Genomic DNA, 109689 nt, shown 5'->3' with positions numbered 1-109689 from the left:
CGCTGCACAAAGCTCACCGTGTGGCCCTGCAGCAACGGCTGCAGCTCCTGCACCAAGGCGTGCTCATCGAGCCCACAGCGGCACAGCCAAGCGACGATGTTGGCCTCCAGCATGTCCTGGTCCCACCAGGCAGCGTCGAACAGCTCCCTGGCTTGCTGGCGCACCCAGGAGCGCAGCGGACCGAGGACTTCTAGGTGTTCCCTGAAGAGGGCTGCCCATTCCTCGGGCGGGAGGCCTCTCACGGCAGGCTGGGGCATGGGCTCTGCAGCCCCCTGCTCGTCCTGGGGGCTGTCGTCTTGCGCCTCTGCATCGGGGGCCACCTGCACCTCCAGGAAGTCGTCTTCCGCCCAGATGGAGTAGCGGATGGAGGTGATGTGCTGCCTGCAGAGGGGGCAGGTGCTGCTTCTCTTGGCCCAGCGCATGATGCACCCGAAGCAGAAGTGGTGCACACAGGGGAGGACGTAGCTGGGCTCCTTGGGGACCCCCTGGCACACAGGGCAAGTGATGTCCTGGGCCTCACTTGCCATGGTGTCGGCTCGCTGCAGCGGGCTGGGGAGAGCTGCAGATGGGGAGCTGCTTCCCCTGGCTGGCACCGCTGCGACAGCTGATGTGCGCTGCAAGAAGGAGAGAGGTCAGGGTCAGTGGCTGAGCCAGGGCAGGCAGCGGCAGTGCCCCGGCCCCTCAGCAGGACAAAACCCCAAGCCGAGCCCCGGGGCACGTGTCCCCGCACAGCTCACCTGCACTGCTGCGAGCACTCCCTCCACAGCCCCGGCTGCCTGAGCCAGGCAGGGCCGGGGAAACGCAGGCACTGGCTGCGGGGACGGGCACCGAGAGCAGTTGCCGACGGCCCCACAGCACAGCTCCAACAAGTCTCACAAGAGATCCTTGCTCGGCACTCCAAGCCTCGCACACACGCTCAGCGGGAGTCCAGGCACGAGCCAGGCTGGGCCAGGCTCTGCCGGCGCCCCAAGATAAGCAGCGAGGGCCGTGAGGTCACAGCCCATTGCTGGCTGACCTCACAGCCCATCGCTGGGTGACCTCAGAGCCCAGCGCTCTGGGTGACCCCCAAAAACCAAAGCACATGTCTGAAAGCACTTGCCAGACATTCGGTGAACCCCGGCAGCTTGGCTGCCATGACCACTTCACTGGGAGGCCTGTTTCAGTGGCCAAGCCCCGTGTTGGTGTACAATCTTCTCCTCGCCTGCAGCCAGACCCTCCACTGTCCCATCTCCTTGCCATTCCCTCGAGTTTTGTCAGTGGCCCCAGAGAGCAGAGCTCAGCGCCAGCCCCTCTGCTGCCCTGGTGAGGAAGCTGCTGGCCGCCATGAGGCCTCCCCTCAGTCTCGTGCAGGCTGAGCAAACACGCGGACCTCATGTGCTCCTCATCCATCTTACTCTCCCGATCCTTCACCACTTCGAAGCCCTCCTTTGGACACTCTCCAATAACCTGATGTCCTTCTGTTAGTGTGCTGCCCAAAAGTGCACCCAGGACAGGACTCGAGGCGCTGCTGAAAGAGCGCAGAGCAGAGCACAGCAATCCCTGCCCCCGCCCAGCTGGCGATGCCGTGCTGGAGGCAGCCCAGGATGCTGTTGCCCCTCCTGGCTGCCAGGGCCCCTGCTTGAATCCCGTTCAACTTGCCATCGACCAAAACGCCCAGATCCCTCTCTGCAGGGCTGCGCTCCAGCCTCTCGTCCCCCCGACTGTCCATACAGCCAGGGTTGCCCCTTGCCAGGCGTGGAATCCCTCACTCGCTCTTGCTAAACCTCATATGCTTGGGGATTGCCCAGCTCTCTGCTTTGTCAAGGTCTCTCTGCAAAGCCTTCCTCCCCTCGATGGAGTCAGCCACTCCTTTCTGTTTAGCATCATGCCTAAACGGACTCCATATGCCCTCAAGTCCTACATGCGAGTCAGTCGGGACAACGCTGAAGAGAACAGGCCCTAAAACGGAGGCCTGCACAAGCCCCTATGACTGGCCACCAGCCTGATGCAACCCCATTTACAAGAACCCTTGGAGCGCGACCCGTCAGCCCCTTGTTCACCCATCGCATTATGCATTGCTCTAGCTGTGTGCTGCCCAATTTGTCCAGAAGGAGACAGGGAGAAACAGTCTTGAAGCTGTGCTGAAAGCCAAACAGGTGCCATCAGCTGGCTTCCCTTGGGCAACCAGATGGTTGGCCACTTCATCAAAAGAAATCAATGGGGGTGGGCAAGTGATGGGGAGGGGACATCGATAGGGCAGCTGACCTAAACCAACCAAAGGGACATTCCAGAGCACCTGATGCCACACTCAGCAATAAACAGGGGAGCTGCCGTGGGGCAGGGGGCTGTTCCTCCTCAACAACCACTACGTGTTTTGATGCCCTGCTTCCCAGGCCATGGCTGAACATCGCTCGTTGATGGGAAGTAGAGAATATTTCCTTTTCCTTCTCTCTGCGCTTCCCCGCGGCCTTATTGTTTCTTTTGTTTCTTTTTCTCCCCATTCCCCTGCCCTTTAATTCAACCATTCTCATCTCCAGCCTCTTTGTGCTGTATTTTCTCTCCCAATTTAATAATAGCCACTCTTCTGGGTTCGCAATAAGTGAACTAATTTTAATTCCTACCTCGCTTTTTTAATTATTTTAAAACAGCATCAGCAAGGTCTGTGGGACACCAGAACACCCTTACATAACACCCAAAGAATTGCCATCTCCCTGTGGTGATTTGTACCACCGTGCCTGCTGTTTGTCATCATCGCACCATGCCCTGCTGAGATAGCTTGGCTTTGTCTTGCTGCCCTCCTCGTAGTTACGAGAAGGCTGCCCTGAGGCTCCTCTGCAGTCTGACCAAACATCTTTGCTTCAGCCCCTCCTCACTGAGCAAGGGCCCCAACCCCTGAGCATTGTGAAATTGCCTACAATGCATTTCTAAGGATCTCACTAATGGGTTTTTGAAGACAAGATTGAAATTCTTCCTCCGTGGAAAGGAACCCATGATGGAGCAAAACACAAGTTTTCATACAAGCATGTTGGACGTGCTTATGGTTTATCTCATTTCTATGTCTCAGAGAGTTGCTTGTTCGGCTAACAATTTGACCTCTTTGAAAGCGTTTGTCCTGACCGTCTCTCAGTTGTTTGCCAATGTCTCCTGCTGGCCACTGGCTGCCGCTGTTTGTCTAGGTAAAGAACAGCTTGTTGCACACGCACCGTCAGTTTTAAGCGGCTCTGGCAAAGACGTGCATGCCTGATGTAGCTTTGCATATTTAAGAAGAGATAAAAGTGTAGCTTCCACTCAAGTGAAAAATCTCATCTGCACACAGCCTTTCCTATGTGAGTTCAGAACCTCTCACCAAGGAGGGCCGAGATGCTGAAGTTGCTGAAGTTATGTGACTTTCTCTGTTTGCTCACGGCAACATTTATCCATGATGCTAACTAAAATACAAAACGTGAAATCTTGGATAATTAGGGACTCTGCCTACGGCATATCACAACAGTGTCATGGTCAGATGTGTCTCGGTGAGACAACCTGAAAGCCTCATGCTTGAATGTAGTGCGTGTTCTTGCAGCAGGGACACCTTGACGAGGACTGCGTGACAGAGCTTTCCGTGTTTCACAACCAGAGCAGGGAGAGTATATCGGAATTAATATCAGAGGTAAGAAATACATGTTGTTACTTTGTTGTAATTAAGCATGCTGATACAGTAAGTAACCTTAGCGTATTGGCAGCCTCATGGTCCCTTATTCTCAGGCGTGAGTTTTGCTGTGCTTTTCCAACCTACGGAATCCCCACAGAATTTCAGATCTGTCAGTACAGCTCTGAAGCTCAAATTTGCCTTTTCTTTTTCCTCCTTTCATTGTGTTTCCTAAACTTTATTGATATTTTCTACCATGCTGATATCCTTATGAATTTCTGAAAGGCAAAATAGACTCGCCCTAAAGATGTCTGGCTGAACAACAGATTTCATGCACTGGCTGAACTCCGTGCTTTGAAATGTTCTGATAGCGGAGGGAAAACTTTCAGTGCATCGCTCAGCCAGGCTATAAAATAAGCGGGGGGGAATTACTTTTCACAACTTTGAAAGGAGTGAATCAGTTCCTGTCCCATTGGAATATAAATGACAAAAGCTGAGCTGACTAGCTGTAGAGGAATTGTACCAATGTGTTAGTGGTGATATTCTAACCTGGTAGAAGAGACTTACAAGATGAGGTGGACTCCGGTCTTAATGTGAAGCTGAAAATTGTCCTTTGAAATTTATTTTTTTTTTATTCTACTGTATAGAATGAAGACTTGGGATAAAATCTTTCACGTAACTGTAGCAGAAACAGACTTTTAAATTATGTGTTCTACTTAAAATGGATAAATTTTGGAGTAAACATTGTTGTTTGTTTGTTTTTTTGTTTTTGTTTGTTTGTTTGTTTTTCAGTTACAGGAAATACAGGAAATAATCTGAATAATCTACTCACAGGAGGAAACAGCTTGTCCAATTAAGTTTTGGCATTTACACCGTCCTTTACTAGGGAATTTCTATTGCCTTATAACTTATTCAGGCTAATGGTATTATGCTGCAAACCTGGCAAGCATTTTTCTTGCAGTCCTCATAGCAGTTGTGATACTGAAAATCACACCAAATGTTGATTAAAAAATTTTTTCTTGTTGTACTCCCAGTCAACTTGCTAGCAGGCAGCCTGGGAAGAGGAAAGAACTCGACTCCGTGTACGCACTATGCAGAAACAACTAAAACATTGGTCTGTTAGCAGCACTACTTCCGTTAAAAATCTAAACATAACACTTACATGAGCTACTATGGACAAAATTAAATCTATCACAACCAATCCAGCACATACAGGAACAATGGTGGTCTGTCAAACCTTCCTGGCCCTGAGTTGACCATGAGGGTAATGATTTAAAAAACTAGGTGATGAGGTGATTCCTGCACCTGTTTGAGCCTCTGGTGTGGGTATAATAAGGGATTGTCCCCAGAATTAGCGATGACAGTGAAAGGTGAATTAACAAAATATTTGGTGGAGAGGGAAACTGTTAAAAAAATCCATTCCCTTTTTAATTCTCCAGTATGGCCAGTTACAAGTGCTAAGGACATGATGGCTTACAGTAAACTACAGAAAGTTGAATGCAGCTACTAAACCATTGACTGTCACAGCACCCAGTCTGTCTGACATACCTAATCTGCTTAATACAGGAGGATTTAAAGGATGGCTGTCGTTGGTGTTCGAGATATCTTTTGGTCACATTACCATGGCAGGGACAAGACAAATTTGCTTTTACTTTGGAAGTAATAGAGCATTTTTTTGCTCATTTACCCCAGAGGTTTAAGCACAGACCTGCACCAACACATGCTGAATTGGCTAAGACATTAGAAGAAGTAAGGTTACCCGCTGGAATCACATTAATTCGATAGGGAGATATTGAGTGGGGGCAGTGATGAGCAGCAAGTACAAGCAGGAATGGGCTTCCTCATAGACAGACATATGCCAGCAGTACTCGTATTTGCTACCCACTCTCACTACTGCATCTGTGGTTCAAGAATTAAATTGCCAGTGCAGGGCCCAGAGGCAGACAGGACTGTTCTTTATGGACACGAATTGTTAAAACATTTCTAACAAGGTTTAACAAGAGCAAGTGTAGAGTCCTGTACCTGGGAAGGAACAACCACATGTATCAGTACAGGCTGGGGGATGACCTGCTGGAGAGGAGCTCTGAGGAGAAGGACCTGGGGGTCCTGGTGGACGACAGGTTGGCCATGAGCCAGCAGTGTGCCCTCGTGGCCAACAGGGCCCATGGGATCATGACGTGCATGAAAAGGAGCGTGGCCAGCAGGGCAGGGGAGGTGATCCTCCCTCTCTACTCAGCCCTGGTCAGGCCTCACCTGGAGTACTGTGTCCAATTCTGGGCTCCCCGGTACAAAAAAAGACAGGGATCTCCTGGAAAGAGTCCGGCGGAGGGCAACTAAGATGATACGGGGCCTGGAGCATCTTCCCTATGAGGAAAGGCTGAGAGACCTGGGTCTGGTCAGCCTGGGGAAAAGAAGACTGAGGGAGGGATCCTATTTATGTTTATAACATGGCCAACCTCTCTTCAGTGGTTTGTGAGGACTGGACAAGTGGCAATGGCCACAAAATGGAGCCCAGGCAGTTCCACATGAGTATACAAAAGAACTTCTTCATGGTGCGGGTGACGGAGCACTGGGACAGGCTGCCCAGGGAGGTTGTGGAGTCTCCTTCTCTGGAGATATTCAAGGCCCATCTGGATGCCTCCCTGGGCAGCCTGCTCTGAGGAACCTGCTTTGGCAGGGGGGTTGGACCCAATGACCTCTTCAGGTCCCTTCCAACCCCTTCAATTCTGTGATTCTGTGAGAAGAAAAAGATCGGGCTACCAGGCTAGCAGGTCTGTATCTGAGATCTCAAATTGTACCTTCGTCCTGATGTTGGTGATGCTCCTGGGGAGAGGTTACCAGCACCACCACGAAGGACCTTCTTTTCCATTGTCAGTTCTTATTGCAGAGATATCTGAGCCTGTTGTCCTTTACTAGAGATCTGCTCTTGCTGCAGGGTGAGAAACTCTTTTGGTAGTTGTTCTGCTCTGGTCATCTGCCTTGGTCATCCTAGAGTTTCCAGCATTCCTTGGGTGGTTTTGTCCTTCAGCAGTGGTACACATGGACCCAGGAACTTACTTCTGTGCCACAGGAGTGGTTAGAAACGCTTGGAACGGACCAGCCCACCGTGATGACAGAGCGTATTTTCATTTGAACTCCTTTGCAAGGACTCCTTTAAGGCTGGCAGGAATCTCGTGGAGCTGTGGCAAGTCCTGTACCTGTGGAATAACAACGCCAGGCACCTGGACATGCTATGGGCACCCTGCTGGAGAGCAGCCTGGCAGAAAATGACCTGAGGTTCCTGGTGGACACCACGTTGAACATAAGCCAGCTGTGTGCCCATGCAGCAAGGAAGGCTGATGGCTGGCGAAGCCCTGTGTGAAGCTGGAGAGCTGGGTCCTTTTCTGGGCTGTGGGGTTCTTGGCTGTAGCCTTAGCAGGCCTTAATCCACCGACACGTCCAGCCGTCCTGCAGTGATGGGAGAGGAAGAGTCCGGGGACTTGCTGGGCTCTGACAAGTTGTCTCTTATTGCAGAACCCCTTATCAGGGGGATTGGTCAAGAAGCTTTATGTATCCACTTCTGTTCCCCACCACTGATTGAGAAATGGTAATTCTTAGCATGCCAAAGATTTTGAAAGTACTTAAATTATCTCATAAATGTGAAATTTATGCAGCAGTTCAGGTCACCGGATGCGAGGAGTGTCTGAACCTGTTGCTGCCATCGGCGGGAGGCAGAGAAAGTGCGTGCGTGAGGTGCGAGCAGGTGGATGACCTGGTCCGCATGGTGGCGGAGCTCAAGGAGGAGGTGGAGAGGTTGAGGGCCATCAGGGAGTGTGAGCGAGAGATAGACTTGTGGAGTAACTCCCTGCAGGGCCTCAAGGAGAGGTACCGAGGTGAGACGTCCCAAATGGGGGTGGACCCCCTGCCCTGTAGCCGTCGGGCAGAGGGAGGGAATCTGGGAGTTGAGGAGGAATGGAAACAGGTCCCTGCTCGACATCGCAGGCGATGCCCTCCCCTTGTGGCCTCACCTTCCCAGGTGCCCTTACACAACAGGTTTGAGGCCCTGGAGCTCGACAGACCAGTAGCTGAGGAAGAGGTAGCAAGTGTTCCCAGGAGGATGCCTAGGGCGAGGAGGTTGACTCCACGCCTCAGGACTGCCTCCACCAAGAAAGACAGGAGGTTATTGTTGTTGGAGACTCTATTCTTAGGGGAGCAGAGGGCCCTATTTGTCGGCTTGACCCTACCCGTAGGGAAGTGTGCTGCCTCCCTGGGGCCAGGGTCAGGGACGTTGCCAGGAAGCTTCCCAACCTGGTACGCCCCTCTGACTATTACCCTCTTTTGGTAGTCCAGGCGGGCAGTGACAACATTGAGGAGAGAAGCCTGAAGGCTATCAAACGAGACTTTAGGGGGCTGGGTCGGTTAGTGGATGGAGCGGGAGTGCAGGTGGTGTTTTCATCCATCCCTGCGGTGGCAGGGAGGGGAACAAAGAGGACACGGAAAGCCCACCTGTTAAACACGTGGCTCCGGGGCTGGTGCCAATGCAGAAATCTTGTTTTTTTTCGATCATGGGGCACTTGACTCAGCACCTGGCCTGATGGCCTCAGACGGGTCGCTATCTTTTAGGGGAAAAAGGATCCTGGGCCAGGAGCTGGCAGGGCTCATTGAGAGGGCTTTAAACTAGGTAGGAAGGGGGATGGGGCTGAAGCAAGGATTGTTGGGGATTGTTGGGGATTGCTGTGCCAGGGGGAGCAATGGCAAGGCCGGGGGATAAGGTAATGGCCCAGCTGAAGTGCATCTACACCAATGCGCGCAGCATGGGTAACAAACAGGAGGAGCTGGAAGCCATCGTGCAGCAGGCAGGCTACGACTTGGTTGCCATCACGGAGACGTGGTGGGACCAGTCTCATGACTGGAGTGCTGCAATGCCTGGCTATAAGCTCTTCAGAAGGGACAGGCAGCACAGAAGGGGTGGGGCTGTGGCTCTCTATATTAGAGAGCCTTTCGATGTTGTAGAACTCGAGGCTGGGAATGACAAGGTCGAGTCCCTTTGGGTTAGGGTCGGCAGGGACAACAAGGCTAGCGTCCTGGTCGGCGTCTGCTATAGACCGCCGAACCAGGATGAGGAGACTGATGAGGAGTTCTACAGGCAGCTGGCAGAAGTTGCGAAATCCTCAGCTCTTGTACTCGTGGGGGACTTCAACTTCCCTGACATATCCTGGAAGCACAACACAGCCCTGAGAAAGCAGTCTAGGAGGTTTCTGGAGAGCGTGGAAGATAGCTTCCTGACGCAGCTGGTTAGTGAGCCTACCAGGGGTTGCGCCCCGCTAGACCTTCTCTTCACAAACAGAGAAGGACTGGTGGAGGATGTGATTGTCGGGAGCTGACTTGGGCAGAGTGACCACGAAATGGTGGAGTTCACTATTCTTGGCGAGGCCAGGAAGGGGACCAGTAAAACCGCTGTATTGGACTTTCGGAGGGCTGACTTTGAGCTGCTCAGGACACTGGTTGGTGGAGACCCTTGGGAGGCGGTTCTGAAGGGCAGAGGGGTCCAGGAAGGCTGGGCGCTCTTCAAGAGGGAAATCTTAATGGCGCAGGAACGGTCTGTTCCCACGTGCCCAAAGACGAGCTGGCAGGGAAGAAGACCAGCCTGGCTCAACAGAGAATTGTGGCTTGATCTTAGGAGAAAAAAGAGGGTTTATAATCTTTGGAATAGTGGGCAGGCCACTAGGGAGGACTATAAGGATGTAGCGAGGCCATGCAGGGACAAAATTAGGAAGGCCAAAGCTCATCTGGAGCTCAATCTGGCTACTGCCGTTAAAGATAACAAAAAACGTTTCTATAAATACATCAACACAAAAAGGAGGACTAAGGAGAATCTCCATCCTTTACTGGATGCGAGGGGAAACTTGGTGTAGTGGGTTTACGTGGCAAGGTTTTGGTAGCAGGGGGCCATAGGGGTGGTTTCTGTGAGAAAGATCGAGAAGCTGCCCCATGTTTGGGAAGGGTCCCATTGTTTTCCAGAGCTGAGCCAGTAAGCGATGTTGTTTTGCGCCTCTGTGAGAGCATATTTAAGACAGGGAAAAAAACGCTGCGCCTCACAGCAGCTGGGAGAGCCAAGGGAGTGATAAAACAGCCTTGCAGGTGCCAAGGTCAGTGTAGAAGGAGGGGGAGAGGTGCTCCAGGCGCCGGAGCAGAAGTCCCCTGCGGCCTGTGCTGAGGAGCATGGTGAAGCAGGATGTCCCCCTGCAGCCCATGAAGTACCACGGTGGAGCAGGGTTCCACGCTGCGGCCCGTGGAGGAGACCACGGTGGAGCAGGTGGCCCTGCACCGACGGAGGCTGCCGCCTGTGGAAGACCCCTGCCGGAGCAGATTCCGGGCCGGACCTGTGGCCCGTGGAGAGGAGCCCACGCAGGAGCAGGTGACCCAGCAGGAGCTGCTGCCCGTGGGGGAGCCAGGTTGGAGCAGTTTTCTCCTGAGGGATGGACCCCGTGGTACGGACCCATATCTGGAGCAGTTCTGGAAGAGCTGCTGCCTGTGGGAAGCCCACGCCGGATCAGTTCATCAAGGACTGCATCCCGTGGGTGGGACCCCACAGCACAAGGGACGAGAGTGACCGAGAAGGAGCGGCAGAGAAGAAGCGCTGTAGACTGACCATAACCCCCATTCCCCCGTTCCCCTGCGCCGCTTGGGGGGAGGAGGTGGAAGAGGGTGGATGGGGGGAAGGTGCTTTTGGTTTCTTTCCTTTGTTTCTCACTTCTCTAGCTTGTTAGTTAATAGGCAATAAATCTTACTATCTCCTTATGCCGAGTCTGTTTTGCCCGTTACAATAATTACTGAGTGATTTTCTCATCCTTGTCTCAACCCTTGAGCCCTTTTCACATATTTTCTCCCCATTCCTCTTTGAGGAGGGGGAGTGAGAGAGCGGCTGTGGCGGAGCTCGGCTGCCCACTCCAGCGGAACCACGGCACTTAGTTACAAGAGATGAGGAAAAGGCGGAGGTGCTCAATGCCTTCTTTGCCTCAGTCTTTAGCGGCACTACCGGTTGTTCTCTGGATACCCAGTACCCTGAGCTGGTGGAAGGGGATGGGGAGCAGGATGTGGCCCTCACCATCCATGAAGAGCTGGTTGGTGACCTGCTACGGCACTTGGATGTGCACAAGTCGATGGGGCCGGATGGGATCCACCCAAGGGTACTGAGTGAACTGGCAGAGGAGCTGGCCAAGCCACTGTCCATCATTTATCAGCAGTCCTGGCGATCGGGGGAGGTCCCAGATGACTGGCGGCTAGCAAATGTGACGCCCATCTACAAGAAGGGCCGGAGGGCAGACCCGGGAAACTACAGGCCTGTCAGTTTGACCTGAGTGCCAGGGAAGCTCATGGAGCAGGTTAGCTTGAGAGTCCTCACGCAGCACTTGCAGGGCAAGCAGGCGATCAGGCCCAGTCAGCATGGGTTTATGAAAGGCAGGTCCTGCTTGACGAACCTGATCTCCTTCTATGACAAAGTGACGCGCTGGGTGGACGAGGGAAAGGCTGTGGATGTGGTCTACCTTGACTTCAGCAAGGCTTTTGACACCGTCTCCCACAGCATTCTCCTCAAGAAACTGGCTGCTCTTGGCTTGGAGTGGCACACACTTCGTTGGGTTAGAAACTGGCTGGATAGCCGGGCCCAAAGAGTCGTGGTGAATGGAGCCAAGTCCAGTTGGAGGCCAGTCACTAGTGGCGTCCCCCAGGGCGCGGTGCTGGGGCCGGTCCTCTTTAATATCTTGATGATCTGGACGAGGGCATCGAGTGCACCCTCAGTAAGTTTGCAGATGACACCAAGTTAGGTGCGTGTGTCGATCTGCTCGAGGGTAGGAAGGCTCTGCAGGAGGATCTGGATAGGCTGCATCGATGGGCTGAGGACTACTGCATGAAGTTCAACAAGGCCAAGTGCCGGGTCCTGCACCTGGGGCGCTTATTGCAGAGCTACAGGCTGGGAGACGAGTGGTTGGAGAGCTGCCAGGCAGAGAAGGACCTGGGAGTGATGGTGGATAGTCGGCTGAATATGAGCCAGCAGTGTGCTCAGGTGGCCAAGAAGGCCAACGGCATCCTGGCCTGTATCAGGAACAGTGTGGCCAGCAGGGCTAGGGAGGTGATCGTCCCCCTGTACTCGGCTCTGGTGAGGCCGCACCTCGAGTATTGTGTTCAGTTTTGGGCCCCTCGCTACAAGAAGGATATCGAGGTGCTCGAGCGGGCCTAGAGAAGGGCAACGAAGCTGGTGAGGGGCCTGGAGAACAAGTCCTACGAGGAGCGGCTGAGGGAGCTGGGCTTGTTCAGCCTGGAGAAAAGGAGCCTCAGTGACGACCTTATCGCTCTCTACAGGTACCTCAAGGGAGGCTGTAGCGAGGTGGGGGTTGGCCTGTTCTCCCACGTGCCTGGTGACAGGACGAGGGGGAATGGGCTAAAGTTGCGCCAGGGGAGTTTTAGGTTGGATCTTAGGAAGAACTTCTTTACTAAAAGGGTTTTTAGGCATTGGAACAGGCTGCCCAGGGAAGTGGTGGAGTCACCATCCCTGGAAGTCTTTAAAAGACGTTTAGATGTAGAGCTTAGGGATATGGTTTAGTGGGGACTGTTAGCATTAGGTAGAGGTTGGACTCGATGATCTTGAGGTCTCTTCCAACCTAGAAATTCTGTGATTCTGTGAAATTACTTGATTTTCACACAAGGTGGTGAACACTGTGCATATGAAGGCATGTGGACTAAAGGTTTTCTCTTTTTTCCTTAGAGTGCTCGCAGCAACGCATTTTGAGCCAACATTTGCAAGAACAGCCTTCCCGTGTTTCGATGAAGCAGCTTTCAAAGCCAGATTTTCAGTTAAGATTAGGAGGGAACCAAAGCACCTTGCGCTGTCCAATATGCCCCTTGTAGGTGGATACATTCAATGTTGTGCTGTTGCTTGATGACCTTTAAAAAAGAAAGTAAAAGGAGAAGAGAATACCTAGGAAGTTGCTGTTCATGGGAATATTGACCTAAAGATAATGTCAGTTCTTTTCTGAGAGTAAATGATTGCTGGTAGTGTTGATACACAGTTATAAAGGAATGCAACAGATGTTGCATCCTAGGGGTTCCTGTTCTCTGCAGTGGTTTGAGAACAATGTAATCTCGCTAACCTTTATTTTACTCATAAAATGCTTTCAGTCTTTGTCTTAGATTTTAAGAATTAATATTAAAATGTATCTGAATACGGACACAATATTATTCAGGACCTTATATATATATAATATATATATATTAATATTATTAATACATATTATATTATATATTATATATATTATTACATTATTATTATATTATATACATTATATTATTATATTATATATTATTATATGTATTATTAGAATATATTATTGTATATATTATATATTATTATATATTATATTATATTATATTATATTATATATTATATATATTAATTATTATATATATTTATATATAATAATTAATATATATAATATAATAATATAATATATATATTTATATATATATATATATTAAACAACAACAAAAAAAGGTTATTTTGGCCTTCAAAAAATGTCTGTGAAAGTGGAGTATGTGTAATACCTACAAATACCTACAAATATGGTTTGCAGTTACAAATATGTAGGCGTATGTAGGGTGGGTCACATGTCATACATTTGGTCTTACTCTGTGCATAAGAGATTCTTCACAAATTCTTCTTCATTATTGATTCGTGATTTACCAGGAAACTAACCCTTATAAATGAGGGAACAACGCCTCCCCATACACCAAGTACATTTCAAAAAAATGAAGTCTTTTGGAAGTTGGTCAAAAACAAACTATCAAACAAAACAGTTCTTGCATTGAAAAGTGGATAAAATAATGAATGAACGGTGGGTGCCAGTATTAGTATTCCAATGTGGCTAAATATACTCCAAGTCTGAGTTAGTTACCTAAGGCGAATCAAAAGGGAAAACTCTAACTGGCGACTCATTTTGTCTTGAAATAGATATCTGAGAGAGCTGAGTCATTGTTTGGAGTAGTTTATTTCTCTCATGTGTAACAAGTGATGTTTAGATTTAGACAACTTCTGATCAACTCAAGTGTGATCTTAATTAGATTGATGTGCTGGCAGACACTGAGGAAAATTAAAGCTTTTGAATGAGTATCTTTATCTAGTTTTAGCAATGCTGAATTAACACTTACGAGTGAAACTACCTGTATGTTTCTGTTTTCTTTGTGTGGGGACGGGCTGGCACAGGGTTGACTTCTTTCCAACTTGTCTTTAAAATTGTCTTAGTGAAACTGAAAAGAAACACATTGATTTTTGGTGCCAAAGTCCTTAGAGGTACTACCGGATGATGAGCTGTGCTTGTCTTTTTTTAGATGAAGACTGTGAATATAAATTCATGGCTTGTTGAAGACCATTTTGATACCAGTGTCAAGATGAGTACCTACCTCGTGGCCTTTATTGTTTCCGATTTCAAGTCCATCAGCAAAATATCCAGTCATGGAGTTAATGTAACTATTCTGATTTTCTAAGAGCTTATTTTATAACAAAATCTATATGGAAACATATAGTGTACTTTCAAGCTAAATTGTTGGATTTATACATTGTGAAGTTTTACATGAACGAGAGGAGAGAAAAACGTTGGCTTTGTAATTGGATTATTAGTTTGCATTAAGACTAATTTTACTAATTCCAAAAGTTTTTGGTAATATGCTTTCTTTTTATATACTTACGTGCATTGGTAATGTTGTTTCAAGTAAGACTGTTTGATTAAAAGGAAATTAAATACAGTTTTATTGGAGAACCAGGAATAAAACAGAACAGTGGTAGTTAAACAGCTCTGTCTTGGTAGGGGATGGAAGGTATAGATGTCCTTTTACAGGCATGGTGGTTCTGGAGGATAAAGTAAAATTCTCATTTCTAATTTTGAACATATCTGTATCTGGATTTTTTAAAAGTAACTTTTGTACGAAAGCTGTTAGGTATGTGCTCTTCTGTCACTTTTCATGACCACTCACGTACCTATGTTAAAGAACAAATTCTGTAAACTTTTGATGCTGGCATTTAAATACTGCCTGCTTGTTTACTGTAGATTTCTGTATACACGGTACCAGAGAAGATCCACCAAGCTGATTATGCCCTGGATGCGGCAGTAAAACTTTTAGACTTTTATGAGGATTACTTCAGCATTTCATATCCCTTACCTAAACAAGGTAAGTGTTACCTAATTTAATGTATTCAAGAATAACATTAAGAATAGAGAGTAAAATTGCATAAAATCAATGAGTTAGGTAAGACTGGGACAATTTTGGCTCCCATGTTTTTAAACTGTCTGCTTCGTGTAACTTAAGAGTATGTTGAAAAGCTTCACTGAGAACGGAAAATCCTTCTATAGAGAACTTTTTAAAGGTATGTCTTTGCTGTTACATTTAGGAGAAGCCTTAAAGAAGGTGTGATGTGGGAGCTGTTGTGAAGTGGGATGAGCAGGTGACTGGGTTCTTTACTGGGTCAAACAATCCTAGCAGTTTATTAATGCTTCCCTCCTCCCCTCCTCCTTCCTCCCCCCTCCACCAGATTTAGCAGCTATTCCTGATTTCCAGTCTGGTGCTATGGAAAACTGGGGATTGACCACATATTGGGAATCCGCATTGTTGTATGACCCTGATAAATCCTCAGCATCTTCTAGACTTTGGATTACTATGATAATAGCCCATGAACTGGCTCAACAGGTGAGATTTAGGAGCAACAATAAAGGATCAGAAGGGACCCACAGAGTTGTCACAGCTGTGTGGATGGAGAGATATTTGAGAATATAGACTGAAAAGAGCTGTTTCGGTTTGAGGGTGTTCATCCGTGAATCACGCGACTGTTCCCAATAAAGTCTCGTTGGGCTTCATAGACATGCAGGGCTGTAACCAAAATCTGTATAGTTCAGTAGCTGTAGTGCTCTGGGGACTTTGCACCATTGCTAACCCTTGAAATTAATTGCAAGCCATGAATATAGGTAAAAAAGTTAAGAATCGTTACAGGTTTATGCATGGCTCTCCTATCAAACCTGGTTTATGTATAAAGTTTCATGGAATTGTAATGGAAACCCATGCTGTAGAGTATTACCATTAAAATAAGAAACGAAATAGAAAGAGGCCAGAGTAAGCTGCATTACTACAAAAATGTGCCTTAAATGTCAGTGACATGCTATAAATTCAATTTCATATCAGTCAGTAGCAGCTTTTGTGAAAAACTGTGTAATTAAATTAAAATTGTTGTTGCTGTTGTTTCAGTGGTTTGGCAACCTAGTTACCATGGAGTGGTGGAATGACCTGTGGTTAAATGAAGGGTTTGCAAAATTCATGGAGTTTGTGTCGGTCAACATTACCCATCCAGAACTGAAAGTTGTAAGCAGCATTTACTGTATTTTTATTTTATATTTGCATTCTAAGTCCACTAATTTGTAAGGGTGAAGGCCAAGCATGTTTGTGCTGTGAAATAGTTTTTGCTTTCCCTTTGAAAGAACTGTCTGATCTTAACTCGAAGGGTAAGAATATTGATTTTATTGTATCTAATTATTTCAAAAACTGGTGATGGAAGTTAATGATTGCAATCAAAGTATATTCTCTTTTCAAGAGCTATTTAGACTTCGGAAAGTATAAAGGCATTGCTAGTTAGTCAAGGGAGGTGATTGTCGCGCTCTACTCTGCACTGGTGTGGCCTCACCTCGAGCACTGTGTGCAGTTCTGGGCACCGCAGTACAAAAAGGATGCAAAACTGTTGGAGAGTGTCCAGAGGAGGGCTACAAAGATGGTGAAGGGCCTAGAGGGGAAGACGTATGAGGAGAGGCTGAGGGCACTGGGCCTGTTCAGCCTGGAGAAGAGGAGGCTGAGGGGGGACCTCATCGCGGTCTACAGCTTCCTCACGAGGGGGAGTGCAGAGGCAGGCACCGACCTATTCTGTGTAATCACCAGTGATAGGACCTGCAGAAATGGTGTCAAGCTGTGGCAGGAGAGGTTCAGGCTGGACAACAGGAAGAGGTTCTTCACCGAGAGGGTAGTCGCACACCTGAACAGGCTTCCCAGGGAAGTAGTCACAGCACCAAGCCTGTCGGAGTTGAAGAAGCGATTGGACTGTGCTCTTAGTCATGTGGTCTGACTTTTTGGGTAGACCTGTGCTGTGCCAGGAGTTGCACTTGATGATCCTTATGGGTCCCTTCCAACTTGGGGTATTCTATGATTCTATGAAATTAATTTTTTTCCCTCATGTACAGTCAGACTTAAATCCTAACGAAGACCCCCAAATCCTCCCGCTAGCTTTAGCACAGGTTCAATATATGAAACTTTGCAAGTATGCCTAGTTCAAAGTAGTGAAACGAACAGTGCACTGGGAAGATCTATGCAGAAACTTGCCATAAAACTGCAGTGGAAAAATAATGAAGCAATATAATAATGAAGGAATTCATCATTTGCTTTTTTTTTTTTTTTTTTTCCCTTTGGTTTGTTTTGTGGTTACTAACCATTCATTTTGTCATCAAACTTTTGGAACGTGTGCATGTCTTTTTGGAGTTATTTTTAAGTCTCACTAGCTGGAGTATTAAAGTTGGTTTAGAAGGGTAGAGGCAGTTTGCCTCTCTATGTTCCTTTCCTTTCCTTTCCTTTCCTTTCCTTTCCTTTCCTTTCCTTTCCTTTCCTTTCCTTTCCTTTCCTTTCCTTTCCTTTCCTTTCCTTTCCTTTCCTTTCCTTTCCTTTCCTTTCCTTTCCTTTCCTTTCCTTTCCTTTCCTTTCCTTTCCTTTCCTTTCCTTTCCTTTCCTTTCCTTTCCTTTCCTTGCCTTGCCTTGCCTTGCCTTGCCTTGCCTTGCCTTGCCTTGCCTTGCCTTGCCTTGCCTTGCCTTGCCTTGCCTTGCCTTGCCTTGCCTTGCCTTGCCTTGCCTTGCCTTGCCTTGCCTTGCCTTGCCTTGCCTTGCCTTGCCTTGCCTTGCCTATCCTGTCCAGCTCTGTAATGAAACCAAAGATATGTTTGGCTTTCCTTATGGGATTTCAACATCATGTAGAATGGACTGAAATATGAACTAATAGGAATTCAGTAGTCACTAAGCAAAATTTGGTAGTAATAATCATTTTTGTCTCCTATTAGGAAGATTATTTCTTATCAAACTGTTTTGATGCCATGGAAGTGGATGCATTAAATTCATCACATCCTGTGTCTACTCCTGTGGAAGATCCAGCTCAAATTTTAGAAATGTTTGATGATGTTTCTTATGTGAAGGTAAAATCTGTAACTGATTTCATTCTCAGTTGTACTGATTGTACTATACATCTGCATTGTACTGATTTCAGTCAGTCCTTTAAACAAAACATCCCTGAACCGTGGTGTTAATATACTTTTTAATGTTGTTTTGATCTTTATATTCTATCTCAATCCTAGTCCAAAACTCCTGAATGTAGTTCAAATTGTGGTTTCCTGTTCCATCTATAAAAAGAGGAGGTTTTTGCCCCTTCTTACCTATTGTGTATCAATTTAAACATTAAAACATTATTTTAGGTGCTTAAACCAACCAGCATTTTTCATTGGAGCCTGCTCTATATAGTAATTGAAAAAATAATAACATATTTTACTCAATCCAAAATATATTTAAGGAAATAAGGAAAGCCAAATTACCGTTTAAATATATATAAAACCCAATTATTTCTCATCAGACAGACATACAAAATTGAACTGCTGTTTAGGTTAGCCTGCTGAAAATTTTCTGAAAGAAGCACCTTGCTATCTAGGGAGTGGTTTTGTAAACATTTTGTCACACTTTTTTTCAGGGATCCTATATATTAAATATGTTGAAAGACTACCTGACTGATGATGTTTTTAAAGCTGGACTTGTGCAGTACCTGCAGAAGTACAGCTATCAAAACGCAAAAAATGAAGATTTGTGGAACAGTATGACAAATGCAAGTATTTCTTATTCTCTTTTTTTTTTTTTTTTTTTTTTACTTTTTTTTTTTTCCCCCCCAAATTTCATAGCTTTTTGTGAATAGTGTGTTTTTGTAGTATATTAATGAGGCCTGTGACCAATACTTATGGTAATGATATCAAAACCAGATGACCAAAACTTTCTTCTACAGATTTGTCCCACAGCAGGTACTGATAAAAGTGAACAACAAGGTGATGGCTTTTGCAGAAGGAACCAACAGTCATCTTCAAATGCAGTAAGCATCTAGTTTTTTACTCATCAGTACTTGAGAGTTTGGTATTTATCTGAGTCCTCTCATGTTACTATACTGTGCTGTGGCATCGGTTTGTGTACAGACAGAAATCCTACCTCTGTGCCTAGGGCTGACCGGAAAACAGCACTATTTAAAGAGATGTCACTAACTATGTAAAAGTGTCCCGAAAAAGAACAGCCAGAGTTGTCATTGATATCCCATGTTCCAATCGAAACTTAACTATGCTGAGCTTACAAATTTACAGCAGTTTTTATGAAGTTCTTAGCTACTAAATTCATTGTCTATGCACTCCATCTTCCTCCTCTTCTTACGTATCCAAGCTTGTCCATGATTTTTATTGCAACTTTTTCACCGGTAAGAAGATGTCGTCCAAGCTTTACCTTTGCAAACCCACCTAAAAGTGCAAACACGGACATTTAAGCGCGGCGCCCAACAGGAGGGAGGGAGGGAAGGAGGGAGGGAGGGAGGCGCAGCGGGGCGGCCATGTTGGGAGGGTCGGCGCTGCTGCTCTGCACCCTGCGGGGTCTGGGGGAGGGTGGGGAAGGAGGAACATGGTGATGCGCAAGGCCAGGGGGCCTGAGGAGATGGATCTGTGGGTCCTGAGCGAGTGGGCGGGCATTGCCCATCACCAGGCTGGGCAACCAGATCCAGTGGGTGGCACCCCTGGCCATGGCAGGGGGAGTGGAACTAGGTGGTCTTTGAGGCCCCTTCCAACCTGAGCCACTCGACATTTCTATGACTGTAGGATTCCGTGATTCTATGAAGAAGACCAAGACACTGTCTGTGGCAGGGTCACAACTCTTTATTGGGATGACAACCACATTTGCCCTGCTAAAGGCGCGGGGGCCTCTTGCAGGGCTGGGGAGAGTCCGGGTCGCTGTCGGCTCTCCTCTTCGGGGGGCGCCGCGGCCCCCCAGGTGAGCTGTCCCTGCCCTGGCCAGGAGGAGAGGGCCCGTGGCTTGTGCCCGGCACCGCAGCCTGTTCTGCTTCCTCCTCTTCAGGCTCTGAGAAGAGCTCCTCCTGCTCCTCAGGCATGGGTGCAGCGCGCGGGTGGCCAGGACCCCCAGGCAGGGCGGCACTGGAGGTGCTGGGCAGCTCCTCGATGTCCGAATCCTCCGCGCTGCTGGAGGAGAGCAGGCTGGTGACAGGAGTGTCCCGGGGGGAGGCAGCAGGGCTGGGGGTGGCCTCCAGGCTGTCTTCGGGCTCCCAGGTGTCTTGGGAGCCCTTGAGGTCCACCTCAGGGCCGTTGTACACGTAGAGCTGGCTGGCAGGACGCGGTTCCAGGAAGCCCAGCTCCTCGAGGAACTCCTCGCTGCACGTCTCCTCCATGATGGAGATGAGCCGCTGCACAAAGCTCACCGTGTGGCCCTGCAGCAACGGCTGCAGCTCCTGCACCAAGGCGTGCTCATCGAGCCCACAGCGGCACAGCCAAGCGACGATGTTGGCCTCCAGCATGTCCTGGTCCCACCAGGCAGCGTCGAACAGCTCCCTGGCTTGCTGGCGCACCCAGGAGCGCAGCGGACCGAGGACTTCTAGGTGTTCCCTGAAGAGGGCTGCCCATTCCTCGGGCGGGAGGCCTCTCACGGCAGGCTGGGGCATGGGCTCTGCAGCCCCCTGCTCGTCCTGGGGGCTGTCGTCTTGCGCCTCTGCATCGGGGGCCACCTGCACCTCCAGGAAGTCGTCTTCCGCCCAGATGGAGTAGCGGATGGAGGTGATGTGCTGCCTGCAGAGGGGGCAGGTGCTGCTTCTCTTGGCCCAGCGCATGATGCACCCGAAGCAGAAGTGGTGCACACAGGGGAGGACGTAGCTGGGCTCCTTGGGGACCCCCTGGCACACAGGGCAAGTGATGTCCTGGGCCTCACTTGCCATGGTGTCGGCTCGCTGCAGCGGGCTGGGGAGAGCTGCAGATGGGGAGCTGCTTCCCCTGGCTGGCACCGCTGCGACAGCTGATGTGCGCTGCAAGAAGGAGAGAGGTCAGGGTCAGTGGCTGAGCCAGGGCAGGCAGCGGCAGTGCCCCGGCCCCTCAGCAGGACAAAACCCCAAGCCGAGCCCCGGGGCACGTGTCCCCGCACAGCTCACCTGCACTGCTGCGAGCACTCCCTCCACAGCCCCGGCTGCCTGAGCCAGGCAGGGCCGGGGAAACGCAGGCACTGGCTGCGGGGACGGGCACCGAGAGCAGTTGCCGACGGCCCCACAGCACAGCTCCAACAAGTCTCACAAGAGATCCTTGCTCGGCACTCCAAGCCTCGCACACACGCTCAGCGGGAGTCCAGGCACGAGCCAGGCTGGGCCAGGCTCTGCCGGCGCCCCAAGATAAGCAGCGAGGGCCGTGAGGTCACAGCCCATTGCTGGCTGACCTCACAGCCCATCGCTGGGTGACCTCAGAGCCCAGCGCTCTGGGTGACCCCCAAAAACCAAAGCACATGTCTGAAAGCACTTGCCAGACATTCGGTGAACCCCGGCAGCTTGGCTGCCATGACCACTTCACTGGGAGGCCTGTTTCAGTGGCCAAGCCCCGTGTTGGTGTACAATCTTCTCCTCGCCTGCAGCCAGACCCTCCACTGTCCCATCTCCTTGCCATTCCCTCGAGTTTTGTCAGTGGCCCCAGAGAGCAGAGCTCAGCGCCAGCCCCTCTGCTGCCCTGGTGAGGAAGCTGCTGGCCGCCATGAGGCCTCCCCTCAGTCTCGTGCAGGCTGAGCAAACACGCGGACCTCATGTGCTCCTCATCCATCTTACTCTCCCGATCCTTCACCACTTCGAAGCCCTCCTTTGGACACTCTCCAATAACCTGATGTCCTTCTGTTAGTGTGCTGCCCAAAAGTGCACCCAGGACAGGACTCGAGGCGCTGCTGAAAGAGCGCAGAGCAGAGCACAGCAATCCCTGCCCCCGCCCAGCTGGCGATGCCGTGCTGGAGGCAGCCCAGGATGCTGTTGCCCCTCCTGGCTGCCAGGGCCCCTGCTTGAATCCCGTTCAACTTGCCATCGACCAAAACGCCCAGATCCCTCTCTGCAGGGCTGCGCTCCAGCCTCTCGTCCCCCCGACTGTCCATACAGCCAGGGTTGCCCCTTGCCAGGTGTGGAATCCCTCACTCGCTCTTGCTAAACCTCATATGCTTGGGGATTGCCCAGCTCTCTGCTTTGTCAAGGTCTCTCTGCAAAGCCTTCCTCCCCTCGATGGAGTCAGCCACTCCTTTCTGTTTAGCATCATGCCTAAACGGACTCCATATGCCCTCAAGTCCTACATGCGAGTCAGTCGGGACAACGCTGAAGAGAACAGGCCCTAAAACGGAGGCCTGCACAAGCCCCTATGACTGGCCACCAGCCTGATGCAACCCCATTTACAAGAACCCTTGGAGCGCGACCCGTCAGCCCCTTGTTCACCCATCGCATTATGCATTGCTCTAGCTGTGTGCTGCCCAATTTGTCCAGAAGGAGACAGGGAGAAACAGTCTTGAAGCTGTGCTGAAAGCCAAACAGGTGCCATCAGCTGGCTTCCCTTGGGCAACCAGATGGTTGGCCACTTCATCAAAAGAAATCAATGGGGGTGGGCAAGTGATGGGGAGGGGACATCGATAGGGCAGCTGACCTAAACCAACCAAAGGGACATTCCAGAGCACCTGATGCCACACTCAGCAATAAACAGGGGAGCTGCCGTGGGGCAGGGGGCTGTTCCTCCTCAACAACCACTACGTGTTTTGATGCCCTGCTTCCCAGGCCATGGCTGAACATCGCTCGTTGATGGGAAGTAGAGAATATTTCCTTTTCCTTCTCTCTGCGCTTCCCCGCGGCCTTATTGTTTCTTTTGTTTCTTCTTCTCCCCATTCCCCTGCCCTTTAATTCAACCATTCTCATCTCCAGCCTCTTTGTGCTGTATTTTCTCTCCCAATTTAATAATAGCCACTCTTCTGGGTTCGCAATAAGTGAACTAATTTTAATTCCTACCTCGCTTTTTTAATTATTTTAAAACAGCATCAGCAAGGTCTGTGCGACACCAGAACACCCTTATATAACACCCAAAGAATTGCCATCTCCCTGTGGTGATTTGTACCACCGTGCCTGCTGTTTGTCATCATCGCACCATGCCCTGCTGAGATAGTTTGGCTTTGTCTTGCTGCCCTCCTTGTAGTTACGAGAAGGCTGCCCTGAGGCTCCTCTGCAGTCTGACCAAACATCTTTGCCTCAGCCCCTCCTCACTGAGCAAGGGCCCCAACCCCTGAGCATTGTGAAATTGCCTACAATGCATTTCTAAGGATCTCCCTAATGGGTTTTTGAAGACAAGATTGAAATTCTTCCTCCGTGGAAAGGAACCCATGATGGAGCAAAACACAAGTTTTCATACAAGCATGTTGGACGTGCTCATGGTTTATCTCATTTCTATGTCTCAGAGAATTGCTTGTTCGGCTAACAATTTGGCCACTTTGAAAGCGTTTGTCCTGACCGTCTCTCAGTTGTTTGCCAATGCCTCCTGCTGGCCACTGGCTGCCGCTGTTTGTCTAGGTAAAGAACAGCTTGTTGCACACGCACCGTCAGTTTTAAGCGGCTCTGGCAAAGACGTGCATGCCTGATGTAGCTTTGCATATTTAAGAAGAGATAAAAGTGTAGCTTCCACTCAAGTGAAAAATCTCATCTGCACACAGCCTTTCCTATGTGAGTTCAGAACCTCTCACCAAGGAGGGCCGAGATGCTGAAGTTGCTGAAGTTGTGTGACTTTCTCTGTTTACTCACGGCAACATTTAGCCATGATGCTAACTAATATCCAAAATGTGAAATCTTGGATAATTAGGGACTCCGCCTGCGGCATATCACAACAGTGTCATGGTCAGATGTGTCTTGGTGAGACAACCTGAAAGCCTCATGCTTGAATGTGCGTGTTCTTGCAGCAGGGACACCTTGACGAGGACTGCGTGACAGAGCTTTCCGTGTTTCACAACCAGAGCAGGGAGAGTATATCGGAATTAATATCAGAGGTAAGAAATACATGTTGTTACTTTGTTGTAATTAAGCATGCTGATACAGTAAGTAACCTTAGCGTATTGGCAGCCTCATGGTCCCTTATTCTCAGGCGTGAGTTTTGTTGTGCTTTTCCAACCTACGGAATCCCCACAGAATTTCAGATCTGTCAGTACAGCTCTGAAGCTCAAATTTGCCTTTTCTTTTTTCTCCTTTCATTGTGTTTCCTAAACTTTATTGACATTTTCTACCATGCTGATATCCTTATGAATTTCTGAAAGGCAAAATAGACTCGCCCTAAAGATGTCTGGATGAACAACAGATTTCATGCACTGGCTGAACTCCGTGCTTTGAAATGTTCTGATAGCGGAGGGAAAACTTTCAGTGCGTCGCTCAGCCAGGCTATAAAATAAGCGGGGGGGAATTACTTTTCACAAACTTTGAAAGAAGTGAATCAGTTCCTGTCCCATTGGAATAAAAATGTCAAAAGCTGAGCTGACTAGCTGTAGAGGAATTGTACCAATGTGTTAGTGGTGATATTCTAACCTGGTAGAAGAGACTTACAAGATGAGGTGGACTCCGGCCTTAATGTGAAGCTGAAAATTGTCCTTTGAAATTTATTTATTTTTTATTCTACTGTGTAGAATGAAGACTTGGGATAAAATCTTTCACATAACTGTAGCAGAAACAGACTTTTAAAGTATGTGTTCTACTTAAAATGGATAAATTTTGGAGTAAACATTTTTGTTTGTTTGTTTGTTTTTCTTTGTTTGTTTGTTTGTTTTTCAGTTACAGGAAATACAGGAAATAATCTGAATAATCTGCTCACAGGAGGAAACAGCTTGTCCAATTAAGTTTTGGCATTTACACCGTCCTTTACTAGGGGACTTCTATTGCCTTATAACTTATTCAGGCTAATGGTATTATGCTGCAAACCTGGCAAGCATTTTTCTTGCAGTCCTCATAGCAGTTGTGATACTGAAAATCACACCAAATGTTGATTAAAAAAATTTTTCTTGTTGTACTCCCAGTCAACTTGCTAGCAGGCAGCCTGGGAAGAGGAAAGAACTCGACTCCGTGTACGCACTACACAGAAACAACTAAAACATTGGTCTGTTATCAGCACTACTTCCATTAAAAATCTAAACATAGCACCACATGAGCTACTATGGACAAAATTAAATCTATCACAACCAATCCAGCACATACAGGAACAATGGTGGTCTGTCAAACCTTCCTGGCCCTGAGTTGACCATGAGGGTAATGATTTAAAAAACTAGGTGATGAGGTGATTCCTGCACCTGTTTGAGCCTCTGGTGTGGGTATAATAAGGGATTGTCCCCAGAATTAGCGATGACAGTGAAAGGTGAATTAACAAAATATTTGGTGGAGAGGGAAACTGTTAAAAAAATCCATTCCCTTTTAATTCTCCAGTATGGCCAGTTACAAGTGTTAAGGACATGATGGCTTACAGTAAACTACAGAAAGTTGAATGCAGCTACTAAACCATTGACTGTCACAGCACCCAGGCTGTCTGACATACCTAATCTGCTTAATACAGGAGGATTTAAAGGATGGCTGTCGTTGGTGTTCGAGATATCTTTTGGTCACATTACCATGGCAGGGACAAGACAAATTTGCTTTTACTTTGGAAGTAATAGAGCATTTTTTTGCTCATTTACCCCAGAGGTTTAAGCACAGACCTGCACCAACACATGCTGAATTGGCTAAGACATTAGAAGAAGTAAGGTTACCTGCTGGAATCACATTAATTCAATAGGGAGATATTGAGTGGGGGCAGTGATGAGCAGCAAGTACAAGCAGGAATGGGCTTCCTCATAGACAGACATATGCCAGCAGTATTCGTATTTGTTACCCACTCTCACAACTGTTTGCACTTGCTGGCAGTTGTACTGATAACTGTGCTAAGAAGCTACCCATGAATGGCCAGGGGTATATTCCAAACATAGAGTCCCTACCAATATCAACAAAATTCTCAAATTCACCTTTCCAACCAAATGGCACAAGCATAACACTAGTACTACAGAAAGTACAAATGAGAATTTTGAGTACTACGAGACCTGGACAGGCTGGAGAGCTGGGCAGGAAGAAACCAAATGAGATTGTTCGAAATGGCTCAGTCTTCAAAATAGGATTAAATAAAAAAATAGGATTTATTAAAAGAATAGAGGTAAGCAAACAGCGCTGGGTGCACCGGGAGTCTCCGCTTCACCAGGACGCACACCAGTTACATCAAGTAGCTGATTTTTATGCTCCTAGACTAATACATATTCATTACTGCTTCTGAAAAAAACAGGTTATTATAATTAGCTTCCGGGGTCCAGTCCCTCCTACTGGAGCATGCGCATCAGTCTCCGGTGGTCCCTCTGGAGGTCTCTAGGGGTCTTTCATGCTGAAGGCTCGTAGTCTTCCTCTCCAAGACTTTTTCTTGTCCTTCCCCTTTGTACTCCTTGGCACCGTGTCAAGTTTATACAGCATCCCCTGCAGGTCTTGTCTCCTAGCCGTCCTTCAGCTTCTTTTTTTTCTTCTTCTTAATCTCTTGGCCACCTGGCCAGATATCAGAGGCCTGCATAGTATCCAATAACAGTCACTAGTTGTTATCAGTTGTTCTGAAACCCCCAGGCATCAAAGACTTCATACAAACACAAACAGCTTTCTTACTGACACTTCACCAGTAATTAAAACATTCCTCACCAGCCATTCACGTGGACAGTCACACCTATAGCAGTGTTAAGTTAATCTCGAAGAAGACAAAAAAAAGGCTGTAACTGTTAGAAATAGAAGTCTGGAATAACAAAGGCAAACAGGTTCATAAATTTGAGGAGTATTTTCTGAAGACTTGATAAATTGACTAGAATGAGGGGGAGACTGGGACACACTGCATCTGTGGTTCAAGAATTAAATTGCCAGTGCAGGGCCCAGAGGCAGACAGGACTGTTCTTTATGGACACGAATTGTTAAAACATTTCTAACAAGGTTTAACAAGAGCAAGTGTAGAGTCCTGCACCTGGGAAGGAACAGCCACATGTATCAGTACAGGCTGGGGGATGACCTGCTGGAGAGGAGCTCTGAGGAGAAGGACCTGGGGGTCCTGGTGGACGACAGGTTGACCATGAGCCAGCAGTGTGCCCTCGTGGCCAACAGGGCCCATGGGATCATGACGTGCATTAAAAGGAGAGTGGCCAGCAGGGCAGGGGAGGTGATCCTCCCTCTCTACTCAGCCCTGGTCAGGCCTCACCTGGAGTACTGTGTCCAATTCTGGGCTCCCCGGGACAAAAAAGACAGGGATCTCCTGGAAAGAGTCCGGCGGAGGGCAAGGAAGATGATACGGGGCCTGGAGCATCTTCCCTATGAGGAAAGGCTGAGAGACCTGGGTCTGGTCAGCCTGGAGAAGACTGAGAGGAGCTCTTACCAATGTTTACAAATATCTTCAGTGTGGGAAACAGTGGGATTTGTCCAACCTCTCTTCAGTGGTTAGCAGGGACAGGACAAGGGCCACAAGACAGAGCCCAGGCAGTTCCGCACCAACACGTGAAAGAACTTCTTCATGGTGCGGCTGATGGAGCACTGGGACAGGCTGCCCAGGGAGGTTGTGGAGTCTCCTTCTCTGGAGATATTCAAGGCCCATCTGGATGCCTCCCTGGGCAGCCTGCTCTGAGGAACCTGCTTTGGCAGGGGGCTTGGACCCGATGACCTCTTCAGGTCCCTTCCAACCCCTTCAATTCTGTGATTCTGTGAGAAGAAAAAGATCGGGCTACCAGGCTAGCAGGTCTGTATCTGAGATCTCAAATTGTACCTTCGTCCTGATGTTGGTGATGCTCCTGCGGAGAGGTTACCAGCACCACCACCGAGGACCTTCTTTTCCATTGTCAGTTCTTATTGCAGAGGTATCTGAGCCTGTTGTCCTTTACTAGAGATCTGCTCTTGCTGCAGGGTGAGAAACTCTTTTGGTAGTTGTTCTGCTCTGGTCATCTGCCTTGGTCATCCTAGAGTTTCCAGCATTCCTTGGGTGGTTTTGTCCTTCAGCAGTGGTACACATGGACCCAGGAACTTATTTCTGTGCCACAGGAGTGGTTAGAAACGCTTGGAACGGACCAGCCCACCGTGATGACAGAGCGTATTTTCATTTGAACTCCTTTGCAAGGACTCCTTTAAGGCTGGCAGGAATCTCGTGGAGCTGTGGCAAGTCCTGTACCTGTGGAATAACAACGCCAGGCACCTGGACATGCTGTGGGCACCCTGCTGGAGAGCAGCCTGGCAGAAAATGACCTGAGGTTCCTGGTGGACACCACGTTGAACATAAGCCAGCAGTGTGCCCATGCAGCAAGGAAGGCTGATGGCTGGCGAAGCCCTGTGTGAAGCTGGAGAGCTGGGTCCTTTTCTGGGCTTCCATGTACTAGACAGACGTGAGTGTAGCGGAGAGAGTCCAACCAAGATGATCTCTGCTATTTATCAGATGAAAGGCTGAGAGTGCCCAGCCTGGAGAAGTGGAAGATCAGGGAGATCTCATCAATGTCTATAAACACCTGAAGGGAGGGTGAAGAGAGCCAGGCTCTTCTCAGTGGTGTCACAAGAGGCAGTGGGCACAATCTGGAGCATGGGAGGCTCCCCCTGAGCACAAGGCAGTGCTTCTGTGCTGCGTGGGAGACAGAACACAGGCACAGGCTGCCCAGAGAGGTGGCGGAGATCTCTTTGGAGATCTCCAAAAGCCTCCTGGTCGTGGTGCCCGGCACCCTGCGCTGTGTGGCAGCTGCAGCAGGCGGCCTCCTGCGGTGCTTCCAGCCGCAGCCTGGCCAGAGGCGCGGCCGTACCGTGCTCTGGGCTTCCCTGCTGAGAGAGGGACTCAGTCCTGACAACAGGTGCTCAGCGAGCAGCTGCTGTGCTGCCCCACGCCTTCCTTAGGGCAGTGCTCACACCCTAAGCCCCTGCTTTGGGGCCGGGCTTCTCCGCCCCCCCGCGGCTTCCATGAGCGGCGGCGGCGCGCTCCGCCCCGCATCCCGCTCGGCTTCGCTTCTTTCTCTTTCACTTTCGCTTCCCGACTGGGTCCTGCTCCCTCTCGGTGTCCCCGTCCTGCCTCGGGCTCTCTCGGTGCCAGCCTCCTGCCTCGGTGCCGGCAGCGCGGAGCGGGGGCTGGGGTCCCGGGGCTGCTATGAGGCGGCGGGCGCAGGGCGGCCTCGTTGCCTCCTCCCTGCGCTAGGTGCAAAATGGCAGCGCCTCGCCCAGCCGCCCCCATGGTGCCCGTGGTGCTGGGCTTGGCCGTGGTGGCCTCTTCCATCGGCGGTGGCCTTGGCGGGGACAGCAGCGCACCGTTTCCCTGGGACAAGGTGAGGCTACCTGAGCACGTCGTCCCGCTGCACTACCAGCTCCTCGTCCACCCGAACCTCACCACGCAGACCTTCACGGGGACAGCTGCCATAGAGCTGACCGTCACCCGTCAAACCAGCGCCGTTATCCTGCACAGCAAGCGTCTGCACGTGGCCAGGGCGGCCATCGGGGCGCAGGAGGCGAGGGTGCTGGAGCAGCAGGCGCTGGAGCAGGTGGCACTGCTCGTCGCCGAGCCACTGCGGGCCGGCCACAACTACACCGTCACCATCCAGTACACTGCCAACCTCTCCGACTCCTTCCATGGCTTCTACAAAAGCACCTACAGGACCCAGGCAGGAGAACTCCGGTAATCCTCTTCTTTTTCATTAGTAGAAATGTCATTGTAGATACCACATGTAACTGGTTTTAGAATTTGTTGTCGGCTGCTTTGTAATTTCTCTTTGAAATTATCCGTGGCTGAGGTTCCTTTCACACACAAAGCCACACCAGACTGTATATATAATGGGATATCGCAGAGATTGCCATTCTTTCAGGTAGCTGTGGGGTTCTTGGCTGTAGCCTTAGCAGGCCTTAATCCACCGACACGTCCAGCCGTCCTGCAGTGATGGGAGAGGAAGAGTCCGGGGACTCGCTGGGCTCTGACAAGTTGTCTCTTATTGCAGAACCCCTTATCAGGGGGGTTGGTCAAGAAGCTTTATGTATCCACTTCTGTTCCCCACCACAGATTGAGAAATGGTAATTCTTAGCATGCCAAAGATTTTGAAAGTACTTAAATTATCTCATAAATGTGAAATTACTTGATTTTCACACAAGGTGGTGAACACTGTGCATATGAAGGTATGTGGACTAAAGGTTTTCTCTTTTTTCCTTAGAGTGCTCGCAGCAACGCATTTTGAGCCAACATTTGCAAGAACAGCCTTCCCGTGTTTCGATGAACCATCTTTCAAAGCCAGATTTTCAGTTAAGATTAGGAGGGAACCAAAGCACCTTGCGCTGTCCAATATGCCCCTTGTAGGTGGATACATTCAATGTTGTGCTGTTGCTTGATGACCTTTAAAAAAGAAAGTAAAAGGAGAAGAGAATACCTAGGAAGTTGCTGTTCATGGGAATATTGAGCTAAAGATTGTGTCAGTTCTTTTCTGAGAGTAAATGATTGCTGGTAGTGTTGATACACAGTTATAAAGGAATGCAACAGATGTTGCATCCTAGGGGTTCCTGTTCTCTGCAGTGGTTTGAGAACAATGTAATCTCGCTAACCTTTATTTTACTCATAAAATGCTTTCAGTCTTTGTCTTAGATTTTAAGAATTAATATTAAAATGTATCTGAATACAGACACAATATTATTCAGGACCTTATATATATATTATATATATATATATATATTAATATTATTAATATCTATTAATATATATTATATTATATCTATATATATTATATTATTATTATATTATATACATTATATTATTATATTATTATATATGTATTATTATAATATATATTATTATAAATATTATATATATTATTATATTATATATTATATTATATATATTATATTAATTATTTATATATACATATATATATGTATATATATATATATATATATATTAAACAACAACAACAACAAAAGGTTATTTTGGCCTTCAAAAAATGTCTGTGAAAGTGGAGTATGTGTAATACCTACAAATATGGTTTGCAGTTACAAATATGTAGGCGTATGTAGGGTGGGTCACATGTCATACTTTTGGTCTTACTCTGTGCATAAGAGATTCTTCACAAATTCTTCTGCATTATTGATTCGTGATTTGCCAGGAAACTAACCCTTTTAAATGAGGGAACAACGCCTCCCCATACACCAAGTACATTTCAAAAAAATGAAGTCTTTTGGAAGTTGGTTAAAAACAAACTATCAAACAAAACAGTTCTTGCATTGAAAAGTGGATAAAATAATGAATGAATTGTGGGTGCCAGTATTAGTATTCCAATGTGGCTAAATATACTCCAAGTCTAAGTTAGTTACCTAAGGCGAATCAAAAGGGAAAACTCTAACGGGCGACTCATTTTGTCTTGAAATAGATATCTGAGAGAGCTGAGTCATTGTTTGGAGTAGTTTATTTCTCTCATGTGTAACAAGTGATTTAGACAACTTCTGATCAACTCAAGTGTGATCTTAATTAGATCGATGTGCTGGCAGACACTGAGGAAAATTAAAGCTTTTGAATGAGTATCTTTATCTAGTTTTAGCAATGTTGAAGTAACACGAGTGAAACTACCTGTATGTTTCTGTTTTCTTTGTGTGGGGATGGGCTGGCACAGGGTTGACTTCTTTCCAACTTGTCTTTAAAATTGTCTTAGTGAAACTGAAAAGAAACACATTGATTTTTGGTGCCAAAGTCCTTAGAGGTACTACCGGATGATGAGCTGTGCTTGTCTTTTTTTAGATGAAGACTGTGAATGTAAATTCATGGCTTGTTGAAGACCATTTTGATACCAGTGTCAAGATGAGTACCTACCTCGTGGCCTTTATTGTTTCCGATTTCAAGTCCATCAGCAAAATATCCAGTCATGGAGTTAATGTAACTATTCTGATTTTCTAAGAGCTTATTTTATAACAAAATCTATATGGAAACATATAGTGTACTTTCAAGCTAAATTGTTGGATTTATACATTGTGAAGTTTTACATGAACGAGAGGAGGGAAAAACGTTGGCTTTGTAATTGGATTATTAGTTTGCATTAAGACTAATTTTACTAATTCCAAAAGTTTTTGGTAATATGCTTTCTTTTTATATACTTACGTTCATTGGTAATATTGTTTCAAGTAAGACTGTTTGATTAAAAGGAAATTAAATATAGTTTTATTGGAGAATCAGGAATAAAGCAGAACAGTGGTAGTTAAACAGCTCTGTCTTGGTAGGGGATGGAAGGTATAGATGTCCTTTTACAGGCATGGTGGTTCTGGAGGATAAAGTAAAATTCTCATTTCTAATTTTGAACATATCTGTATCTGGATTTTTTAAAAGTAACTTTTGTACGAAAGCTGTTAGGTATGTGCTCTTCTGTCACTTTTCATGACCACTCACGTACCTATGTTAAAGAACAAATTCTGTAAACTTTTGATGCTGGCATTTAAATACTGCCTGCTTGTTTACTGTAGATTTCTGTATACACGGTACCAGAGAAGATCCACCAAGCTGATTATGCCCTGGATGCGGCAGTAAAACTTTTAGACTTTTATGAGGATTACTTCAGCATTTCATATCCCTTACCTAAACAAGGTAAGTGTTACCTAATTTAATGTATTCAAGAATAGCATTAAGAATAGAGAGTAAAATTGCATAAAATCAATGAGTTAGGTAAGACTGGGACAATTTTGGCTCCCATGTTTTTAAACTGTCTGCTTCGTGTAACTTAAGAGTATGTTGAAAAGCTTCACTGAGAATGGAAAATCCTTCTATAGAGAACTTTTTAAAGGTATGTTTTTGCTGTTACATTTAGGAGAAGCCTTAAAGAAGGTGTGATGTGGGAGCTGTTGTGAAGTGGGATGAGCAGGTGACTGGGTTCTTTACTGGGTCAAACGATCCTAGCAGTTTATTAATGCTTCCCTCCCCCCCTCCTTCTTCCTCCCCCCTCCACCAGATTTAGCAGCTATTCCTGATTTCCAGTCTGGTGCTATGGAAAACTGGGGATTGACCACATATCGGGAATCCGCATTGTTGTATGACCCTGATAAATCCTCAGCATCTTCTAGACTTTGGATTACTATGGTAATAGCCCACGAACTGGCTCATCAGGTGAGATTTAGGAGCAACAATAAAGGATCAGAAGGGACCAACAGAGTGGTCACAGCTGTGTGGATGGAGAGATATTTGAGAATATAGACTGAAAAGAGCTGTTTCAGTTTGAGAGTGTTCATCCGTGAATCACGCGACTGTTCCCAATAAAGTCTCGTTGGGCTTCATAGACATGCAGGGCTGTAACCAAAATCTGTATAGTTCAGTAGCTGTAGTGCTCTGGGGACTTTGCACCATTGCTAACCCTTGAAATTAATTGCAAGCCATGAATATAGGTAAAAAAGTTAAGAATTGTTACAGGTTTATGCGTGGCTCTCCTATCAAACCTGGTTTATGTATAAAGTTTCATGGAATTGTAATGGAAACCCATGCTGTAGAGTATTACCATTAAAATAAGAAACGAAATAGAAAGAGGCCAGAGTAAGCTGCATTACTACAAAAATGTGCCTTAAATGTCAGTGACATGCTATAAATTCAATTTCATATCAGTCAGTAGCAGCTTTTGTGAAAAACTGTGTAATTAAATTAAAATTGTTGTTGCTGTTGTTTCAGTGGTTTGGCAACCTAGTTACCATGGAGTGGTGGAATGACCTGTGGTTAAATGAAGGGTTTGCAAAATTCATGGAGTTTGTGTCGGTCAACATTACCCATCCAGAACTGAAAGTTGTAAGCAGCATTTACTGTATTTTTATTTTATATTTGCATTCTAAGTCCACTAATTTGTAAGGGTGAAGGCCAAGCATGTTTGTGCTGTGAAACAGTTTTTGCTTTCCCTTTGAAAGAACTGTCTGATCTTAACTCGAAGGGTAAGAATATTGATTTTATAGTATCTAATTATTTCAAAAACTGGTGATGGAAGTTAATGATTGCAATCAAAGTATATTCTCTTTTCAAAAGCTATTTAGACTTCGGAAAGTATAAAGGCATTGCTAGTTAGTCAAGGGAGGTGATTGTCGCGCTCTACTCTGCGCTGGTGTGGCCTCACCTCGAGCACTGTGTGCAGTTCTGGGCACCGCAGTACAAAAAGGATGCAAAAGTGTTGGAGAGTGTCCAGAGGAGGGCTACAAAGATGGTGAAGGGCCTAGAGGGGAAGACGTATGAGGAGAGGCTGAGGGCACTGGGCCTGTTCAGCCTGGAGAAGAGGAGGCTGAGGGGGGACCTCATCGCGGTCTACAGCTTCCTCACGAGGGGGAGTGCAGAGGCAGGCACCGACCTATTCTGTGTAATCACCAGTGATAGGACCTGCAGAAATGGTGTCAAGCTGTGGCAGGAGAGGTTCAGGCTGGACAACAGGAAGAGGTTCTTCACCGAGAGGGTAGTCGCACACCTGAACAGGCTTCCCAGGGAAGTAGTCACAGCACCAAGCCTGTCGGAGTTGAAGAAGCGATTGGACTGTGCTCTTAGTCATGTGGTCTGACTTTTTGGGAAGACCTGTGCGGTGCCAGGAGTTGGACTTGATGATCCTTATGGGTCCCTTCCAACTCGGGGTATTCTATGATTCTATGAAATTATATATTTTTTTTCCCTCATGTACAGTCAGACTTAAATCCTAACGAAGACCCCCAAATCCTCCCGCTAGCTTTAGCACACGTTCAATATATGAAACTTTGCAAGTATGTCTAGTTCAAAGTAGTGAAACGAACAGTGCACTGGGAAGATCTATGCAGAAACTTGCCATAAAACTGCAGTGGAAAAATAATGAAGGAATTCATCATTTGCTTTTTTTTTTTTTTTTTTTTTTTTTCCCCTTTGCTTTGTTTTGTGGTTACTAACCATTCATTTTGTCATCAAACTTTTGGAACGTGTGCATGTCTTTTTGGAGTTATTTTTAAGTCTCACTAGCTGGAGTATTAAAGTTGGTTTAGAAGGGTAGAGGCAGTTTGCCTCTCTATATTCTTTCCCTTCCCTTCCCTTCCCTTCCCTTCCCTTCCCTTCCCTTCCCTTCCCTTCCCTTCCCTTCCCTTCCCTTCCCTTCCCTTCCCTTCCCTTCCCTTCCCTTCCCTTCCCTTCCCTTCCCTTCCCTTCCCTTCCCTTCCCTTCCCTTCCCTTCCCTTCCCTTCCCTTCCCTTCCCTTCCCTTCCCTTCCCTTCCCTTCCCTTCCCTTCCCTTCCCTTCCCTTCCCTTCCCTTCCCTTCCCTTCCCTTCCCTTCCCTTCCCTTCCCTTCCCTTCCCTTCCCTTCCCTTCCCTTCCCTTCCCTTCCCTTCCCTTCCCTTCCCTTCCCTTCCCTTCCCTTCCTTTCCCTTCCCTTCCCTATAAAGCTCTGTAATGAAACCAAAGATATGTTTGGCTTTCCTTATGGGATTTCAACATCATGTAGAATGGACTGAAATATGAACTAATAGGAATTCAGTAGTCACTAAGCAAAATTTGGTAGTAATAATCATTTTTGTCTCCTATTAGGAAGATTATTTCTTATCAAACTGTTTTGATGCCATGGAAGTGGATGCATTAAATTCATCACATCCTGTGTCTACTCCTGTGGAAGATCCAGCTCAAATTTTAGAAATGTTTGATGATGTTTCTTATGTGAAGGTAAAATCTGTAACTGATTTCATTCTCAGTTGTACTGATTGTACTATACGTCTGCATTGTACTGATTTCAGTCAATCCTTTATACAAAACATCCCTGAACCGTGGTGTTAATATACTTTTTAATGTTGTTTTGATCTTTATATTCTATCTCAATCCTAGTCCAAAACTCCTGAATGTAGTTCAAATTGTGGTTTCCTGTTCCATCTATAAAAAGAGGAGGTTTTTGCCCCTTCTTATCTATTGTGTATCAATTTAAACATTAAAACATTATTTTAGGTGCTTAAACCAACCAGCGTTTTTCATTGGAGCCTGCTCTATATAGTAATTGAAAAAATAATAGCATATTTTACTCAATCCAAAATATATTTAAGGAAATAATGAAAGCCAAATTACTGTTTAAATATATATAAAACCCAAATATTTCTCATCAGACAGACATACAAAATTGAACTGCTGTTTAGGTTAGCCTGCTGAAAATTTTCTGAAAGAAGCATCTTGCTATCTAGGGAGTGGTTTTGTAAACATTTTGTCACACTTTTTTTCAGGGATCCTGTATATTAAATATGTTGAAGGACTACCTGACTGATGACGTTTTTAAAGCTGGACTTGTGCAGTACCTGCAGAAGTACAGCTATCAGAACACAAAAAATGAAGATTTGTGGAACAGTATGACAAATGCAAGTATTTCTTATTCTCTTTTTTTTTTTTTTTACTTTTTTTTTTTCCCCCCAAATTTTATAGCTTTTTGTGAATAATGTGTTTTTGTAGTATATTAATGAGGACTATGACCAATACTTATGGTAATGATATCAAAAAAGATGACCAAAACTTTCTTCTACAGATTTGTCCCACAGCAGGTACTGATAAAAGTGAACAACAAGGTGATGGCTTTTGCAGAAGGAACCAACAGTCATCTTCAAATGCAGTAAGCATCTAGTTTTTTACTCATCAGTATTTGAAAGTTTGGTATTTATCTGAGTCCTCTCATGTTACTATACTGTGCTGTGGCATTGGTATGTGTACAGACAGAAATCCTACCTCTGTGCCTAGGGCTGACCGGAAAACAGCACTATTTAAAGAGATGTCACTAACTATGTAAAAGTGTCCTGAAAAAGAACAGCCAGAGTTGTCATTGATATCCCATGTTCCAATCTAAACTTAACTATGCTGAGCTTACAAATTTACAGCAGTTTTTATGAAGTTCTTAGCTACTAAATTCATTGTCTATGCACTCCATCTTCCTCCTCTTCTTACGTATCTTCTTTTTCCCTGACCAACAAACAGCACTGGACTAAAGGAGAGACTCTTGATGTGAAGGCAATGATGAACACTTGGACACTGCAAAAAGGTTTTCCCCTGGTAACTGTCACAGTGAGAGGAAAGAATGTCCACCTGCAGCAGGAGCACTACATGAAGGGAACAGATTCCCATTCATCCACCGGGTAAAGAAAATGGGAAAATCTCAGCCCACAAACCATAATGCTCACCTATGGCAAACACAGATATACAATAATAGCTTTCACTGTTGTTTCTTAAGGAATGCTCCTTGAACTGATTGGATGTGAGTCTTTCCCTGTGCAGCTCAAGACAGTACTACCACTGCAGTAGTTACAGGTGGCTACACCTGGTGTGCCTGACCAAGTTACTGGTAGCTGTACAGCTATGGTGGCTGGGCACCTAGGTGAGCTGTGTGAACTTGCACTGGAACACGCCAGTGGAACTAGGCTGAAGGTCCATATTGTTGTAGCTTTGCTGTTAATGATCTCCCAGGCAAATTAAATCAGGGCTAGTTAGGTGCATGTGGTTCTGCACCAAAACAGAGACGTGAGTGCAGGTCATTGCTGTCATCCTGCAGGTAAAAGATACTCATCAGCTGTTAGACTGGGCCAGGTTGGAGAAGCTTTTGCAGAGTTCTTTCATTAAATTTCTGTTTTGCATTAGGTACTTGTGGCACATTCCACTAACCTACATTACGAGTAAAGCTGACACTGTGCAAAGATTTTTGATGACAACTAAAACAGGTAATTTATTTGATTAATTATAGGTGATGAATTTATTCAAAGTTTTTCTGTAAGCTTTTTAGCTTTCCAGGTGTTTTTTGCTGAATTGACAACTTCAGCTACTAGTACAAGATAAATGATTTTTTGTCATCTCAATTGCATTGCTATAATAATCTCTTAGTATATTCAGGATTCATGTTATAGTTTTATTTAAATCTCTGAAATGAGACTATTATTGGGTATAATATTAGAGTGATTTTGAACCACTAATAAAAAGGAATTATATTTTTGTTTATAGATGTCATTATTCTTCCGGAAGAGGTTGAATGGATCAAATTCAATGCGTACATGAATGGTTATTACATTGTGCACTATGAAGATGATGGATGGGATCATCTGATCAACCTTTTGAAAGAGAACCATACAGCGATTAGCAACAATGACAGAGCAAGTCTCATTAACAACATATTCCAGCTTGTAAGGTAAGGCATTCTGTGCAAGTCAAAAACAATACAAACTGCATTCATGACTTTATACCACTAAAGTTGATTACATATACATTTTTCATTATATCATTCAAATAGGAGCATGTTCTTCTCTTGCTTACAGCAATGTAAACCCGGGATTTCTCATTTGCAGTGGCCTTATCCAAGTATATTTAATGAAACAGACAAGAAGACATAATAATCCTCATGGTCTGTGAAGTGTTTGAAACAGGATGTAACTCACTATTTGAGTCTTGTTTTTAAAAGTGAGATTTGGAGTGAAGTTCTCAGTGAAATTCTGCATTTGCTGTGTTAACTTAGTGTCACATGGTTTTTAATTGTAACTTCTGAGTTCAACTTTCACAGGGAAGTGGCAAATACATGTGTACTATTGATGATAATGACCTGTTTACTGTGGTAATGAGGTCTTTCTCATGAGATTATTAGAATTACAAGAAATACTAAGAAACTGAGTCCACATCCTATTTGCAAGTTAAGGTTTTCTTTAAGATAAGGTAATTCTTCTTAATGTGTTGTCACTAATTCTCAGTAGCGTGTATTTAACTAGTAACACTTTTACACCATGAAGACATTGAGAGTGTAAACCTGGCACACCTTTGGTTAAGCGAAAAATATGGGTTAACAGATGGAGCTGTCAGAGCTTATAGCATTACTGTATTTTTTTTGTAAGGTATTTTTTCTGCTGCTAACATTGGGCTAATGAATGCATACAAAATGGAGCATATATCTGTTTTTGATAAAACTTTATTTTTCTTTGAAAGTTTTCTTCATATAATTTTCTGCTAAAATTTTAGCTTCTGAGGAAGCTCAGTCGATGTAGACACTTAGTGTCTGGATTACAACTGTTCTTCTAAGTACCCAAAATGGTCATCAGCACATCTTCATGCAACCTATTAAATCTCTCAGTCAAGATTTTGCAAATGAGCTAATGCTAGGAGAGCGTTTATGTGGAAATACTGATGTTCTCTAGTACTGTCAAATCTTTGTCCTGTCCTGCATCACAGGTAGCTGTGCTTTCTCTCTCAAGTTCAAGAAAGGGGAGCATGGAAGCAATATTATGACTTCCCTGGTCCAGTTGGTGAGCAAAAAGGCAATTGAGTAGGTGGTAGGGCATACAATCTCTTACTCGGTAATTCAGCAGAGGTTTTTAGACTGTTTTCCAGTAGGCATTCCAGGATGAGATGTTGCGAAAAGACCTGCTATATTCAGTGTTGAATATATATATGACATATATCTCAGTTGAACTGTATCTTGTTGAACTGAAAAAAAAAAAACAACAAAAACAACAAGATGTCCCTTGCACTTGCATCAGATAAAGGTTACAGTCAAAGGTGGCAAAATTACAGCCCCAGGTAGGGTTGCTCAGTGAGCTCAGTTCAGCGTACAACAGAGAGCTATGGCACTCAATACATGCCTAATTTCTGATGTGGACAATACAGCAAAGCCAACCTTTAAGCAGGGACCAGAGGAAGAAGACCAGTGAAGCTTTGACTAGTAGCTTTGACTGAAGAGCTTCCTTTTAATGTGAGGAGCAGGGAGTAACATACTCACTTAGAAACCTGAAAGTCAGAGATAGAAGATGGCAGAAAACACCAGAGGATGATCAGAAGCTAAATTCTTAGCACGACATTTCACAGATGAAAAACAGAACAGATTTGAAAGGGGAGTAAAAATAGGTCATGCTCAATACAGACATGCTAGTGGAAAGATGCTGGTGTAAAGTGATGGAGTAGGGTAGTGTTTTTGCTCCTGGGAAGACACTGTTTCTATTTGTCAATTAGAAACAAGGCTCTTACAGTAATAAAAATGTGATGTGATTATAGCCATGATTAGTCTTAGTTCTGTGGATGTTATTACAAAAAAATGTGTCTTAGAGGTGTTTGCAAACAAAACTGGAACAGGTGTGTATACTGAGAGAAGCAAAGAGAATCAAAGAACTGAATGCATTAATTGCTGATCTTACAGCACTCCAGAAAAAAAGGTGGTAAGGAGAGCTGGAAGACAATCACGTGAATCTGAGGTGGCAGCTCAAAAAGAGATGCCAGCAGGGCTAGTCAGCTTTTTTATCTGGACAGCAGAAGAAAGGTTTTTATAGTTCAAAGTTTGAAGGGAAAAGGGGAGCCTGAAGAAAGATTGCTTAGAGAAGAAAAGAAGAAGGGACAATTAGAGATGCAAATTGCATTAAACTTGGTTCCTTTTAAGATGGGTGACTTGTATTTTGAAGAAGAGAAAGGTGAATAAGGACAAAATAAGAATGCATATGGGGAGATAGCATGGGCAGAAAGAAGCAGAAAAAATGTTTCACAGAAGGATAAAAAAATTACCAAGATAAAGTGAAATAAGTCCTCTTGCATTTTCTCTATTTTTTCTTGTAATAAATAATTGAGGTACATCCTGGCAGACACAGAAGGCTTGAGCTGTTAGTTAAAGTGAAGAACCAGCTGGGATTATAGCTGTGAGGTTTTACTACAAGAGATTAAGTACCTGCACATCAAGCTAGAAAGGTGTTACAAGGGAAATATGTTCAGTGATTGGATTTCTTCTGTATGTGCTAAATAGAGAAAAGTGAGGAGACAGCAAGAGAGAGACAGTGCTTTGATGACCATGGGACAGGGGAGAAAGTGGGTCTTACTGATAACATTCCCTTACAGTCCATTTCTTAGTTCAAAGACTAGATATTATGTTTCATAGCTTATGTTATTTGCTCAGCTGCATTTGACTTCTAAAAACAAAGTTAAAAAACTGTGTCTTGGATTTTGCTTTTGTTTTGTAAGCTTAATTGCAACTTCTTTTATCCCCTTCCTTCTTCTCTTTAGAATAAAAAAAATTCCAATTTCTAAAGCTTTAGATTTGACTTTATACCTGAAACGGGAAACACAAATCATGCCTGTACTCCAAGGTATGAATGAGTTGGTTCCTATATACAAGCTGATGGAGAAGCGGGATATGGATGATACAGAAAAACAGTTAAAGGTAACATTTTAAGTATCTAGAGTTTCGTAACTCTGCCTGCACCTTGTAAAAAGCGCTTTATATATAATTTTTATTGTCTTATTTTAGGAATATATAGTCAATTTATTTAAAGACCTAATTGACAAGCAGCTTTGGAGTGATGATGGCTCAGTGTCTGAAAGAATGCTTCGGCAGTCCCTGCTGCTCTTCGCATGTGTGCGCAGATACCAGCCATGTGTGGACAAAGCAGAGGAGTATTTTCTGAAATGGCAGAAATCCAATGGAACCTTGAGGTCTGTTTTGGAAATAACTTTTTCTTATAGTGTCTTTTCTGATACTTTAATTATAGGAAAGTTAATTTACAGAAAGAGATGAAATGGAGTCCTCTTAGCAATCTGAAGTTTAGTCTTTTTAGTTCTGTATCTCATACTTTAACTCATCACTTCCTTCCCGTGCTGGTGAACAGTATATACCCAAGCTAGCACGTATGTCATGTAGTACTCCCCAGCTTGTCTTCTCAGATACGTGAAAAAATTCTTAGAAAAATTCTTTTTAGAAAAGTGAAAATTACATATAAATATATTCCCTTCTGTATCTGTCTGGAGACTGCTCTATAAAAATAGGTAGCTGCTGTTCATGACATCTGTGTAATTTGTGCTTCTCACCGTGACATAAGAACTCTCTCTAAAATACCCTCCAAAACATCTCTGAGAGACTGTTCTGGGCAGGCCATAGAAGACTATGTTGGTATCCATCGTCTGTCTTAAATACGAGATAGATGGGAAAGGAATATACAAAATAAGTGAGGAAAAAAAAAATAAAGGAATGAGTGAAATATTTCTGGAAATCATTTCCAGGGCAGGAACACTGTTGTGATACAGCCTGATATATTTAACTGTTTCCCAGCAAGAAGGATCACTAATACCCATGAAGGACTAGTATTTCTTAAGAAACTGTCTGTTATGTGAGTTGATGTATGATGGTGTTGAGGTTATATTTCTGCAAACATTCCTAAATATGACATGGAGAGTAACTTGGTGTTCAATTTGTTGTAGTTTGCCAGCTGATGTGAAGACAGCAGTGTATGCTGTTGGAGCACAAACATCTGAAGGTTGGGATTTCCTCCTTAGTAAATACAGACAGCACTCATTCAGCATAGATAAAAGTAGAATTGAATTAGCTCTCAGCTTCACCAGAAATAAGGATAAACTTCAGTGGTGAGTAGTGTGTTACACAAGAAGAGAATTGTGTTTTGGGGTGAATAACCACATACTGACACAGGAACTAGTATCATTCGGTCTTGTTACATACGTGTTGAATTTCAGGATTTATAAAATGCATTACAGATTTTATACACTAAGAGCAAGTGGCTGCAGCATTTCATTTAAGGGTTTTAGTGCCAGGAGTCAATGTGCTCAGCATTGCAGCAGCAAATTGGGATGAAATATAAACCTACCCAGATACCTTGTCTTTGCTTGACAGACACTTCGTTGTTTACCTTTTTAGTTATTTTGGTTATAGGTGTATATACTCTTTCTTACAAAAATGTGTTTTCTCACTTTTGAGAAAATTGAGTGCTACTGAAGTTTTCAGATATTCAAACCTTCAAAGCTTGCATTCTGTAAACCTGCTTTCTGCCTTCTGGTGGGGGTTATGAGCTACTCTCTCTATGGAACTCACTCTCATTTAGCTTGTAGCTATGTAGCTGTTTCATAATGTTATTTTTTGTATTTGCTGCTCTTTGGACATGTTAGTCAGGAGTTTGCAAGGACTGAATATTCCACTGACAGTGTAGAACAAATTTATTTCCTACAAGGGATTAGGGAGGTTCCTATTAAGTTGGAAACTTTTGAATAGAACCAAAATGTAGACTGTTCTTATAATTTATATTCAGCATGCAGGTCTATTAAATAGTTGTAATTGAAATGAAATGAAATGAAATGAAAGTAATAGGAATGGGAAGGATGGATATACATTGTAAAAAATTGGAAGTAACCCAACAGTGTTGGGACCTTTAGAAATGCAAACTTTATAAAACAGTAGAAAATACTAAGCAAGTAATCATTTGTCATTTTTATCTTTATCTACTGGTCTAAACAACTTCCATATGTATTATTAATTCTTAGGTTACTGGATCAAGGTCTCCGTGGTGACATCATAAAAACTCAGGATCTTCCACACATTATTGTGTATGTTGCCAGAAACCCATCTGGCTATCATCTTGCGTGGACGTTTTTAAAGGAAAACTGGGAGAAATTAGTAGAAAAGTAAGGAACTTGCATTGTTTCACTGCTGCCTGTACCCAATTATACTTTTACATGCTATTTTCTACTAAACTGTATGTTTTCTAAGTGTAGGTTATTCTTTTTGACAGATTTGAACTTGGTTCGAGTTCCATAGCAACCATTGTCACTGGAGTGACGAATCAGTACTCGACTAGGCTACAGCTTGCACAGGTAAGCCATTCAGATTAGCTGTTCTGGTTTTAAAAACTAGTTGTAGTTTAACTGAAACAAAACTCTGGCTTAAATTTTAACATCTTAAAAGCATGACTAGTTATGAAGTATAAGAATAATATCCTGTGTTTTCCTTGAGCTTAACTCCTTGAGGCAGAGCATTAAGCCAGTAGAAAGGAGAAAGATGTTTAAGCAGCGGACTTGGATGCAGAGTATTCATGTATGTATGTGTATGTAATGTTCGTGGCTCTCTTCTGGAGTGTACTGAGGAAAAATAAGAGCAAAAGCAGGTCTTCTCACCAAGCGGTCTGAAGGGCAGTGATAAGGATAGTGTGCTCTATGTCTGCTGCTCCAGGGAGAATTCTCCATGTTTCTGGATGTCAACATATGATAATCATTTTGTCCACCTATTCCACTTCTGTCAGTGTCAAACAAACAAACAAAACCAAGACTGGCCAGTGTGCAGATTCAAAGTCCTAAAATGGGATCCCCGACCATTTTTTTGGAAGCTGAAATCCAGATTTCCTGGTTTGGGTCAAAACACAGGCAGAAATTATATGACCATATTAAGTACAAAATGAAATATAAGGAGCAGTGCATTCTTTTATACTTCATTCTCACCACTTGTTTTAAATCCAAATGGACTCTGACAGTGTGTCAATAGAATGCTATAGCAGTGCCACAGGCTGCAGGGACATTTCTGTGCCCTACCTAGAATATCTGTGCATCTCTCTGGGGGATCTGCAGGACTTATGACATAAGAGTCTCTGCAAACACTCTGGCAGACAGACAGCAAGTATAAGGAGAGAGACAATCCAGCAATTCTTTTCCATGTATCCTACTTGTACCTTTTGTGTACTTTGTACAACTATTTGCATCTTGCATCCCGTGTATATCAGCAGGGACAGTTTCAGTTCACAGCCTGAGACATTACTTGAACTGCCAGTGAAGGTGTGTTACCAACTGAGCAGCCAAGAGGCAGAGTAGGGGATGCATTTTCTTCTCTGGGGAAGTCTATACACAGACAGACACTGCTGTCCATGTGGTTGTTGAATGAGCAAGAACCAGACAGATTCCCCTGCACAACAGTTTGTCACTTCCTGCAGCTGCTTTTTTGTAATCTGATGTTAAATGTAATCTTCATCAGTTTGTGAGATTGAGTCAGTATCTTTTTGAAGGTTTTGAAATTTTGAAGATAATTTCTCATGTCAGGTGGTGATGTCAGGTCATTTATCGTGCTACTCTTTAAGAGACACTGCTGCCTCTTCATCAGCTGTCCTTCTACATTTTTTTATTCAACAGGTGAAAGAATTCTTCAGTTCTCTGGAGGAAAAAAGTGCACAGCTTCGTTGCATCCAACAAGCTATTGAAACCATTGAGGACAATATACAATGGATGGATAAAAATTTTGAGGATATCAAAACATGGCTGCAAAAGATTCACCTATGAATTAGGATAATTTATTTTTGTCAAAAACAATTGTAAGGCACTGAAAATTCATAGGAGTAGCAGCAGAACAATTTTAAGTTAGTTTCTCTAGAAGCATGCTAGGTCTGCACTATTCTTCTTGCTGTCGACTGAAAATATTGTTGTATTTTTAGGTAATGTTAAGGAAATGAGCATACATTTTGTGTGCAGAAAAATCTCAATCTTATTTTAGACGATTAATCAGTTAATTTTAGCTGGAAATTTTGCTTTTAATTATTCCTTTTACACCTGATTTGAAGCGCAATAGCTACCATAGTTACTCACTGATGTTTAAGAGGAGAGATAGTCATTTGTAATGAGCTTTATTTCTTATCTCTAAGGATTGTAAGCTAATTACTGCGAGAACTGATGAATATTATATGCTAAGAAGATGTTATTATGTGCTTATGTTACTTAAGAAATGAGCTGAAGTTTTGGAGTTTGTTTTTTTTTAATTTTATTTTATTTTAAAGACCCACTAGTGAATGAATTTCTTCTCTGCTCACCTATGAAAATTCCTCAGTTCCAGTACTAGTATTAAAAAAAGAAAATCCAACTATTACTGTAATTGCCTAAAACACTTGATTTCTTTGCCTTGACAAACATAGCCTTGATGTGATTTATTAGTTTTTATTTTCTCTGCTGTTTCCTTACTGGCTGAAGCAGCCAGCAACTTAACAAAGACTGAGACTTAAGGAAAAAAAAAAAAGCATGAGGTGGAATAATCATAACCTTTCAATTGTGCCTTGTTCCCTTTTCTCTCTGCTAGAAATAATATCTCATTCTGAGAGCTCAGAAAGGCTTTTGAATTCTACTATTGAAGGACAAAAGTTCTGTCATAGCATTGTAGGAAAAAAAGTTTCCCTCTGCTTTCTCTAGCCATTTACATATAAGGAATCTTGTACCTCATAGCACATTAAGGAAATGCATTCTGAAAAGGCTGTGTACCCTGTTTACCAAAATTTAGGAATTTTTCAGATTGACTTTCAAGTTTTGCATTCTAATGAACAGCTGATGTTTAGTTCTTGTCATACAATGACAGTGAAACTTTGCAAAGCTACTATAGTACTGCACTGTTGTATGATGTAGTAGACAGGTACACAGCTTGACTAAAATGTAATTTCTTTTGTGGTGGGATGTCTGGATAACTATCTAGTCTTCAGTTACTGCAAAACAAATAGGAGGTGTTGAGACCAACTATTTCAGATATTGATGACTGCTGCTTGCTTTAAAAAGGTTTCAGAGCAAACTGAGAAGGCAAATTAATAAAAAGCAATATTTATATGTTTCTACATAGAGTGCTTCATTTCTGTGTGTATGTTCTTTTCTTTTGCTATTGTAAGCAGTAACTTACATTGCTGGTTTCTGCTTTAACTGGTTCATTTTGAGCTGCAGGGATTTACTTTTGTTTCTCAACTGTCGGAGAAGAAATATATTTCTGAGACTTCCCCATAACACAGTCCCCTCGCCTCCCCCCCCCTTTTTTAAAAAAAAAAAAATCAATTAATCAGTCTGGAGTTTCAAGCATGTATCTAGATACACTGCACCCCTCTCTGTGGGACAAAGACAGTTATTCACAGACAGGTATGGTGACAGGATATTTCTCCCACAGTACATCAGTAGATTTCATTGTGTCACTTCATACCAATCAATCATTAACAAACATCTTAGACATGTAGATGTTTGCATCAAGAAGAAAGCTTGCAAACAAAGCTAGAATCACATAATACTGAAATTATTATGTACATCGACAAGAGAATCTTAACACTTACAGGGATGCTTGCAGAGTTCAAAAACTTCATCGAAAGAAAATATATCTTCTGTCACTTGAGAATGACCGTTAACCACTTGTATGTATTATGTCTCAAATTTTAACTGGATTTTTTTCAGCAAAATAGTCACTTCATCTTGTTTCTTAAAATACTTTTGCATACCCGTTTAGCTCTTCCAGGCCTGAAGCCCCATTTGGCCCTATTTAGCTTCTAAATAGCATTAGAAATCAAAGGGAAGGGGGGGGGAAAACTGCAGGTAGAGCTTGATCAGATTGTTGGGGGGATTCATAAAGCACCTCTGACAAGTATTTTGCCAATGCTTTTTAAACACATTAGATTCAGTTTTAACAGGCCAATTTCTGAGCTTTCTTTCGCCTTCCTGTATCTGTTCACATTAACAGCTGTAGTAAATAAAAAAGTTACAAACAGAGTGCATTCTTAAAAACTTTATTAGTGTGACACAGGTTCTCAGTACAGATTGTTAAGTAGAGTCAAAATTCTGTTTATCCTCCAACATAAATCTCAAGGCCACCTGTCTGCCACACTACATTCTAGAATCAGCTATTGGAATCATTACAAATATTGGCCCTAGTATGATCTTCCTCTGTAAACTAATGGTGAAGCAGTACGTGTGTAAGATGTGTAAAAGATGTTTTAATTATTACGAAGACAGAGGAAAACAAATGGAAGAACTTGGCACACCTAGGTCCCAAAAGCTCTACCTGTAACAGACATACTAGAGGCCCGCTCTTGCCTGTTATCTTGAAGACCAGGTGAATACAATGCTCCTTACTGCATTAATTTTTGTTTTATTTCCGCAGTCCCTTCTGGAGTATGAGAAACAGAAGTAAGGACTAGAAATAGTGAAAAAAAAGCAAACACAAAAACGTCCGTCTTCCAACCTGAATTTCTCTTAATATCCGCTAAGGCTTATGTACTTTATTTTTCTGTTCTGTGATGATAATGATGTCAGTGGTACACAGCAAATTTTTATCTTTTCAGTCCAGGAGACTTCTGAAATTATACAAGAGCAGTACAGATGCAGTTGGAAATAAAAAAAAATCCTTATCGGTGTCATTTTGCAGTTGTTTTAACAGCAGCTAAGGCATCATCAAAAATACCTGCTTTATTATTAGAATGCGCTTGATGAAACAGTTAATCCCCAGTTTTTTTTTGTCCTTTGGATAACCACAGCTTACCTCTGGTTTCTTACCAAGAACTTAAGAAAGACTGTATACAGCCATGCTGAGGTGGGTTGATGATAACTAAAGCTCATTATATTCCAGAATGCTTAATATATTCACTGCAATGCTAAAAATGCTAGCACATGAGACTTCTTGGGAGACTTAGAGGCACTATGTGGAGATTATGTGCAAAAGTCTGCATTTTTTTTTGGCTTTGCTATTAGGTTCTGAAATATATTTCTTACAAATATAAAGCATCCTTTCCCACTGAGATCTGAAGAAAATTACAAAAAAAAAAAAAAGTATATCAATACAGTAAAGTGAAAGGCTAGGAAAAAAAATCTTAATCTACTGCTGGAAAAACAGAAAACATGAAAGAAGTCCAGAAAATACCACTGTACAAAAAACATCTAGAATAGCTACATGCTTTTTGCATCAGCTTTGTTCTTCAGCAATAATTATCCCCAATAAAAAGAAGTCTTTTCACATCAAGTGTCAAGATCCTGAGGGGGAGAAAAAAAAGAAATGAAAGAGTTAAGAATATTAACTTGGGAAAAAATGCAAATTACATCTGTGAAGGATAATGAGAAACAAATATCTAGTGACAGAAATAAATCCAGGAAGAAGAAATATCAAAAGAGAGGAGATAATTTTTCCAAAAGTGATACTGCAGTAAGATTGGCAGTTCACTGCTGATACGAAGCAATGATGCATCTTGGTCTTCCCTAAACCTTCCGACTGGATTTAGCTCCATCTAATTACCGATGCTCTCTTATGAATCAAATCTGCCTCTCAAGACAGAGGGCAGCAGCTCCTCTGCATGTGACTCAGAAGGCTGGAATTAGAGCCGTCCTGGCCAGTACTCAGATGAATGGAGACATACTTTAGATGTGCCTTTAGCTTTCTCCTGCACACCCCATTAAACTCTCTTGCCTAAAGGACTTGTATCAGGCATCAGTGTGGTTATGATACTTTCATGAACTAAAGATGATGAGGAAAGACTAATTATTTGCATTACAGGTGTGATCAAGCTGAACAAAAAGAAGTACACAGTGGCAGTGGAACATGTGCACTGAACGAGGCTGTATTTGTGCCAGGAAAATCAAGAACAGAACACTGAGACCTGCTATACCTGTCAGTATAGCTGTGAGTTTTTTTTTTTGTTTTTTTTTTTTTTAAATGTGTTCTGGATGCTGTTCCAAAATTAGCCTGGTAGAGACATAACCTCACTGTCCTAAAGACAAAAACAACCAGTTGAAATGAGCTTAGTCTATATAAATTCTATGTAAAAGGTCTTACTAGGGAAGCAGTATGCAATGCTTTGTAATTCTTAAAATTACCTCTATTTAGATAAATTTAGCTACAGAAGGTAATTTTGTACAAACTGTAGGGACAAAGGATGAAAAAAAATAGTTAGGCCTTTTCTGCATAGGATTATGTATTGAATTTCAAAGTCATTCCAAGTGTTTTCTGTAAGAGTTTCTCTACGCACATCTTGGTTTTAGTTAAGACTGTTACAGAATTTAGCTTTAGTAACACTAGCGAGAGTTATCTTTATGGTAGCTCAGAGAACAGGGAAGAAATCTCACCCAGTAACGTTAACGTTTAGCTCGTTTTCTGCTTCTCAGATTTGCTGCTGGAGGACCGTCCCTTTGCCTACATAAGAGCAAGAGAAGTAAGAGATAGTAAGAAACTAAACTAAGCTAAAATCAAAATAACGCAGTGAGAGATATCATCAGAAATTATAGTTCAGATGTAAATACGATCTGCATTTGAAATTCAGATGGTTCAAAAAGAATATTTGTATCTTCTATGGTATATATCCATTTTTCCTCTGTCCCTTTATTTCAAATAACAAGATCCATGGCTGACTTCTTCATTCCCTATTTCTCAACTTCTTTTTAAATGCTTTTAAAATGCTTTTTTAAATTCTTTTTAAGTAATCCAGTCACTATAAAGAACCTTAAAAAAAACAACACATCCTTCTGAAGAAGAGTTAAAGACCTTCCAATTTTAAACTGAAAACTTTAAGACATCTCTGTTACTACACAAAAGTAATAGCCATTCCACAGTAAACAAAAATCCCATCACTTAAAGTTTATAAAACAAAATTTCCATGATAGATGTTACCATCTGATTCAGACATCTATGTGCACATATTCTATGAAAGAACAACTTGATGTAAGAAGTTTGATCATTACCTGAATCCCTCCCCCTTTTTTTTTTTTTTAAATTATAGAAACAACTGCTTTCCTTTTTCCATAGATTCATTCTGCGTAATTACAAATATATGTAAGCTTTGATTTCATTCATTTTTTAAAATAAATTATAAAAATTTGAGTAAAGGACATGTAGTAGAAAGAATACATTCTAATAACTTTCAGAATTCTGTTATTTGAAATTGACACGATACTCCAGTATTAGCATTTTATGTTTATGCTTATTGGGGAGCACCTCTTGTGCTGAGTGCAGAACATTGGGTTTTAGAAATCAAAAAGATGAAAAAATGGAAAGAGGTGAGAAACCACTGCAGAATAAAGAGGTAAATGAGAGAAGTGATAGGGATCCAGAGGCAGTTACAGTGAAGTCTGAGTTTTAGATAGCAAATATGGGAATAAGCATACTGTGGAACATACACTGACCCCACTGTACAAGAATGTATTCAGTTCAAAATAATGATGGTTTTAGTCCCCATTTATCCAAAACCTCCCTTGAAATAGGCAGGTGCTTCTCTCTTATGTACACACTAACATAAATGTCCCAAATTGGACATAGTGCTCATAATTCTCCCCAGAGTGCTATTATGTCATATAAATCTAAATTTCATCTGTTTGTCTTTCTCAACTACAGTGTCTGTTAACATTGACTGTTCATATTTTAATATATTTCTACCGTTTTAGGATCCTTGGGTTTTCTTTCTTCCTTTGGTGCTGGTTTAGCGGTGATGGTTTCCTTTCCACTTTTGTCCTACACTCCAAAGAAAAAAATAATTACAATTACAAACAGATCAGATAACTGATGACTCCTACTTGGACATTTGTCATAACACATTATTTTTAGTGTATGGATACAAGATGCATACATACAACTACTGTCTTAATCCACATAAAGCTGGAATTCGGATCTGTGTTGAATACTGTCCCACAGGTGCCGTGTCACAGCACTCAGGATTACCTGCTCCGTAACCTGTCCTGATACCAAGGTCAGGCCTGTAATTCCCTGGAAAGTCCTTCCAGCCCTTCCTATCACCTGGAGGCATGTCTGCCAGCCTCCAGTCAACTAGGGCCTCCCTGGCTAGCCAGAGTTGCTGGTAAATTATTGAAAGTGACTTGGTGTGCACTTCAACCATCTCGTTCAGTACCTTTGGGTGAATCGTCCAGAACATGTAGGAGTTACCTTGCAGTTTCCCATGGGATTACAGGGGCTCCATGTCACTCCCCATCACAACCTTCCAACTCCCAGGGTTGGTACCCTGAGAATCATTGGCTTTACTAATACAGACTGAGGCAAAAAAAGGCATTAATTATCTTATCATTTTCTTCATCTTTCATCACTATGTTTCCCCTCACATCCAACAAAGGATGGAGATTCTACTCAGTCTTCCTTTTGCTGGTAATGTATTTATAAAAGCATTTTGGATGTCTTTTACTGCACTAGCCAACCTGAATTCTAGGTGAGCTTTAGCTCTTCTGTATGTCCCCGCACAATTTAGCAACAGCTCTATAACTCTCTGAAGTTGCCTGCCCCTTCTTTCAGAGTCCACAAACTTTTTTCTTCCTGAGCTTGTTAGGAAGCTCTGTTCAGCCAGGCTGGTCTTCTCCCCTGCTGGCTCAGCTGTTGGCATACTGGGATGGCCAGTTCTTATGTATTTGACTTTGTTCTCAAAAAAGGTCCATCCTTCCTGGACTCCACTGCCTTTCAGAACTACCTTCCCACGGGGGATCTGGGAGTTAGTCCTCAATAAGCTGTCTCAGGATGCAGTGTCAAGGTAAACTCTTGGGAATTCATCCCCCTCCTGAGGAGAAGGTTAACAGAACACATTGCGGGAGAGTTGATATGAACAAATCAATTTCTTATACAGTCTTCAAATACTCCTAGGCAGCAACACTTCAACACTTGTAGTAAGTCCTTTAGTTACATTCCTTGTAATACGTGGGCACCCTGGGAAAGGCTGGAATCCCCACCAACCAGAAGATAAAAGACGTACATTTTTCTATGGGGACTGGATGACTATGCAAACTTTTGCCACTCTGCAATGATCAGGAGAGAGATTTAGAAACAGCTACCTTCTCCCAGGAGTTAAATCTGATTTGAACTTTTCCTTTCAAGGCTTCTTCCTCCCCTTAATCCCACCGTGGGGAAACAAACTCAAGCACAGAAGCACAGATGATTATAAGCAACATTTTAAGTATGAACAAACTTAAAATACACTCTTAGTAAGTACATGTAGGTACACTAGTAACTAGTGTAAGCTTAGGATGCTGGTGCAGAATTTCCCTGGGGAATTGGTTATGCTTCCACAGCTCTATCTGTCCAAGAGATTTAGTTTTTCACTACTAATAGACTGGCTTGCTCAAAGATGTATTAAATTCAAGCTTCATTTATCTTGCAATTTATTTTATTTTTTCCTTTTCCTTGCTGGAAGCAGGCAAGTCACTACCGCAAGAAAAAGGCAGGGACAGAGAGGCAGAGGTTAGCAGCAGATTAGAGACAACTGCAGCTGGTTTAACCATCTGGGTACAAAATTTCACCATTCAAAAAATTGTTCACCATTGCCTCTGTCAGGAGGTGAGGGACCGGTGCCTATGATAGAACATGCATGTCACATACAATGTAAGAGAACAAATGGCTAAAAAGAGGTGGTTACTGATTCTTAACTACAGTTTAAGCACTTGTGGAAAACAAGGAGTCCAGGACTTCAGCTCCAACATCCCACCAATTGCCCCAGAAATTCCCCTACCGAGGAATCTTGTAAGATAACTGTAGATTCCTCCCCTGTGACAACAGGCACAGTGGATGTCTCACAGCCATTCAAGTCATCTTCCTCTGTCCAAGCTCAAGGTAGCAAATGCCAGGTTAAGGATGATGGAGAGAAAGCAGAAAATAAGCCTCAGTCTTGCTTCTTATCAATCAAATCTGTCTCCTTCTTCATACTCTTTTCCAGCACAACCATCCTTTCTCACTCATCTCTACCAACCATAACACCATCCTCATGTTGGCGGACCTCCAAATTCATGCCGCTACCACTGCTAACTCACTTCATATAGGCTCACATTTGCAGCACTTCTCTGGGAAAAGTCTGACAGGTATTTAAAATGATTCTATGACAAATACTACATTTATCATTACAAAACCTTTTCAGTCCATTCCTTCTTCTTTCTTCTTGGTGATACAATTTTCCCTAACATACCTAAAACTCTTTTCTAATCCTAGCATTTCTCTGAAAACCATTTTGAACTGTTTTCTCATTTCCAGCCTACAACCATTTCTAGATAGTGCATGCCGTATTAAACACAGATTTCTCTACATATTTTTTTTGACACTTGAATTTATACAAAACATGTTAATCAGAATTCTTTGCTTAAATCACTTCTCCAAGCTTGTCTTACTTCTCCAAAAGACACCAAATACCCCAAGCCTGTCTCCTTCCTTTAGTACTCAGGAAGACACATCAAACTTCCTTATAATAGTAAGACAATCATTAAATTTTGACAGCACATTCCAAAGAGGATAACTCTAAACCTAAACTGAGCTACAGCAAATAAAACTTTTACTAAGTAGTGGAAAACTATTTATTTTGCAAGTTATTAGCAGTAAATGTCCTACCTTTGAGTGCTGTGGTTTGGCAGGAGCATTTGCAAAAGTATCAAAGTCACCTGATAGAGCATCGATAGCTGCAGACTCATCCGTAGGCTTCTGCAATAACGTTAATTCTGAAGTCATACAGTATGCACTACTTTCTGACAGCCAAATTAATGTTTCGGGCATTTAAAACTGGCTTAACTATCCTTTTATTTAAATATCTATATATCTTAGCTCTAAACATATGTCAGAACAGAGACGCCTGTATTTGATCTTTCCAAACTACACAATGTCTTTGAATATTGGACATTAGCATTAATACCACAGTTGCCCATTTATAACGAATAGTTACTTGTATTAAAAGTTTTAGTGTGTACACCTATTTTAAATAGGTAAAAAAAAAATTACTATTACCCCTTTGAGTAGGTAAAAAAGCTTTATTATTACCTACTGCATTCAATAGCATTTATGGAGTTTGCAATAATGCAAACTTTAAGCCTTCAATTGACACTGCAAAAAAAAAAAAAAAAAAAAAAGATCAGAGCACAAAACAAACTAAGAACAAAAAGAGAACAAATTTTACCTTTTGTTCTTTGTGTTTCAAAGCATCCTTTGGAGTTGGCTTTACAGGTTTACCCTTGGAAATAATAAAAAATTTATTCTCATTTTGATCTGGTCAGATTAGTTTTATGATATATCACGTGCTTTTACACACATTAAATAGGGAACTTTCAGATCACCATGAAAGTTGAACCATTCCGTACTGATTTCTTTATTACTTAAGCTGTGTGTTCAATCCAGTTCACAATGTATTTTCATGCTCTGTTACTTGACTATGTCTGCAATTTTGTCTGTCTTTGTAGTCTACTGGAAAAATAGTTTTTTGATCTAGAAATGACCGAATCCCTGTTAGAGTGGTCAGTCATTACAGTGAATGTCAGTTCCATAGGGCTTCAGGTATACATGTATACCATGAAGGTTATACTTGTATATATTCTTTGTCCTTAACCATGAAGCTGCTTGGAAGGAATAGGCATTTTTACCTATGGTTTGTAGTAGCTCCTGTCTGTGGGAGAATATAAACCAAGCTTCTTAAAAGGTGACACCTTTTTTTTGGTTACCTAGTTTTCTGGAATACCTAAGAAAATGAGACAGCATAACTGAAACCTGTACTGCCATACCTCCATGATGTTGACTGCTACTAGGTGGTTAAAATGACTTATTTGTTATTTGTTCAGTGTCCAATTCTAAAAAGTTAAAAAAAAAAACACATATACACCTTAGGTTGTTTTTGTTTACTTGTTTGGTTTTTTTTTTGTTTGTTTGTTTTTAATCAAATGCATGCACAGATATATACAGCTTCTCTAAGAACAGAGTGTTTATGTGTTGGACCTTAATAAATATAGCACACACACTTACTCCCTTACTCAGTTTCACTGTTCTCCCTGTAATTTCACAGGGAGACTGGCACGTATGCACAAATTTCTAGTGTTGCAGTGAGGTAATTAAATAAAAATTAATGGAGTTTTTCCTTACCTGGTCACCTGACTCCAGAAGTTCTCGGTAGTCAGGTGGGATAGTATCATCTCTTTCTCCAAGTTTGTCTCTGTGTTCAGATTTAGACTTTTCCTGAAAGCATTTAATTTTAAACAACTTGAATACTTAGCTCTTTTGTTGCTACTTTGAGGTTTTAATATGCAACTGTATACTTAATGCATAGTTAGTTGTATATTGTACATCATTTAACAGTTTGATAAATATGGTATTTGCCCAATTAGGTTGACAAATGTTAGAAACATTAGAAAACAGTACGCTGAAGTATTCATTATAAAAAATTATGAGGACAGTTGCCTTTTTTGAATTTAAAATTTCAGAACTACTGGAAAAAGACCAATATGTTCATTTCACCAAGAAGCATGTTTCATGCCTGAAAGTTTAAGATTACTAGCTCTCAAGAGGTGCAGACATTTAGCAAGTTAAACATGCATATATGCAGCAGCATCCCAACATAAAGAAAAGAGTTATGCCAAATAACAGCATTGAACATAATAGTTTAGTTGGAAGGGACCTTCAAAGATCAAGTCCAACTGCCTGACCACTTCAGGGCTAGCCAAAAGTTAAGGCATATTTATGAGGTCATTGCCTAAACACTTCTTGAACACTGACAGGCATGGGGCAGCAATGACCTCTCTAGGAAGCCTGTTTCAGTGTCTGACCACCCTCACAGTAAAGAAATTTTTCTTGATGTCTGGTCTGAACCCCCTGCTGGCGCAGCTTGTAATATATTATTATATTCTTGTAGTACCTGAGCCATGCGTCTGTGTACCTTTATAGCATAACCCAGAACACTTGCCCACACAACATCTGGCCTATGCTTTTTATCAGGCTTAGGAGCCAGAGTCATTTTCAAATACAACATAACTACAAGACATGACACCACAAGCTCCAAAAAAACACATCAAGGTTGGAAGCGGTTCCACTAAGGTTATTTTTCCATCTATAATTCTTCAAGCCCTGTCAAGTATACCATGCCAAGTACAACAGTTGGTTTAGATGCAAATAGCTTGTAAGCACAGGGATGAAGAATTTTTTTTTGTATGTGTAAATGCAGACATATTAAGGAACTCCTCTTTCTTTTTGAAGAAATGCAATCTGGTATGAACATTTTCTATGCCTTAAAAAAAAAACAAAAAAAAAAAAAAAACCACCACCACCACATGAAAGCTGAGCTTTTACACCTCTGTTACCACTGAAGCACAGGAGTTGCAGAAGTCTCAAATATCAGGCACTCACCACCTTCCTATAACAAGGGACAACACTAACCAGACTGTAACCTACATTAGGCAGCCAATCACCACCACACTGGGGCCTCATCTTAGATTAGAAACCTAATTTCCTGCTAAATTTATTCATTGGCAGCATATGGTGATTTTACCCCAGTAACAATCCTTTAAGTATTTCAGTTTACTGTGACTATCATTATTATGCAGAGATGCATGGGATTTCCTTATTAGCAGAAAGGCTTTTACACAATTAAATTAAAAAAGACAGAAGGGAGACCAAATGAAGTCAAATCAATCAGAAACAAACAAGCAGAAAAACAAAACTGATTAAATGAACATGTCCATTGATGAACTTGATGCCTGTTGGGTTATAAAAGACAATCAAGTTTGGTTATAAAAATCAATCAAGTTTGACAAAAAAAAAAAGCCACAAAATTAATTTTAGAAACAAATGTCAGAGGAGAAACTTGAAAAATAAATAACGACAGTAAAAGGCACTGAAGTCAAATTACTGCAAATTTGCTGTAATATTTCAGCAATTAACTCCAAAGTTTGGAGTTAATTATGCTGAACTGTACAATTCAACATTTTTTCACAAAAATCACAAAAAAAAACCAACACGAAACAATGGTTAATTTGCCTAAACGACAACATCAGTGTGTTTTTTTTTCCTAGTAACCTTCCTCCTGCATCTGAAAATCATAAGCCATATACCCATATGAGTATATAAGAAGCATTTCAATATTCTATATTCTTAAAAAATCTTTAAGAAATAAGGTAAATTTCTCAACTGTTTTCAGCCAGCAAAATTTCAGAATGTTTTTTGTTACCTTTACTTTATCCACAACTGGTTTGTTCTCATCAGGGTCAGGCTCTCTCTGTCCCAAGGAATCAGACAGGAGATCCAAGGCTTCATCCATCTCTTTTCCTGCCTAATAAAGTATAAATATGTTTGTGAAAGCAAATCTGCTGTAAAAAGATTTTTTCAAACTAATATAAATACTAACTAATGAACCAACAACTTCAGTGAACAATGGTCAGCTCTTCCTTTCTAATTGCAATGTAGTAATAACAAAAGATATCTGAATATTTAGAACTACGGGAACACAATTTGAAGTAGGGGTTACAGAACTGATTTGAATGGCTTTGTTTTGTTACAAAACTGACCTAATGAGAACAGTTAAAATACTGCTTTGTGTTTTTTTGTTTGTTTGTTTTGGTTTTGTAGCTGTTATTCATTTTGCAAACATCATTATCACTGCAGATTAGTTGTAAATCTGCAAGTGTAAATCTGAATTAAAACTTATTAACATTTTATCGTCACAATATATATGGTCTTTTGCTAATTCACAGGACTTTTGTTCAAACACTGCCCAGAAAAAAAAATCTTTAATGTCGCAGGTGGGAGGAGCTTTAAATTTCATTTTCTGAACACTAGAGGGAGCTCTCATTGCACGAATCAAGATGGGAAAAGGTAGAGACATGCAACATTACTGCTCAATGGAACTAAATAAAAACGGTATTCAGAAGAGGCCATAGAACTGCTTGTGGTTTCAGTGACCTTGAATTCCTTTATTTTCAGGCCTAAAAGATGCCACTATGATGATGACTACACTATTAATATTTGCAATGTTGTTATTATCTAACTAGAAAAAGAACAATGTGGCTCACTTAAAAGCCCAAGCCTAAAAATGGAACCACTTGCACATAGCTAACTATCTGCATCTACCCATAGAAATGAAATGCACAAATCCGCTAATGTCCTCTGTAATTCTGGAGGAATCAGTACAGGATTGGGCACCTCCTTTTCCAAGTGCAGGCAAGGAGTTTTCAAAAGCAGCCTGAAATACAACATTAAGTGGTATTAAGACGAAATAGACAGAACAGTCTTCACATTCCGTTGAAGATGAAGAATCAATAAAGCCTCAAACTTTTTCTCCACAGGAAACATCTTCCTTCCCCTCAATAACCAGCATTTACAATAAATCATTTAACTTTGCAACAGTCTATATTTGTGCAACTGTCCTCATCACACTCTCTCTTCAGACTTTCCTTTCTTTGAAATAAGTATCTAGAGAAAATGCTGCTTACTGATGTTGAAGGTAGAGAAGCTGCTGAGTGCACTGAGGAAACTGTAGCAGCAGAGATAACATCTGAGGAATCGCCAGGCTTTTTACCCTCCTTGGTTTTCTGAAACAAGACACAGCATTGTTACTAATAGAGAGGAATTAAGAGAAAAATATTTATCAAAATCCATGCATTTGAAATGCAATGCCTCCACAGTTTATTTCAAGGACTTTATTTTACTTTGAAGCTCAACTTATTTCAGAGTGAAACCCCTTCCTGAGAAGCACAGTGCAGGTGTTTTGCATCTCAGTTTGTTCGTGTTCAGTCTTGCATCTCAACTACCGAGTCAAACCCTGGCACAGCTAAGTCAAAGGCAAGTTTTGTAGAACTTCAGAGGAACTAAGATTTCAGCAAGACCATCTACATCTCTAAGTAACATTTTTTAAAGTTCAAGCACTACATAGTACATAGCACTACATAGTAGCTAATTTACCTAGGTGTGTTTTTGTTGTTTTGTTTTTTAAATTGTTATTATTACAGTCCTGCTCTCTGTTCTATTATTTTATTGCAACAAAATTAAAAAAATATTTATTCAAGAATGTTTATGTAAAATTTAAGGGAACTCAAAAACCTCAGGGTTACTGAAATTACATGAAAATAGAACATTTTCAGAAAACAAATATACTCGCCTTTTTTACACTTGGTGTAGGTAGTGGTGCAGATTGTGCTGGAGAACAGGAAAAACCTTGCGTCAAACCCTCTAACAAATCATTTTCACTCATCGGCTATCATTGAAAAGAGAAAAAAAAATGTCATCAGGTAACAGTATATCCCCATTTTAAAATTAAGTAATTAATTAGTGCAGCATTCCAAATACATATATATTCACTTTTTTTTTTTTTTTTTTACCTGGAACTCTTTTTCAGGTTTTAGTGGCAGTGGTTTTCCATCTTTATCCTACAAAAGAAAAACCCTCTTGCATTAATCCAAGTAGTCCTTAAATGACAATGCAACGTAAGAACTCTGAGAGAATCGACTTAATGACAGACAGCACTATATACAAGGAATAAGAAGTGATCTAACCAGTAACCTCTAGCATTTTCTACTGTTATCCAAAGTGTCATTTAAAAAACAAAACAAAACAAAACAAAACTCCTGTAACTTAAAAACATAATGACTGCTTAAAAGCGATGTGTGTTGGATACTGAGCCTCCCTGTTTTGTGCTTCAATTGCCATGGAAGTAGCAGAATTAAGTAAAAACCCCACCTTCCAGATTTATAGCAATATTGCTGGACGCAGAGTCCAGGAAGGCCATGTCTTCTCACACTGGCATTTGTGGCAGGTGTTCTGCAAGTCCTGGCTATAACTAAGCAACCCATTTATGTCAAGTGAGTTATATGGTGATGTCTGTAAAAATACCAACTTGAAGCTTGTTGGTTTGCCTTTTTTTTTTTTTTTTTTTTGAACAGCAGCTGTAACTAATCACAATTTATTAAATTCTACAGCACAAAAAAATAATGAAAGACTCAGGGAACTAATCTCAGACAAAATTACTCATATGTAGGTACTTGCATTTGAACCATTTCTGTGCCTATGTAGGCATTTAATGAAAGATGTCAGATATTCAGGAACTACAAAACACCATTTTTATATATTATAAAAATGCCTGAAGTAAACAAACATTTCAAAATGAAAGAGTTCCAGTTTCAACCATGTACACTGAAGAAAGAAAGGTGTCTAAAGACTAAAATAGCATAGTAAGTGAATTACTTTTGCATCTGTTAATCTGTACTCTGGAGGAATTGTTTCTTCATCTTCCCCCAGTTTTTTGTGTTCTTCCTGCTTGTTTTTCTCCTTTTAAGGCAAAATAAAAATAGTATGAATAAAAACTAAATAACCACATCTCAACAGAAATGCATAAGCAAGCTTTCAGTGTCTTCATTCTACTGATTCCAATTAATCTAATTCAATTCCACCGCCAAATGAAAAAAAATCATGAAAATTCAGAGAGCCTTCTTGAAAAAGGCTTCATTTGTCTTCCTGTTTTTTCCTGCATCTGGTGGGAGGAATTACATCCACCTATTACAATGAAGACCAACAGAGTTAAGACAAGCATGGGCCAATGGCAAAATAGCAGTGTACTTCTGAGTCATAATTCTTGATTTTATTTCAAATGCATTCAACAGCTACCTGAATTGGCATTCAAAGGAAGCCTACACAAAGAATGCAGTAGCCAGATTGATAAAGGACTCCTCCCCATACAAGTTACATTGGAATATGAGCAGGAAAAAAAAGGTAGTGAAGCTAACTTTGACAACTTCTTATTGACACGGTTCCAGCATATTATAAAATCCTTTCTCTGTGGCTACGCTCAATAACTTGAGTAAAAAATGAAAAAATAAAATAATAGATTGTGGCTACAAACAGCATTCCCTTAGACGGAGTATGCATATTCCAGTGATGTACTTCAGGCTCCATGGTAAAATAACAAGACCAGTGACAAAAAAACAAGTTGTATATGCACTCTTTCATTTAAAGAACTTATCATAAACATGTTTCCTGTTGAAAATGGACTAAATTACACACTACCTCCGATGCGCATGTTAACTCTGTATTGTTTCAGCAGTAGGACGCTAAGCAAATTTGGTTTCCAGAAGCTGAGGGAAGATAATGTAGTAGAGTACTGTTATAGACACAAAGATTAAGAAAATGTACTCACTATTCAAATCCTACTAGTATTTCCTAAATAGAATGCAACTGGTTTCACAAGTAAATTTTGTTTTAAAAAGTGACAATGTTATCTCCAACTTCTTTAGCCTGTGGAAATACAGTAAAACTGAAGATAAGTACATCAACCAGGTATTTTTGAGATCTGATTATTTCCTACCTTAACTTTGTCCACAGCAGGTTTCTTTTCTTCTGGATCAGGTTTCTTCTTTTCTAGGCTACTGGACAAGGCTTCCAGTGCTTCATCTGTCACGTGACCAACCTACAAGAGTATCAATATAGTAATATATAATTCTTAGCCTGGAATTCACCAGCAAATGAAGAAACTTGTTTATACATTACAACTGACAGCCACGCATTACTAGAGATAAAATCTGATAAGTAAACTAAAAATCTATAATATTTCCATTCCCAGTTGTGTCCACATAAATGGGACCTGCTGAGTTCAAGGTGCTTATTACTCAGTCACTGGATTTAGTACAAGAACATGAATTGTCTTTGAACTATTGGATTTTTATGCCTTTATTCAATTTATCGTATTAGAGATTGTATTAGATCATTTTATTTGTACCCATGATTAACTTTATTAAAATAAAGACTAATAGCAGTGTGCTGGGTTTTAAGATGTACTTTGTTAATTGGCTTCTCCAAACATCCCTGTTGATAAATATAAATCCTGATCTTTAAATACCATCATTATTTTGTTTCAGGGTTTTCAGAGTCTATGACAAGTTGTTGAAACATACTAATACTGTTAGAGAAGGCGTTGAGAGTTTCTCTGATTCCCATGCCTACTTTGCAGTCCAAATCTATGAAGAAATTGTTTTGTCTTCTGGCTTTGAAACTGCAAGAAAAATCTTAATTTCCATCCTACTTTGCTGGTATGTAAGTCCTCTGGCTAGCTTCCACACTTGCCTGCCCTCAGAAATACTGTACTATATTCAAGTCATCACACTTCCCCGTATTCTTCTGAGAGCTAAAATTTGGTTACCATACCATCAGTTACCAAATCAGCTAGATAAGGATGCGGATTCTAAAGAAGTTGGCAGAGGACAGGCAAAAAAAAAAAAGTTTAGAAAAGTTATTCTGATGTCAGTTTTCTGTTTTCTAATGGCAAGTTTGGGACAATAAGAATTATTATCAGTGCTTTGACTTGATATGTAAAGCTTTGAAGGACAGAATGCTGGTAAGCTTGTTAAATTGTGCTTTATGCCCAGCTTTCTCAGTATCTGCTTTGTCTGCATTTGTCTTAAACATGCTTTAAGCAGTTTTTCTGGCATTCCTTTTAATAATTAAAAATTGCATGTTTTAGGATAGGATTGTGTTCTGTAAATGTCTGGCTGAAATGTCTTGTAATTCATAAATGTCACATCATTTTTTCCCTGAGGAAGAACATTAGAAACAACTCAATTAAGCAGGGAACGTCCTCTGTGTTATTCTTCTTGTGTTCTGTTTAACGTTTCCACTTTTTCTACCATTTTTATATCTCAGATATGTATGTGCTGTACACTTACTATGTCTTTTGAGACTGCTGTGGTGTGGCTTAGTAGCTGCTCAGTAGCAGCTAATTCTGGTTTTCATTCCAGATTCTGATTTCAATTAATTGTCTTAATTTATTCAAGTATTAAACATATTGAAACTTACGTAAAAAGTTACACTATGCATCAGTGTAAAGTCATCACTTCTCAGGAAGAGTAGTCAGGCATTGGAATGGGATGATGGGTTGCCCAGGGAAGTGGCAGAGTCACCATCCCTGGGAGGTGTTTAAGGAAAGGCTGGACCTGGTGCTTAGGAACATGGTTCAGTGGGTGATATTGGTGATAGGAGGATGGTTGGACCAGATTATCTTGGAGGTCTTTTCCAACCTTAATGATTCCTTAATGATTCTATGATTCTGTGTAAAGGAACACAAATCAGTGTCTGCTCTGTAAATAGAGTTCTCCTTTGCAGAGATCCACAGACAGCTGAAATGTTCCAAAGGGTCTTTTTTTTTTTTGTCCTGCTTTTAATCCCCTTATCAGGGATCAGCTCAGTAGAGTACCATGGGACAAGTCTTGGAGGACAGAGGGGCCCGCCCAAGAAAGCTGTTAGATATTCAAGGATATTCACCTCCTCCAAGATCAGGAGTGATGCATCCCAACATAGAGGAAGTCAGGCAACAATGCCAGGATGCCTCCATAGACGAACAAGGAGCTCCTGGACAAACTCAAGCAGAAAAAGGAGACCTACAGAGGGTGGAAGAAAGGACAGGTAGCCTGGGAGGGACATAGACACACTGTCCAAATAGCTGGGAATCAGGTTAGGAGAGCAAAAGCACTGACAGAGTTAAATTTGGGAAGTGACATCAAGGGCAAGAAAGGCTTCTATAGGTACAGTAGTGATGAAAGGAAAACAAGGGGAAAAAGTGAGCCCTCTGCTGAAGGGAACAGAGGACCTGGTTACCCATGATATGGAGAAAGCTGAGGTACTCAAAGACTTTTTTCCCCTCAGTCTTCACTGGCAAGAGCTCCAGTCACACAGCCAAGTAACAGAAGGCAGGGACTGAGGGAACAATGAACTGCCCACTGTAGGAAAAGATCAGGTTCAAGACCATCTAAGGAACCTGAAGGCACACAAGTCAATGGGACCTGAGGAACTGGCAGATGTAGCTGCTAAGGCACTGTCCATTGTATTTGAGAAATTGTGGCAGTCCAGTGAAGTTCCCACTGAATGGAAAAGGGGAAACATAACCCCCAATTTTTTAAAAAAAGGAAAGAGGAAGAGCTGGGGAACTACAGGACAGTCAGACTCATCTCTGAGCCAAGCAAGATCATGGAGCAAATCCTCCTGGAAACTCTGCTAAGGCACATGGACAATAAGGAGGTGAGGGATGATAGTCAACGTGGCTTCACTAAAGGCAGATCATGCCTGACAAACCTGGTGGCTTTCTACGATGGGGTTATGTAATTGGTGGATGGGGAAAAGCAAGTGACATCATCTACCTGGACTTGTGCAAAGCATTTGACACTGTCCTGCACAATGTCCTCGTCTCTCAGTTGGAGTGACATGGATATGGTAGATGGACCACTCAGTGGGTAAAGAATTGGCTGGATAGTGGCACTCAAGTTGTGGTCAATGGTTCAATGTACAGCTGGAGACCGGTGACAAGTGGTGTTCCTGAGGGCTCAGTATTGGGACTAGCACTACTTAACAACTTTGTTGGAGACCCTCATAAAGTTTACAGACTTTATGTGTGTGTGTGGCACTGTCAACATGCTGGAGGGAAGGGATGCCATCCAGGAGAACCTTGACAAGTCTGGGAGGTGGGCTTGTGTGAACCTCACAGGGTTCAACAAGACCAACTGCAAGGTCCTGCACCTGGGCTGGGGCAATCCCAAGCACAACTACAGGCTGGGCAGAAGATGGATCGAGAGCAGCCCTGAGGAGAAGGACCTGAGGGTGTTGGTTGATGAGAAGCTCACCATGAGCCAGAAAAGTGTAATTGCAGCCCAGAAAGCCACCCGTATCCTGGGCTGCACCAACAGCAGCATGGCCAGCAGGGTGATGGTGGGGATTGTCCCCCTCTGCTCTGCTCTCGTGAGACCCCACCTGGAGCCCTGCATTCAGCTCTGGGTCCCAGCACAAGGAGGACACAGAAGTATTAGAATGAGTCCAGAGGAGGCCATGAGGATGATCAAGGGCTGGAGCATCTCTCCTACAAAGACAGGCTGAGATAGTTGGGGTTGGTCAGCCTGGAGAAAAGAAGAATCCAGGGAGACCTTATAGATAGCCTTCTGGTACCTAAAAGGGGGCTATAGAAAAGGCAGAAAAGGGATTCCTTATCATGGAGCGACAAACTGAAAGAGGGTATGTTTAGATTAGGTATAAGGAATAAATTCTTGACTCTGAGGGTGGTGAGGCACTGGCCCAGGCTGCCCAGAGAAGCTGTGGATGCCCTATCACTGGCAGTGCCAGGCTGGATGGGGTTTTGGGCAATCTGGTTTGGTGGGAGGTTTCCCTTCCCATGGCAGGGGGTTGGAACTGCGTGCTCTGTCAGCTCCCTTCCAACCCAAACCATTCTGTTATTCTATGATTCTATTGTATTTTTTGCAAGCACCCATCCTTCATAACTCAACTCTACTGAGGAAGAGTACATGTATATCATCCTGAAATAACCATCTTGACAATATGCTATACCGTTGCATAAATGAAGCACTGAGGTTTCCTTTAGCTCCCGCTGAGACTAACTACTCACTGATGACACAGATGCTGGAGCTGAAGACTGCACAGTGCAGGCTGTGGCACGAGGGACTACTTCATCCTTTGTAGTCTTTGCAGACTCAGGAGCTGATGATTTCTGAAAGATAACAGTTGCACTGCATTTTTACTGAATATGCTCAGAAACCCCAAATATACCTGTTTTTTATTTGTTTGTTTTAAGTACAGTACCAAATAATGAAAAAAAATCTGAATTTAAAGATAGTTATCATTCTATTAAGAACTAAATTACAAGCAGAGTTGATGTAATGCACTGAAAGCAACAGGAAAGGAAACATTTTTTCTTGAATGAACAGTAGCATCATCCAGCTGTAAATAAGCTGACAGAGTCAGGATTTTATGTGAACTAGAGAGACATACTTTGGATGTGCTGCTGGACTTCAGTGGTTTGGATTGTTCTGCAGGCTGTGCAGGGGAGGCAAAGTCTTTTGAAAATTCATCAACAAGGTCAGATTCACTCAAAGGCTGCAAAAAAGGACATACGTGTTACGGGTGACTCACTGTCTATTTTTAATGTATTTTTCCAAGAATTATACTTCAACTTTTTGGAAAGCAAACAAACTTTTGTAGCCTGCACTAAAATAACCTTTCACAGTCACATCCAACAACATGAATTTCACAGTGCACAGAACTAAATATATATATTTTTTTTTCCAAAATGAGTCAGTTGCTTTGTTATTAAAAGTCAATATAGAATAAAAAGCCAACAGAGAATACAATGTAGAGAACGTTACATTCATTACATATAATGTAGAGTTACATATAATGTAGAGAACGTTACACTAGTTACAGAGAACAATAGTGCAAGATAGATACTCCTGGCATTCACTTACACATCAAATACTCAATGATACTTGTGTCTCAGACTGACAGGGGTAGAAGAGCAAAGGAATACTTATTCTTCTGCTAACTCCTTCATTCTTTTACCATAAGACCTCATGATTCTGAGCTTACCTCCTGTTTTGCTTTGGCTCTGAATCTCAGTCAAACTATCAACCAACCTTCTTTAATTCCTACCATGCTCTTTTGTAACTTTTCTTTCTGGACATCTTTTGTCTTATGCTCCCTGTGAAACAAGAGGACTTGTCTCCTAACATTAGTATCTGGTTCCCTCAATGCATAGCTGCTCTTTTTTTTCCTTATGATATGTTTGGCAGGTGGCCCTCTGTGCAGCTCTCAAACATCACCCACTCAGACTGCTGAATGTCTATAATGTGACAGACACAAATTTATAGAGACAGTCTTTTTGTCACCACCTTTTCATTCCTCCATACTTCAAGCTTGAATAATACATTTCTGTTACAAATGCACTGTTACATTCTTACTCAGATTGGTCCTGACCTTCACATTCATTTTTGCTAACTGTACTTTTCCAATTCTAGCCCTGATATTTTGGCAGCACTCCTTAATTCACAATATTTCATTTCATTTCTATTCAGTTCCTTTCCTTTTCCTATTTTTTTTGTTTTCTTCCTGTGTGTTTTCAAGTAACCTTTAAGCTTTCCTTTTCATCTGTTCAATCTATTTTGCACTTTCTAGGCCACGACGGAGATAATTCTTATGAAATCCAAGTTGTTCCCTGTGATTAGGAAAATGACTGCAATTTTTTTTTTCCTTTTTTCCTATTGTATTACTTTACATCTGATGATTACTTGTCAAGAAAACAGAAAAGCCTGCCTCAACTCTCTCTGTGTCCTTCAGCAGCTTCAGTGTACTTCTACAGGATACCCTAAACAAACCCTTTGATACAGCTTTTCTTTGTGCTAGCAGTCATTTCGATAATTCTAATGCCTTAGTAATCTCTAAATCCATTTCTTACTATGATCTCTTCATTAACAGTCCGTGAATTTCAGCAAAAATAGCTTCCACTTCACCCTTCAGATTAGCATGTTTTGTGCAATGAAGTAAACACACAGATTAAGAGACTTACATAATGGCACAGAGAAGTGATGACAGAGGGGGGAGAAAACAGGGTATCTATTCACACTCCTAAAGTATTGTCAGTTTTCTAACCTTAGGTTTTTCTTCAGGCTTTGGCAATATTGGTTTTCCATCTTTATCCTAAAAGTGAAGAAAGTATGTATTACTGACATTTTTCCATTGTTATAAGGTGTCATACTCCATAATCAGTAACAAAATAATAATATAAATGAGAGACACCAGATGGAATCAGTGACATAGTAACAGGCGTTCATCTAAGCAAATGGAATTGCTACATCACCAGGTGAGCAGATTTAAAAACAAACCAAAAGAAAAAAATAATGCTAAAAGAGTACAAATGGGCCAAGAAACTGAAGAAAAATTGTTCATTCTTATCAGTATCACCATGCAGCAGAAATTAACTCCATAGTAAAACAGCAGAATTTAATCCAGTAGAAAAGCACGCTCTGAATATAAGAGACAATCTTTCATGCTTGTACTAATAGTGGGTTAAATCTTAATGCCTATAGTTGGGCAGTTGTGAAACCTCTAATTGAGGGGTAAAACTACTCCATTCACACAGCTCCACCAGGCACAGTTTATATGCCAATCTTGTTAACGTCAGTTATACTAACAACCATCACAAAAACTTCCAATTCTGCAAGTGAAACTGAACTACACAGAAACATCTCAGCTCTACTGTCAGTTGGCTTAACCCTGTATAAATCTTCCTCACAAAAGAAGGGTATGAAACTAGATATAAGAATCACCAAGATGGTAAAGCCATCTTAGTTGAAAACTACTACTGCTTCTTTTCCCCGTGTTTTTTTCCCTGTCTGTGACCAAGGAAAGTGTCAGAGGTAGCTGCACTATTTGCAAAGCAATGGAGTTTAGAAAAACATACCAACTCCGGTGTTAGCCTGTATTCTGGAGGTATTGTATCATCACGTTCTCCTGCCTTTTTTTCTTTTTTCTCTTTAGCTTTTGCCTGAAAAAAAAAAAAAAAAGAACAAAAATATTATTTAGTGAAATGAAAAATTACAATTCACGCAACATCACTATCAAGATTGCTCAGCCTAATGTTTAAAGAAGTATTAGCAAGACAAAATTATTCCATATATGAAGACATTCAAATTCCTTAATTTACTCCTATCAAATTTCTGTGGTAAAATTATGGCTTAAGAATTAATGCCATAAATAAAGGTTGTTTGTTTTGTTTTGTTTTTAAATCCATAAAGCTCTGCTCAGAACTGTCATTTCGTGGCCAGTACTTTTAGACTTCTCAGGATGTTCAAAGTTCTTAGGTTTCCCTGGATTATATCATTCTGACTATACAAGCTGTAATTCTGTATTTTCCCATCATTAAGCAGTGCATTCACTAAGATATCTGAAGGCCCAAACTGACCAAATCTGCAACACAACATGAACTTTTGTGTCAAACTTCAACTATACCTTTTTTTTTTTTTTTAAAGCAACAACTGATTTTCTACTATTTCCTTGTCATTTGCCTGATTTGAGTTGTAAGTGAAGACAGGAGAATGTAAGCGAGATTAGTAGGGTTACAAGCAGAGTCTGAAAAACTAAATTAAAAGGCAATTTAATGTGCAAACATAATGCTACTGTTGAAATCTTATTGTGGAAGAAAAACAAAAGACTGAGAAGACACAGCAAAAGGCAAGGCCCAAGTTAAAAAGGCAACAATATTTAGTGGCAAAAGTAGAACATCCATCATAAAAAAAAGCCACAAATATGTGCAGGGAAAAAAAAAAGATTAATGTAAATTGTACCCCGTGTGAAAGGTGCCTATATAGCCAAAAAATGAAATACTTTAATACTGCAGACTGTCTTATTATATTCTATTCTACCTGTATCCACTTGGGATTTTGTAATTTCTTATTTTCCTTATCCTACTGGACTCAGGCATTCCTTAGGCTTTTGATATGGAAGTTGCTTTGTCATTATTTTACACATTTGTACACTACCCAACAAAAAGGAACTATGATTCCATGGGAGATTCTGAAAGCTGTTGGACAAAAAAAAAAAAAAAAAAAAAAGAAGAGAGAGAGAGAGAGAAGAAAAAAGAAAGATTATACCTCTGACACTTCTACAATAGTGGTAACATCTTCAGGTTCAGGTTCAGGTCCACCAATAGTATCCATAAGTGCTTCCATTGCATCCTCTTTCATTTCCTGCATTAAGAAAATAGAATGAGAATAGTGTTGTTATTTCTTTAAATTGACACAGACCTTAATATACATATATTTTTCATGGTATGTATGAAAGAAACAGCAAGCACAACACTGGTCTTCTCTACTTGGTGGCATATGGTGTATTTTGTGATAAGCTCAGCACAGTCAAATCAAAACATTTTCCCTTGGGGATGGGGCAGTATAACTCTAGAAAGAGTGGTAAAATGAGTGGTTTGTAAAATACAAGAAAATGAAACCATGTTCAGGTTTTAAACAACTTCACAAAAACACATTTTACTCCTCTGCTGTCTCCAGATGAAAGAACAGTTACTCTGCAGAGGAATGGAGAAGGAGAATTATCTGACCCATCAAGATTTGATCTTCAAAATGCTGTACAGTTTGAGCAATCACATTTCCTATTATTCCCGTACATTCTGGGCTAGTCGAGATTTTGAACTGAAAATGAAGACGATAAGCATCTTTCTAAGATCAGACACGCATACATAGGACATGTTTGTAAACTGAAATTTTAATTAGAAGGTAACTGGTCAAAAGATAGACCTCTATACCTCTTTTGATTTTGTTTTCTTCTCAGGAGGAACTGAAGTCTTGACTGAGCTTGCTGCTTGTGCTTGTATGGTTTCACCATCCTTACTCTGTTTCTTTTACATAAGAACAAAATGAGACAAATTTAACTACAGGCATATTTGCAAAAATAAAAGGAAGGGAAAACTGTCAACAGGCTTTTAAAGTTAAGTAAGATGTTAAGATAGTAACAGAAATACTTCATTGCAATAAAAGCTTTCATGGACAAAAAAAAAAAAAATGAATCAATACCTCTGTCAGACTTGTCTTCTTTTCCTCAGCAGAAGGAATACTACAAGTAAAGTCAGATGACAGGGCATCTGCAAGCTCATCATCTGTCATTGGTTTCTGAAGAAGAAATTGCAAGCTAGGTTATGATTACTGAAGTTCGAATATTAAAGTTGTCAAACTCAGTTTAAAAATCTGAATATGTTCCATGGTTAATCAGATAATATTTTCCCTCAGCTGTTCACTCATTTTTCAGACATGCTCTTATTTTTATATGTTGAACATACAGGCAAATTAAACTGGCTAACAGAATAATCTTGCTAAGTGCAGAAATTGAAGTACTTTTTGCTAAAAAGATTACTAGGAGATTCCTGTATGCACAGCTACTATCTCCTGCCTATGTTATTATTATGCCCACTATCTCCTCCCTTTGTTATTATTATGCCGAATACCTCTATAAGCATTTATTTATTTGACTTGTTTCTGTCAGTATCATTAGAGTTCCTACCTCTTCATTTAAAAAAAAAAAAGAAAAACAAAAAACCACACATCACCATCTTATGCCCAGGTCTATTAGTTTTATCAATATCTGTGTTATCTGGCAGCTCACAACCCTCTCCTACTTCATGGAATTTTTGGAAGACGTGCAACACTTTGATTTTCCAAGGAATCCAATGATAACTGGGTTATTCTCTCCCTGCAATAAAAAATAAAAATAAAAAAAGTCTTACTTCAGATTGGTCATCTGCTTTTGGTGGGCCTCCATCTTTTCCATCTCCTTTGCTCTAAAAGGATAATTACTTTCGTAATTAATGGGAAACAAAAACATATAAAAAGAAAGAAAGCAAGGACAAAGAATTATTTTATTTTATTAATTCACTAACCTTCAGCAGTTCAACATACTTTGGAGGGAGACTACCTTCTCGTTTTCCCATTTCTTCTAAGTATCGTGAAGAAATATCTTCCTTTGAAAAGAATGCACACATCAATGTTTTTGTACTCCTGTTTATAGAAAATAATTTCTAACGTAGAGCTATGTTTCAGTACTGTATTAAGCAAGTAACCCTAATCCCCCTTTTGTTACTTTCCCATTCTAACTCAGAAAAGTATGCATTCTTGCCTAAATTCTCAATGTTTTACTCTTTTGCAAGTAGATATGAAAGCTCCTAGGTTCTTTAATGCTCTCCTACACCTCCATTACTGCCTTCTGTAAATCTGCTAGAGACCATGCTTGGAAGTCAATTCAAAAAGCAACTTTGCTGACACTTAACCATTTCCTACTGTGATATATACATAATTACACCATTTCTGTATTACTGAAAACCACTAAAATGCAACTGTTCAAGCTTTATTTTACTTCTTAGCAGATCAAAGAGACAATTACTGGGTCAATGTAATAGCGAACAACTACAGACGTATCTGAGAGATGAATCTTCTAAAAAATAAAAAAGGAAAATACCGTAACTTCTGGACCAGTGTAAACTGGGCTAGTAGGCTCATCTTCTTCAGGTCCACCTAGTGTATCTATTAGACTGTCTAGTGCTGACTCATCCATACCAGTCTGAAAAATAAGCAGAATGTTATAAAAAGTATCATTCTGTGGAAAGAAAAACAAAACCTGAATCATCTGGTGAATCTACCAAAAATTCCTGGAAACTAGACCAAAAGATTTGAGCAGGTTCAGCACTTGCAAAATTTTTCAGCAAGAACTGTTCTTAAACTCATTTCCCAGTGCCAGTAACAAGATCATTCGTATTTACGTGGCAGCTGATGCAGAAATATAACTCAAGATGGTATTAGTTTTATACTACTTGTATTAAAAATGATTCTGAAGAAATGCTATCTGATAAAAAGGAAATAACATGCCACTAGTTGGTTACCAATTTTTTCAGGTAGTCCTTTTACTACCATCTGTCCATAAATACTTCTGTTTCTGAATGTTTCTGTTCTGAAACATTCTCTGAGGTCAATACAGGTGAAGCATTTATCTGGAATTGTATTTACCAACCTCAGTGCTTGGCTTATCAGCTGCAGTAACTGCACTTGCAACAGCACCTGCGCCAACAGCACGTGCATCAGCTGCACCACCTGTGGTGGATGTCTTTTCAGACTTTGGCTGGAGAAATAAGAGAAAATGTAAGAAATCACTTTATGTGATAATATGTGAACTTTCATTAAAAATTCTGGAGACAACACAAAGTAAAACAGAGTTGTTCTACTCAGTCATGAAGATCTGTTGTTCCTCTTCATCTACACTTTGAATAAAAAACATAAGCTAGTTCTACCTACTGGCTGAGGGCAAGCTAGGTAACTGCAGTCTGCATGACGATACTGAACCTAGCCTAAAAGGTGAAATTCAGAGACTGCACCTATTTTTTTGGACTCAGCAACTAGTTAATACACCCACACAGCATCAAGATGCTTCAGCGGAATGAGCTTGCTGTCCACCTGCAATACTACATAGATGCACTGTTTCCAACGTGACCTTGCATGCAAAAAGCATTCAGTTTTAAGATTGAACTTTACCTCTTTTACCTTGCCAGCAAAAGAAATTAGCAGTGCAAAATGATCACAAAGAAAGCTTTTGATTTACATCTAGAAGGTAGTCCTCAATACACCATTAAAACCAGCACCAAATACTGCTCAAATAAGTAGAATGTAAACTGCCTACTGTTACTTCAGAGAGTTAGGTGATAGAGAAACATCAATAGAAAATACAGACTTCTGCATTAGCGACATTCACATTTACTACAAAAAGAAAAAAATAAGAGGAAAAACTATGTTGTAACAGAGCAGCAGGAGTTCTTCACGGTATTCTGGCATTGTTTACCCTGTCTGGTGACATGCAGTCCAGAAGACCAAAAGACACAGATCCTGACTCTACCATACATTTTTGCTCCAGACTTGCCTCTCTGAAGTGATCCCTCCCAAACTTTTTCCCCAAACTTTGTCTTCCTACCCTCCTCCCAACCTTGCAGTCATGTGGTATGGGCTGTCCTACTGCAAACAGATAACCTGCTGACCTGTGCATAGCAAATGCTACTACTACAAACATGTCTGAAACTGCACAGGTAAAGCAGTTCCATGCTGGCAGTGCTTAAATAAACAAAGCATTTGTGTGACTGACCAGTCCCTTCTGCTCACCTTCAGTAGTGAAAGGGCGGGGAAAAAAATCATGAGGAACCAATCACCCCCATGTAGCCGCAAGGAATCTGCAAAAAGCTAGCATGAATGATATAGGAGCCCTAAGTATGTTAACATACAGGAAAAGGTCTAAAACAGGGCCACAGCTGTAATAATCTTCATGTTGCTTGCTTGAATAAAAGCCACAGTGTATTAGGCAATGTGAAGCCAGATGCATGTCAGGATCACCAAACAACTAGCACAAACTACCAACACTATCTAGCTTTGCAGCCAATCCTTATCAATTACCACTACCACGTGTTAGCTGGATTCAGTATATTCAGGGTGTTAATTTGTGTGTAGAATTTAAAGTTTCAGAAATTCCAGATTTTAGACCAGCACAAGAAGAGGTTTGTTATGTGCACTTTTAAACACAAGACAGATTCTCAGTTCTTCTACATTTTGACTTTTGGGGGTTCAGTCTTGCTTGACAATATTCAGCATAAGATGTGCATCTTGATGTGCATTTCTAACATTTACAGTAACATAAATAATAAGAATTGGATTGCTACTTTTACTATACCTGTGCTGCCTCTCTGGAGGTTGTTTGTGGAGGCTGCTCAGCTTGACTTGCAGCTACCTTTCCTGTATTAGTTGGTTTAGAAGCTGTTATCACAGAAGGTGTAATTTGTCCTTTTGCCTGTAGAGAAATAGCTTTTAATATTAGATAGGGAAATAATTTGGGGCCATTGTTTTTGTTTGTTTGTTTGTTTGTTTGTTTTGCTTTTTTATATTAAAGATGAAAAATATCACAAGAAGCCCTCAAGAGAAAGAAAAGAGAGAAAAAATATATAACTTACACCACTGGATTCTTTTTGTCTCTCTTCAGATGGCTGGTTATTTTGAGAGTTTGTTGGCTGTCATAAAACAGGAAGTTAAGATTATTTATTGTTACCATGATTCAATGCTAGAGAACATGATCTACACTTGTTCAATCAATATACCAAAAAATAAACATTTTTATCAACTGGAAATCAGTAGATAGGAAAAAAAATATTCCTCTTATTGACCAAAATTCAGAAATTTGGGCTGTATAAATGAGGATGCATTTCTTGCCCAGAATATATACTCTGAAGTGACAATCCTTTGAATGCTTACCTTCCTAGAGTTTATTTTAACAGGAAAAAATAAGACTCAAGACACACAACACCCACATTTAGAAAATTACCATCTTTTAAGAAGTTCTTATTTTTAACCAGCTACACACAGACACACATGCACATGCAGCTTTAGAGGGGGCAGACAATTTATCTTTCAAACTGTATTCACAGGGAATGCATAGTTCACATTTAACTAGAGAAAAAGTCACAGGTCCAGCCATATCTAGGTACTGTATGAGGAGAAAAACATGCTTACTCCATTCTCTATCAGCCATTTATCCTTTAAAAGATGTTATTTAAAATTATGTTTTCAGCTAGTCAAAACTGAAAAGCAAATTAACTTTTCTTACCTATTCTTGCTAAACTATGTCTCCTTGGCCAATTACCCTTTTCCCCCTTTTTTTTCCAAATTAAGACTGCAGTAACTTTGACCTTTTGGGTTGGGGCTTTTGTTTTTTTGGGGTAAGGGATTTTTTTTGTTATTATTTTTTATTTATTTTTTTACACTTGGGATGTTTTTATTTTGTTGTAAGTCAGGTTTTCCTCCTTTTTTTTTTGAAAGTGGGAATGGTAAATACAGAGAGTGAACGGAGAAAAAAAAGAAAGGAAGTTAAATCGTCCCTACAACGTCAAAGTCAGTTTAGGCTACTGCTTATTTCTTTTCATATAAAGTTGCATAAAAGCAAACGATGGGAAAAGTCCAGAGTTCAGGACTGAAGCCTAAGCAAATTCAACACTGTGTCCCAAGACTGCTATCTGGAAAAATGAAAACACTAGCCTTCTGTGTCTTCCTGCCACCCTTCACCTAAATAAGCACAATATATATTCCAAGATAGTTACCTCAAAAGTTAAATTTTTCTGAAACAATAATGCATACTGTTTCCCCAAAGACTGTATTTCCATACCTGTTAGCTCATAGCTCTTTTGCGCATGGATATGTTACTACTCATGCAGCAGCCTTATGCAGCACAGTAGAAGCAAAGACTTTAACCTATCACTTCAAAGTTAGTCAAAGAACAAAGTGCAAAAGATCACCAAAGCTGTAAGTTAAGTATGTACCTTGGATGACTGTGCATTTTTTCCAGGTTCTTCTTTGGTTGTTGGTGTGGACTGAAATATAAACAACATACATTCAGACAGAGATTAATAGACTTTAATAAGCTGACCACTAGAAATAACCAAAACAATACCAGACAGGTTCGCACTCATTATTACCACACGTGCTATATAACTAGTACATAGTGCTTCGATGTTGCAATTTAACAAAAATCTGGCATAGATCCCATTCCAGCAAACTATGAGCAGTCAGTGCAAACAGATACACACAAGCTCCTCTTATATGGAGCGCTGAAAAAAGAGGGAAAGATGCCATTAAATGAACCTAATAAGCAGATTGATTTATACTATCCACTGCCATGACAGAAAATTGTTTCTTGCCATTTACCCCAAGTCAAAGTACAGTAAGCACTAAATTAATAGTAATAGAAATGTATAAGAACAAACACTGAAAACTTAAATTATAGTTATATATGAAATAAAAATAAGAAGTGTAACATCCCTGTCAGTGACATGGGCAGCGGGACCAAGTGCACCCTCAGCAAGTCTGCAAAGAACACCAAGGTGTGTGGCACTGACCACATGCTGGAGGGAAGGGATGCCATCCAGAGGCCTGAGAGGTGGGCCTGTGAGAACCTCATGAGGTTCAACAAGGCCAAGTGCAAGGTCCTGCATCTGAATTAGAGCAATCCCAAGCACAGATACAGGCTGGGCAGAGAATGGATTGAGAGCAGCCCTGAGGAGAAGGACCTGGGCTCTTGGTTGATGAGGCAGCAATGTGTGCTTGCAGCCCAGAAAGCCACCTGTACCCTGAGCGGCACCAACAGCAGCATGGGCAGCAGGGCAAGGGAGGGGATTGTCCCCCTCTGCTCTGCTCTCATGAGACTCCACCTGGAGCCCTGTGCTCAGCTCTAGGGCCCCTCCACAAGGACACAGAAGTGTTAGAACAAGTCCAAAGGAGGCCACAAGGATGAACAGAGGGATGGAGCATCTCTCCCGTGGAGAGGATCTTCATCCTGGAGAAGAGAAGGCTCTGGGGAGAACTTATAGAGGCCTTCCAATGCCTAAAGGGAGCTGCAGGAAAGCTGGGGAGGGACTCTGTGTCAGCGTGTGTAGGGACAGGACACGGAGTAATAGTTTTAAACTGAAAGAGTGTAGATTTAGATTAAATATTAGGAACAACTTCTCTACTCTGAGAGTGGTGAGGCACCAGCACAGGCTGCCCAGAGGAGCTGTGGCTGCCCCATCCCTGGCAGTGCCCAAGGCCAGGCTGGATGGGGCTGGGAACAGCCTGGTCTAGGGGAAAGTGTCCCTGCTCACGGCAGAAGGGGTTGGAATTAGGTGATCTTTAAGGTCCCTTCAGACCCAAACCATTTGCTCCACAGCTTACCAGGGACACCTACACTCTGGGTCATGGCATGGTGTCCACATTCAGCCATGGAACTTTTGAACTCTGGAAATGCGTGGCCACGGATGGAAAACCTCCCTATCCCCTCTATCTGACTAATACTCTGAGCATATTTGAAGTTATTAAGAGACAAACAATAGGTATTTTTTTTCCCAGAAGCCTATTGAAAGTCAGTGAGCAACCAAATAACATTTGATTAGACTTCAATGACTTCAATTTACATTTGTTCATAGTTCTGTAGTTTTTTCCTGTTTCAGCTGCCAACTTGCCATTTGAATACATCCAGCTTCAAGCTACTGACTACATGAAGAAATTTGCCTAACCTATTTATCATTTTTTATCATATGTATTCACACCCACACACTAAACCACAGACACTTGGTTGTAAAATCGTGAACACGTACAGGCATAAGCGGGCAGAGGTCTGGAGGCTACAGACCACAGAAGAGAACACACTGCCACAGGATGTTCAATACCAGAAAGAGCAAGTCATGAAAAGCAAAATACTGACAGAGAAGAGGGACAAAGGTGGGAAAAATTAAGAAGAAATTTTAAAAAACAACAACAGTAACAATCACTTAACCTCCCTGATTTTCCCCTTTGGATTTTTTCTTGATGTCTACCCTTTTTAAAACACAGTACTTATCCGGTTTGGCCATACTCTATGTGCTCCCACTCATATGTCCTTGTTATATGACTACCATATGGTTAACTCAAAGACACAGACACCCAGTTGATTACAATCCTATATTGAAAAGGTAATCCTAGCTTTTCTCAGCTTTTAGCTCAAGAAGGTTGGATGCATTTATGCTAAAGCTAGGAGTCAGACATGAGATGTCCTTTTAGTATGAGGCTACATATTCAGAGGCTACTCTGAATGCTTTAGTCATCCTTTGCCAGTCATCCTTTAAAGACCACCAATCATGAGCAGTCAATTTGAAGCCACAGCATCAGTTTACAGTGTACACAAAAATCCTACAGAGAAAAGATGTCTTACTTCCTCTTCTGTTGCCTGTTTCCACCTGTACTGTCTCAGTACCTGAGACACCTCATTCTGTACTGGCTTGGGAAAGTGAAAAATAGCCTCAAACAACAACAACAATTTTTCTTAAGCTAATTCAGTTCTGCTACTTAGTTTACATTGCAGTTGCACAAGCGTGTGTACTAGGAAAAGGCAGAAAGTTGAACAAGAAATATTTTTCTCAGTGGCAGTACCAGCACCTTACTTCCTCTTCTCCTCCAGCAAAAGCCACAAGGTACCTTCTGTCCACCCTGTTCTTCAGACCATTCCACCTAACCCTTTGGGTTTTGCCTACAAAACAATTCCACATTCCTTGCTCAGCTGTAGTAACTCACACCTTTCTCAGAATGGCAAAAAAAAATCAGAGCTAATTCAAGACAAAATATTTGTATACAAAACTGGAAGCTCAGAGGTCAGAGAGAGGTCCAGAGCATCTTTAAGAATTGTGGCACACTAGAGAGACTCTAAGAAAGAGAAGTGAGACCTGATTGCAGCAGACAATTAGGAAAGAGTTGTTATTTTGGCAGAAGTTCACAGTAAGAAATGTTGCAAGGTCTTGTAGCTTTCACTATGTCTGTGCAGAAAAGCCTACCGTCAGAATGCAGATAGCTTGCATAATCCAGCAGAACAAAAGACATTGATAATACAACAGACATTAAAAGAAAACATTTGCTGCCTCACACATGAGTGCAGGACAGTGTTTCAAAAAGGGGTTTGTGTTTGCCAGTCTCACAGCCCTGAAATGTATGCCTCTGCTACTGTAGTTCTGTTTCATCTTGCAAACAATAGTTCTAAAGAACTGACTAAAGATTTACTACATTCTTCTGTGAGTTATTTGAAATCCTAAGTAGGTAAAAGACTGTAACTACATTTAGACAGTTTTCTGGGTTCAACAGTACATCGAACGGCATCAGCTGCAAACAATACAACTGAGTTTGCTCGCAAACACAACAACTAGTAATGATGATCGTCATCCAGCTCACTGCTACAAGCCTAAGTCACAAATGTCTGTACAGGAAAAAGGCTTTAAAAGGCTGAAGGTGGTCTAATGGCTAAATTCAAATATAGAGAAGATGGGGCTAGACCATCCTAAGAGGTAGACACTATAATGACAGCAAAAGAACTTCCAATTTGATAAAAGGAAAAAGAATCATCATTAAAATGTCACAAAACATCAATACCAGCTACCCAGAGATGCTGTGCAATCTGCACTGTTGTAGGTATTTAGGGTTTAACTTGCAAGGCCTTGAACAGTCTCACTTAACTTCAGAGCTGTCCCTGCTTTGACAGGGGACGCTAGACCAGATGACATCCAGATGCCTCTTTTAACCTCACTACTCTAAGTGTTTCTTAACTTGTATTTACACAAGGTGCAGACAATCCTAAGTTTTACTATTGCACAGTTTGTTGCTGGCCGAGGTTGGTATTCAATATTTTTGTTGGTTTCAGTATTGTGATTATGGGAAATGGAAGAAGAGAATCAATCGTTTGCTTAAATATTCATAAATTTTGTCAGGCAACAGAGGCATAAGAGGCTGTCTTCTAAAAACTAAAGGATGACTCTTCTAACCAGCAAAGCATAGCTCCTACTCTGAAGAAGTGGTAATCATAATTTAAGACAGAAAACAAGTGTAAAGAACAAAGGCAAGGATGCTGCGAGGCAGCCATAGATGTGTGATTTAGGAGAAAATGCAGCTGTGCAAACACTGAAGGCTGAAACTAGACCTCAATTTGGACATGTGAAACTATGATTAGGTAAATAACCCTGTAATAACACCAGGGGGAGCAATATGCACGTCACAAAGCATGACCTAAAAGCTGCTATTGTTTTCCTAAAATTCTGAGTACTTTCTACAGCCTTTTTTAGATAGCTTTTGATGAAGAAACTAAGCTGTAGATGAGAAATACACAAAGTAAAGTTCGTTGGTATCAAAGTATGGAAAAAGAAGTTTCATTGTTTTTATATATTTGTGCTTAGCTGGAAGCATGAGTTTCCCAGGAATTCATACCTTTACTTCAGATGGCTTCATAGTGAGTGTTTTTGATGCATCAGCAGAGGGGGACTGCTTCTGAGAAAAAAGAAAAGAAAAAAAAAAAGAAAAAAAATGAATTTCACTTTGGTATACATACATATATAAAGCAAGCATAAAGAGCCTGAATCCTTTAGATAAACAACCAAGAATAAAGAATAAAATCATACTGAAGTTCACATTTTGTATCTTATGTCTTAGTTGTATTTCTACTATATGATCATGTGAGATCTTGACTGTAGATCTTCTCAGAACATTTTTTTCTCCCCCTCTGACATGTACCAAAAGCAAATTTGATGCCAAATTTGATGCCAAAACAAACTCAAATCCTGTTCTTGTACTGCATTATGCATACCCACTGTGCAGGATTCTTTCACATTTCAGATTTCTTTATAAAGAACTATAAAAGTTTTAGTATAAAACTACAATCTAAGTTAAACTATAAAACTATTTCTTTATAAAGATATACCTTTGGATTTATTACTGTCACACAAAATATTAAATATTAAATTGGAAGCTGAAACACATTGAGACGAGAAGGAGTAGTTACTTTCCATGTAACACACACCAAGAAGTGTTTGTGCATGTCATGCAAGCCTTTCAGAAGGGCTGCCAACAGTCCAGCTTCCTAGTTTCAGGGATGTTAACCTGAGAACAGCAGATGTTTTACTTCTGCTGTGACTGTATCAAACTTCATAATCCAGAAATAAATATTTTAATTCTCATCAATACTTTATACAGATGTAACACTACCTCCCTATCTTCCTTATTGTTCCTCTGCTTAAAGCTGTATTTGCAAGCTCAACTGTAGCAACACATTCATAGTTTGCATTTAAATGAACAGCCCAAATTACATTTCCTTCTAGGCTTTTTTTTTTTTTTTTATTAGATGCTTGCCACCCTACTTGCTGTATTAAAGCATGTATAGTCTGAAAGAACTTAGATGCTGCAAATTATTCCATACCTGGTGTGGCCTTGTATTTCCACACAGAAATTTTTCCAATTTCCCAAAGTGTGACAACTATACTGTGCTCTCCCTTCCAAGGCATTTAGTATCTTGCATAACTTGCTAAGAGGTTTAACAACTCTAAATATATACTAGAGAGAATCTGCAGTTGCCACCCTACAGAAATGTAAGCAAATAATAATTTATTTTTTTATATATGTATATCACATGGATTGATCACATAATAGGTAAGAACTTTTGTATGGGTGAAGACATACATGAGAATGTATAAAGCCGCCTACATCAGGACAGAGAACAAATGTTTGTAAACAACTTTATCACTATCTATTATCAAGTAATCTGCAGGCAACATCATATTTCTTATTTTGCCCTATAACAGATTTTTCTTTCTTTTCTTATTTCTTCGTGAAACACAAATTCCTTCTACATGACTGAAAAATATGTATCTGTTCTATACCTTCATATTAGTCATCCTAGTCCCTATTCATTTTGTAAAGATACATTTCTGTTTCCCACACAGTATGACTTATTTATTAGATATCTGAAACTTCTCCCTTCCTCCCCTCCAGAAACTCCCACACAGAGCCTTTTCCTTGCAATACACTGAAAAACTTCCCCAAGCTGCGCTGCAGCAGCACCACTACAACCTGCAGAGATCCAGTGCTGCTGCACTGCTGACAGCGACAGCCTTTGGTGCTTGGCTACTGTCAGGTGTTAGGTGGAAGGCAATCCTATTTGAAGGGTCTGTCCCAGAGCATCTTTAGAGCTCTGTTTGTTAGTTAAAACCTCCCAAAGAAACCAGCTCCTACTTTCTGCATTACCCAGCTGAACAGTAGGCATTAGGAGGAACTTAGCAAGAGATGAGGAGTTTAAATGCTCAAGGAAGAAAAAGAACAGCTGGGGGATAGAAAGGAGTTTATATACATGGCTACTGATCACGGTGCAGGCCAAGCTGTCCTCCCCTGTAAACATGTGGGGTTGGCATGGGGAAATAAAATCACTTCCTGGGGAGACTGAGGGGAGCACAGGGCCTTTCCTGCCACATACCACCTCTGCCTGCAGGGCAACACCATACTGCCAGGTCCTACGGCTACCCAGGGTACAGCATGCCTCATTTCATCTACACAGTGCTTTTCACCTGTGTTCCTCCATACTCATGCCTTTTAAATTTTCCCTCTCCACCTACAGGCCCTCTGCCAGCAGAGCCACTAGAAGGAGAAAAGGGTCTTTTGTCCTTCTGAGCCCTTCAGTGCTCGCTGTGAGCACACTGAGCCCTGCAGCGAGAGCGAGCTGCCACAGCCTAAATGCTTGTTTCATAACTACTGCGCAGCCTTTAAAAGAACAGCCTGACTCCCACAAGTCCTTTCTGGGTGATGACTCCTCACGGTGGCATGTTCTGGTTTTCCTCTGCTGAGGGCCGCCTGCCTCAGCCCACAACAGGCAACCGGGAAGTGCTGCAAGAGCTGCGGGCTGACGGTGGGGCTGCGGAGCGGGTGAAGCTGTCTGCCAAAGCAGCACACGAAGGCAGGCCAGGCCAGGCTGGGAGGTAAATATTAACGTGCTGCCTAGCAACTGGCACAAAAACTGCCTGACGCACAGCTCCCGGACACCTCAGCACGGCACGCCCTGCTCATGCGAAAGGATGGCGAGCGCCTGCCACCACTGGTGCCAGAGCAGCCCTGTCCAAAACAAACAGGAAAGGTTGAACAGCCCAATAGATAGGCACGAGCGAGGAGAGCTGGAGCTGCCCTCGGGGCTGGGGGGCAACAGCAGGAAAGGCGCACACACGCCCTGTCAGAAAAAGCAGTTTTTCTTGCGCTGTTGCAGACACAGAGCGCAGAGCCTGCAGCAGATGGAAAATGAGCATCAGCCATCAGCACTGACAATGGATTTTCCTGCGGCTGCACCCGTGTGGGTCCTGCCCCAGTACCTGGGGTGAGGGGGGCTGCCAGGTGCTCCCTGCTTGGGGGACGGCTGCTGCATGGCTCCCAAAGCACCCAGAGTGGGTTGGGGGAGGACGTGAAGTCCACAGCAAATGCAGGGAAGTCACCATCAGGGAGTGGATGGAGATGGTTCCCCCCCGCAGCCAGCTGGCCGCCAGAGAGCCCAGCAGCCACTATCACTGGAGCTCCAAAACCAATCCGCCAAATTAACAGGACAGACTTTATGCTGCTGTTGAAAGAGAACAGTGTCGAAAGTGAGAAAGCAGGTGGTAAACCCGGAAGAAAAAAAGCCTGTCAAAAACTTATCTCGTGTCACTATGCATGTTCCAGAGACATGGAAGTACAAGTGAAGGCAAAGAGAGGAATGGTGACAAACATCAGAAGAAAATAACTAACTATTCAGGGAATTGAATGTAGATGTCTTTTGGAAAAACAAAACAGCAGGTGAAAAATCCATGACAGGTCTCAGGTACTACAAGCTAGAAATCATTGAAACTGCACCACACACAATGGAGCAACAGCTACTGTCAGCTGAAGCTATTAATTTTGGAAAAACACACAGAAGATTCCTCAGGCTGCAAACAGCTGTTGCTTAGCCCTTAAAAGGTACCATCAAGTCACAACTTACCAGCCAGCTAACTCAGAAATGGAAGAGATGCTGAAAATATTTACCAAACAACCAATACACAAACACCTAGACAAAATGAGAAAAAGAATCAAAAAAGAACGCATGCAAAACCTATCTAACACTACATACATTCAAACATGGAAAAAAGCATAATGAATAAGAGAATCTCCATAGGACATGCTGACTACTACTTTTCACAGTACCCTGGATGTTATTTTCTTGGTTGAAACAGGGAGATAAGTGTGCAGGGCTAGCTAACAAACGTGCACTCAGCCAGGGAGAAGGTGGGGAGGGGAGGAAGGAGGCCCCAGCACAGCTCCTGGAGTATCTCTGATAGGCTGCTCTCAGATTGAAGATCAGATGCAACAACAAAAAAAGAAAAGGAATTGAACAACAAAGGACATGCAGGCAGCACTAATAAGAAAAACCTGCAATTTTACAGTGCCACAATTTGAGATACTATTGCCTGAAGAAACTAAGGAGAATCACGATAAAATCTGTAACCATTATATTACAAACACAAATGTAAAATACAGGAATAAGTTTCCATCTTTTCAGCTTAAACTTCTCTGAGACAAGTAATAGGATCAGCTTGACTAACACACTCCAGCACAAATGACACATAGATTTGAGGACAAGTTTTGGGGGAAAAACTGAAAAACTGAGTGTGAGGGCTGTGCATGTCACAGGAAAAGGATGATGGGGATGATGGAACCTGACATTTTGTCCTCTGGTAAGAGCCAAGTAAATGGGAAAGCAAGAACCTGACTTACTGTTAGAGCAAAGAACATCTCAAGTTAAAGATCAAAGACTTTTCTTCTGCAAACAGTCACTGCACAGCCATGGGTACCAAGACAAACCTGTCATTTCCAGCCCTGAAGCCTTTGGACCAGCTTATGTCCATGTTTGCTTGGTCATCCAGCTGTGCTTGGCCTAGGATAGAAGGCTGAAGAGCTACTTGAGTACCCTCTTGGACTTACACGCCTCTCATACATATGAATTGGGACTATTTCTTGGGCTTAGAGGTAACAAAATTTTCATTATTTCAATGTTATTAACTTACAGGATATATCATGGGGGGAAAAACCAGCCTACGCAACAGAACAGTAATACATAAATATGTTTCAACTGAATGTGTAAATGTAAACTGCCTCTGGTTACTTTAATTAAAGCTGTGCAATACAGGCAAAAAATTGGTCTGATTGAAGATTTTTTGTTTATGTGAATGGGTCTGTTTCCAACTCACAGCATGTGTGAGACATGCAACAAATGCTGTTTGAAGAACTGCAAAAAAGTAATGAGTTATTTCACTGAAATGTAAAATGCCATTTGAGTAGTTACAGGTTAACTCTTTCCACCCTGAGATGTACCAGAAGCCTTTTACCAGACAGGAGGTAGGCCATGAGTGGCATTTATAGGCCATTAGTGCATTTAACGATGCATTTCATAACAATGCAAGCAAGACAACATACAATCTTCCACATACTTTCATGCCAAAGAATCAGTATTACAGTCTGTGGCATGAACACAATTCCATTCATTTTCCATATACCAAGGGGAGCTGCAAGATGTGATCTGAGCTAAAATCTGCATAATTCTGTGTGTGCATATTTCTGTCTCATATGTGTGAGTGATTAAAGCTACACTGTAGCTAATACAGGCAATGATTTAACATTGGGGAAAAATGTAGCACTGAGATGGCCTCTTTATAGATACTGTTAAGAATGTAATTGATACAATAGCTGATTTAAAAGTTACAAACTTGAATGCTGCTGTGGCATTTCCCATCCCAAGTAATTCTGAAGATATCCAATTATTCTGTAATTACTGTTCTTACAGAGAAACAGTTTCACTATTAAGTTACTATGAAAAACAACATCTGTTCAATAGAAGGAAAAAAAAACCCACACCTGAGATCGGTATTTCCTTCTCAGATCTCAGGCTCTCAGTTAATATTGCAGAGGTTTAATATTAAAAACTTATTAATAATATGGAATAGCAGGATATAGGCTCCCAGTTAGTACCTGCATATTACCAAGTCTACAGTATGTTTACACAAAACACGCCTACTCTATATGATATATATACAAACTATGCTGTCCTGTTGTGATGAGTTTCTTCACTGAAGTAATCAGCATACTTTCCTTTATAAACAATTTGCGTTGGAACTTCTAAGGACTTACATTATTATGTGTAACTAACAGCATGGCTCTTTCACTTATAAAGCCTATTATCACTGCTGAAATGTGTAACATGCAGTTTTAGTGAATAATGTCTACTTTCCATGACATTTCAAAAGGGAATAAAAAAAAAAGTACAGTCCTTAAAGACAGTTGTTTGTACTTTTTTTTTTTTCCTGTTGCCATATTTTAATGTAATGTAAAGTTATTTACTAATGTTGGTAGACAATACTAAATTCATTAAAGCCCTGACTCAGCAAAGCCCCTCCACCTTTGCACTTGATACCATAAAGCAAAGCAAGCAAAACAGGATTCAAGCTTGCAAGCATTATGATTCATTTGAATAGGCAGTTTGAAAAATTCAAACAGGAAAGCATGAATTCCACAATATGCATTGTTTTAAATACTCATCTTAGGAAATAACCACCATTTCTAGGGATGCGTCCTGTGCTTTTAACATTCATAAAGTCAGTACATGTGAATACAATCTAAAAGTCTGTAAAAACTATTACCAGTAAATACCTTCGTTTACAAAACCTGACAAAGAGAACAGGAAAAATATTTTGAAGGCCCCATTTAAAAAAAAAAAAAAAAAAAAGTCAGGAAAAGCCCACACTGCTAAAGACCACTGAAATAGATTTGCTCTTTTCAAATGTGCATTCACAGTTCAGAGCAAACATGAAGAATAAACTGAAGTACAGCTAAAATATGTTTACCTGCAGAATCATGAAGAAACCTCAGCAGGTACAATTGCTGGGCGTTGAGCTGAAACAGCACTACAGCTTGCTGGAGGTGAAGGGAGCACAAGCACACCACCAGGAGAAGATCTTGTGTGCAAGGAGGTGACGGGTGAAGCCATTGGCAAAGACACATCTGGACTTCTCTGGATGATGGCACGACCACTCCAGAAGAGGATTTTCTACCTGATGACCTTCAGACTCCATACATACTGCCCTCCTACACAATATCAGTACTGATAACAAGCACTAGGATTATGTCTGTACTTCTCTTCCAACTCAGCTGTAAAGATCAGAGAGAAAACCCACCAAAGACCAGCAGTAACACTGTCTCCCTGCAAAAACTGCATTGAAAAGATGATCCTCATTACTGTTGTGGAAGAGACTAACCCTGAAATTTCATTCATTCTGCATTCTGGGAATAAATATTTGCAGCAAATATGAATAGAGCAAAAGCAACCATCATTTAGAAATGTTAAAAGAGCATAGAGAAAATGAATAAATCCATTTTCTCATGAAACAAAGACATGAAAAATGTTTAAAGACACTTGTCTGAACGAAGAAATGGAAGAACTGAATAGCTCGTGGTTGTTTTTTTTTGTGGTGTTTGTTTGTTTGTTTTTTTTTTCTTTTCTTTTTTCTTTTCCCAGAGCCTCAAGTGGTGCTAAATTTATTGAGGAACACAGGGCATTCAGCCAGTCAAGTTTCGTAACACAGACTCACACCTCTTGTTTTCTTGCATACTAGAACAATATTTAGGCCATTTTAGCACAGAAAAGAAACTTGGCAATACTTAACCACTATATTTTGATGCATCAGCTAAAGCTGATTAACCATACTACTCTGACTTAGAGTAACAGGTTCCATGTAAGCAGTGTTTTTTGAGATAATCTACTCATATTTGAGTTTGGTCACACAAAATAAAGTGTTATCAAGGACAATCTCTGAATGAAGTTAGAAATATATTTACACCAAAGTGAAATACAAGGCTTTGTACCACCTAGACATTGATCAGTCAAACCATCTTTGAGTTAGGTGACTGTTATGAGATTTCAGCAACCTATGTCAAACCCAAAGCTTCATACTGGTATGATTTTTTATTATTTTAACATCACTCTTAAGACTCCAAAACAGCTTACACTTCAACAAAAAACAACCCAAAGAAGTGAATGCCAACCAACTTTAGAACATTCTTGTGCCATTTGACTCTTCTTAAGCTTCCTACACCTCATTTTATACTTACTCATATGCAGGAAGTTAATATACAGAAAAATTCAGAACTACCCCACAGGTAAGAGGAAATGACCACTTATTTGTTAATATCTCCTACTATGTCTAATATTTTCCACATTTTGTTGTTGTTGTTGTTTACCTGTTTTGGAAGTAGAAGAAAATAGTTTGCTAGTCAGTCATAGAACATGCAAGGTACCTAAACATGAAGAATCTTAACATGCACACAGTTTGATCCGTGGGCAAAAGATTCCTGATCTGGAAAGAAAGCCAGTATGTACCTAGTGTTCTGAATACAGAACACAGCTTTAATATCACAGTCTGTGATATTAAACATTAATGCTTAAAAACCTTTAAATGGAGTTAAAAGCACAGACTGCAACACAGTTCATCTTTTGAATCTAGATCATACCCCTCCATCACCAGGCTTTGTTTCATTGGAAAGGTTCTCCCAGTCAAAGCATGAGGCAAGTAAAAAGCATTTTGCTTTCATGCTTACTGTTCACTGCTGAAGATGTTCATTTTGTTGTAATTTTGATAGTGAACTTGGTAGTTTCACTATATCCCAGAATGGGTTACCTGACATGAAAGTGCCATCGGCTATGCATGTAGAAATAATCGAAAAGCCACTTTTTTGAATCCCACGTGAAACTCCCCATTGGACATATAGAAGTGTCATGAAAAGAGGTTTGACATCAAAAATTTGTTTTTATACTCCCCATTTCAATTTCTTAAAATGTGCTCCTCAGTTATCTGTCTTTGGATAACTCCTGTTTCCATCACAGTAACTTCTACAAGTTGGCACATACAGGAATTTTATTTCCATTCAGTCATATTCAAGTATGAGAAGCAGTGTGTCAATACTGTCAGCACTCTTCTCAGGTTCCCACTCTGCACAAGGGAGTACTGCATTACAGTAAAGTACATACTCATCACGGTAGCAGAGCTCTCCTTTTTCATAGGTAGCTCAAAATCCCTCTTCTCAGCTTTACGTTTTAATATACAGTGTTGTCCTGCAAAGAGTTAATAGTTAGCTGTAAACATTGTGGCAGTTTCTGTAAATGGTTTTACACAGCAGAATGTTCCACAGCTATCTGCAGCAGCAAATGGAAGGCTGATAAGAAAACACTAGGAAAACAAGCTATGTGGTGCCAGCCACATGCCACACAGAGCTGCTGAGTTCAGCTAGGATTTGTGTCACTTGGTGTGCAGTATGACCCAGGGATTGTATGCAAAGCCTTGCCTCGGGATGGCAGGAATAGAAACTGAATTACAAACTGAGACATCAGTCTTTAAAATGTTGGGGTTAAAAAGTTAAAATTTTTATCTAAAAGAGGACTTCATCATACAACTACAGACCTCCAAGATTATGAGTGTGACTAGTTTTATTACAATAATCAGACTAGACAATACTCATAATGGCCAGCTAGTGGTCACAAGAACTACTGAGAGATACTGAATTAGAGATTTATTTTTTTTCACCCTCAGGATTCAGAACAAAAATACTACTAACAAAGCTATATGAAGTGATACATGCATTGCCACAAGGGTATTTGCTGCCCACATGATTGGAAAAATAAGACAGTAGAACAAACAAAAATCACCTGAACAAGAAACTATAGATTTTTGCTCTCAAAATATCATATAAAAGTAACACTGCCTAACCTTCATGTAGGCATTGTTCAAAAAAAAAGTAAAAACTCAACATTGATTCACTATTCCTACTTAAAAGTAGCCATACTGAGGCATTTATTGTTCCAGAATGGGCTCTGAATTCAAGCACATAAAAAACTGCTTCATAATGGTCCTGTGCATGCTCTGTAGGAATAAGAACATTACTGCTCAATTGAAAAATCTAAAATTTCCATCTCCATTTCATCCTGTCATATGTCATTCAGGTTACATTCCTGGGGATTAAAATTTTTAGCACTTCTAAGAAGCAATGCATAAAGATTATTTCTTCCAGGGTCAGTAAGGCTTCTGAGCCTTGAAGAGCTCCTGAGGAGTTAGTTCACAAGGCTACAAACTTCCCTGCCTTCCTATTAGATTTTTCCTTTTGCAGAAGACAATATGGACAAAGTCACAACCTTATTCAAGTCCAGGTTCTTCTCGCTCAAGAAAACAAGAACAGAAATGAAGATGACACACTGAGGATTGGCTTACTGACAAAAGTGGTTCCTTTACTTTCTGGAGATGGGGGTTTCCATTTGTGTTTCTCCTCCACACCCATTTCCAGTCCTTCAAGATCCACCACCTAAATGCAACACAGCTTTGCTCCCAGATTTCAAACTGGGAGTGTCCACCTGGGGAGCAAAGTTACAGCAATAGCTCTGCAAGACAACACTAGCAGAACGAATCATCTGTGAGACAAACCCTTCTGGAAGTCTAAGATCAGGACAAGGCTTTTCTGGCTAGTTCTCTGTGTCTGTCATACTTAACCACTCCCTTAAAAACAGAAACAAAAAAGGCAGCATTTTATTTAACAGGCTGACAGTAACAACTACTCTGGAAAACGACTTATAAAAAAAGCTATCCAGCATGTTTTATCTTAAATAAAAATGCAAGAATGACAAAACTACTCATGAAAAAAATATAATTTAAAGAACGGAGGGTCTCTGCAATGTTTGAGAACTTTGTGTCATTTACATTGTTTTCGCTTTCTCCAGAGGCAAAAAAAGAAGGAGGGATGATACTAACACTCATGTTTCACATTAGAAACTAGATCCTGTTTTCTGTATTTGTTTTCAGACCAAACATAAAACATTCATGACTATGGATCAGAAGATTCATTTTGCAGTAGGTCTGATCAAGCACTGGCATAACAGAAGCAACACCTACCTAATTTCTACTAGTACAGAAACAACAGTAACATACAATTTAGTAAAAGACATTTTTGTTTCCCATATGGTTTTATATATCTGAAATTTTAGCATGATTTAGGTATAACGATCACTTGTTGTCAAGGTGGTGTTGACACCTAAACATACTTTGCCCAAGAAATAGCTCTTACAGGTCACCACACCCTGACTATGCAACGTTCTGTATGTGCTGTGGGCATAGCAAGCTCTACATTTATGTGCCAAAAAAATTATACGGGGTTCTGAGGTGAGGACAGCATAGGCTGAAAGCAATGCAAAATAACAACAACAAAAAACTAAAACCAACAACAACAACATAGCCTCAACATAGTAAATACAGGACAACTCAAATAATACTTAAAGAGTCAGCTCTTTCTCATCTCGCTCCTATTCCAGATTCTGCTATGTCATGTAAACCACTTCTTGTATCACTCACAACACACACATTCTTAAAGAGTTAGCATCTAAAAAGACTGCTGGCAACACGTAAAATTATTTTAACAAGCCAATTCTCTACAGACAGACAGCTCTTCAAGCCTGCAGATGAAAGGATCACGTCAGAAGCCCTGGAAGTCAGCAGCAAGTCTAATTTGAGCCCACAAAATTCACGGAAGAGAGAGACGGAAAAAAGGAGAAGTACAACGAGAATGCGACTTAACCCAAAGCAGGGGGTAACATGAAGTAAAAGCCAGTAAGAACAGCTAGCTTACTTGGTACGGGTGGGCCTTCTGCTCCCAGCACGAGCGTCCCAGTGAGGCTGTTCTCTCACCAGTGCCCGGCAGGCTGTGGTTTCAGTTTTCACAGCACCAGCCAAGCCCTCTCAGAGGCTGTGTGCTGGCTGGCAGGGCCGCGCCTGCTGCCGTCGGCGTGCGGGGCGGGCAAGGCAGGCACTGCCTTGCTACCCAGCAAGTGATCAGATAGCAAGGCAGACACGCCGCTGCAGGACCGGTGCCCGTGGCACAGGGAGGGCCACCCCAGCCCTGCTCTGGCTGCAGAGGAACCCCTGGAGGTGGCAGGAGCCATCTCCCCAGCAGGCACGGCCAGGCCAGGGGCATGAGGCCTGTGCGAAGGGTGCAGCTCTCGGTGGGGTCACCGTCAGCTCCCAGAGAGGAGCCTTCATCCTGCGCCCGCTGAGAGGTGGCACGGGTGCTGAGGGAAGAAACCCACCCACCCCCCTAAACGAGACCGACACTTACTGTGGGTTTGGGGGCCAGCACCTCCCTGCACTGCGATAGGCTACATGGGGAGCCAGGGTAAATAACTAGTTTCACTCAGATGAAATCAGATGGCTGCACCAGCTAAAGCCACTGGAACTGGACTGATTAAGACCACTATTTTGACCAAAAAAATCCAAAACATTAATTCAGAAGTTAAAAGGCAGTACTTGAAGCTTTTTGAAATACCGAAAGTGACCTGCTCTTAAGCTATTTTTTTGGTATAGAATCAAATTCTCAACACACATGATCTGGAAGTCTTTTTATTTGCGTATATTTAAATAAAAAGACTTCACACTACTAACATCATTTTTTCATAATAGCTTCAATGCCTTTTACCTCAATGGAACAAAAAACAAAACCCATCTCAAGAAGGGAAGTAGAGGGAGAACACCCAAGGATATGACACAGGCTGATGAGGAAAATACACTGTTTTGCTCAGTTAAGTATAGACATTTTTGCTTTTGATCATATTATTAATTTTATATCCTTGCAGAGCATTACAAGTTGTAGTTTTTGTAGGTGTAACTGTCCAGATCAGAGGCTTCTTTTATGGTCCTACTTTTCAAAAGTGACAATTACTTTTGCTGACCAAAGCTTCATGCTATAGCTTTACATGAAGCCAGCTCTTCCACACAGTTTGTATTCACACGTTTTCCATTTTTTAATGTTGTGGTCCATTTTCAGCATGCCTCTGCTACTGAGAAAACCAGTGCTGTCATCCACACTGACACAGTTCTCATGCTTTTCAAATACAAGGTAACCATTGGTAAAACCGTGAGAGCAACTTGTAGAAGACACCCCAGTGTTGCAAAGCACTCATAATTTGAGTATCTCTGCAATCAGCTGCTCTAAGGGCAATATGAAACTGAAGATTGTAGATCTTTTTTGGAATAACCCCAAAATTTAGAGATGACCATCTGACCCTTTTTCACCGTTTTACTGGCAACACAGTCAGGAATAAATTTGCACATTTCTTTGGACCTGCCGTATCAGTACTGCAACTTCAAATGTCCACTACTCCGAAATGTCTTTCTTCACAACAGCGGGTTTGTGCAAAGTTCCCAGAAATAGGAATTTAGTGGCAATTAAATAAGGTACATAGCAAATAATAATAATAAAAGAAATAATCTCAGCAAATACAACAGTAGTAGGAATCACTTTTCACTATAGTCTTGATTATCAGACTTCTGAGAGAATTTCCAGTCTACTGCAGCAATAGCACAGCCTTTGTTCAACGATGTTTAGATACTATTCTTTTTCTTGCTCTCCTGTATGTTGCACAAAAAATAAGATTGAATCCCTTACAAAATAGTGTTAATTTGGATGATAACTGGAAGTAAGTCAGCTTAAAGTTCTTACATTGTTAAGATCAAGAGGATTCCTCTGAATATATTCAAGATCAGCCAAGTCTGAAATAAAAATACATGATGCATTCCCAATGTTGTTGAATTCTGCTAGCATCGCTTTAATAAACTGTCCATGGAACTAACATGGACAGTCACGCACACTTCACTAAACTACTGATGCCAGCAACAAAAAGAAAAGAAGTTTCACTGAGTTCACTAAGAGCAATACCAAAAAGTCCTTACACAAAAAAAAAAAAAAAAAACAACTGTAAAGCCTACTTGATATCAGTATAGTTATCTCACAAGAACACAAAGATCCAAGAAGGACAGCTTGATTGAGCTGTACTCAAATATTAGGGTCTTCTGGCTATGACTGAATGCTAAGCTAGAACTTGGCATTCCTGCTGGTGATAGAATTTTAAAAAGAAAATGTGAAAGACCATAAAAGAAAATACACCAGTGCTGGTAAGGCACCTTTGGAACTGGAAGGACATTAGTTCAGTTTTTCCTCTTCGCTATCGCCTGTTAATAATTTTGCAGTGACCTCCTGGTTTGCACACCTTTGCAGCAAAGGAATACATGGAAGAAGCTGCTCACCAGCAACCAGCAAGTATTAACAACCTTAACTGAGTCTTTATTTTTCCCCTCAAATTATCTGACAGGGTTCTGCAGAAAGCATATGCTTACTGAAGATACCTTGGTACAATACAACAGCCGAACAGAACTTTACATCAAAACCAGAAGAAAGGCTTGCTATAGTTTATTCCTAAACAAAGAGTGAAGAGCTTCAAAATGTCATAGAGAACAGCAAATCCACACAGATACAAGAGAAAGGAGTAGAGAGGCAGCACTTCTTCCTTCCCCCACATGAAGGCACAGGCAACCAACTACAACCTGAATAAGAAGACACTGAGCATATGCTGTTGAGTAAATACTGGCTGCAATGACAGCAGCTTAAGAGCAGAACAATAAAGAACGCAGGGATAAACGCATAGCGCTAAGAATGGCAGGTTAGATACACAGAAAATGAATCCAGACAGATGAACACTTACTCTTAGGAGTGGTTTGCATTACAAGGTGCAGACACAGGAAAATTAAACTACCCAGGTATTAGCCAGGCATTAAACAAGTGTCTTGTGGCATTAAACAAGGCTCCTGTGTCTTTAAAATTGGAAACAGAAAACCCAAGCAGAACAAAAGCCAGCTGTTACTACTTACTTACTAACAGGCAAGGAATCAGGCCATAATATAGAAACAAAAAAAAAAACAAACAAACAAAAAAAAACAATCTGTTCTGTTTACAGTAAGTAATTCCACCATAGGGTAAGAGTAGATTAAAAGGCTGAACAGCTGCAGCAGCTCTCACTCACTCTCCCCATCTCCCTCATCCCCTCCCTAATTCATCTTGGACAATGTACATTAATGAGAAGTATTACTGACCAACAAAACAATTAGGATAATTAAGAAATCCCAAGAGATTTCACATTTAGGACACATTTAAGCTACAGCTGGGGGTAAGGTAGGAAGGGAAAAGAAGCAGCAGCAATCACAAAGTTGTCAGAAAATATGCTGGAATGCTCTTGATTTCATTAAAGGAGTTGATCTAGTTTTGTAGCAAAATAGAAAAGGTTGCCTTGCCTTTGAAATGAATATTTCCTTTTCTGTAAAATCCATGTAAAAAATCCCGACACAATGTTTCTTTTGAATAGGTATTTTTAAAGACACTGTGGAAAAGAATACATCTAGCCAAATGCTATTTAACAACAACAAAAAAAAACATAAAGAAGTCACATAAACTACATGAACAGAACAATTAATTGGCCATGTTCTGTATTAAATAATACTGTAGGATGTCAGGAAGCTGTAAAAATTAAAAGATACAGTTAAAATAAAGTGTAGTCTAACTGAAGAAAGGTAGTCATGGCCCACTGTGAAGTAAAAAGCTTAAATTTAAAATAGCCATTGATTAAGAGTCAATTATGATAGCACGAGGCAAATATTTTTCCAGTACATAATCTTCACAAACGAATATTTTGGAACATCTCAAAAACCAGAGGAGCATACAGTACTGAAGAAAATACATAGCCTAAGATGTCATAAGCTAATAACATAAAGCAATATCTGGCAATTGCTTTTAGCCACTTTTTTTCAGTATACTATTTTCCAGTTATTTCTCTCAATAGGATCACAGGAATTGTACCATACACATTTGCTGTAGAAGATATGCTTACAACAGAAATAAAACAAAAAGAGAAACAAATACATAAATGCTAGTTAGCAAATCAGATGTGAGCTTTCATGAAATTATGCAGCAGCAACTGTTATTCAGAAAGATTACTTTTTGCAGAATCCTGGAATGGTTTGGGTTGGAAGGGATCTTACAAGTCCAACCCCCAAGTCCCACCCCCCTACCATGGACAAGGACACCTCCCACTAGATCAGGTTGCTCAATGCCCCATCCAGCCTACCCTTGAGCACTTCCAGGGATGGGGCACGCACAGCTCCTCTGGGCAGCCTATGGCAGTGCCTCACCATCATCAGAGGGAAGATTTTCCTTCTCATATCTAATTTAAACCCATCCTCTTTTAGTTTAAAGCCATTACCCCTTGTCCTATCCCCACACTCCCTGACAAAGAGTCGCGCCCCAGCTTTGCTGTACCCCCTTTGGGTACTGGCAGGCTGGTATGTATGATCTCCTCATAGATTCCTCTTATCAAGGCTAAACAACCCAGAAACAGTCCCTCTCTGTAGAGCTATCACATGAACTACTACACTGAAAAAGGTACTGGCAAGCTAAGATGAACAGAAAGAAAATCAGCAAAAATGCCTGGATACCTTAAGTGATAGACAAAAGTGCTGCAAGGATATAAATGCTGTTGTCCCTTTCTTATGTTGCTGCTTATTGAATAGAGGGAAATAATTATTTAGGTAGCATAGCAGTGTCTTTTGTGAGAATTATTTTTTTAAAAAAAGTATTGATTAAGAAAATGGAAAATGCTGTTCAAATACTAGCTGCAGAAATACTTGCTGCTGATGATATAAATCAAAAGATGGGACAGCTGCAGGTATGGAATATGCACCTAACTGTGACAACACCAACTACAGCCATCAGTTCACGTGTGACCACCATCAAAAAATGTTTTCTCAACTCCCTGTTTGAACATTTTGCAAGACCTCATCATGTTTAAGAAAGCCTGCTTCTCTTCATGGAGTACCAACTGCACTCCAATATGTCATTCATCTTTATAATGTTCCTTATATTAAGTTCCTGAACAACTGAACTGCTCCACTGGCTACGAAAGCAAAGAAAGTTATCAGTTTTTTGATTTTTTCTATTCCTGCTGAATAAAAAGAATCCAAACACATGAACAGTACTTAGGAGTGGGAAAAAAGAATCCTAGCCCCATGGTCAAATGAAGTTTGCCACTGATATCAACAGGACTGGATTTTTTATTTTTTTTTTTAAAGTAACTACGAAACTAGCTAAGCATACTTAAAAGGGAAGGCACTTTCCAAGTCTATTTTCTCAAACATCTAATACCTGCCTTTTGCTGACTTGCATTCCTCTCTTATTTTCATTCACTACAATTTCTAGCAAGACACCAAAATCATCTCTTAGTGATGCTAAATGCTGGCAAACAAACCGTTTTCCATCCCAGTGCAGGGGATGAACTAACATCATACTCTCTTCATTTTTCAAATAGACCATTTAGTCACTATGCATTACCTTGACAGTAGAACGTGCTCCGCTTGTCTGTGTTTTGGGGGGCTGAGTGACATTAGCACTAGTTGAACTCTTCTGCAAAATAAATGAAAGGAACATAATAAACAACAGAAATGTTGATGAAGAAAAAGGAAAGCCAAGTAAAACTGTAGACTCAAAAATAGTATTAAAAATTAAATACTAAAAAAATGTCCATCACTACATTTTAAAAAGGTAAGTCATCCAAACAGTAAGTTATGTATCTTTAATTCATATAGACTTATTTCAGATGGCTTTGACCAGCACAGAATAGGCTGAGTATTCTAGTACTGTTTCATAGAATAAACCTAAGTCTGTGCTATTTCCTGTGGCAGAGCAACTCATTTTAACAAAGAGTTAAACCAACAGTAGCCATATATACAAGCAGGGACAACTTATGAGTAAGACTTTAATGACAAGTATCAATTAAAATAAGATGGGTATGCTACCACTGTACAGAAATAACTTGAATAGCAACACTGAAGGTTGATATTATACCTCAGGCAGGGAAGTTGAGAGACGTGAGAGCAAAACAATGGCGTTCCTAGCTAATTAATAAACTTGCAACAGAAACAAAATAGGACATCCCCTTTGAACCTCCATTTTTGCATTAATGCAGGACTGTTATTTAGCAAGGACCCCTAAGTACTGCTGGAACAACTCAGCAACTGCCTATGTCATACATAGTAAAGACTGGAAGAATCGGTCATTAGTAATTAACACAGCAAAAAACATAAGGTCTTTGGAGGCAGCAGATGGGTAAGACTTTGCCATTTTCTCTGACAAGTGGAAACTCAAGATCACACTGATTATTCCCTACAGGAGAGAAGTCTGCAGAACGATGGCTCAGAGATCCTACTGGCAAACTTGCATTCAAATTCAGAAACACACTTTCCAAATGATCCTACAATAGCTACTGCAACAGACTGTAGTCTCAGAGTCTTTTGTACTAAGGTTATTTCCATGTCACGTTCTCCTTGTAATTTAGCTCCAAAAATACAGGAAAGCATCTCACATAAATAAAGCTGCACATTCCTCTGTCAACCTCCAGTCAGAGCCTGGGGCAGAGGGCTGTATTTTGTGGCCATTTACATAGACTAACATCACAAAAATCTGGATCAACTCTACAGACCCTGACATGCAGGAGGATATTTACCTTAAAGATCCCATGCTTAGTACTGGTCATGCTGAAAACAACACCCAAGTAGGACTTCACAGTGTGTCACAAAAAAAAAAAACACAAGAGCAACAGTGACTTCCCCCCTTAAAAGGGTGCAAGGACGTGGCTGCCTCTCCCAGCAGCTCTGGCCAGGACCTTGCCTGCCCAGCTGCAGGCGCCCAGTACAGACCAGTGGGTGGTCCCGCCCCTCACTCCAGTAGATGACTCCACAGACCAGGCGTACCTACAGATGCTCTCAAAAAGGTCTTCTGAAGAAGAGCAGACATCTAAAGAGCAACCAGGATTCTGGGTATGTCTTCAGAACCACAGTTCTCTATTTGCACCTGAAACTCAGCTGGAATTGCAGTCCTTGCCTTGGGACATCATGGTTTGTGGTGTTCAGAACAGGAAAATAAGCTGTATTTTCTGCTGTTGAATAAGAAAGGCTACCTGGAGATAAGCTACATGGAATATATACCACACCACCAGATTTCTATCCTCTGCTGAATACTGAACATGAAAGGTTGAGTAATACTTGTTAGTTCCCAACGTCATCTTTCAAAACCAACCTCTTTGCTATCTACCCCTTAAGACATTTCTAAAAGGAGACAAAAATGGCAACATCAAACTAGTAGGTTTATCCTTCTAGGCTTATTAAAATAATGACTGTACGTGGGAAGGATACCGGGAAGCACAACGCTTCCAGGCACACCAGCTCCTATGCCCTTTGTCGCCAAAACCATCAATGCTTTTCCCATCCTCTCCCCCTCCTTGAGGCAGGAGAGTATTTTTTTTTTCCTGTGGCAGTCTCAGACCCAAGTCAGCTACGGAATCACCTTGCAGGTGTACTCAGGCCTCATTTCCAACATGGCAACAACACACCTAGCAAATTATCAAAGCACACCTTCTTTCCAAAACAAATTAGAAGAATCAGCAGCCTGTACAGGGCTGTGTATGAAGGAATGAAGCTGTGGCATACAGATACTTACAGATACTTATTCTTCATTATTTGCAGCAGATTCAAAAAAAAAGCCGTAACACTGATTCTGTTCTGAAACAATCTTAATTGCCCCATGTTTAATAAAGCAGAGATGAAATACATATCCCTTTGATATGCAAATTTTCCCATACAAATGTAGTTTTCTTTTATGACAAAATCATCACAGGAGGAAAGAATATGCAATCTCTGTCCAGGAAATGCTTTTAACAACCCTGAGCCTACAATTCAGCCTACAACTTTCAATCTTTGATTCATAACTTACATGAGCAAAAACCACTATATTTCTTCCTAGGGTGAGAGGAATCTCGCATCATAACAGCTCTAAAGTAATACCAAAACTTAACTGGAGTAATTTGATTTTTTAACTACTTTTTGCATATTAACCACAGGGAGAAAAAAAAAAAAAAAAAAAAAAAAAAAAACACAGCAGAAAAGAAAAAAAGAGCAGAAAAAAAAAACAGGCAAACAAATCAGTACTTTATTCCCCCAAATCACTCCACTTCTCTGCATAGGATTGATCAGAAATACCTTATTCCCCTTGGGCCCCCAGACAGCCCTGAGGTTCAGTGCTGGGCGGAGTGTCAACCTTCTGAGGGCACTTAAAGGCAGGCACTCCTCTCACCAAAAGGAGGTGGTGGCACCTAGCTTCCCTCTGGGATCCACTGAAGAGCCACACCTCCCCATGGAGAGACCACCTTCTCCCATTAACCATTACTCAAGGAACAGAGAGATCTCAACTACAGTGGCTTCTAAAATATGAACACATCTGTAACAGTACATAAATGTAACTTAATATATATATATATATATATATATATATTTTGTGCTAAGTGAAGAAGAATGAATTTAAACACGTGGCGTATGTTTTGTCTACACTGTTGAAAGCATTGCTTGAGATGGCAGGATGTGTTAGAAAGAGATCATCTCACACCGTCTCTGTTAAAATATTCCCACACTCTAAGCTGGGGCCTCAAATTCCTAAAACATATGACTTTTTTCCTTTTAATACTTCATTTTTACATTGAGACAGCAGTGCTGCACAGACTAGAAATTTAGACTGATAGAGAAGCTCACCGTGGTATTTCACTCTACAACAGCAAGACAACAGCTCTTTCCAGGTTTTGTGCAGTTAATAACACAAGAACGAGCCTATTCAAAACAGAGCATTTCAACCACAATTGCACACAATGGTAGTGTTTGGTTTACATCAAAGTTGTAAATTATGTAGTGAAGTACACTTCAGCCTAAATATTTTTAAAATAACAGAACTTAATTTTTCCAAAGTTAGCTAATCTGAATCACAGGCAGCTGAATTTAAACTTACTGCCTTTATTCTTTCTACAAGTATTGCTGCACTTAATGCCCACACTTCAAAGTTATCTATCATGCCTTATGTCCAAGTATAATTAAAAGAAAAGCTCCATACAGTATCTAACACAAATTGTCTCACCATGAACCCTGCAAATGTAACCGAACTGCACATCACTTTGGAATGCGTTGTAGCAGTTTAGGACAGGATTAGGACTTGTGCTGGAATCAGATTAGCCCAGCTTCCCATAAAAAGAGTTTCCCTCTTTTGCTAACCCTTCACCTCCACTAGCAGCCCTGGCAATACTGAACATAGTGTTCAGCAGCATGACAGCGTGTTACAGGGAGTTGCATGGTCACAAGACCTGCCTTGCTGAGTTTGGCCAAAGCTTCACACAACCCATTTCCCTCTCTCTAGCAGTAGCCAACAGTGTGTACAAAAGAAAACAAAAACAGTGATGTAAAAATAGGTCAGACATATGCAGATAGACCTTATAAATGCATTCTCAGAGAACAGACTCAATGTATGTCCCAGTGATTTTAACTGCAGTGTATTTTATAAACTTTCCTGGGCTTCTCTGCAGTGAATTTGTCCAATCTTCCCTTGAATTGTATCTTCTAGCATCCAAAAACTGATACAGCACTAATACCCTGACTGCATACAAGATCCAAAGTGATGTGAAACTGGTGGAAAAGCACATGCAAAGTGAAGATGATATCAAGAGGTAAACTACACCAGTTGCCTTTCACTTGCTAAAACTTCACATCCAAAACTGCAAACGGCTTGAAACATCAAGAGGAAAGGAGAAGAAAGGAAAGTTGCTATACACTTTGCAATGGCATGATGCAAATTGTAATGATCATTTCTTTTATGCCAATTTCTACCACTGCAAGCAATGAAAACATTTCATTAAAGCTGATTTAGATTCTCAAGTGTCTGATTCTCTCAGAATGCAAATTTCACAAATTAAAGGTTCCGAAAAGCAAGATATAAAGAGTTCAGGAATATGCCCTGTGACTTGAATCTTTGTCCGTGAACAGTGCCCAACACAACCACTACACATGAATACATTGACTTTGGACTACGTTGATAAAGAGATACCTAAAGAAGAGATATCTCCTTTCACTTACTTATTCTAACACACCTGAACTTTCCAGCTCTGTCCCTTCAGCAAGTCTTTTGTGTATTTGTACAAGACACTGTATACAGCTATACATTCTATACTTCATTGCTAGACTGACAAATTATGCGTATTTCAACCTAAAGCTGACCAATTCCATGGTAAGCAGATTGCCTTCATCTTGACCTGAAGCTTGAGTAGCACTACTGAAACGAGGCAACTGAATGTCAGTAAGAAGGTGTCTTTCCTTTGATAATGTACACAGAATAAAGAGACAGACAAGATCAATCCTTCCAAGTGGAACATTGCCCTGTAGAGCAGGAAATCATAGTCTTATCCTTACCAAATAGTTTCATCATATTTCTCTACCTGCTAGACAAAATAGCACCGAATATTAGTGCAAACAACATACTTCCAAGTAACCATCATTGGCTGCCATGTAGGAGTTTCAAGTAAAATGGGCATGTTGCTCTAAGGCCACATCTTAGTTTTTATTTTCAGAAATGAAACAGACTACATTTAGCATGGACCCTTGGGAAGGACCAAGCTTAGCTACTTCCCAGGCAAGACAGACATCAAGCAGAATGCAAGTTGCTGGAAACAGACACTTAATTCACTTCCTCACTGTTTCTTCCTGTCAGTCTGTTGGCATGCATTATCTGTGTGAATCCAGCATCAGCCTCTTCAGTGCAGTAGAAAATGGATTGTAAAAGATTAATTTGTAGGGGAGTAGACGCAGCCTACTGCCGCCAGCTAGGCTACTGACACCATGCAGGAAGAAAAGCAGGATCCATATTTCACTGATCTTATGTTCATGGCTTTCCCTTTGAGCTTTGAGGAAACTGTTTAGTACTAGTAGCTATACTAGTACTGCTTGCGCCAGCCTAGTACATGCTGACCTGGTTTCTCTTCTCTCCTACCGAGCAGTAGGATAGCCTTAAGTAAGGCAATTCTAACCCTGTGTCTCAACACCACCTCTCTGTGCAAGAACATGTCTTACCGAAGTAGGTTTCCATGTACAGTAAATCTGCTGAGCTTTTCTCAGTCTACTTTTAAGCCACCAAGAAGGAAGGGCTTCAGTAGGCTTCAGAAGAAAGGCTATTCTACACCTTGACAATACTCATTTTGAATTCTCCTTGATGTTATGGCTAACTAGCGTCTCCTATTCAAACCAGCGTCAGACCTTTGAAGACTTCATTTTCAAAGCCTTACGCATTATCTCTTACTTCTTGAGGACTGCATACTTTAAAAATGTGAAAGACAAGGTCATTTTTTTTTATTAATTTCAGATAAGCAATGAGTAGATGGGCTTTTAAAAGTTTCCCTTTAATATGAATATGAGCTTTTCAAATATCATATCGTTTCCTTACCATTTTTATCCTGTGCATCATTTACACAAGCTCTTCTAGGAGCAAGATGAACAAACTCATTATTCTAATTATGGGCATCCACAGCTATCTACAGACACATCTCTGCTTCAAAAACTGAAGACTACAGGAATATTCTCCATCTTTTAAACAAAAACATTGCGTTGCAAACTCTTGGAAAAATAGCACAAAGGTTCTGAATTGCTACTTCAACTGCATTACCAGCATGACTCACTGTAGCACACTCTCTCTGCATGGCTAACAGCTTTGGAGGCTGCAAGAAGGGTGACCTTGTTCCTAACACTGTCTGCAACCCACACGGGTTCTGCTTTTTAACACTGGCTGGTCAGACTATAAAATCGCCTGCTGTAAACTCAACCTTACAGCCTGTCATAGACTCTTGACCACTAAATATCCATTCCTGAAGAAGCATCTCCAAAAACAAGTATTTTTGGAAAACACAGTACTGAGCACATATTTCCATCAACATATCTTGATTTTGCACATAACGTCAAGGAGATGTGCAAAATTTGTGTATGAATCTTCCCTTTGAAGATAATCCAGTATACGGACAAGGCTGGAAGAGTCACAGTGCACTCTACTTCATCTCTGCTTCTGGACAATGAAAAAGCCAAAACCATCAGATACATACCAAAGTGTGCCTACACTGCAAAACAGACAAATCCAGAGATAATTTCCACTGATATTAGCATGAAGTATTTAGGAAAGGAGAACAGCAAAGAAGTATTTCCATTAGGCTGCTTATCAGCACAAGAAAAAACTACACGTTCATGGAGTTAATTACATGTGACTACAGTCACTAGTTATTTATCTGAAAACTACCACTTCACTATAAATCTGTACCAGAAGAATTGCATTACCAAACTTTTCTTGTCAATATATTTGAACAGTTGAATTTACCTCTGTTTCTGCCTTTTTCTGTCCTGATTTGGAAGAAGCTTCACTTGCCTTTTTGTCACCTTGCTGTAAATAGAGAAAACAGATGTATAAAAATTAAGATCTTAAATTATATTTTCTATGCAGAGAAAGTCCCAAATATCTTAGTGCACGTATGATCACTTTCACCCACCATGATACGACAGAATGGAACACAGTTTCCCTTTCCCTTCTTGCTAATGGACAGGATTTCTAAATGACATGCTATATAACTTCAAGTAAAATCGGTTGAAAAGAAATGACCTTCATGGCAGAACATTTAACAAGACTGTTCCTGTGGAACGTTCAGGAAGATACCACCATTCATAGAATCACTCATTCTTGATTAGCACAGTGCTCTCTGATACTTGCTTCAGTAATGCTGTCAAGTCCCATTGGCTTCAGTAGACCAACACTGCATGTCCCATCATCACCATCCACTCCAACACCTGAACTTTCCTGAGAACCACTCAAATACTCATGATGCCCAGACCTCCTTGCATGGGAGAAATCTGTTACTACAACTTCTAGGATTCATATGTCGGTATATAAAAACTCTGCTACAGTTCAGGCACAGGTGCACGTTAGTTCCTTCTGAATCCTACTGTATCTTACAATCCGTCTAAGACATTAAACTTCTTGTTTTCATCTAAATTGACATGCGATCCCATTTGTTCCCAACATGTGGCAATAGACAAAACAACAGTTTATTCAGCAAGCACATTGTATTCAGAACAAGCTTTACTGTGTGCATCTCTGAAAATGGTGAGTATGGCCCCTCAAAAAAATTCTTTGCTTAATCTCAGAATAAAATCAATGTAAAAAGCAAGATCTTTTCCCTTGAATGTAAGAAGCAAGATTATAAAGCTATTATCTAGTATCTCTGTTAGTATAGCTTCCTGCAGCAACTCAGACATCTGAGAATGAGGATTCACAGCTGTTAGGTTTTGTTATGTAAAGTAACAAAGTAAACAGTAAGTAAACAGTGAAAAGTAACAAAGTAAAGCCACTGAAGTAATGAGTTCCTACACCATTTTCTTCACATGGCTATAGAGAGAAAGTAATGATCGTGTATCTCTGCACTATCTTCAACTGGAATCTATTCAAGCACATCAGCAAAAAGGTTTGGAAAACACTAGAGCTGAATGAACAAATAAAACTAGGAAAAAAAAAAGCACCATGTCTCTTAACTGTTTCTATTTTGATAGCACAAAACAAAAATTTCAGGAATTGTTTTAAACAACCCCTAATAATTCAAGATTTTAAAATAAGTTTGGGCTTCACTTGACAAGTTTTTAAAATTGGAAGTACTACTCTCACACTCCAATTTTGCCTTGTCAGTGGAAAAACAAACCACTTAGGCTGTCTTTTCAGGTTACAGGTGAATTGATTCACAGCCCTATAATAGTGCTTTCAGTACAGGCACAATTAACCTAGTTATCTGCGCTTTTTATTGCTACAGCAAAAGCATGCGACACACACGCAACGTGCACACCCATGAAAGCAATGTCAGTAAGCATGCGTTCACTGACAAAATGGTGACTCCAGAGGCAGCACAGCTGCAAGGCTTGGGACCTAGTTCTGTTGCCCAGCAAAACTTTTTAGGGTAGACTAGGCTCTGTTCCAAAATGGAATGGCATATCATTATAAGATCACAGAATATCCCAGGTTGGAAGGGACCCACAAGGGTCATTGAGTCCAACTCAGGACTCCACACAGGACCACCCCAAACCAAACCCTGTGTCTGAGAGCGCTGCCCAAATGCTTATTGAGCTCAGTGCCGTGACCACGTCCCTGAGGATGGGGCCTGTCCCAGTGCCTAACCACCTCTGGGTGCTGAACCTTTTCCTAACCCCCAGCCTTACCCTCCCCTGTCCCAGCTCCATACCGTCCCCTCGGGTCCTGTCGCTGTCCCCAGAGAGCAGAGCTCAGCGCCTGCTCCCCTCGTGAGGGAGCTGCAGGCCGCCATGAGGCCTCCCCTCAGCCTGCTCTGCTTGGGGCTGAGCAAACCCAGGGACCTCAGCTGCTCCTCATCTTCCCCTCCAGACCCTTCGCCACAGCACATTAGAAGCTGAGTCCACTTGCAGCCCTTACCAACATAGACAACATCCAGCTTGCACACAATTGCGAAAGCATATTGCATGGCATGCTAAACTTCGCTGGCATCTCAGGGGGATCATAACTATTGTCATGGAGGTTGGCCAAGAAAGCAAGCACGCCTTCCTGTACATTGCATGTATTTTGTTGTTTTCATTGGTTTGTTTCCTCAGATTTGAGCACAGCTATAAAAACAGTAACACCGACTCAAGTCGGGAATAATCCTTTTTTTTTTTTTTTTTTTTTTCAATCTATTTTAAACTTTTCAAGTCACAGAAAGCAGGAACCTTATCTAATTCCTACTGAGTACAGCAGACTCTGGGCAGTGACAAATTCCTCCCTAACTCCATTTCCTCATCTTCACACCAAGGAAACCTGTGCCAGATGGGAACACAGCATCAATAAGGCACCAGTCCCTGCACTGCTACAGTGTGTCCCAGCAGCTGGCTGGAGCTCAGAGCATCCCCTCTCAGCTGTCAGAGCTGTTTTCCCACCACCTGACCAGGCTGTCATGTACAGTGGTAGAGGACAGGACAAGGGGACCGGCAGGATTCCCTCAGCCACCCCTCACACAGATCAGCTCCACATCCATGAGGGACACCAGAAGGCTATGTCTAACAACATCTACAATATTGAGGTTTTGACTTAAAATCCGAAAACTGTTTAGTTTAACACTTGGAACAAAGCACATATGGACATAAGCCAACCAAAGTAATTTTTATGCAGTCACTTGGAGTCATGCACTGTGTACATATGAAGTGCTGATGCTCTCCGCCCTCTGATAATCAAACAATGTATGGAATTATTACTTCACTTTCACCTGCCATCCTGAGGAGGTAGCCTAGTTACACACAATTATCTCATATACTTTCTAGGAAGATCACACTGGTTCCTTAAAGAGCTCAGGCTTAAGATATGAGAAGGGACCCTATTTTACAAATTCCCTTCAACAGCTCCTGTCTGTCTGTACTTCCAAGCTTTAAATCTTCTAGCCTATACAAATAAATTAATAAATAAAACAATTTGCTTAGCAAGCTAAGTTGTTCTGGGAAGGTACACATGACTTGCTCCTTTACATCCCCACGTAGGTGAGAGAGATTGCTTTTTCTTTGAGCTTTTTGTCCTTTTTTCCCCTGCTCATCTTTTGTTAAAATGCCAAAGAAATGTATGTACACGGTAAAAAAAATCCATAACCAAACTAGTAGGCAGCAGCAGCTCCTGCTCCACAGTAAGAAAATAGCTAAGATACAACTAAGTTAGATTTTAAATTTAACCAGATGACTTCATAACACTTCCTTATAGTTGTTGGAAAATTAAATTGGTCCAGAATATTTTGCAACTTTACTGCCTGAGGACAACATTCATAATCACAACATCTTTAAAAAAAAAAATCTATGCCAAAATAAATGAAGAAGTAACATAAGCAACAAAGTTTACCCCAAGATCTTCACCATGCTCTACAGTGCACAAAAACATCAGAACACTATTGTTTCGTAGACACACCTTTATCTTCCAACTCAAAGGGCAGTCATAAGCTATAAAGTAACTGACGTAAGCAAAAAGCACCAAGCAAAAAACTGAAGGCATAACTGCATTCTCAGCCTGCACTTGCAAAAATCAGAATTCAGCTAAAGGTCTTGCTTCAAGACATTCCTTCCAAACCCCACGAGTCCCTTTGGTTCAAAGTTGTTGCACAGCATCTCAGAGGTCTGCAGTGACGACACATGCAATAACTGGGTAAGAAGGGAAGTCTACTTGCAACATTCTCAGCTGAAGTCAACTAATTTTGCCTTGTGGGTATTAGAGAAGACAATTGCTTTATGCTGATAGGAATCCGACCCTCGGTTTCAATTAAAGTTGGGAAATAGACATATCTTTGACACTGTTAAGAAAACTGCCAGTTGGAAATGGGTGCATCAGGGAGCTACATTCAAGCATTGAGAAATGAATGGAATGGACAGGTGAAAGATATATGCTCCTTACAGTCATCACATTCTGCTTTACACACACCAACCAGAAAAAAAAAAAAAAAAAAAAAAAAAGGTAAAACAAGCGCTGAATTTCTTATGTGTCTTTTTGTCTCTTTCACTTCTGCTCCACTTCCTTGTCTTTTAGACCATCTTTCAGATGTTAGATTTGCAGGCAGAAACTGCCCTGTGTGACAGGTGTACAGCGGACACGGGTGAACACCAGTCTCACGCAGAGGACAGCCAGCAACGTTCTGGTGCCAGTAGCTGTGAGTGCTGACTTCCCACACAGCACGTGGGGGAGCAGCTTCCCTACCTGAACAAGGCTGGGAAGCAAGGTTGGTAGCAAGGTTGTCCTTGTATCTTTCTGTACCCTGGATTCAACAGCTTTAATGTCCCTGCTGTCCCTTAGTACAGCCACTCCCAAACTTTCCTATTTCTGACCCTCCGTTAGCGTCACCACACTGTCCCGATCTGACTTAACACAAAGAATGACACTTGAAAACATTACTGACCACATAACCGAGCTACTTCGATCAAAGCACAATCAGAACCTAAATTGATTCCTTTTACCTCTTTAAATGTTCAGGAAATAAACTAAACTGGTGTTTTCTGTTTCTAAACTGGTGTTTTCTGTAGAAGTTAGCTTACATGACGCATACTTTCTTTAACACTTTAGCAGAGCGCTGTTTTTTTGTTTGCCACTCCACTGCAAGACCAACTGCTTCCTCATAGGAGCAATAAGTTAAAAGACTTTTTAAAGCAACTACAGGACCCATCGCGCTGACAAACAGTGACCCAAGCTGAGCTCAGCCACACGGAGCCATCAGAGAGCTGCGGCTCAGCTATTCCTGGCACCTCCGTCAGGTACCTGCAGCTCAGAGCGCATTTCCAAAAAAAAAAAAAAAAAAAAAAAAAAAAAAAAAAACAGACGCACTCCCCTCGCCGCTCCCTGCTCCTCCCAGCCCGGCGGCCCCGATCCCGCTGCCCCGCATTTACCATGGCGTACCACCACCGAGCGAAAGCCATGGCGCTGCCGCTGCTCCTCGCCTCGCCTCGCCTCGCCTCGCCCGGGCTCCGCGCCCCGCCCGCCGCCCCCAGCCCGGAGCCCGGAGCCCGGAGCCGCCCGCCCGCGCCCCGCCCGCCGCCGGGCCCCGGGGCAGGGCGGCGGCCGCGGGGCTGGGGAGCGGCCGCGGGCAGCCGGGGAGCCCCGGGGGGGGCAGCGGGCGGGTCGGGGTCGGGGTCCGGCCCCGCGGCTGCCCCCTACCCCGCCGCCCCCTCCCCACTCACCGCCGCGGCGCCCTTGGGCCCCGGCTGCGACATGTCGGCGCTCGGCGAAGCCCGGCCCGCCTCTTCCTCCCCCTTTGGGCGGTGGCGGCGGGGGGCTCCGGCCGCCCCGGGGCGGGACGGGGCGGTGTGGACAGGCTCTGGGGGTGGTTTTTGGGGAGGGATCGCTGGGAGGGTGTTGTGGCCGCGGGGGGGGGGGGTGTTGCTCGCCCTCCTGGGCGCCGTTAACGCCCGCCCCGGGGGCTTGAGTCGCCGGCACTCGAGGCTCGGACCCACCGCCCTCCCCCGGCCACCAGCCTGACAGAAATAATCTCAGACTGCCCAGAAACACGGTGCCCAAATCCCCTTCCGAGTCCGTCAGGGATTGCTCATGGTCACACAAAGCTGCTGGAGGGTTGGCCATGACCAAGTGGCGCTGATGAAAGGGTGATAAATCCTCTGTGCGTGTGATACTGCGCCCGGAAGACTGGGATCATGTCC

General features: G+C 41.6%; 3 protein-coding genes across 12 annotated transcripts; 2 read left to right on the top strand and 1 right to left on the bottom strand.

The window, feature by feature from the left end:
• The first annotated feature begins 12286 nt into the window (after nucleotides 1–12286).
• LOC311427151 (endoplasmic reticulum aminopeptidase 1-like) lies at nucleotides 12287–19219 on the top strand. The gene is made up of 7 exons (XM_084504273.1): nucleotides 12287–12489; nucleotides 13970–14104; nucleotides 14686–14806; nucleotides 15168–15322; nucleotides 15875–15988; nucleotides 17719–17850; nucleotides 18396–19219. Exons 1-7 carry the CDS (start codon nucleotides 12310–12312, stop codon nucleotides 18612–18614), a joined length of 1056 nt encoding a protein of 351 aa, XP_084360399.1. The 5' UTR covers nucleotides 12287–12309; the 3' UTR covers nucleotides 18615–19219.
• A 9514-nt stretch (nucleotides 19220–28733) lies between these two features.
• ERAP1 (endoplasmic reticulum aminopeptidase 1) lies at nucleotides 28734–46098 on the top strand. The gene is made up of 18 exons (XM_084504239.1): nucleotides 28734–29445; nucleotides 29972–30110; nucleotides 31540–31674; nucleotides 32256–32376; nucleotides 32738–32892; nucleotides 33445–33558; nucleotides 35294–35425; nucleotides 35971–36102; nucleotides 36267–36350; nucleotides 36710–36867; nucleotides 37367–37446; nucleotides 37724–37907; nucleotides 40748–40904; nucleotides 40992–41176; nucleotides 41939–42100; nucleotides 43010–43150; nucleotides 43258–43339; nucleotides 44642–46098. The coding sequence occupies exons 1-18, from the start codon at nucleotides 28979–28981 to the stop codon at nucleotides 44786–44788; spliced, it is 2775 nt and encodes a 924-aa protein (XP_084360365.1). The 5' UTR covers nucleotides 28734–28978; the 3' UTR covers nucleotides 44789–46098.
• A 911-nt stretch (nucleotides 46099–47009) lies between these two features.
• On the bottom strand, nucleotides 47010–109347 carry CAST (calpastatin). 10 transcript variants are annotated; one of them, XM_084504240.1, is made up of 30 exons: nucleotides 109213–109347; nucleotides 103844–103906; nucleotides 96953–97024; nucleotides 80099–80158; nucleotides 75664–75714; nucleotides 74305–74361; nucleotides 74028–74144; nucleotides 72330–72437; nucleotides 71781–71882; nucleotides 71206–71286; nucleotides 71053–71106; nucleotides 70346–70441; nucleotides 70078–70170; nucleotides 69413–69508; nucleotides 68224–68307; nucleotides 67413–67460; nucleotides 65760–65864; nucleotides 65377–65478; nucleotides 61303–61404; nucleotides 60186–60269; nucleotides 59324–59371; nucleotides 59104–59199; nucleotides 58439–58537; nucleotides 57178–57279; nucleotides 55101–55193; nucleotides 54148–54201; nucleotides 53589–53678; nucleotides 50655–50734; nucleotides 49352–49418; nucleotides 47010–48265 (listed from the first exon to the last, which is right to left on the bottom strand). In XM_084504240.1, exons 1-29 carry the CDS (start codon nucleotides 109243–109245, stop codon nucleotides 49361–49363), a joined length of 2328 nt encoding a protein of 775 aa, XP_084360366.1. In that variant the 5' UTR covers nucleotides 109246–109347; the 3' UTR covers nucleotides 47010–48265; nucleotides 49352–49360. The 10 variants fall into 10 exon arrangements, with proteins under 10 accessions (XP_084360366.1, XP_084360369.1, XP_084360368.1 ...); XM_084504243.1 differs by having other exon boundaries at nucleotides 50655–50729; XM_084504242.1 differs by having other exon boundaries at nucleotides 80099–80155.
• Between the last annotated feature and the right edge of the window lie 342 nt (nucleotides 109348–109689).

The sequence above is a fragment of the Aythya ferina genome, assembly GCF_964211825.1.
Source record: "Aythya ferina genome assembly, chromosome: Z".
Taxonomy (NCBI): Eukaryota; Metazoa; Chordata; class Aves; order Anseriformes; family Anatidae; genus Aythya; species Aythya ferina.
This window is presented reverse-complemented; position numbering and strand designations above follow the sequence as displayed.

Excerpts from the sequence above, each read along its gene's own strand:
- ERAP1 (XM_084504239.1), top strand. The coding sequence starts at position 28,979 with ATGGCAGCGCCTCGCCCAGCCGCCCCCATGGTGCCCGTGGTGCTGGGC. Across the intron at positions 37,908-40,747 it reads AACATATTCCAGCTTGTAAG|AATAAAAAAAATTCCAATTT; the intron begins GTAAGGCATTCT and ends TCTTCTCTTTAG. Across the intron at positions 41,177-41,938 it reads AAATCCAATGGAACCTTGAG|TTTGCCAGCTGATGTGAAGA; the intron begins GTCTGTTTTGGA and ends AATTTGTTGTAG.
- LOC311427151 (XM_084504273.1), top strand. The coding sequence starts at position 12,310 with ATGAAGGCATGTGGACTAAAGGTTTTCTCTTTTTTCCTTAGAGTGCTC. Across the intron at positions 12,490-13,969 it reads CGCTGTCCAATATGCCCCTT|ATGAAGACTGTGAATATAAA; the intron begins GTAGGTGGATAC and ends GTCTTTTTTTAG. Across the intron at positions 15,323-15,874 it reads CCCATGAACTGGCTCAACAG|TGGTTTGGCAACCTAGTTAC; the intron begins GTGAGATTTAGG and ends CTGTTGTTTCAG.
- CAST (XM_084504240.1), bottom strand. The coding sequence starts at position 109,245 with ATGTCGCAGCCGGGGCCCAAGGGCGCCGCGGCG. Across the intron at positions 69,509-70,077 it reads AGAAAACAAAATCAAAAGAG|GAAATGAAAGAGGATGCAAT; the intron begins GTATAGAGGTCT and ends TTCTTAATGCAG. Across the intron at positions 53,679-54,147 it reads TGAAACACAAAGAACAAAAG|AAGCCTACGGATGAGTCTGC; the intron begins GTAAAATTTGTT and ends ACGTTATTGCAG.